Source organism: Bos javanicus, chromosome 8, assembly GCF_032452875.1.
Source record: "Bos javanicus breed banteng chromosome 8, ARS-OSU_banteng_1.0, whole genome shotgun sequence".
NCBI classification, from domain to species: domain Eukaryota; kingdom Metazoa; phylum Chordata; class Mammalia; order Artiodactyla; family Bovidae; genus Bos; species Bos javanicus.
The window spans coordinates 23741838-23873880 of NC_083875.1; the positions used below are offsets into that span (position 1 = coordinate 23741838).

Below are 132043 nucleotides of genomic sequence, written 5' to 3' on the forward strand. Positions count from 1 at the left end.
TGATAGCTGAAGATTTTCAAAATTTGAATTTTTGAAATTGCTATTATGGTGGAAAATTTATGTACTACGATTGGCATATTCATTCCCAAAAATCCTCTCTGTTTTGTTTTCCATGCATGCAATCTGAATTGTGATACACAGAATGAAATATTCTAAATACAAAAGAAATGTTTCAACAATTAGAACATTTAAATAGAATTTGTGACTACAACGGTTCCATGTGAAATCCTTAGCTTTTCTAAGTTAAAATTAATGAAACTCTATGTGAACTTACAATTTAACAGATGAGATGGCACTAGTGGTAAAGAATCTGCCTGCCACTGCAGGAGACAGGCGATGCGGGTTCCGTCCCTAGGGTGGGAAGATCCCCTCTATAAGGAAATGACAACCCACTCCAGTATTCTTGTCAGAGGACCCTGGCAGGCTACTGTTCATGGGGACACAAAGAGTCAGAAACGACTGATGGACCAAACAACAACAACCATGCGGAAAAGTATAAAACTAGAGAAACACAAAGGAAAGTTTGTGTGTGATTTTCGATGTTATCATGGTTCACATAAGAAAACAATATACCTCCTGGAGTTCGCAAGTTATCACTGGAAGTCCCAATGCTGGAATGTTTCTACATTTAGTTAAAATATAATAATGAAAATGATTCAGTGTCTTATATGTGTTCAGTTCAGTTCAGTCGCTCACTGGTGTCCGACTACAGTTCAGTCGCTCAGTCGTGTCTGACACTATACGACCCCATGAACTGCTGCACACCAGGCCTCGCTGTCCATCACCAAATCCCGCGGAGTTCACTAAAATCACCTCCATCAAGTCAGTGATGCCATCCAGCCATCTCATCCTCTGTCATCCCCTTCTCCTCCTGCCCCAAATCCATCCTGCATCAGAGTCTTTTCCAATGAGTCAACACTTCACGTGAGGTGGCCAAAGTACTGGAGTTTCAGCGTTAGCATCATTCCCTCCAAAGAACTCCCAGGGCTGATCTCCTTCAGAATGGACTGGTTGGATCTCCCTGCAGTCCAGGGGACTCTCGGGAGTCTTCTCCAACACCACAGTTCAAAAGCATCAATTCTTTGGCGCTCAGCTTCCTTCACAATCCTACTCTCACATCCATAATGACCAATGGAAAAACCATAGCCTTGACTAGACGGACCTTTGTTGACAAAGTAATGTCTCTGCTTTGGAATATGCTATCTAGGCTGGTCATAACTTTTCTTCCAAGGAGTAAGCGTCTTTTAATTTCATGGTTGCAATCACCATCTGCAGTGATTTTGGAGCCCAAGAAAATTAAGTCTGACACTGTTTCCACTGTTTCCCCATCTGTTTGCCATGAAGTGATGGGACCAGATGCCATGATCTTCATTTTCTGAATGTTGAGCTCAAAGCCAACTTTTTCACTCTCCTCTTTTACTTTCATCAAGAGGGTTGTTAGCTCCTCCTCACTTTCTGTCATAAGGGTGGTGTCATCTGCATATCTGAGGTTACTGATATTTCTCCTGGCAATCTTGATTCCAGCTTGTGCTTTTTCCAGCCCAGCGTTTCTCATATGTGTAATAAAATTCAAAAAATTTATAATCCTCCTTGGAAACCATGTTAGATCTGAAATACTATCAAGACCATGAGAAAAGTACCTTACCTTATTTTTTAAATTGTACATATTTGTAGCTCATCAAAAACAAATATATGAGTCAAGTATGTTTCATCAAGAAAAATAATAAAACAATAGAAAATATGTAATTCACTTTATTAACGTGAAAAAATGGATAGGTTTAATGTATGAAATTCATACTTTGGAAAAAATGATATGGTCATAAAATGTCCATGGCTAAGGATATAAAAATAGAGGGAAAATGGCTAATGCATGTAATAATGAAAATCCATTTTTTCCCATTATTGAAAAAGAAGATGAATATGTGCGTCTAGGAACATACATTTCACATTACTAGAATCACTAGTGTGAATGCGAATTGTTTTTTCTTTACTTCTGTATTTGCTACTTTATGTTTAAATTGGCAGGACAGCTCACTGTTCTTTGATTTCTAATTTCCTGCCTTCTTCCCAGCTGGAGTTCAGAGGAAACCAATATAGCCAATCTCGAAACTCAATATGCCAGGAAATTTGGAAAACTCAGCAGTGGCCACAGGACTGGAAAAGCTCAGTTTTCATTCCAGTCCCTAAGAAAGGCAATACCAAAGAATGCTCAAACTACTGCACAATTGCATTCATCTTACACACTAGCAAAGGAATGCTCAAAATTCTCGAAGCCAGGCGTCAACAATACATGAACTGTGAACTTCCAGATGTTCGAGCTGGTTTTAGAAAAGACAGAGGAACCATAGAATAAATTACCAACATCCGCTGGATCATCGAAAAAGCAAGAGAGTTCCAGAAAAACATCTATTTCTGCTTTATTGACTATGCCAAAGCCTTTGACTATGTGGATCACAATAAACTGTGGAAACTTCTGAAAGAGATGGGAATCCCAGACCACCTGACTGCCTCTTGAGAAATCTGTATGCAGGTCAGGAAGCAACAGTTAGAACTGGACATGGGAACAACAGACAGGTTCCAAATAGGAAAAGGAGTACGTGAAGGCTGTATATTATCACCCTGCTTATTTAACTTATAATAGAGTACATCATGAGAAACACTGGGCCAGATGAAGCACAAGCTGGAATCAAGATTGCTGGGAGAAAGATCAATAACCTCAGATATGCAGATAACACCACCCTTAAGGCAGAAAGTGAAGAACAAAAGAGTCTCTTGAGAACATGAAAAGGAAAGAGTCGGCTTAAACCTCAACTTTCAGAAAACTAAGATCATGGCATCCAGTCTCATCACTTCATGGCACATAGTGGAGAAACAGTGGAAACTGTGGCAGACTTTCTTTTCTGGGGCTCCAAAACCACTGCAGATGGTGACTGCAGACATGGAATAAAAAGCTTACTCCTTGGAAGAAAAGTTATGACCAACCTAGACAGCATATTAAAAAGTAGAGACATACTTTGGCAACAATGGTCCATCTAGTCAAAGCTATGGTTTTTCCAGTAGTCATGTATGAATGTGAGAGTTGGACTATAAAGAAAGCTGAGCGCTGAAGAACTGATGTGCTTGAACTGTGGTGTTGGAGAAGATTCTTGAGAGTCCCTTGGACTGCAAGGAGATGAAACCAGTCCATCCTAAAGGAAATCAGTTGAATGTTCATTGGAAGGACTGACATTGAAGCGGAAACGCGAATACTTTGGCCACTTGATTCGAAGAGTTGACTAAGTTGAAAAGACCTTGATGCTGGGAAAGATTTATGGAGGGAGGAGAAGGGGACGACAGAAGATGAGATGGTTGGATGGCATCACCGACTCAATGGACATGAGTTTGCGTAAACTCCGGGAGTTGGTGATGGACAGGGAAGCCTGGCATGCTGCAGTCCATGGGATCGCAAAGAGCAGGATACGACTGAGCTGAGCCACTGAACTGAACTGAACTGAAGCCAGTATTTGACTACAGCCCATAGATGGAAGTGTAACTCCAGTTCCTGTTTGTTCATGAATGCATCACTCACTAGTGAACCAAGACTACAAGGCTGAGGACCTAGAACACAGAGATGGAGGTTGCCTCAGCTCTTCATTCTCTCAGTACTGTAGCTTGCTCCTTGCTCTAGTCCAATGCTGGATAACGGATCCCTGAACAAAGGCCATCAAAGACTTCCAGGGACCGATGAAGAGCCTGGTGTGATGAAGTAACACCTGCCACTTAAACTCTCCTCTCAGATCTCACCTGGTTCACCTGCTTTCTTGGTTAAAGCTTTCGGGGTAGTTTTATGAGAGAGTCTATGTGACACTGAATGTAGATTTCCCCATGGTTTCCTTAGTTGTACATGTACCTGGATGCAGTCTCTATAGACGTGTTGAAGAACAGGTCAGGAGACCTGATGTCTAATGATGGCAAGAGCATCATCATCATTCAAAAAGATTTTGACTCGCAGGATGAGAACTGCCTTCACAGCAAGTTTACAAACTAGATAGGAAGATGAAACTCCTTGCTATATTCTCATATGCTTCACCTTAAAGTGAGAATTATTTCATTCAAATTGATTAGGGCCTTACTAACCACAGGACTCCAAAAGTGCCAATCATTATATTTGGAATACATGGCACTCATTTTGCAAACTGCATCCACTTTCCATCATTCTAACAGCATTCAAACTTAATGTGTTTTCATTTTCTTAAGTAAACAATGTGTTTTCCTTTAACTTTTAGACATTCCCCTGAGTTTACACTTGACCATAGCTTCACATGCATCTCTACTCCTATCAAGTCTCTTGTGAGCATTTGCTGTGTTGATGAAAAGCAACAGTGCTAGTAAGAACTACAAGTGAGTAGTCACATGAGTGGAAGGTACTTTAAAGAGTTTGTTACTATTTTGGCTGTGCCACGTGACTTAAGAGGCATTAGTTTCCTGACTGGGGATCGAACCCAGGCCCACAGCAGTGAAAACTTTGAGACCTAACCACTGACGGCCAAGGAAGTCTCAAATTACTTTAAATTTTGCAGTGTTCGTTCTTTAGTTTTTCATTCAAGGATTCAGAGAAGGTCTAAATTGCTTTAACATTACATATTTACTAAAATAAATGACTGTTGGAGAACTGAATGGAGTATGACAAGAGTCAAAAACCATGTAAAAGTCATGTTAAAAGTAAAGCATAAATCCAACACATTTGAGACACAAAATGATAAAGGTTAAAATAATTTAAAAATTAATAGAATCTGCTTAAACATTAAAGATGCTATCGATTGATTTAATACACAAACTCCATTATTACTTGGAAGAGGAAGAAAAACCTAAAATCACATAATCAGATCAGATCAGATCAGTCGCTCAGCCCTGTCCGACTCTTTGCGACCCCATGAATCCCAGCACGCCAGGCCTCCCTGTCCATCACCAACTCCCGGAGTTCACTCAGACTCATGTCCATCGAGTCAGTGATGCCATCCAGCCATCTCATCCTCTGTCTTCCTCTTCTCCTCCTGCCCCCAATCCCTCCCAGCATCAGAGTCTTTTCCAATGAGTCAACTCTTCACATGAGGTGGCCAAAGTACTGGAGTTTCAGCTTTAGCATCATTCCTTCCAAAGAAATACCAAGGCTGATCTCCTTCAGAATGGACTTGTTGGATCTCCCTGCAGTCCAAGGGACTCTCAAGAGTCTTCTCCAACACCACAGTTCAAAAGCATCAATTCTTCGGCGCTCAGCCTTCTTCACAGTCCAACTCTCATATCCATACATGACCACAGGAAAAACCATAGCCTTGACTAGACGAACCTTTGTTGGCAAAGTAATGTCTCTGCTTTTTTAATATGCTATCTAGGTTGGTCATATCTTTCCTTCCAAGGAGTAAGCGTCTTTTAATTTCATGGCTGCAGTCACCATCTGTAGTGATTTTGGAACCCAGAAAAATAAAGTCTGACACTGTTTCCACTGTTTCCCCATCTATTTCCCATGAAGTAATGGGACTGGATGCCATGATCTTCGTTTTCTGAATGTTGAGCTTTAAGCCAACTTCTTCACTCTCCACTTTCACTTTCATCAAGAGGCTTTTGAGTTCCTCTTCACTTTCTGCCATAAGGGTGGTGTCATCTGCATATCTGAGGTTATTGATATTTCTCCTGGCAATCTTGATTCCAGCTTGTGTTTCTTCCAGTCCAGCGTTTCTCATGATGTACTCTGCATATAAGTTAAATAAACAGGGTGACAATATACAGCCTTGACATACTCCTTTTCCTATTTGGAACCAGTCTGTTGTTCCATGTCCGGTTCTAACTGTTGCTTCCTGACCTGCATACAAATTTCTCAAGAGGCAGATCAGGTGGTCTGGGATTCCCATCTCTTTCAGAATTTTCCAAGTTTATTGTGATCCACACAGTCAAAGGCTTTGGCATAGTCAATAAAGCAGAAATAGATGTTTTTCTGGAACTCTCTTGCTTTTTCCATGATCCAGCGGATGTTGGCAATTTGATCTCTGGTTCCTCTGCCTTTTCTAAAAGCAGCTTCAACATCAGAAAGTTCACGGTTCACATATTGCTAAAGCCTGGCTTGGAGAATTTTGAGTATTACTTTACTAGCATGTGAGATGAATGCAATTGTGTGGTAGTTTGAGCATTCTTTGGCATTGCCTTTGTTTGGGATTGGAATGAAAACTGACCTTTTCCAGTCCTGTGGCCACTGCTGAGTTTTCCAAATTTGCTGGCATATTGAGTGCAGCACTTTCACAGCATCATCTTTTAGGATTTGGAATAGCTCAACTGGAATTCCATCACCTCCACTAGGTTTGTTCATAGTAATGCTTTCTAAGGTCACATTATTTCACATTCCAGGATGTCTGGCTCTAGGTGAGTGATCACCCCATCGTGATTATCTGGGTCGTGAAGATCTTTTTTGTACAGTTCTTCTGTGTATTCTTGCCCCCTCTTCTTAATATCTTCTGCTTCTGTTAGGTCCGTACCATTTCTGTCCTTTATTGGGCCCGTCTTTGCATGAAATGTTCCCTTGGTATCTCTAATTTTCTTGAAGAGATCCCTAGTCTTTCCCATTCTGTTGTTTTCCTCTATTTCTTTGCATTGATCGCTGAGGAAGGCTTTCTTATCACTCTTGCTATTCTTTGGAACTCTGCATTCAGATGGGAATATCTTTCCTTTTCTCCTTTGCTTTTCACTTCTCTTCTTTCACAGCTATTTGTAAGGCCTCCCCAGACAGCCTTTTTGCTTTTTTGCATTTCTTTTCTATGGGAATGGTCTTCATCCCTGTCTCCTGTACAATGTCACGAATCTCATTCCATAGTTCATCAGGCATTCTATCTATCAGATCTAGGCTCTTAAATCTATTTCTCACTTCCACTATATAATCATAAGAAATTTGATTTAGGTCATACCTGAATGGTCTAGTGGTTTTCCCTACTTTCTTCAATTTATGTCTGAATATGGCAATAATACTAAATACTTAATACCAAAACAGGGGCAACACAGAAGGGGGCCAATACACAGCCCGAAAATACAATGTAGGAAATAATTAGAGGTGGCAATGTTAACATCAATGAGATCTTTGTCATTCATATCAATATTCATACACTTGAGAATTCCAGAAACAAACACGAGAGAAATTATTCTTCGTGAGAAAGATGTTCAATATACATAGGAAACACATTGAATCTATAATTAAAATTTAAAACTGCTTGAGCTAAATTTCAAATAGTATAAAACAATGAGTGAAAAATATAACGTTACATAGCAATGTGAACAGAAACACCGGAGCACTGAAGTTTTACCTCAATGCTGTGCTTGCAAGCCTAGTTGCTTCAGTCGTGTCTGACTCTCTGTGACTCTGTGGACCATAGGCTGCCAGGCTCTTCTGTCCATGGGATTCTCCAGGCAAGAATACTGGAGTGGGTTGCCATGCCCTCCTCCAGGGGATCTTCCTGACCAGGCATCAAACTGGTGTCTCCTCTTGTCTCTTGAATTGGCAGGCAGGTTCTCTACCATTAGCTCCACCTGGGAAGCCCAGTAGAATGCTGCTGCTGCTGCTGCTGCTGCTAAGTCGCTTCAGTCGTGTCCAACTCTGTGCGACCCCATAGACCGCAGCCCACCAGGCTCCTCTGTCCCAGGGATTCTCTAGGCAAGAACACTGGAGTGGATTGCCATTTCCTTGTCCAATGCATGAAAGGGAAAAGGGAAAGTGACACGACTCTTACTGACCCCATGGACTGCAGCCTACTAGACTCCTCTGTCCATGGGATTTTCCAGGCAAGAGTACTGGAATGGGGTGCCAGTACCTTCTCCACAGTACAATGCTACTAGTCTGTAAAACACCATATATAAAGTAGTAAAGAGAAGAATGGAAACTATCATTTAGAGGAGGAAATTAGCAATTAACACTCTTGGGCCCTTAACCTACAATAGGAAATATAACTTGTTTCAAATATCTATAAACCATCCATGAAAATTATCATACATTAGACTTCACAGAAAATATCCATAATTCCTCCATGGGAAAAATATTTTTTTAAGTTGTGTGCCCAGATCACAATGCCTACAATTAATTTTAATATTATTTTAAAGCTTCATTTAAAGATGTAACATCATCCTGATAAATTATGTCAGGTCAAAATTAAACCATAGAATTAGCAATTTTGTAAGTAATGGAAATTAAATCACTACGTGTCAAATTTTCAGAAGCAAAGATACACACTGAGATGAATTCATATCCTGGAGACATGAATAGAAAATAGATTGGCCTCATTCATTAAAGTCAACAAGAATATTCATATAACATTAATAGAAATAGTATAAGAAAGTATCTGTCAAATGCGCACTTCTGAGTGACCATGATTTGACTGTCATTCTGTGGAGTAAAGCTTGCTCTTCTCAAGAGAGTGGTAGTCTAGCTTATAACTCACATAATCATCATCCAGGTGCTTCTCAGAACAATCACCAGGCATGCAGCAGACGTGCCTGTCACACAACATGTTAAAAAGACTACAACGGAGAATATTTTTAAATGTGTACTCCAAAGTTAAGATTTCATAAAATTCCTCATCTTGCTGTTTCACTAAGGATCTTCTTACGTGAAACTGTCCTTTTTTCGAACTTCAAGTATATGATACGTAAAAGCATGACAATGACTAGGCACTGAGGTGCCCCTGCTCAGATCCACACTGCAGCTCTGTAGTCTTGCCCAGCGCTGTATTTGCACCACCAGCAGAAGTTGTTACTGTGGTGGAAAAGACAGATAAGATCTTAATATCACTATAGTAATTATTTTTCCTCATGAATCCCTGTAGAGTGTTCTGGGGATCTGCAGGGGCCCACAGACCGCACTTTGAGAACTGCTGGTTTCATGAATTTCCCTGCATCTGCTTTGGTCCGAGTGGCTCTGTAGCTTTAAATTCGCAAGTAATTTCCTTGGTTCTTAAGATCAAATCTAACATCATTCAAAAGTCTATGTCTGGGCCCTTTTCCATATCTCCAGGCTCATGCCATGATAGCCCCTACATGCATGAATACAGTCTGCCGACTTCGGTCTTGTTCACGTCTCTAAAAGTACCAGAACCATTCCTGTGCAGGGACACTATATGCTATGCTTTGTTTTGTATTATTAGTTGTTTTTTTTATTCTGGTAAACTTTGCTCTTCATGAGTTACTTAACAAATTCATGCTCATTCTTCAAGTCTCATACATCGGATTACTTCCCTGGGGAGACTGCTGCTGCTGCTGCTGCTGCTGCTAAGTCATTTAAAGGTGGTCTAAATGAGCTTCCCAGGATACTCACTGCCATCAGTATCTGATACTTCTGTGTAGCCCAGGGCCCAAATGTAAATACCTAATTATCTTATAACTACTTCTTTCATGGCAATGTCCTTGCTCCAGTGTGAGCTCTGTAAGGTCAGGGCCTCTGAGTCTCATACTGAAGACTCTCCACAAGGCCAGCAAATAAAGGAACACACTGCACAACATCTTTCTATATGTAGTTTTACAGCATTAGGCCTCTGGGAAAAGATTCAAAAGGAAGAGGAAGAAACATGTCTTCAAATACATTTCATGAGTAAATAAAAGGTACGTTTGTATTAAAGAAAATTCTATATTCTTATGGAATAAATTGGAGAAGGAAATGGCAACCCACTCCAGTATTCTTGCCTCAAGAATCCTGTGGACAGAGGAGCCTGGGGGGCTGCTGTCCATAGGATCGCATAGAGTCGGACACGACTGAAGTGACTTAGCATGAATAGCACGTGTGCATGTAATAAACATAACATAAATGCAAGTACCATAAAAGTAAATAAATTAATATAAATAAATGAGTTCAGTCAGTTCAGTTCAGTCACTCAGTCGTGACCGACTCTTTGCAATCCCATGAATCGCAGCATGCCAGGCCTCCCTGTCCATCACCAACTCCCGAAGTTCACTCAGACTCACCTCCATCGAGTCAGTGATGCCATCCAGCCATCTCATCCTCTGTCGGTCCCCTTCTCCAATAAATGAGGTACATTCATAGAAAAACATGTTATTCCATAACATTCAGCCGCAGGGCATCAGATATATTTCCTCTAATTCTAAAAGCAGATGGATATTGATATTCTCAATATTAATGCCAATATCAAATGTCACTCAAACTATTTCATAGCTAAGGCAGAAATCAGAGTTTTGGAAATGACTGAAAATGAAGAGTCTGAGCTAGGACACGAGTCACTGAGAATCAGGTTCCTACTTACTCCTGAGTTTTCTTAGGAACCAGTTAACACAGACAGCGCCTCGTGATTTCCACTCTGACAGTTTCCCAGCCCCAGTCACTGTGTTCGTTCTCTTTCAGGTAGATATGAATGCCCTGGAAGTACCTCTTCACGGCCAGTGTGGGGCCCGTCCTTCCCAGGGCAGAGTCTTCCTCTTCCATCACCTGCCCCAGGCAGGCGTCAAGGTCGTCCAGGTGATGATGGAGTCCAGTGCGGAGATGCTCCAGGCGGGTGGTGTCCCAGGCAGCAGAGGAGCGCTCTGTGTGGAAGAGGTTGAAGCTCTGCTGGAGCATCTCGTGGAGCACAAAGAAGGCCTGGGCCTCTGGAGCTGGCCGCCACTCACCTGCTCCTGAGGGAATCTGAAGTCTTTCCTGTAGCCCAGACAGGAAAGAGAGAGATTGTGTTTATTTGATGCAAATGTGAAGGTCTCCTGCTTTTCCAAGTCAAGGCTCTGAGGCAGTTCATGGATTCAGAGGAAGAGATGGGGTTAGAGATGAGCATCATCAGTATCATCATTGAGGAGATAAAGAACCATTGGTGAATTCCTCAAGGAAGCATTCCAGTTGAGATGAGCGGTTGTGAGCTTTGTTTCATCTTCATTTCATCTAAGGATCTTCTGTTGTGTGCCTCTTAAATATTAAGTCCAAAATGTTCATATTCTAAGTTTACCAAGATACATGTACTACCTCATTTTGGGCTTGCCTTTCACTTCAACAGCCTGGAAATCAGTCATGAGTTTCTGCTCTTCTGTATCCTTACATTGAAGTAAAATGTATTCATTAAAAAAGTAGATGTTCTAATTCCATGGAATGCTTATTATGTCAGTAACCTGGAACTAATGATATATTAAGAGCTATTGGATCTTTCTTCCTGATGCTAAGATCAACTTTTAAGGAAACTTTGTTAGACTTCTTTGTCAAATCTTTTGCTCCCTCTGCATATTCCTCTTGAAAAAATTGATCAGACGTGAAAAATATCTGAGCTTTATGCATGGATATCACGTTATTCTCTTCAGCAGAACTTTTAATTTGTCAATTTTGGTTGTATTTACTCTCCATAACTGAGAAAATTACTAAACATTTATTATGTGCCAATCCAAATGCTGAGCTTGTTACAGAGTCCAAGTTGCTCTGCTTGCAGCAGGGCAAATCAATGAATCCAAGACGAGGTGTTGGGAGCAGGAAAGGACTTTATTCGGGAATTGGCTGACTGAGAAGAGGAAAGGCTAGTGCCTCAAAATAACCATCATGTGCGGGTCCTGGGTATCAGACTCTTTTATGAATCAGACATGGGGGGAGGTGAGGAAACAAAGTAAAGGACGTTTAATTCCTGAAAATATCTCCCAGAACAGCCAGCAAGCCTCAGGTAGGCAAATGTGTTAGTTGCACTTCCTGATAGTCATTTCATGGGTGGTGTGAAATGAAATATCTCATGTCATGTCAACAAACAAAGATGTCATATCTATCTGTGATTCTGGCCTTCCCAAATGTGAATTTCTGGGACAAAAACAATTGAAGTCACAGAAGCAGATCCAGTGTAAATTCAAAATTAACCCTTCCTTATAACCCTTGGTTATAAGCCTATAACCAAGATGATGAATCCTCCAAAGTCACTCTCATGAAAGTAAAGTGTAACCACCGCTCCTGTCCAAGTGTTCAAGTGGTGAGAATGTGCCTTTTTTATCCCAGGCCATTGGCCTTGCCATGTTCAAGCAACCCACTTTTTTATTAGTTCCTTTTATACGGTTTTCATATTGCTACGTCTTCTTTGACATTTGTATTTCAGTTTGTAAAAGCTGTGCTAATGCTCCTACAATCTTTTCTATTTCCACTTTGAGGTTTATGGCAAAAACAGGAATAGAAAATGTAAATGAATAGAACAGTTAATGTATTTCCTCAGCGATTTTTCAAGAGATCAAAACTTTCCACTCATTGAACATTCCTAGAAAGTAAAAGTAAGCAGTGAATGAAGACGTAACCCACAAAGGTAAAGTAAATGATGTAATGAAAAAACTGTAGTGACGTCTCTGTCCAAATGACAAACGTCACTTAACTACACAAACAGGGATGAAGAGCTCTACGGAGTGACAGATTGCAGACCAGCTTATGTGAAATGGTTAGCTGCAGACAGAGCCTGGGGAGGGTAGCAGGCTCTTAGGCACAGTGTTACCTAAAAGGATAGTGGACGGCTTTGCTAACTCCCAGTGTCTACTTATTTATCTTTATTTGTCTGTTTACATTTCTCACTCTTCGTGGATGTTAATGGATTCTGAGGATGTAAACCTATTAACTTACCCTGAAAAGAGACTGGGGTACAGACTGGACGGTCATTTTATTCATGTGTGAGGGGTCAGCTATTAGCTGGAAGCTACTAGATGTAGTGTTTGGACAGCACATCATGTTCACGCAAGAGATGAGATTAGATGTTATAATGTTGACCAGTGAGCTGAGCATTAAGGGAAGGGAAGCAGGTCATCTCAGGGAAATTCTATCCCGTTTCCATAGTTGGATGTGTGAATTTTCTGCCTCGTGGGAACAGTTAACAGATACTGAAATCTTATATGTCCAAGCATTGTCAGAAGTACGTTACGTCCTACAATCTTCAGAAAAATCCACAGAAACTTATATGATTATCAGTTCCATATAAGAGGAGACAACCGTAGTGCTGAAGGTCACACAGGCAGTGCAGGCTGCAACTGTGATATCAACCCAGGAGTCTTGCCCCCATGTCCACTGTCTCATGCACCGGACTGAGCTGTCTGCTCTGACAATGTGCTTCCTATTTTAGAGGAAGACTTAGTAAGGTCTTCCTTTCCAGTTCCTATTCGTCATTGTCACAAAAGTGCCATTCACTCATTCCAGGGACAGGACAGTCAGTAGATGACAGCTGAGTACACAGTTCCCTTTGCACCTGATAAGTTCCAATCCTATATTTCAAGTGGTGTTTTGTTGAGATCTACAGAGGAGCCTGGCCAATTATGGCAACTACACAACATCTCTGAGAGTCTCTGTTTCTACCTGAGATAATATTTTGAGAAATTATCCAGAAAGTTAAAAAATCCATTTAGATTTACTCTTACTATCTTTGTTTTCAGAAGATTATCATTTTCTGAAACAGTCTTCAAATACTGCTACTGCTGCTGCTACTACTGCACGCTTCAGTCGTGCCCGACTCGGTGCAACCCCAGAGACGGCAGCCCACCAGGCTCCCCCATCCCTGGGATTCTCAGGCAAGAACACTGGAGTGGGTTGCCATTTCCTTGTCCAATGCATGAAAGTGAAAAGTGAAAGTGAAGTCGCTCAGTCGTGTCCGACTCTTAGAGACCCCATGGACTGCAGCCTACCAGGCTCTTCCGTCCATGGGATTTTCCAGGCAAGAATACTGGAGTGGGGTGCCATTGCCATCAAATACTAGGTCTACTCAAACTTTGGTGTGTATAGTTCTCTTAGAACTAGTCCTGGGACAGAGCTGAAGCTCTGATACTTGGGCCGCCTGATGGGAAGAGCCCAGTCTCTGGAAAAGACCCTGATGCTGGGAAAGATTGAGGGCAGGACAAGAAGGGGACAACAGAGGATGAGATGATTCGATTGCATTGGATCGACTCAATGAACATGAATTTTAGCAAACTCTGAGAGATAGACGACAGGTTGGACATGCCTTAGTGACCAACAACAATGGGACAGAGACCCCTCTGTGCACTTTCTCTCGGACAGACACCTTCCTGGATTCCCCACAGGTGCCATTAATGCCTTTAGCGAGCTTACAATCTATCAGGGCAGTCAAATGTTACATAATTAGATGCATTACTTAATTACAACTGTGCATAATGTAGCTAAAGGAGAATGCTTAAGGTTAATGAGGAATCAAGTGGAGGCTGAAGAGTAGAGTGCTCAAGTACCACTTATGCAGTTAATCCTGACTGTTAGCAAGTTAAGTACTCTCTCTGAGTTTTCAGTTTCCTTATTTGCAAACATGTCAATAATTAGAGTAATTATCTCATAAGGAAGGTGTGAAGACGACTGTCAAATTTATTAAAAACACTTTACTGAGAGGCTGCATGTAAAAATTTCTGTCATTTGTATAATTACAAATTATCTGTACCTTATAGAATTGGTAAAGACATGCCATTACAAGGATTGAATGTAATTGCAACCTCAGTATCTCTGAGTGTATGGTAGATTATCACTTCCCAGGGAAATATTTAAGGAGATGAGATTATCTGTATTATCTCACAAAGACTGAAGCAAAGTATCCTGTGAAATATAGTGGTAGAGGCGAAAGAGAAATAAACCCAGGCAAACATGAATGTTTTAGGACAACCAGCACCTTAAAAAGTGCCTTGTGAATTATAGTTGCAAAATAACTCATTTTAAACAAATGATATCAGTGATATTGGTCCCTATAATGTCTCCAGGGAGCTTAAGGCCTACTCAGGTGATATCGTAAAGGTACAATCACAACTGGAATTTTTTAAAGAAGGGAGAAAAGGGTAAATGAGGAAAACATGAGAAAAATCAATAGCTTCTCTCATAAGCTCTTTCCGTACTGAGCATTTCTTGGTGACCTGGAAAAGCCACGTTTTGTATGAATATTTCTTCCTTCTCTGACATTGACCAGACTCTTCTCCCAGGAACAACAAAGGAGGTGTAAAAAGCATAACATATTGCTGTGTAGCTATCAACCACAGTGGCACGAATGATTTGATGTCCCCCACCTAGGCACTCATGGAAAAATTATCGCTTGTATTGATTTCATTACAAAGAGTAGAAAAAGAAAGGAAAGGGCAAACTGTGGAAAAACCCAGAAAATGAAAATTTCTCTACTCACTCTTTAAGAGCCACCCATCACCCCAAGCCCTCAGACCTTGCCTAGACCTCCCCTGCAGGCAGTCCTGCGAGCCCCCAGCGTCCCAATGGCCCTCCTTGTCTCTGTGCTGCTGGCCCTGGTGATGCTCTGCTGCAGCCCCACGTGCTCCCTGGGCTGTGAGCTGCCTGCGAGCCACGGCAATCTGGAAAGCTTCACACGTTGGAGTCAGATGGACAGAGTGCCCATTGTGTCCTGTCTGAGGGACAGGACTGACTTCAGATTTCCTCAGACCCTGGTGCACGGGACCAGGCTTGAGGAGACAGAAGCCACAGCTGTTGTGCACGAGTTGCTCCAGCAGACCTTCCAGCTCTTCGGCACCACGGGCTCTTCTGCAGGTCGGGACAGAGCCTCCTGGACAGATTCCTCGTGGGACTTGATCAGCAGCTGGAGGACCTGGACACGTGTCTGAAGGAGGGAAGGACACCGGAATAGTCACCTCTAGGGAGTGAAGACTCCAGATTGGCTGTGAAGAGTTACTTCCAGCGAATCTGTGTATCTCAAAGAGAAAGAATACAGCCGCTGTGCCTGGGAGGTTGTCAGCGTGGAAATCAGAAGGTGCTTGGTCTTTGCCAATGAGCTCACTGGAAAACTCAGGAAATAAAGAAGGTGTTGAATGTGAAAACGGTTCATCTGGTCAACTAAATGGCTATTTTCTAAGACTCAAAGTGCAACCTTTAACTATTTTGTGTCAGATGACATATAAGTAATAGCTAATATATGGGATTATTTAAATGTATGTTAAATGTTTTGTTACCATAACTGTTTAAAACAGATTTAAGAACTCATTTTTCATATCTTAAAGAGTTGTAATATTTATTTATTTAAATTATTGGAAATATTTACTCTGTTCATAGCATTTAAATCTTTATCATTCATAAGATATTTGCTTTGTACTATATTTTTTATGACTACTCTTGTTTTTCACTTGAGAAAATAAAAGTTATTTGAAAAAACAAATTGACTTGCACATATCTTTGAATAAAATCTAACCCAAAGCCTGATCCTACAAGATAAACCTATACTGAAGTCACTGAATAAAAAGGGAATGGGGTTACCCACCCTGGGTCATAGAAAGAACAATGGACAATGTGAGGAGGGATTGAATGTGATTCTTGAGACATTGATCAGAGGTGGGAGGGAGATGAGTGGAGGAGAGCCCAGGTCATGGACACAGTTTCCTGCTTGGGGCCTGTAAGAATCGGAGCGCCTTCAAGGATTAGTGGAGAACCACATACATCATGCGGAGAAGGCACTGGCGACCCACTCCAGGACTCTTGCCTGGAGAATCCCAGTAATGGGGGAGCCTGGTAGGTGCAGTCCTTGGGGTCGCTAAGAGTCGGACACCACTGAGCAACTTCACTTTCACTTTTCATTTTTATGCATTGGAGAAGGAAATGGCAACCCACTCTACTACTCTTGCCTGGAGAATCCCAGCTACGCAGGAGCCTGGTGGGCTGCGGTCTCTGGGGTCGCACGGAGTCCAACACGACTGAAGCGACTTAGCAGCAGCAGCACATACATCATAGGAGGTCAATCTGCATATGTGGAATCTAGGATCCTGGAGTAGGATGTGGAAGGGAGAGTAAGTTTTCTACACTTGGCCACTCCTGAGAAAAGAGTCTTCCTAAATTGTTCAAATGGAGGCAAGAAGAACAAGGCAGCCTGGGGATTGCAGAGACAGCTAAGAGATGTGAGAACCAGTAGCTGTCATGATAAATGTGACTCTAAAGAAGTAAAGAGGGTTTCTTAAGCTTATTTATATATATTAAACACACACATGTCATCGCTAAACTTTTAAATAACTCATACAAAGGAATGCCTACCCTTGACTTCTTGGAGGATGCATCGTAATCCTATACTGTTAACAATTTAGTGGGTATCCTTCCAGACATTTTCATATGTAGTTAATAAATCTATACATATGGACATACTAATGTATATCACATAAATATCCATTTTTCATATACTTCAGTTTCTCATTTATTTATATTTCCTTGCAAATAGATCTTTGAGATTTTTCATTTATACATCAAAATAGATTGCCTAGTTATAAATTGCTGCATTATGTCTTAAATGCAAAACTAAGATAATCATAAAGGCTTATCTTGAAAGTGTGGTAAGATTAATTGCCTTAATTTATAGCACATGCTCACAATGGTACCAGACACTTCCCAAGTGCTCCTTACGTATTAACTCTTTGGGTTTGAATCTTGTTAGAAGATTATTTCCTGATGTTCTGGGTCTGTGCTCAGGAAGATGAGGCAGTTCCCAGAGAGCTGTTCAGAGACAGATTCCTGCAGCTCACCCACCACTCAGTGAGAGGGGAAATAGCCATTCACTGGGATGACGAGGCCAAGCCTGTTGCAACAATACCCAGAGTTCTAGACGGAAACATTCCTACCTGGCACACAGGCCAACTGTCTACAAGGACTCACCCCCACCCTCACTGGATTCTTTGTTTTCCCTGGACTTTAGGAGCTCAGAGTTTCAGCCAGGAAGCCACAGGCGTCTGGCAGGCAGTCAGGAGGATCCTCTGCTCTGTGCACTCAACTCAGCCAGGAGGCCAGGCCAGAAGGGATTCCCAGGCTGGATCTTGAAATCCCATTTTGACAGCTTGAATTTACTTTCCTTTTCACTTGCTGCATCAACTTTGTTGCTATTTTTGTCTTCTGTGGTTCATTACACAATCTCTGATGATGTAACAAAACTCAAGTCACTTGTACGATTTGAGTATGCAGATGGCTTTGCTTTGGGCTGTTTCACTTTAAGGAAGATTCAGAAACTGCCTCAGAGACAGGAAACTAACCCAGAACCCACACAGTGGGACTTGCTCACATGTCAGCAGAGAGGGGCCTCTGAGGCTTGTTCAACAGCTGCAGCCAATGTGTTGTCCTTTTAACTGTTTTCTCAACCTTGGGTTAGCCTGACTCACTGCACCCCTGATAGTGATTCTGAGGATTAAATTCCAGCTCAGAGAACGGCCTGGGATCTGAAGTAAACGAAGGCTTGATGCAGACGAGCATGTTCTGAAAGGGCAGGTCTGAGTGTCCAGCAGCAGCGGGTCCTGGCAGCAAACAGTGACAACAAGGCCTGGGCTGCTCCTGCCTGTTCCTGGGCCATCGACCCTCTGATGGGCGCATTCTGAGAGTGACAGGGGAGCACAGTGTGGGATCCTCTGGTTGGGTATGTTCTGGAGGAGTTAGGAGAGCTAGCCAGAGAGGCCTTCAGCCGAGTACCTGGTTCCAGCTGCATCCTGAAGTGAGCTAGAAAAAAAGTGCACAATGAGTCTATCCAAGGCCTGTGACAAGATGTCCAGGGTGTGAGAAAAGGGAAGAAAGAAGACTGCAACCAGGGGCACTTAGATCTCTCTGCATATTGTCCCTCTCCACACCAGGTGGGAGGCCTGAGCAGGGGCATTGGGCCTACCACCAGTTGTTGGCTGTGAGCACAGGGCAACCCCAGCCTGGGCAGAGTCAGCCTCAGGTGCTGAGAGAGGGCGAGAGCAAGGCCACAGCTGGAAGGTGGGAAGACACGCTCTTCCCTCAAGCTGGAGACAGACTCTCCATTGTGGTCCTGAAGCTTCACAGGAGCTCTCTAGGTTGCCAAACAAAATGTCTCCAGTTAGGTTGGCCCATTTTTAAAATTTGTATACACTTATACAAATGGTTTTCTTTTGAGTTGAGTTTCTCTTACTCACTACTATGTTTGTGCATTTATTGTGCTTCTTACATCTTGTTATTAACAACCCTATTATAAGCCTAGACAACAACTTATTTGTTTATGCCATTTTAAGGGATTTTACATCATTTCGTGTTTGGTACTGTTATCAATAGTGCTGGTATAGGTATTCTTTACTTATATCCTGATGCATATGCACTTGATTTTTTTCCCAGGCTGATTGCTGCAGTTACTAGATCATAGGCTATGCATATTTCAACTATGCTACAGAATGTTTTTAATTTACAATTTAGACACCAAGTAGCAGTTGCTCTATATGAACATCACCCTTGACATTTTCAATCCTTTAAAATTTTTATTTGCAGGCAATATACATTCATTTAAACATTTGAAAATCCAACCAAATACTTTTAGATATAGCATTTGTAAACTTAGCCAGATTAAAAACCAAAATTATTTTGTTATGTGTTTGTGTATGAAAAGGCAAGGAAAACCCAGTCCATTAAAAAGTAGAAAATAATGAAAAAACTGTTTCATTCATTCTTGCAACAACACTAAATAATAAATATGTTGAAAAAAAAAAACACCCCAGAAAGAATGTGAAAAATATATAATCCAGCCATTAGTTAAAGTTTGTTGAGAGACATTTTAAAAATAGTCCAATAAGTTGGCAGCATTTGCTTCTTTTGTTTATGAAGTGGTTAAGAAACATTTCTAAATAAATATTTGCTCATTAAATGACAGTGTGAATCTCAGTAGGAGGTGGCCTTGGCAGTCTCCTATTGTAGACTCTGTATTCCCTTCTCACTGATGCTGACCACCTCATCACATGCTTACATGTCTTTTGCTCTCTCAGAAAAGAATTAGTTGGACAAGTTGCTTAATGTTTATTGATCATCAAGATTGAAAAAATAAGACAATCTGAATGGAACAGAGAAACCTTCTATTTTTCATTAGTTTCTGGCCATCTAGTTTGAATCAAATTTCAATTATAGACTTTTACTTAGAGGCCAAAAGTGAAGGTAATTGGGCCTGTCAATGCTACATTAAAAGGATTAAAGTCTGGGATTCCCTGGTGGGCCAGTGGTTAAGAATCCACCTGCCAATGCAGGGGACATGGGTTCCACCCCCGGCCAGGGAGGATTACATGTGCTGTGAGGCAACTAAGCCTGTGCACCCCAACTACTGAGCCCGTGCCCTAGAGTCTGTGCTCTGCAGCAAGAGAAAGCTCCACAGTGAGAAGCCTGAGCACCTCAACTAGAGATCAGCCCATGCTTGCTCCAACTAGAGAAAGCCCACCTGCTGCAACAAAGAGCCAGTCCAGTCATAAATTAATTAATTAAAAATTACCTAGTCTACACTTTATTAAGAACTCCTCAATGCCTCTTCCCCACCCCCCACCCCCCTCCCCCACACAGTCTGGTTGGAGCAACTTTTTATTTATTTTCTTATTTTTGGTTCTGAGACTTGTGGGATCTTAGCTCTCTGACCAGGAATTGAACTCCGGCCTGCTGCCCTGAAAGCATAGAGTCCCAACCACTAGATCTCTGGGGAATTCCCAGATCTCCTTCATTTTTTACCTAATGTTCTTTTTCTGTTCTGGGATGTCATTTAGGATGCCCCATTACCTTTAATTGCCACGTCTTCTTAGGCACCTCTGGCTATGACAGTTTCTCAGTAGGAGACATTTTATGTTATTGTCAATGGTATCATTTTTAAATGTCATTTTCCAACTTTAAGCTCATATAAAACGAAGTGGTTGATTTTTAATATTGATCTTGTTTTCCTACTGCTCCCTCCATCTTGAGCTGTGTTGGTCACCATGGAGCGGACAACCCCATGTGGCCAACTGAGTGCTTGCCTAGTCCAGCCTGAGCTGTACTGTGACTAACAGCATGCACTGTATTTTGAAGGCACTATGAAAAAGAAGAATGTAACTATCTCATGCTAGTTTTGTATTGTTTTATGTTGAAATGATAACATTTAGATATATTGTTAAAGAAAATATACTGTTCAAATTAACTTTTTTCTTTTTACTCTTTTGATGTGGCCTCCAGAAAAATTTAAATTGCACATTCATATAAAAAGAAGTGGTCTTTTAATTTCCTAGCTGCAGTCACCATCTGCACTGGTTTGGCAGCCCTAGCAAATAAAGTCTGTCACTGTTTCCATTGTTTCCCCATCTATTTACCATGAAGTGATAATGAGTTTGAACAAACTCCGGGAGGTACTGAAGGACAGGGAAGCCTGGCATTCTGCCTTCCATGGGGTCGCAAAAAGTCGGACCCGACCTAGAGACTGAAAAACAATAACAAGGTTGATAAAGTTATGTGATGTCTTGCTCCTTATGGCTAAGGCCTCCAAAAAAATTCAGAACAACTTAGTTCAACGGCATTCTATTTTGTTTTCTATATACATTATTTTTTCTTTTATTTAAATATATTTATTTTTAGTTGAATGATAATTGCTTTACAATATTGTGTTGGTTTCTGCCATATATCAACATGAATCAGCCATAGGTATACGTATATCCCCTCCCTCTGGAACCTCCCTGCCCCCACCCCTGCCTCTAGGAACATCACTCTATTTTAGATAGAAAAAAATAGGTATCTTTTTGAAAATCACAAACTGCAAGTATTATTGTTTGGTAATAGCAGATTTCTGAATTAAACCTAATTCTTATGAAAAATAAAACTCTTACAAACAAGGCCCCCTCTCCCCAAATCTCATAATATGAAAAGAAAAAAAAAATCTTTTCAAAATGAAAGAATCCTGTAATAATCTAGTTATTTGGCTTATATTTTTCTTTAAGATTCAGCAATTCATTGAAATTTTAAAAAACATTAGAAATTCTCGGTTTCTATATCTTTTTTCCCCATGGTATATACACATTAAAATAGCAAGGAGCCTAAAGAAAAGAGTTTTAGAGGCAACTAATAATTTAAATGACATGGGAAAAATGAAAGGGAGAACTGAAAGTGGGAAATTCCTCTCAAATAGAAAGAATGGAGGGCCATGCTGTATAAGTAGACCACACTCAAGGACGAAGGACATTCACTCTGCAAACCCTTGAAGACTCAGCTTCAGCACCTACTAGCAGAACAGGTAGCCCTGTGCCTGATTTCATCATGACCTACCGGTGCCTCCTCCAGATGGTTCTCCTGCTGTGTTTCTCCACCACAGCTCTTTCCAGGAGCTACAGCTTGCTTCGATTCCAACAAAGTCAGAGCCTTAAAAAGTGTCAGAAACTCCTGGGGCAGTTACCTTCAACTCAACATTGCCTCGAGGCCAGGATGGACTTCCAGATGCCTGAGGAGATGAAGCAAGAACAGCAGTTCCAGAAGGAAGATGCCATATTGGTCATGTATGAGATGCTCCAGCACATCTTCGGCATTCTCACCAGAGACTTCTCCAGCACTGGCTGGTCTGAGACCATCATCGAGGACCTCCTTGAGGAACTCTATGGGCAGATGAATCGTCTGCAGCCAATCCAGAAGGAAATAATGCAGAAGCAAAACTCCACTATGGGAGACACGATCGGTCCCCACCTAGGGAAATATTACTTCAACCTCATGCAGTACCTGGAGTCCAAGGAGTACGACAGGTGTGCCTGGACAGTCGTGCAAGTGCAAATACTCACGAACTTTTCTTTCCTGATGAGACTAACAGGTTATGTCCGTGACTGAACATCTCCCACCTGTGGCTCTGGGAAGGGACAATGTGACTTTGAGGTGAGACTCTTCAGCCAGCAGAGGCTCTTAAAGTAACTGACAATGCAATGCACTGGATTTCAATGGACAGTTAAAGACTAAGCTATTTTTAAATTGATTTATGCGTTATTCATTTATTTAAACTTTTATGTGAGAAATAAATTATTTATGAAACAAAAGTCAACGTGGCGGTTTCAATCTCAACTTGATTTATGTGACAACACACATTAAAAATTGCAGAGCACCTTGGAGACATTCATTGCAAAACAAGCCTGCAGAGTAGTAGAGTTTCTGGCCCTGCCTTTGAGGAATTTAAAATACAAGGAAGCCGTGGGGAATGTCCAAGTTCTATGCATGCCCTCCATGTACCCATACAGTCTACCTGCGCTTCTCTGGGTCACTTCTTTAAATGTACCAGACAGCTCATGCCAGAGGGCCCTCTATCTCTTTTTTTTTTTTCAGTTCGGGGAAAATGTAGACCACGTTACATTTGAGAGTCTTACAAAGTAAGCCTTCTTTATGCCAACAAAATCTGGGCAAATTCCACTTAACTTATAAAATTCTTACTAAAGTAAATGAAAAATTCAGACCTTCTAAATGTTCTCAGTTGCTTGTACACTCCAACCCCTTATTTCCAACAACGTAGTCCTCACAAAGAGGTTTCAGGAACATGAGCCAAAAATTACTTAAGACTGTCTTGGGGGTCGTTAGAAACTGTCAAACATGCTAATTCACGCAATTAAAAATAAGTGAAAAGTCATCTTGAAAATATTAAGTTTACATCCATGAAAGATAGAAAAGTAAAATGATATTAAATACTTGTTTTAGTACACAGAAAATATAGTTTAAATAAAGTTTAATAAAATGCTGTTATATACAAAACATTTTAATATTCTATGCATAGTATTTAAAATACTATCTATAAATTTATTATAAAATTGGAAACGTGAGATATTTCATTTAAAATAAGTATATAATTCAATATAAAATTAATTCAAACAAAGAAAGTGCTGTGCTTTTTAAAATATTCCTAGTTTTCAGCTATTCAACACTTACTCCCCCCACTTCAAGGCCGAATCCTTGAAAGACCCGGAAAATTCCAGAGCATTCCAGGGGCGCACAGTTCTTTGCTCCCTGACCCAGGTGGTGGCCGCGTTCCGTCTCACCCCCAGAAAGTCCCCCAAACCGTCCCATGGTTCTTTGTCCCCTGGCCACCGCTGAGTTCTCCTCTGTCTGCAACGCACTCCCAGGGTCCCCTAGCCAGTCTCATCGCCTTGGCTGTTTCTCACGTTGTCCAAAATGGCTCCAAGCCTGTAGTCTCACTGACTCCACCTGGCTCCGCTTTGTGCTCAAGGTCCTCCCATCGTCCCATCTCTCACAGTCTCACCCCCAACGCCGGGTTTTCTTGGTCCACACCGCGGTGCCACCACCCCAAGACGATTGTCTCATCACCTATGCGCGCTTTCACTCTGTCCGCAAAGCCGTCCCATCAACTCGAAGCCAAAAGCCTCAGCGCTGCCACCGTGTTGCATTTTGTGCCCAACGCCTTTCCGTCTTGCCACAGCGAATAGTCTCGTCGCCACTTCCAGGTTCCCCTGTGTGGACCACACCCATCCATCGTCCGGCAGTCTCATCCCTTCGCTGGGTTTAACTTTGTCGCAAAGCTGTCCAATCGTCCCACCACCAGTAGTTTTTCGCCACCGTCACGTTTCACTTTGTCCGCAACGCGGACTCAGCGTCTCAAAGCCAAGCAGGTTCCCAGTATGAGAAACGCCCTCCCATCACCCCATAGCCAATAGTCTCCTCGCTTCCGCTGTGCTTCACTTTGAGCACCAAGCCCGCCCATCGTCCGACAGCGAATAATCTTAGCCACCGCGGCATCTAGAGTGAGCGCAACACCGCCCCCAGTGCCCCACAGCCTCTGGTCTCCTGGCGACATCGGCTTTCACTGTGTCCGCAACACTTTGCAACCGTCTTAACCGCAACAGCCTCACCCACCCGCCACCCCCGCCGGATTTCACGTGGTGCAGGACTCTGTCCCAGCGTCCTCTCGCCAATATTCTCATCGCCTCCGCTGTTTTACACTCGCCGCAAGCCCTCCGACTTCTCAGCGCCTCATCTCGCTCAGAACCCCCGCCTTGGGGGTTCTTTTCTTCAAACATGGCCAGTTCGGGTTGACGTGTGGAAAGAAAGCCCACTACTCAGGCGATCTTTCCGAACATGCAATATTCTGGCTCCCTACTCAGGACAGTGGAAACCAGCCCTTTTCCATCAAAGGGCTAATGATATGCGCACCCTTGAATCAGTGCTCCTATAAAAAGCTCTATGGAAACTGCGTTCTGTCTCTCCAGCACCACCACGAGAGTCATCTGCTAACTCTCAAGACTGCGATTCGAAAGCAAAAACGATCGAACCACAGCGTGCGCGCTCTCGCGGTGGCTGGGAGAAACAGGCTGTCTGCGGTTCCATCTCAGCGCTCTTTGCTCATCGTTTCGCGGTGCTCGCGCGCCCCCTCCGGCCATCTGCAGAATCACTGACATTCTCTAGGGCCCACATCCACTTGCTGGTGGAAGGAGTGATACTCTGCTGCATCCCTGCTTGCTCTCTTCGCTGGACTGGGATCCACTGCCAGAAAGACAAGGAAATCTTCAAACACTTGAAATAGATGCAAAGGATCCGCCATCAGTCGCGCCTAAAGGACAAAGCCGACTTCAGATTTCCTTGGAAAAGAGAGATGATCACTCCAGTGCAGATTACTCAGGCCCCTGCAACCACTATCTGATGCTCCAGCAGAGCTTCCAATTCTTCACCACGGAGGACAGCCGTGCTACTCTGTAGCCCGGATCAGAACCTGAAACAACTGGAGCATATGCAAGGAGACATTCTGTGCTGTTCTCATTGGAACTTGGTGCCCGGGAGTATTTCCATGACATCCATCTCTACCTCAGGGAGCTGGAATACAGCCACTTTGCCTGAGACGCTGTCACAGTGGAAATTAAAAGTGCTTTTCCCTCATGTAAGAATCCTCAAAGAAATGGCAACAATGAAAGTGTTTATATTTGTAACTCTCGCTAATGAATTCCATTTCGTTTCTTCCTGTTCTAAAGCAATTGCGGCTCCTATTTCCTCAGGCACTGAAAACTGAAATGAAAATCATGATTTTTCAGAAACAGGTGTGGACAGCAGAAGAGAATGTCTTTTCTTCTATAAAGATCTTTTGATCATCCTTTAAAAGATCTCTTGATGTCTGTGGGACTAGTATTTTCTATACTCAGAGTTCAGAGTTTCTTTCTCATGGACAGGTCTTCAGGATCCTCTGTTCTTAAAAATCTTTCTCAGTTAATTCTAGGTGCTATGGAGATAAAGAATAAACTGTGTGGATTTTCCTCATAATAGAAACTTATCTTTTCTTCCTGAAGAGCACCTTCTGGATCAGGTGAGTCTTCTGGTTTGCTTACATTCAAAGGGTGATTCAGGGACATGGGTACCTTCTGTTTTGTGGCTTTTTCCATCATCAATATGTGACTCCAAGGTTGTCTGTGGTACTTGGATCTAGTACACTCGGCAGTAAAGGGATGAAGTCTGGTGGCTCACAGGGGATGTTTCCAAGGGCCAGGACTACACAGGGTGAGAGCACTTCCTCTCACGTTCCACAGCCTGGATTTATCCTCATGGGAATCTCATTGCAAGCAAGTTGGGAAACTATTGGGTGATGAATGGATGAAGAGATAAGTTCAGGGTGCTGACTTTCAAAAATGCACAACATGATAGTTGAAAGTTAAGTGTCTGGAGGGCAAAATGAGGACTGCAGCCCAGGAGACAGCACCTCAGATAGCTCTGAGAAGCTGTTCCAAAGACACACAGAGGGATACATGTGATTTTGGTGAAGGGGCAATACATGTAATCATGTGCCTATTTTTTGTGGAAGTTTTCTGCCAGTGTCATGAAGGTTTCCTGGAGTCACAAGAAGCAGTCATCACCATGAAGGATTTCCATGCTTTTCTAGATATGAGGAGATAGAAGAACAATTGAGTTCTTAAAATGGGCTCCTGAAAATCGCTAACCTTCTGAAGACTTGTTCTGCCAGTTTTCCCTGCACACAGCATGCCTCACTTCTGCTTTCCACCTTAGATTCCTTTCCAGGGGTGTTAAAAATCAGCAGCTGCAAGAACACGTGATTGAATCCTTGTAGGTAGATGGCAAGTGCCAATGGCACCTGCTAGTTTGTACTTGACAGGGCATGAGACAACGTTCACGTTTGCACTATTTGTTCAAATGAAGTTCTGATGGGGGTCGAGGGGAATAAGTATTGTTGTTGCTTCCACACACTTCCTTAAGATACAATCTGACCCAAATGCTTTTTCTCCAAGTTCAGCTTTGGGGAGAACGACAAGAATGCCAGTCATAGTTCACAGTATCATCGGCTGTTTGAAAGAAACATTCAAGCTGATCCCCAAAGGCATTGCCTACAGGAAAATATCCACAGTGTAGACACATTACGGGCTGTTTCCTTACTACCTGAGGGAGACAAGAAAAGAAGAATCAGGCAGTTCCTTGCAACTACTTGAGGATGACTGAAGAAAACGTGATGAGTGAGTCTTCCATTTGGGTCCAGGCCCAAGAGCCTCATCCTGATCTTCTAAATATTGGAAATGGAAAGTTGAAGACAGTCTTCCTAAAAATGAGCTTCAAAAAATATCTCACATATGCTCTGTGAGAGGACAAAAAAAACAAAAACAAATTTTTGTATCCACAAAGAGTTAAGAGAGAAAATTAATCGCAATTGATGAAACACTTTATAAAATATTTGACACATTACTATGCTTAGTCTATTAATACCACTACCAGTCACCTAATTAGTCTTGCTGTTATCCTGCTGATGAGGTAACATTTATGGTGCAGGAGAATAAATAATAGAGGATAAGATAGCAATTCAAGTAAACATTTGCTGTTCACCCTTTTATGTTAAAGTAGCAAGACACATGTGTATACTTATTTAATATATATTGTACAAGTGTGTGTATTTATATATGTGTATGTATTTTTGTTCAGTCGCTTAGTTATATCCAACTGTCTGTGACCCCATGAACTGTAGCATGCCAGGCTTCCCTGTCCTTCACTATCTCCCAAGTTTGCTCAAACTCATGTCCATTGAGTCAGTGATGCCAAGCAACCAACTCATCCTCTGTCACCCCCTTCTCCTCCTGCCCTCAATCTTCCACAGCATCAGGGTCATTTTCAAAGGGTTGGTTTCTTAGCAGGTGGCCAAAACATTAGAGCTGCAGCTTCAGCACCCGTGCTTTCAATGCATATTCAGGGTTGATCTCTTTTAGGATTGACTGGTTTGATGTCCTTGCAGTCCAAGAGACTCTCAAGAATCTTCTTCAGTACCACAGTTCAAAAACATGAATTCTTCGGCGCTCAGCTTTCTTTTTGGTCCAAATGACATCCATACATGACTACTGGAAAAACCATAACTACGTGGACGTTTGTTGGCAACATGGTATCTCTGCTTTTTAACACACTGTCTATATTTCTCATAAAATTTCTTCCAAGGAGAAAGAGTCTTTTAATTTTGTGGCTGCATTCACCATCCATCCGTAGTAATTTTGGACCCCAAGAAAATAAAATCTGACAGTGTTGCCAATTTTTCCGCAACTATTTGCCATGAAGTGAAGGGACTGTATGCCATGATCCTCATTTTTTGAATGTTGATACAACTATATATGTATAGGTATTTTTTGGGGGGGTCTGATTTAGCTGTACCTCAAACTGGTTCTCTAGAAACGTGGTTAATTTAGGTCAGGGAAACCATAGATGTTATAGAGATTCTGTTTTACATGATGGCTGAAGATTTTCAAAATTTGAATTTTTGAAATTGCTCTTATGGTGGAAAATTTATGTACTGCGATTGGCATATTCATTCCAAAAAATCTTCTCTGTTTTGTTTTCCATGCATGCAATCTGAATTGTGATACACAGAATGAAATATTGTAAATACAAAAGAAATGTTTCAACAATTAGAACATTTAAATAGAATTTGTGACTACAACAGTTCCATGTGAAATCCTGATGCTTTTCTAAGTTAAAATTAATGAAACTCTATGTGAACTTACAATTCAACAGATGAGATTGCATTAGTGGTAAAGAATCTACCTGCCACTGCAGGAGACAGGCGATGCGGGTTCCATCCCTAGGGTGGGAAGATCCCCTCTATAAGGAAATGACAACCCACTCCAGTATTCTTGTCAGAGGACGCTGGCAGGCTACTGTTCATGGGGACACGAAGAGTCAGAAATGACTGATGGACCAAACAACAACAACCATGCAGAAAAGTATAAAATTAGAGAAACACAAAGGAAAGTTTGTGTGTGATTTTCGATGTTATCATGGTTCACATAAGAAAACAATATACCTCCTGGAGTTCGCAAGTTATCACTGGAAGTCCCAATGCTGGAATGTTTCTACATTTAGTTAAAATATAATAATGAAAATGATTCAGTGTCTTATATGTGTTCAAGTCAGTTCAGTCGCTCACTCGTGTCCGACTACAGTTAAGTCGCTCAGTCGTGTCTGACTCTATACGACCCCATGAACTGCCAAACACCAGCGAGGCACTGTCCATCACCAAATCCTGGAGTTCACTAAAATCACGTCCATTAAGTCAGTGATGCCATCCAGCCATCTCATCCTCTGTCATCCCCTTCTCCTCCTGCCCCCAATCCATCCTGCATCAGAGTCTTTTCCAATGAGTCAACACTTCACATGAGGTGGCCAAAGTACTGGAGTTTCATGCTTAGCATCATTCCCTCCAAAGAACTCCCAGGGCTGATCTCCTTCAGAATGGACTGGTTGGATCTCCCTGCAGTCCAGGGGACTCTCAGGAGTCTTCTCCAACACCCACAGTTCAAAAGCATCAATTCTTCGGCGCTCAGCTTCCTTCACAATCCTACTCTCATATCCATAATGACCAATGGAAAAACCATAGCCTTGACTAGACGGACCTTTGTTGACAAAGTAATGTCTCTGCTTTGGAATATGCTATCTAGGCTGGTCATAACTTTTCTTCCAAGGAGTAAGCGTCTTTGAATTTCATGGTTGCAGTCACCATCTGCAGTGATTTTGGAGCCCCAAAAATAAAGTCTGACACTGTTTCCACTGTTTCCCCATCTGTTTGCCATGAAGTGATGGGACCAGATGCCATGATCTTTGATTTCTGAATGTTGAGCTCAAAGCCAACTTTTTCACTCTCCTCTTTTACTTTCATCAAGAGGCTTTTTAGCTCCTCTTTACTTTCTGTCATAAGGGTGGTGTCATCTGCATATCTGAGGTTACTGATATTTCTCCTGGCAATCTTGATTCCAGCTTGTGCTTTTTCCAGCCCAGCGTTTCTCATATGTGTAATAAAATTCAAAAAATTTATAATCCTCCTTGGAAACCATGTTAGATCTGAAATACTATCAAGACCATGAGAAAAGTACCTTACCTTATTTTTTAAATTGTACATCATTTGTAAATCATCAAAAACAAATATATGAGTCAAGTATGTTTCATCAAGAAAAATAATAAAACAATAGAAAACTATGTAATTCACTTTATTAACGTGAAAAAATGGATAGGTTTAATGTATGAAATTCATACTTTGGAAAAAATGATATGGTCATAAAATGTCCATGGCTAAGGATATAAAAATAGAGGGAAAATGGCTAATGCATGTAATAATGAAAATCCATTTTTTCCCATTATTGAAAAAGAAGATGAATATGTGCGTCTAGGAACATACATTTCACATTACTAGAATCACTAGTGTGAATGGGAATTGATTTTTCTTCACTTCTGTATTTGCTACTTTGTGTTTAAATTGGCAGGACAGCTCACTGTTCTTTGATTTCTAATTTCCTGCCTTCTTCCCAGCTGGAGTTCAGAGGAAACCAATATAGCCAATCTCTAAACTCAATATGCCAAGAAATTTGGAAAACTCAGCAGTGGCCATGGGACTGGAAAAGCTCAGTTTTCATTCCAGTCCCTAAGAAAGGCAATGCCAAAGAATGCTCTAACTACCGCACAATTGCATTCATCTTACACACTAGCAAAGGAATGCTCAAAATTCTCGAAGCCAGGCATCAACAATACATGAACTGTGAACTTCCAGATGTTCGAGCTGGTTTTAGAAAAGACAGAGGAACCAGAGAATAAATTGGCAACATCCGCTGGATCATCGAAAAAGCAAGAGAGTTCCAGAAAAACATCTATTTCTGCTTTATTGACTATGCCAAAGCCTTTGACTATGTGGACCACAATAAACTGTGGAAACTTCTGAAAGAGATGGGAATCCCAGACCACCTGACTGCCTCTTGAGAAATCTGTATGTAGGTCAGGAAGCAACAGTTAGAACTGGACATGGGAACAACAGACAGGTTCCAAATAGGAAAAGGAGTACGTGAAGGCTGTATATTATCACCCTGCTTATTTAACTTACATATAGAGTACATCATGAGAAACACTGGGCCAGATGAAGCACAAGCTGGAATCAAGATTGCTGGGAGAAAGATCAATAACCTCAGATATGCAGATAACACCACCCTTAAGGCAGAAAGTGAAGAACAAAAGAGTCTCTTGAGAACATGAAAAAGGAAAGAGTCTGCTTAAACCTCAACTTTCAGAAAACTAAGATCATGGCATCCAGTCTCATCACTTCATGGCACATAGTGGAGAAACAGTGGAAACTGTGGCAGACTTTCTTTTCTGGGGCTCCAAAACCACTGCAGATGGTGCCTGCAGACATGGAATAAAAAGCTTACTCCTTGGAAGAAAAGTTATGACCAACCTAGACAGCATATTAAAAAGTAGAGACATACTTTGGCAACAATGGTCCATCTAGTCAAAGCTATGGTTTTTCCAGTAGTCATGTATGAATGTGAGAGTTGGACTATAAAGAAAGCTGAGCGCTGAAGAACTGACGTGCTTGAACTGTGGTGTTGGAGAAGATTCCTGAGTCCCTTGGGCTGCAAGGAGATGAAACCAGTCCATCCTAAAGGAAATCAGTTGAATGTTCATTGGAAGGACTGACATTGAAGCTGAAACACGAATACTTTGGCCACTTGATTCGAAGAGTTGACTAATTTGAAAAGACCTTGATGCTGGGAAAGATTTATGGAGGGAGGAGAAGGGGACGACAGAAGATGAGATGGTTGGATGGCATCACCGACTCAATGGACATGAGTTTGCGTAAACTCCGGGAGTTGGTGACGGACAGGGAAGCCTGGCATGCTGCAGTCCATGGGATCGCAAAAAGCAGAATACGACTGAGCTGAGCCACTGAACTGAACTGAACTGAACTGAAGCCAGTATTTGACTACAGCCCATAGATGGAAGTGTAACTCCAGTTCCTGTTTGTTCATGAATGCATCACTCACTAGTCAACCAAGACTACAAGGCTGAGGACCTAGAACACAGAGATGGAGGTTGCCTCAGCTCTTCATTCTCTCAGTACTGTAGCTTGCTCCTTGCTCTAGTCCAATGCTGGATAACGGATCCCTGAAGAAAGGCCATCAAAGACTTCCAGGGACAGATGGAGAGCCTGGTGTGATGAAGTAACCCCTGCCGCTTAAACTCTCCTCTCAGACCTCACCTGGTTCACCTGCTTTCTTGGTTAAAGTTTGCGGGGTAGTTTTATGAGAGAGTCTGTGTGACACTGAACGTAGATTTCCCCGTGGTTTCCTTAGTTGTACATGTACCTGGATGCAGTCTCTATAGACGTGTTGAAGAACAGGTCAGGAGACCTGATGTCTAATGATGGCAAGAGCATCATCATCATTCAAAAAGATTTTGACTCGCAGGATGAGAACTGCCTTCACAGCAAGTTTACAAGCTAGATAAGAAGATGAAACTCTTTGCTATATTCTCATATGCTTCACCTTAAAGTGAGAATTATTTCATTCAAATTGATTAGGGCCCTAGTAACCACAGGACTCCAAAAAGTGCCAATCATTATATTTGGAATACATGGCACTCATTTTGCAAACTGCATCCACTTTCCATCATTTTAACAGCATTCAAATTTAATGTGTTTTCATTTTCTTAAGTAAACAATGTGTTTTCCTTTAACTTTTAGACATTCCCCTGGGTTTACACTTGACCATAGCTTCACATGCATCTCTAGTCCTATCAAGTCTCTTGTGAGCATTTGCTGTGTTGATTAAAAGCAACAGTCCTAGTAAGAACTACAAGTGAATAGTTACATGAGTGGAAGGTACTTTAAAGAGTTTGTTATTATTTTGGCTGTGCCACGTGGTTTAAGAGGCATTAGTTTCCTGACTGGGGATCGAACCCAGGCCCACAGCAGTGAAAACTTTGAGTCCTAACCACTGACAGCCAAGGAAGTCTCAAATTACTTTAAATTTTGCAGTGTTCGTTCTTTAGTTTTTCATTCAAGGATTCAGAGAAAGTCTAAATTGCTTTAACATTACATATTTACTAAAATAAATGACTGTTGGAGAACTGAATGGAGTATGACAAGAGTCAAAAAACCATGTAAAAGTCATGTTAAAAGTAAAGCATAAATCCAACACATTTGAGACACAAAATGATAAAGGTTAAAATAATTAAAAAATTCATAGAATCTGCTTAAACATTAAAGATGCTGTCGATTGATTTAATACACAAACTCCATTATTACTTGGAAGAGGAAGAAAAACCTAAAATCAAATAATCAGATCCGATCAGATCAGTCGCTCAGTCATGTCCGACTCTTTGCGACCCCAGGAATCGCAGCACGCCAGGCTTCCCTGTCCATCACCAACTCCCGGAGTTCACTCAGACTCACGTCCATCGAGTCAGTGATGCCATCCAGCCATCTCATCCTCTGTCTTCCTCTTCTCCTCATGCCCCCAAGCCCTCCCAGCATCAGAGCCTTTTCCAATGAGTCAACTCTTCGCATGAGGTGGCCAAAGTACTGGAGTTTCAGCTTTAGCATCATTCCTTCTGATGAACACCCAGGACTGGTCTCCTTTAGGATGGACTGGTTGGATGTCCTTGCAGTCCAAGGGATTCTCAAGAGTCTTCTCCAACACCACAGTTCAAAAGCATCAATTCTTTGGCGCTCAGCTTTCTTCACAGTCCAACTCTCACATCCATACATGACCACAGGAAAAACCATAGCCTTGACTAGACGAACCTTTGTTGGCAAAGTAATGTCTCTGCTTTGGAATATGCTATCTAGCTTGGTCATAACTTTCCTTCCAAGGAGTAAGTGTCTTTGAATTTCATGGCTGCAGTCACCGTCTGTAGTGATTTTGCAGCCCAGAAAAATAAAGTCTGACACTGTTTCCACTGTTTCCCCATCTATTTCCCATGAAGTAATGGGACCGGATGCCATGATCTTCGTTTTCTGAATGTTCAGCTTTAAGCCAACTTTTTCACTCTCCACTTTCACTTTCATCAAGAGGCTTTGAATTCCTCTTCACTTTCTGCCATAAGGGTGGTGTCATCTGCATACCTGAGGTTATTGATATTTCTCCCGGCAATCTTGATTCCAGTTTGTGTTTCTTCCAGTCCAGCATTTCTCATGATGTACTCTTCATATTAGTTAAATAAACAGGGTGACAATATACAGCCTTGACATACTCCTTTTCCTGTTTGGAACCAGTCTGTTGTTCCATGTCCAGTTCTAACTGTTGCCTCCTGACCTGCATACAAATTTCTCAAGAGGAAGATCAGGTGGTCTGGGATTCCCATCTCTTTCAGAATTTTCCAAGTTTATTGTTATCCACATAGTCAAAGGCTTTGGCATAGTCAATAAAGCAGAAATAGATGTTTTTCTGGAACTCTCTTGCTTTTTCCATGATCCAGCGGATGTTGGCAATTTGGTCTCTGGTTCCTCTGCCTTTTCTAAAACCAGCTTGAACATCAGAAAGTTCACGGTTCACATATTGCTAAAGCCTGGCTTGGAGAATTTTGAGCATTACTTACTAGCGTGTGAGATGAGTGCAATTATGCGGTAGTTGGAGCATTCTTTGGCATTGCCTTTCTTTGGGATTGGAATGAAAACTGAGCTTTTCCAGTCCTGTGGCCACTGCTGAGTTTTCCAAATTTGCTGGCATATCGAGTGCAGCACTTTCACAGCATCATCTTTCAGGATTTGGAATAGCTCAACTGGAATTCCATCACCTCCACTAGCTTTGTTCGTAGTGATGCTTTCTAAGGCCCACTTGACTTCACATTCCAGGATGTCTGGCTCTAGGTCAGTGATCACACCATCATGATTATGTGGGTCGTGAAGATCTTTTTGTACAGTTCTTCTGTGTATTCTTGCCATCTCTTCTTAATATCTTCTGCTTCTATTAGGTCCATACCATTTCTGTCCTTTATTGAGCTCATCTTTGCATGAAATGTTCCTTTGGTATCTCTGATTTTCTTGAAGAGATCCCTAGTCTTTCCCATTCTGTTGTTTTCCTCTATTTCTTTGCATTGATCACTGAAGAAGGCTTTCTTATCTCTTGTTGCTATTCTTTGGAACTCTGCATTCAGATGTTTATATCTTTCCTTTTCTCCTTTGCTTTTTGCTTCTCTTCTTTTCACAGCTATTTGTAAGGCCTCCCCAGACAGCCTTTTTGCTTTTTTGCATTTCTTTTCTATGGGAATGGTCTTCATCCCTGTCTCCTGTACAATGTCACGAACCTCATTCCATAGTTCATCAGGCATTCTATCTATCAGATCTAGGCTCTTAAATCTATTTCTTATTTCCACTGTATAATCATAAGAGATTTGATTTAGGTCATACCTGAATGGTCTAGTGGTTTTCCCTACTTTCTTCAATTTATGTCTGAATTTGGCAATAATACTAAATACTTAATACCAAAACAGGGGCAACACAGAAGGGGGACAATACACAGCCCGAAAATACAATGTAGGAAATAATTAGAGGTGGCAATGTTAACATCAATGAGATCTTTGTCATTCATATCAATATTCATACACTTGAGAATTCCAGAAACAAACACGTGAGAAAGAAATTATTCTTTGTGAGAAAGAAGTTCAATATACATAGGAAACACATTGAATCTATAATTAAATTTTAAAAATGCTTGAGCTAAATTTCAAATAGTATAAAACAATGAGTAAAAAATATAACATTATATAGCAATGTGAACAGAAACACCGGAGCACTGAAGTTTTACCTCAGTGCTGTGCTTGGGAGCATGGTTGCTTCAGTCGTGTCTGACTCTCTGTGACTCTGTGGACCATAGGCTGCCAGGCTCTTCTGTCCATGGGATTCTCCAGGCAAGAATACTGGAGTGGGTTGCCATGTCCTCCTCCAGGGGATCTTCCTGACCCAGGCATCAAACTGGTGTCTCCTCTTGTCTCCTGAATTGGCAGGCAGGTTCTCTACCATTAGCTCCACCTGGGAAGCCCAGTAGAATGCTGCTGCTGCTAAGTCACTTCATTCGTGTCCAACTCTGTGCGACCCCATAGACGGCAGCCCACCAGGCTCCCCTGTCCCAGGGATTCTCTAGGCAAGAACACTGGAGTGGGTTGCCATTTCCTTGTCCAATGCATGAAAGGGAAAAGGGAAAGTGACACGACTCTTACTGACCCCATGGACTGCAGCCTACTAGACTCCTCTGTCCATGGGATTTTCCAGGCAAGAGTACTGAAGTGGGGTGCCAGTACCTTCTCCACAGTACAATGCTACTAGTCTGTAAAACACCATATATAAAGTAGTAAAGAGAAGAATGGAAACTATCATTTAGAGGAGGAAATTAGCAATTAACACTCTTGGGCCCTTAACCTACAATAGGAAATATAACTTGTTTCAAATATCTATAAACCATCCATGAAAATTATCATACATTAGACTTCACAGAAAATATCCATAATTCCTCCAGGGGAAAAATATTGTTTTAAGTTGTGTGCCCAGATCACAATGCCTACAATTAATTTTAATATTATTTTAAAGCATCATTTAAAGATGTAACATCATCCTGATAAATTATGTCAGGTCAAAATTAAACCATAGAATTAGCAATTTTGTAAGTAATGGAAATTAAATCACTACGTGTCAAATTTTCAGAAGCAAAGATACACACTGAGATGAATTCATATCCTGGAGACATGAATAGAAAATAGATTGGCCTCATTCATTAAAGTCAACAAGAATATTCATATAACATTAATAGAAATAGTATAAGAAAGTATCTGTCAAATGCGCACTTCTGAGTGACCATGATTTGACTGTCATTCTGTGGAGTAAAGCTTGCTCTTCTCAAGAGAGTGGTAGTCTAGCTTATAACTCACATAATCATCATCCAGGTGCTTCTCAGAACAATCACCAGGCATGCAGCAGACGTGCCTGTCACACAACATGTTAAAAAGACTACAACGGAGAATATTTTTAAATGTGTACTCCAAAGTTAAGATTTCATAAAATTCCTCATCTTGCTGTTTCACTAAGGATCTTCTTACGTGAAACTGTCCTTTTTTTGAACTTCAAGTATATGATACGTAAAAGCATCAATGACTAGGCACTGAGGTGCCCCTGCTCAGATCCACACTGCAGCTCTGTAGTCTTGCCCAGCGCTGTATTTGCACCACCAGCAGAAGTTGTTACTGTGGTGGAAAAGACAGATAAGATCTTGATATCACTATAGAAATTATTTTTCCTCATGAATCCCTGTAGAGTGTCCTGGGGATCTGCAGGGGCCCACAGACCGCACTTTGAGAACTGCTGGTTTCATGAATTTCCCTGCATCTGCTTTGGTCCGAGTGGCTCTGTAGCTTTAAATTCGCAAGTAATTTCCTTGGTTCTTAAGATAAAATCTAACATCATTCAAAAGTCTATCTCTGGGCCCTTTTCCATATCTCCAGGCTCATGCCATGATAGCCCCTACATGCATGAGTACAGTCTACCGACTTCGGTCTTGTTCACGTCTCTAAAAGTACCAGAACCATTCCTGTGCAGGGACACTATATGCTATGCTTTGTTTTGTATTATTAGTTTTTTTTTATTCTGGGAAATTTTGCTCTTCATGAGTTACTTAACAAATTCATACTCATTCTTCAAGTCTCATACTTCGGATTACTTCCCTGGGGAGACTGCTGCTGCTGCTGCTGCTGCTGCTAAGTCATTTAAAGGTGGTCTAAATGAGCTTCCCAGGATACTCACTGCCATCAGCATCTGATACTTCTGTGTAGCCCAGGGCCCAAATGTAAATACCTAATTATCTTATAACTACTTCTTTCGTGGCAATGTCCTTGCTCCAGTGTGAGCTCTGTAAGGTCAGGACCTCTGCCTCTCATACTGAAGACTCTCCACAAGGCCAGCAAATAAAGGAACACACTGCACAACATCTTTCTATATGTAGTTTTACAGCATTAGGCCTCTGGGAAAAGATTCAAAAGGAAGAGGAAGAAATATGTCTTCAAATACATTTCATGAGTAAATAAAAGGTACGTTTGTATTAAAGAAAATTCTATATTTTTATGGAATAAATTGGAGAAGGAAGTGGCAACCCACTCCAGTATTCTTGCCTCAAGAATCCTGTGGACAGAGGAGCCTGGGGGGCTGCTGTCCATAGGATCGCATAGAGTCGGACATGACTGAAGTGACTTAGCATGAATGGCATGCGTGCATGTAATAAATATAACATAAATGCAAGTACCATAAAAGTAAATAAATTAATATAAATAAATGAGTTCAGTCAGTTCAGTTCAGTCACTCAGTCGTGACCGACTCTTTGCAATCCCATGAATCGCAGCATGCCAGGCCTCCCTGTCCATCACCAACTCCCGAAGTTCACTCAGACTCACATCCATCGAGTCAGTGGTGCCATCCAGCCATCTCATCCTCTGTCGGTCCCCTTCTCCAATAAATGAGGTACATTCATAGAAAAACATGTTATTCCATAACATTCAGCCACAGGGCATCAGATATATTTCCTCTAATTCTAAAAGCAGATGGATATTGATATTCTCAATATTAATGCCAATATCAAGTGTCACTCAAACTATTTCATAGCTAAGGCAGAAATCAGAGTTTTGGAAATGACTGAAAATGAAGAGTCTGAGCTAGGACACAAGTCACTGAGAATCAGGTTCCTTCTTACTTCCTGAGTTTTCTTAGGAAACAGTTAACACAGAAAGCGCCTCGTGATTTCCACTCTGACAGTTTCCCAGCCCCAGTCACTGTGTTCATTCTCTTTCAGACATGGATGCCCTGGAAGTACCTCTTCACGGCCAGTGTGGGGCCCGTCCTTCCCAGGGCAGGGTCTTCCTCTTCCATCACCTGCCCCAGGCAGGCGTCAAGGTCGTCCAGCTGCTGATGGAGTCCAGTGCAGAGCTGCTCCAGAAGGGTGGTGTCCCAGGCAGCAGAGGCGCGCTCTGTGTGGAAGAGGTTGAAGCTCTGCTGGAGCATCTCGTGGAGCACAGAAAAGGCCTGGGCCTCTGGAGCTGGCCGCCACTCACCTGCTCCTGAGGGAATCTGAAGTCTTTCCTGTAGCCCAGACAGGAAAGAGAGAGATTGTGTTTATTTGATGCAAATGAAGGTCTCCTGCTTTTCCAAGTCAAGGCTCTGAGGCAGTTCATGGATTCAGAGGAAGAGATGGGGTTAGAGATGAGCATCATCAGTATCATCATTGAGGAGATAAAGAACCATTGGTCAATTCCTCAAGGAAGCATTCCGATTGAGATGAGCGGTTGTGAGCTTTGTTTCATCTTCATTTCATCTAAGGATCTTCTGTTGTGTGCCTCTTAAATATTAAGTCCAAAATGTTCATATTCTGAGTTTACCCAGATACATGTACTACTTCATTTTGGGCTTGCCTTTCACTTGAACAGCCTGGAAATCAGTCATGAGTTTCTGCTCTTCTGTATCCTTACATTGAAGTAAAATGTATTCATTAAAAAAGTAGATGTTCTAATTCCATGGAATGCTTACTATGTCAGTAACTTGGAACTAATGATATATTAAGAGGTATTGGATCTTTCTTCCTGATGCTAAGATCAACTTTTAAGGAAACTTTGTTAGACTTCTTTTTCAAATCTTCTTTTGCTGCCTCTGCATATTCCTCTTGAAAGACTTGATCAGACGTGAAAAATATCTGAGCTTTATATGCATGGATCTCACCTTATTCTCCTCAGCAGAACTTTTAATTTGTCAATTTTGGTTTTATTTACTCTCCATAACTGAGGAAATTACTAAACATTTATTATGTGCCAATCCAAATGCTGAGCTTGTTACAGAGTCCAAGTTGCTCTGCTTGCAGCAGGGCAAATCAATGAATCCAAGACGAGGTGTTGGGAGCAGGAAAGGACTTTATTCGGGAACTGGCTGACTGAGAAGAGGAAAGGCTAGTGCCTCAAAATAACCATCTTGTGGGGGTCCTGGGTGTCAGACTCTTTTATGAATCAGACATGGGAGGAGGTGAGGAAACCAAGTAAAGGACGTTTAATTCCTGAAAATATCTCCCAGAACAGCCAGCAAGCCTCAGGTAGGCGGATGTGTTAGTTGTACTTCCTGATAGTCATTTCATGGGTGGTGTGAAATGGAATATCTCATGTCATGTCAACAAACAAAGATGTCATATCTATCTGTGATTCTGGCCTTCCCAAATGTGAATTTCTGGGACAAAAACAATTGAAGTCACAGAAGCAGATCCAGTGTAAATTCAAAATTAACCCTTCCTGGTTACAAACTAAGCCTATAACCAAGATGATGAATCCTCCAAAGTCACTCTCATGAAAGTAAAGTGTAACCACCGCTCCTGTCCAAGTGTTCAAGTGGTTAGAATGTGCCTTTTTTATCCCAGGCCCTTGTCCTTGCCATGTCCAAGCAACCCACTTTTTTATTAGCTCCTTTTATACGGTTTTCATATTGCTACCTCTTCTTTGTCATGTGTATTTCAGTTTGTAAAAGCTGTGCTAATGCTCCTACAATCTTTTCAATTTCCACTTTGACGTTTATGGCAAAAAAAGGAACAGAAATGTAAATGAATAGAATAGTTAATGTATTTCCTTCGCGATTTCAAGAGATCAAAACTTTCCACTCAATGAACATTCCTAGAAAGTAAAAGGAAGCAGTGAGTGAAGAAGTAACCCACAAAGGTCAAGTAAATGATGTAATGAAAAAACTATAGTGACGTCTCTGTCCAAATGACAAATGTCACTTAACTACACAAACAGGGATGGAGCTCTACAGAGTGACAGATTTCAGACCAGCTTATGTGAAATGGCTTAGCTGCAGACAGAGCCAGGGGAGGGTAGCAGGCTCTTAGGCACAGTGTTACCTAAAAGGATAGTGGACAGCTTTGCTGACTCCCAGTGTCTATTTATCTTTATTTGTCTGTTTACATTTCTCAGTCTTCGTGGATGGTATTGGATTCTGAGGATGTAAACCTATTAACTCACCCTGAAAAGAGACTGGGGTACAGACTGGACGGTCATTTTATTCATGTGTGAGGGGTCAGCTGTTAGCTGGAAGCTACTAGATGTAGTGTTTGGACAGCACATCATGTTCACGCAAGAGATGAGATTAGATGTTATAATGTTGACCAGTGAGCTGAGCATTAAGGGAAGGGAAGCAGGTCATCTCAGGGAAATTCTATCCCGTTTCCATAGTTGGATGTGTGAATTTTCTGCCTCGTGGGAACAGTTAACAGATACTGAAATCTTATATGTCCAAGCATTGTCAGAAGTACGTTATGTCCTACAATCTTCAGAAAAATCCAGAGAAACTTTTATGATTATCAGTTCCATATAAGAGGAGACAACCGTAGTGCCGAAGGTCACACAGGCAGTGCAGGCTGCAGCTGTGACATCAACCCAGGAGTCTTGCCCCCATGTCCACTGTCTCATGCACCGGACCGAGCTGTCTGCTCTGACAATGTGCTTCCTATTTTAGAGGAACACTTAGTAAGGTCTTCCTTTCCAGTTCCTATTCGTCATTGTCACAAAAGTGCCATTCGCTCATTCCAGGGACATGACAGTCAGTAGATGACAGCTGAGTACACAGTTCCCTTTGCACCTGATAAGTTCCAATCCTATATTTCAAGTGGTGTTACGTTGACATCTACAGAGGAGCCTGGCAGATTATGGCAATTAAACAACAACTCTGAGAGTCTCTGCTTCCACCTGAGATAATATTTTGAGAAATTATCCAGAAAGTTAAAAAATCCATTTAAATTTACTCTTACTCTGTTTGCAGATTATCATTTTCTGAAACAGTCTTCAAATACTAGGTCTACTCAAACTTTTGTGTGTATAGTTCTCTTAGAACTACTTCTGGGACAGAGCTGAAGCTCCAATACTTCAGCTGCCTGATGGGAAGAGCCCACTCACTGGAAAAGACCCTGATGCTGGGAAAGATTGAGGGCAGGACGAGAAGGGGTCATCAGAGGATGAGATGCTTCAATTGCATTGGATTGACTCAATGAACATGAATTTTAACAATCTCTGAGAGATAGAGAAGGACAGGGAAGCCTGGCGTGCTGTAGTCCATGGGATCAAAGAGAGTGGACACGCCTTAGTGACCAACAACAATGGGACAGAGACCCCTCGGTGCACTTCCTCTGGGACAGACACCTTCCTGGATTCCCCACATGTGCCATTACTGCCTTTAGGGAGCTTACACTCTATCAGGGCAGTCAAATGTTACATAAGTAAAGGGATTACTTAGTTCACTTCCTAGTGAAATATTTAAGGAGATGAGATTATCTGTACTATCTCACAAAGACTGAAGCAAAGGATCCTGTGAAATATTGTAGTGGTAGAGGAGAAAGAGAAATAAGCACAGGCAAACATGAATGTTTTAGGACAACCATCACCTTAAAAGGTGACTTGTGGATTATAGTTGCAAAATAACTCATTTTTAACAAATGGTATCAGTGATAGTGTTCCCTATAATGTCTCCAGGGAGCTTAAGGCCTACTCAGGTGATATCGTAAAGGTACAATCACAACTGGAATTTTTTAAAGAAGGGAGAAAAGGGTAAATGAGGAAAACATGAGAAAAATCAATAGCTTCTCTCATAAGCTCTTTTCGTACTGAGCATTTCTTGGTGACCTGGAAAAGCCACGTTTTGTATGAATATTTCTTCCTTCTCTGACTTTGACCAGACTCTTCTCCCAGGAACAACTAAGGAGGTATAAAAAGCATAACATACGGCTGTGTAGCTATCAACCACAGTGGCACGCATGATTTGATGTCCCCCACCTAGGCATTCATGGCAAAAATTAGCACTTGTATTGATTTCATTACAAAGAGTAGAAAAAGAAAGGAAAGGGCAAACTGTGGAAAAACCCAGAAAATGAAAGTTTCTCTACTCACTCTTTAAGAGCCACCCATCACCCCAAGCCCTCAGAATTTGCCTAGACCTCCCCTGCAGGCAGTCCTGCGAGCCCCCAGCGTCCCAATGGCCCTCCCTCTCACTGTGCTGCTGGCCCTGGTGATGCTCTGCTCCAGCCCCATGTGCTCCCTGGGCTGTGAGCTGCCTGCGAGCCACCACAGCAATCTGGAAAGCTTCACACGTTGGAGTCAGATGGAGAGACTGCCCGTTGTGTCCTGTCTGAGGGACAGGACTGACTTCAGATTTCCTCAGACCCTGGTGCACGGGACCAGGCTTGAGGAGACACAAGCCACAGCTGTTGTGCACGAGTTGCTCCAGCAGATCTTCCAGCTCTTCAGCACCATGAGCTCTTCTGCAGGTCGGGACAAAAGCCTCCTGGACAGATTCCTCGTGGGACTTGATCAGCAGCTGGAGGACCTGGACACGTGACTGAGGGAAGGAAGGACACCAGAACAGTCACCTCTAGGGAGTGAGAACTCCAGATTGGCTGTGAAGAGTTACTTCCAGCGAATCAGTGTGTATCTCAAAGAGAAAGAATATAGCCACTGTGCCTGGGAGGTTGTCAGCGTGGAAATCAGAAGGTGCTTGGTCTTTGCCAGCAAGCTCATTGGAAAACTCAGGAAATAAAGAAGGTGTTGAATGTGAAAATAGTTCATCTGGTCAACTAAATGGCTATTTTCTAAGACTCAAAGTGCAACCTTTAACTCTAGTTTTGTGTCAGATGACATATAAGTAATAGCTAATATATGGGATTATTTAAATGTATGTTAAATGTTTTGTTACCATAACTTTTCAAAACAGATGTAAGTATCCATTTTCCATATCTTAAAAAGTTGTAATATTTATTTATTTATTTAAATTATCGGAAATATTTACGCCATTCATAGCATTTAAACTTTATCATTCACATTTGCTTTGTTTATATTTTGTATAAGACTACTCTTGTTTTTCAGTAGAGAAAATAAAAGTAATTTGAAAAAAACAAATGGACTAGCACACATATTTGAATAAAATCTAACCCAAAGCCTGATCCTACAAGATAAACCTATACTGAAGTCACCTGAATAAAAAGGGAATGGGGTTACCCACCTAGGGTCATAGAAAGAACAATGGACAATGTGAGGAGGGATGAATGTGATTCTTGAGACATAGATTAGATGTGGGAGGGAGATGAGTGGAGAAAAGCCCAGGTCATGGACACAGTTTCCTGCTGGGGGCCTGTAAGAATTGGAGCGCCTTCAAGGATTAGTGGAGAACCATATACATCATGTGGAGAAGGCACTGGCGACCCACTCCAGGACTCTTGCCTGGAGAATCCCAGTAATGGGGGAGCCTGGTAAGTGCAGTCCATGGGGTCTCTAGGAGTTGGACACGACTGAGTGACTTCACTTTCATTTTTCATTTTCATGCATTGGAGAAGGAAATGGCAACCCACTCTACTACTCTTGCCTGGAGAATCCCAGCGACGGGGGAGCCTGGTGGCCTGCCGTGTATGGGGTCACACGGAGTCGGACACGACTGAAGCAACTTAGCAGCAGCAGCACATCCATCATGGGAGGTCAATCTGCATATGTGGAATCTAGGGTCCTGGAGTAGGATGTGGAAGGGAGAGTAAGTTTTCTATACTTGGTCACTCCTGAGAAAAGAGTCTTCCTAAATTGTTCAAATGGAGGCAAGAAGAACAAGGCAGCCTGGGGATTGCAGAGACAGCTAAGAGATGTGAGAACCAGTAGCTGTCATGATAAATGTGACTCTAAAGAAGTAAAGAGGGTTTCTTAAGCTTATTTATATATATTAAACACACACATGTCATCGCTAAACTTTTAAATAACTCATACAAAGGAATGCCTACCCTTGACTTCTTGGAGGATGCATCATGATCCTATACTGTTAACAATTTAATGGGTATCCTTCTAGACATTTTCATATGTAGTTAATAAATCTGTGCATATGGACAGATATGGACTAATGTATATCACATAAATATCCATTTTTCATATATTTCAGATTCTCATTTATTTATATTTCCTTGCAAATAGATCTTTGAGATTTTTTTTCATTTATACATAAAAATAGATTGCCTAGTTATAAATTGCTGCATTATGTCTTAACTGCAAAACTAAGATAATCATAAAGGCTTATCTTGAAAGTGTGATAAGATTAATTGCCTTAATTTATAGCACATGCTCACAATGGTACCAGACACTTCCTAAGTGCTCCAGACGTAATAACTTTTGGGTTTGAATCTGGTTAGAAGATTATTTCCTGATGTTCTGGGTCTGTGCTCAGGAAGATGAGGCAGTTCCCAGAGAGCTGTTCAGAGACAGATTCCTGCAGCTCACCCACCACTCAGTGAGAGGGGAAATAGCCATTCACTGGGATGACGAGGCCAAGCCTGTTGCAACAATACCCAGAGTTCTAGACGGAAACATTCCTACCTGGCACACAGGCCAGCTTACTACAAGGACTCACCTCCACCCTCACTGGATTCTTTTGTTTTCCCTGGAGTTTAGGAGCTCAGAGTTTCAGCCAGGAAGCCACAGGCATCTGGCAGGCATTCAGGACGATCCTCTGTTCTGTACACTCAACTCAGTCAGGAGGCCAGGCCAGAGGGGATTCCCAGGTAGGATCCTGAAATCCCATTTGGCAGCTTGCATTAAATTTCCTTTTCACTTGTTGCATCAACTTCGTTGCTATTTTTGCCTTCTGGGGCTCATTATGCAATCTCTGACGATGTAACAAAACTCAAGTCACTTGTCGGATTTGACTATGTAGATGGCTTTGCTTTGGGCTGTTTCACTTTAAGGAAGATTCAGAAACTGCCTCAGAGACAGGAAACTAACCCAGAACCCACACAGTGGGACCTGCTAACCTGTCAGCAGAGGGGGGCCTCTGAGGCTTGTTCAGCAGCTGCAGCCAATGTGTTGTCCCTTTTAACCGTTTTCTCAACCTTGGGTTAGCCTGACTCACTGCACTCCCGACAGTGATTCTGAGAATTAAAGTCCAGCTGAGAGAACGGCCTGGGATCTGAAGTAAAAGCAGGCTTGATGCTGACGGGCACGTTCTGAAAGGGCAGCAGCAGCGGGTCCTGGCAACAAACAGTGAAAACAAGGCCTGGGCTGCTCCTGCCTGTTCCTGGGCCATCGACCCTCTGATGGGCGCATTCTGAGAGTGACAGGGGAGCACAGTGTGGGATCCTCTGGTTGGGTATGTTCTGGAGGAGTTAGGAGAGCTAGCCAGAGAGGCCTTCAGCCAAGTACCTAGTTCCAGCTGCGTCCTGAAGTGAGCTAGAAAAAAAGTGCACAATGAGTCTATCCAAGGCCTGTGACAAGACGTGCAGGGTGTGAGAAAAGGGAAGAAAGAAGACTGCAACCAGGGGCACTTAGATCTCTCTGCATATTGTCCGTCTCCACACCAGGTGGGAGGCCTGAGCAGGGGCTCTGGGCCTACCACCAGTTGTTGGCTGTGAGCACAGGGTAACCCCAGCCTGGGCAGAGTCAGCCTCAGGTGCTGAGAGAGGGCGAGAGCGAGGCCGCAGCTGGAAGGTGGGAAGACACGCTCTTCCCTCAAGCTGGAGACAGACTCTCCACTGTGGTCCTGAAGCTTCACAGGAGCTCTCTAAGTTGCCAAGCAAAATGTCTCCAGTTAGGTTGGCCCATTTTTAATTTTGTATATTTATACAAATGGTTGGTTTTCTTTTGAGTTGAGTTTCTCTTACTCACTACTATGTTTCTGGGTTTATTGTGCTTCTTACATCTTGTTATTAACAACCCTATTATAAGCCTAGACAACAACTTATTTATTTATGCCATTTTAAGGGATTTTACGTCATTTCGTGTTTGGTACTGTTATCAATAGTGCTGGTATAGGTATTCTTTACTTATATCCTGATGCATATGCACTTGATTTTTTTTCCAGGCTGATTGCTGCAGTTACTAGATCATAGGCTATGCATATTTCAACTATGCTACAAAATGTTTTTAATTTATGATTTATACACCAAGTAGCAGTTGCTCTATATGAACATCACCCTTGACATTTTCAATCCTTTAAAATTTTTATTTGCAGACAATATACATTCATTTAAACATTTGAAAATCCAACCAAATACTTTTAGATATAGCATTTGTAAACTTAGCCAGATTAAAAACCAAAATTATTTTGTTATGTGTTTGTGTATGAAAATGCAAGGAAAACCCAGTCCATTAAAAAGTAGAAAATAATGAAAAAACTGTTTCATTCATTCTTGCAAAAACACTAAATAATAAATATGTTGGGGAAAAAAAACACCCCAGAAAGAATGTGAAAAATATATAATCCAGCCATTAGTTAAGGTTTATTGAGAGACATTTTAAAAATAGTCCAATAAGTTGGCAGCATTTGCTTCTTTTGTTTATGAAGTGGTTAAGAAACATTTCTAAATAAATATTTGCTCATTAAATGACAGTGTGAGTCTCAGTAGGAGGTGGCCTTGGCAGTCTCCTATTGTAGACTCTGTATTCCCTTCTCACTGATGCTGACCACCTCATCACATGCTTACATGTCTTTTGCTCTCTCAGAAAAGATTTAGTTGGACAAGTTGCTTAATGTTTATTGATCATCAACATTGAAAAAATAAGACAATCTGAATGGAACAGAGAAACCTTCTATTTTTCATTAGTTTCTGGCCATCTAGTTTGAATCAAATTTCAATTATAGACTTGTATTTAGAGGTCAAAAGTGAAGGTAATTGGGCCTGTCAATGCTACATTCAAAAGGATTAAAGTCTGGGCTTCCCTGGTGGGCCAGTGGTTAGGAATCCACCTGCCAAAGCAGGGGACATGGGTTCCATCCCCGGCCAGGGAGGATTACATGTGCTGTGAGGCAACTAAGCCTGTGCACCCCAAATACTGAGCCCGTGCCCTAGAGTCTGTGCTCTGCAGCAAGAGAAAGCTCCACTGTGAGAAGCCTGAGCTCCTCAACTAGAGATCAGCCCACGCTTGCTCCAACTAGAGAAAGCCCACCTGCTGCAACAAAGAGCCAGTCCAGTCATAAATTAATTAATTAAAAATTACCTAGTCTACACTTTATTAAGAACTCCTTAATGCCTCTCCCCCATCCCCCACCCCCTCACACACACAGTCTGGTTGGAGCAACTTTTTATTTATTTTCTTATTTTTGGTTGTGAGACTTGTGGGATCTTAGTTCTCTGACCAGGGCTGGAACTCGGGCCTGCTGCCCTGAAAGCATAGAGTCCCAACCACTAGATCTCCGGGGAATTCCCAGATCTCCTTCCTTTTTTTACCTAATGTTCTTTTTCTGTTCTGGGATGTCATTTAGGATGCCCCATTACCTTTAATTGCCACGTCTTCTTAGGCACCTTTGGCTATGACAGTTTCTCAGTAGGAGACATTTTATGTTATTGTCAATGGTATCATTTTTAAATGTCATTTTCCAACTTTAAGCTCATATAAAACGAAGTGGTTGATTTTTAATATTGATCTTGTTTTCCTACTGCTCCCTCCATCTTGAGCTGTGTTGGTCACCATGGAGCCGACAACCCCATGTGGCCAACTGAGTGCTTGCCTAGTCCAGCCTGAGCTGTACTGTGACTAACAGCATGCACTGTATTTTGAAGGCACTATGAAAAAGAAGAATGTAACTATCTCATTGCTAGTTTTGTATTGTTTTATGTTGAAATGATAACATTTAGATATATTGTTAAAGAAAATATACTGTTCAAATTAACTTTTTTCTTTTTACTCTTTTGATGTGGCCTCCAGAAAAACTTAAATTGCACATTCATATAAAAAGAAGTAGTTTTTTAATTTCCTAGCTGCAGTCACCATCTGCACTGGTTTTGGAGCCCTGGCACATAAAGTCTGTCATTGTTTCCATTGTTTCCCCATCTATTTACCATGAAGTGATAATGAGTTTGAACAAACTCCGGGAGGTACTGAAGGACAGGGAAGCCTGGCATTCTGCCTTCCATGGGGTTGCAAAAAGTCGGACCTGACCTAGCGACTGAAAAACAATAACAAGGTTGATAAAGTTATGTGATGTCTTGCTCCTTATGGCTAAGGCCTCCAAAAAAATTCAGAACAACTTAGTTCAACGGCATTCTATTTTGTTTTCTATATACATTATTTTTTCTTTTACTTAAATATATTTATTTTTAGTTGAATGATAATTGCTTTACAATATTGTGTTGGTTTCTGCCATATATCAACATGAATCAGCCATAGGTATACGTATATCCCCTCCCTCTGGAACCTCCCTGCCCCCACCCCGGCCTCTAGGAACATCACTCTATTTTAGATAGAAAAAAATACGTATCTTTTTGAAAATCACAAACTGCAAGTATTATTGTTTGGTAATAGCAGATTTCTGAATTAAACCTAATTCTTATGAAAAAGAAAACTCTTACAAACAAGGCCCCCTCTCTCCAAATCTCATAATATGAAAAGAAAAAAAGAACAATCTTTTCAAAATGAAAGAATCCTGTAATAATCTAGTTATTTGGCTTATATTTTTCTTTAAGATTCAGCAATTCATTGAAATTTTAAAAAACATTTGAAATTCTCGGTTTCTCTATCTTTTTTCCTCATGGTATATATACATTAAAATAGCAAGGAGCTTAAAGAAAAGAGTTTTAGAGGCAACTAATAATTTAAATGACATGGGGAAAATGAAAGGGAGAACTGAAAGTGGGAAATTCCTCTCAAATAGAAAGAATGGAGGGCCATGCTGTATAAGTAGCCCACACTCAAGGACGAAGGACATTCACTCTGCAAACCCTTGAAGACTCAGCTTCAGCACCTACTAGCAGAACAGGTAGCCCTGTGCCTGATTTCATCATGACCCACCGGTGCCTCCTCCAGATGGTTCTCCTGCTGTGTTTCTCCACCACAGCTCTTTCCAGGAGCTACAGCTTGCTTCGATTCCAACAAAGTCAGAGCCTTAAAGAGTGTCAGAAACTCCTGGGGCAGTTACCTTCAACTCCTCAACATTGCCTCGAGGCCAGGATGGACTTCCAGATGCCTGAGGAGATGAAGCAAGCACAGCAGTTCCAGAAGGAAGATGCCATATTGGTCATGTATGAGATGCTCCAGCACATCTTCGGCATTCTCACCAGAGACTTCTCCAGCACTGGCTGGTCTGAGACCATCATTGAGGACCTCCTTGAGGAACTCTATGGGCAGATGAATCGTCTGCAGCCAATCCAGAAGGAAATAATGCAGAAGCAAAACACCACAGCGGGAGACACAATCGTTCCCCACCTAGGGAAATATTACTTCAACCTCATGCAGTACCTGGAGTCCAAGGAGTACGACAGGTGTGCCTGGACAGTCGTGCAAGTGCAAATACTCACGAACTTTTCTTTCCTGATGAGACTAACAGGTTATGTCCGTGACTGAACATCTCCCACCTGTGGCTCTGGGAAGGGACAATGTGACTTTGAGGTGAGACTCTTCAGCCAGCAGAGGCTCTTAAAGTAACTGACAATGGAATGCACTGGATTTCAATGGACATTAAAGACTAAGCTATTTTTAAATTGATTTATGCATTATTTATTTATTTAAACTTTTATATGAGAAATAAATTATTTATGAAACAAAAGTCAACGTGGCAGTTTCAATCTCAACTTGATTTATGTGACAACACATATTAAAAATTGCAGAGCACCTTGGAGACATTCATTGCAGAACAAGCCTGCAGAGTAGTAGAGTTTCTGGCCCTGCCTTTGAGGCATTTAAAATACAAGGAAGCCGTGGGGAATGTCCAAGTTATACGCATGCCCTCCATGTACCCATACAGTCTACCTGCGCTTCTCTGGGTCACTTCTTTAAATGTACCAGATAGCTCATGCCAGAGGGCCCCTCTATATGATGTGGGGGTTATTTCCTCTCTCTTTTTTCCTTCATTTTGGGGAAAATGTAGACCACGTTACATTTGAGAGTCTTACAAAGTAAGCCTTCTTTATGCCAATAAAATTTGGGCAAATGCCACTTAATTTATAAAATTCTTACTCAAGTAAATGAAAAATTCAGACCTTCTAAATGTCCTCAGTTGCTTGTACACTCCAACCCCTTATTTCCAACAACGTAGTCCTCACAAAGAGGTTTCAGGAACATGAGCCAAAAATTACTTAAGACTGTCTTGGGGGTCATTAGAAACTGTCAAACATGCTAATTCACGCAATTAAAAATAAGGGAAAAGTCATCTTGAAAATATTAAGTTTACATCCATGAAAGATAGAAAAGTAAAATGATATTAAATACTTGTTTTAGTACACAGAAAATATAGTTTAAATAAAGTTTAATAAAATGCTACTGTTATATACAAAATATATTTTAATATTCTATGCTTAGTATTTACAATACTTTCTATAAATTTATTATAAAATTGGAAACGTGAGATATTTCATTTAAAATAAGTATATAATTCAATATAAAATTCGAAAAAAGAAAGTGCTGTGTGCTTTTTAAAATATTCCTAGTTTTCAGCTATTCAACACTTACTCCCCCCACTTCAAGGCCGAATCCTTGAAAGACCCGGAAAATTCCAGAGCATTCCAGGGGCGCACAGTTCTTTGCTCCCTGACCCAGGTGGTGGCCGCGTTCCGTCTCACCCCCAGAAAGTCCCCCAAACCGTCCCATGGTTCTTTGTCCCCTGGCCACCGCTGAGTTCTCCTCTGTCTGCAACGCACTCCCAGGGTCCCCTAGCCAGTCTCATCGCCTTGGCTGTTTCTCACGTTGTCCAAAATGGCTCCAAGCCTGTAGTCTCACTGACTCCACCTGGCTCCGCTTTGTGCTCAAGGTCCTCCCATCGTCCCATCTCTCACAGTCTCACCCCCAACGCCGGGTTTTCTTGGTCCACACCGCGGTGCCACCACCCCAAGACGATTGTCTCATCACCTATGCGCGCTTTCACTTTGTCCGCAAAGCCGTCCCATCAACTCGAAGCCAAAAGCCTCAGCGCTGCCACCGTGTTGCATTTTGTGCCCAACGCCTTTCCGTCTTGCCACAGCGAATAGTCTCGTCGCCACTTCCAGGTTCCCCTGTGTGGACCACACTCATTCGTCGTCGGGTAGTCTCATCGCTCCGTCGGGTTTAACTCTGTCGCAAAGCTGTCCAATCGTCCCACCACCACCAGTAGTTTTTCGCCACCGTCACGTTTCACTTTGTCCGCAACGCGGACTCAGCGTCTCAAAGCCGAGCAGGGCTCCCTTGTATGAGAAACGCCCTCCCATCACCCCATAGACGATGGTCTCCCCGCTTCCGCTGTGCTTCACTTTGAGCACCAAGCCCGCCCATCGTCCGACAGCGAATCATCTCAGCCACCGCCGCATCTAAAGCGAGCGCCGCGCCGCCCCCGTTGCCCCACAGCCTCCCGTCTCCTCGTCGGCTTTCACTCTGTCCGCAACACTTTCCAGTCGTCTTATGGGCAACAGCCTCCCCCACCCCCACCCCGCAGCCCCGCCGGGTTTCACGTGGTGCAGGACTCTACCCCAGCGTCCTATCGCCAATATTCTCATCGCCTCCGCTGTTTTACACTCGCCGCAAGCCCTCCGACTTCTCAGCGCCTCATCTCGCTCAGAACCCCCGCCTTGGGGGTTCTTTTCTTCAAACATGGCCAGTTCGGGTTGACGTGTGGAAAGAAAGCCCACTACTCAGGCGATCTTTCCGAACATGCAATATTCTGGCTCCCTACTCAGGACAGCGGAAACCAGCCCTTTTCCATCAAAGGGCTAATGGTATGCGCACCCTTGAATCAGTGCTCCTATAAAAAGCTCTGTGGAAACTGCGTTCTGTCTCTCCAGCACCACCACGAGAGTCATCTGCTAACTCTCAAGACTGCGATTCGAAAGCAAAAACGATGGAACCACAGCGTGCGCGCTCTCGCGGTCGCCGGGAGAAACAGGCTGTCTGCGGTTCCATCTCAGCGCTCTTTGCTCATCGTTTCGCGGTGCTCGCGCGCCCCCTCCGGCCATCTGCAGAATCACTGACATTCTCTATGGCCCACATCCACTTGCTGGTGGAAGGAGTGATACTCTGCTGCATCCCTGCTTGCTCTCTTCGCTGGACTGGGATCCACTGCCAGAAAGACAAGGAAATCTTCAAACACTTGAAATAGATGCAAAGGATCCGCCATCAGTCGCGCCTAAAGGACAAAGCCGACTTCAGATTTCCTTGGAAAAGAGAGATGATCACTCCAATGCAGACGACTCAGGGCCCCAGCAACCACTATCTGATGCTCCAGCAGAGCTTCCAATTCTTCACCACGGAGGACAGCCGTGCTACTCTGTAGCCCGGATCAGAGTCTGAAACAACTGGAGCAGATGCAAGGAGACATTCTGTGCTGTTCTCATTGGAACTTGGTGCCCGGGAGTATTTCCATGACACCCATCTCTACCTCAGGGAGCTGGAATACAGCCACTTTGCCTGAGACGCTGTCACAGTGGAAATTAAAAGTGCTTTTCCCTCATGTAAGAATCCTCAAAGAAATGGCAACAATGAAAGTGTTTATATTTGTAACTCTCGCTAATGAATTCCATTTCGTTTCTTCCTGTTGTAAAGCAATTGCAGCCCATATTTCCTCAGGCACTGAAAACTGAAATGAAAATCATGATTTTTCAGAAACAGATGTGGACAGCAGAAGAGAATGTCTTTTCTTCTGTAAAGATCTTTTGATCATCCTTTAAAAGATCTCTTGATGTCTGTGGGACTAGTATTTTCTATACTCAGAGTTCAGAGTTTCTTTCTCATGGACAGGTCTTCAGGATCCTCTGTTCTTAAAAATCTTTCTCAGTTAATTCTAGGTGCTATGGAGATAAAGAATAAACTGTGTGGATTTTCCTCATAATAGAAACTTATCTTTTCTTCCTGAAGAGCACCTTCTGGATCAGGTGAGTCTTCTGGTTTGCTCACATTCAAAGGGTGATTCAGGGACATGGGTACCTTCTGTTTTGTGGCTTTTTCCATCATCAATATGTGACTCCAAGTTTGTCTGTGGTACTTGGATCTAATACACCCGGCAGTAAAGGGATGAAGTCTGGTGGCTCACAGGGGATGTTTCCAAGTGCCAGGACTACAGAGGGTGAGAGCACTTCCTCTCACATTCCATGGCCTGGATTTATCCTCATGGGAATCTCATTGCAAGCAAGTTGGGAAACTATTGGGTGATGAATGGATGAAAAGATAAGTTCAGGGTGCTGACTTTGAAAAATGCACAACATGATAGTTGAAAGTTAAGTGTCTGGGGGGCAAAATGAGGACTGCAGCCCAGGAGACAGCGCATCAGATAGCTCTGAGAAGCTGTTCCAAAGACACACAGAGGGATACATGTGATTTTGGTGAAGGGGCAATACATGTAATCATGTGCCTATTTTTTTGTGGAAGTTTTCTGCCAGTGTCATGAAGGTTTCCTGGAGTCACAAGAAGCAGTCATCACCATGAAGGATTTCCATGCTTTTCTAGATATGAGGAGATAGAAGAACAATTGAGTTCTTAAAATGGGCTCCTGAAAATCGCTAACCTTCTGAAGATTTGTTCTGTCAGTTTTCGCTGCACACAGCATGCCTCACTTCTGCTTTCCACCTTAGATTCCTTTCCAGGGGTGTTAAAAATCAGCAGCTGCAAGAACACGTGATTGAATCCTTGTAGGTAGATGGCAAGTGCCAATGGCACGTGCTAGTTTGTACTTGACAGGGCATGAGACCATGTTCACGTTTGCACTATTTGTTCAAATGAAGTTCTGATGGGGGTCGAGGGGAATAAGTATTGTTGTTGCTTCCACACACTTCGTTAAAATACAATCTGACCCAAATGCTTTTTCTCCAAGTTCAGCTTTGGGGAGAACGACAAGAATGCCAGTCATAGTTCACAGTATCATCCACTGTTTGAAAGAAACATTCAAGCTGATCCCCAAAGTCATTGCCTACTGGAAAATATCCACAGTGTAGACACATTACGGGCTGTTTCCTTACTACCTGAGGGAGACAAGAAAAGAAGAATCAGGCAGTTCCTTGCAACTACTTGAGGATGACTGAAGAAAACGTGATGAGTGAGTCTTCCATTTGGGTCCAGGCCCAAGAGCCTCATCCTGATCTTCTAAATATTGGAAATGGAAAGTTGAAGACAGTCTTCCTAAAAATGAGCATCAAAATATATCTCACATATGCTGTGTGCAGAGTACAAAAACAAAACAAAACAAAACAAATTTTTGTGTCCACAAACAGTTAAGGGATAAAATTAATTGCAATTGATGAACAACTTTATAAAATATTTGACACATTACTATGCTTAGCCTATTAATACCACTACCAGTCACCTAATTAGTCTTGCTGTTATCCTGCTGATGAGGTAACATTTATGGTGCAGGAGAATAAATAATAGAGGATAAGATAGCAATTCAAGTAAACATTTGCTGTTCACCCTTTTATGTTAAAGTAGCAAGACACATGTATATACTTATTTAATATATATTGTACAAGTGTGTGTATTTATATATGTGTATGTATTTTTGTTCAGTCCCTTAGTTATATCCGACTGTCTGTGACCCCATGAACTGTAGCATGCCAGGCTTCCCTGTCCTTCACTATCTCCCAAGTTTGCTCAAACTCATGTCCATTGAGTCAGTGATGCCAAGCAACCAACTCATCCTCTGTCACCCCCTTCTCCTCCTGCCCTCAATCTTCCACAGCATCAGGGTCATTTTCAAAGAGTCGGTTTCTTCTCAGCAGGTGGCCAAAGCATTAGAGCTGCAGCTTCAGCACCCGTGCTTTCAATGCATATTCAGGGTTGATCTCTTTTAGGATTGACTGGTTTGATGTCCTTGCAGTCCAAGAGACTCTCAAGAATCTTCTTCAGTACCACAGTTCAAAAACACGAATTCTTCGGCACTCAGTTTTCTTTTTGGTCCAAATGACATCCATACATGACTACTGGAAAAACCATAACTTTGACTACGTGGATGTTTGTTGGCAACATGGTATCTCTGCTTTTTAACACACTGTCTATATTTCTCATAAAATTTCTTCCAAGGAGAAAGAGTCTTTTAATTTTGTGGCTGCATTCACCGTCCGTCAGTAGTAATTTTGGACCCCAAGAAAATAAAATCTGACAGTGTTGCCAATTTTTCTGCATGTATTTGCCATGAAGTGAAGGGACTGTATGCCATGATCCTCATTTTTTGAATGTTGATACAACTATATATGTATAGGTATTTTTTGGGGGGGTCTGATTTAGCTGTACCTCAAACTGGTTCTCTAGAAACGTGGTTAATTTAGGTCAGGGAAACCATAGATGTTATAGAGATTCTGTTTTACATGATAGCTGAAGATTTTCAAAATTTGAATTTTTGAAATTGCTATTATGGTGGAAAATTTATGTACTACGATTGGCATATTCATTCCCAAAAATCCTCTCTGTTTTGTTTTCCATGCATGCAATCTGAATTGTGATACACAGAATGAAATATTGTAAATACAAAAGAAATGTTTCAACAATTAGAACATTTAAATAGAATTTGTGACTACAACGGTTCCATGTGAAATCCTTAGCTTTTCTAAGTTAAAATTAATGAAACTCTATGTGAACTTACAATTTAACAGATGAGATGGCACTAGTGGTAAAGAATCTGCCTGCCACTGCAGGAGACAGGCGATGCGGGTTCCGTCCCTAGGGTGGGAAGATCCCCTCTATAAGGAAATGACAACCCACTCCAGTATTCTTGTCAGAGGACCCTGGCAGGCTACTGTTCATGGGGACACAAAGAGTCAGAAACGACTGATGGACCAAACAACAACAACCATGCGGAAAAGTATAAAACTAGAGAAACACAAAGGAAAGTTTGTGTGTGATTTTCGATGTTATCATGGTTCACATAAGAAAACAATATACCTCCTGGAGTTCGCAAGTTATCACTGGAAGTCCCAATGCTGGAGTGTTTCTACATTTAGTTAAAATATAATAATGAAAATGATTCAGTGTCTTATATGTGTTCAGTTCAGTTCAGTCGCTCACTGGTGTCCGACTACAGTTCAGTCGCTCAGTCGTGTCTGACACTATACGACCCCATGAACTGCTGCACACCAGGCCTCGCTGTCCATCACCAAATCCCGGAGTTCACTAAAATCACGTCCATCAAGTCAGTGATGCCATCCAGCCATCTCATCCTCTGTCATCCCCTTCTCCTCCTGCCCCAAATCCATCCTGCATCAGAGTCTTTTCCAATGAGTCAACACTTCACGTGAGGTGGCCAAAGTACTGGAGTTTCAGCGTTAGCATCATTCCCTCCAAAGAACTCCCAGGGCTGATCTCCTTCAGAATGGACTGGTTGGATCTCCCTGCAGTCCAGGGGACTCTCGGGAGTCTTCTCCAACACCACAGTTCAAAAGCATCAATTCTTTGGCGCTCAGCTTCCTTCACAATCCTACTCTCACATCCATAATGACCAATGGAAAAACCATAGCCTTGACTAGACGGACCTTTGTTGACAAAGTAATGTCTCTGCTTTGGAATATGCTATCTAGGCTGGTCATAACTTTTCTTCCAAGGAGTAAGTGTCTTTTAATTTCATGGTTGCAATCACCATCTGCAGTGATTTTGGAGCCCCAAAAAATTAAGTCTGACACTGTTTCCACTGTTTCCCCATCTGTTTGCCATGAAGTGATGGGACCAGATGCCATGATCTTCATTTTCTGAATGTTGAGCTCAAAGCCAACTTTTTCACTCTCCTCTTTTACTTTCATCAAGAGGGTTGTTAGCTCCTCCTCACTTTCTGTCATAAGGGTGGTGTCATCTGCATATCTGAGGTTACTGATATTTCTCCTGGCAATCTTGATTCCAGCTTGTGCTTTTTCCAGCCCAGCGTTTCTCATATGTGTAATAAAATTCAAAAAATTTATAATCCTCCTTGGAAACCATGTTAGATCTGAAATACTATCAAGACCATGAGAAAAGTACCTTACCTTATTTTTTAAATTGTACATATTTGTAGCTCATCAAAAACAAATATATGAGTCAAGTATGTTTCATCAAGAAAAATAATAAAACAATAGAAAAATATGTAATTCACTTTATTAACGTGAAAAAATGGATAGGTTTAATGTATGAAATTCATACTTTGGAAAAAATGATATGGTCATAAAGTGTCCATGGCTAAGGATATAAAAATAGAGGGAAAATGGCTAATGCATGTAATAATGAAAATCCATTTTTTCCCATTATTGAAAAAGAAGATGAATACGTGCGTCTAGGAACATACATTTCACATTACTAGAATCACTAGTGTGAATGCGAATTGTTTTTTCTTTACTTCTGTATTTGCTACTTTATGTTTAAATTGGCAGGACAGCTCACTGTTCTTTGATTTCTAATTTCCTGCCTTCTTCCCAGCTGGAGTTCAGAGGAAACCAATATAGCCAATCTCGAAACTCAATATGCCAGGAAATCTGGAAAACTCAGCAGTGGCCACAGGACTGGAAAAGCTCAGTTTTCATTCCAGTCCCTAAGAAAGGCAATACCAAAGAATGCTCAAACTACTGCACAATTGCATTCATCTTACACACTAGCAAAGGAATGCTCAAAATTCTCGAAGCCAGGCGTCAACAATACATGAACTGTGAACTTCCAGATGTTCGAGCTGGTTTTAGAAAAGACAGAGGAACCATAGAATAAATTACCAACATCCGCTGGATCATCGAAAAAGCAAGAGAGTTCCAGAAAAACATCTATTTCTGCTTTATTGACTATGCCAAAGCCTTTGACTATGTGGATCACAATAAACTGTGGAAACTTCTGAAAGAGATGGGAATCCCAGACCACCTGACTGCCTCTTGAGAAATCTGTATGCAGGTCAGGAAGCAACAGTTAGAACTGGACATGGGAACAACAGACAGGTTCCAAATAGGAAAAGGAGTACGTGAAGGCTGTATATTATCACCCTGCTTATTTAACTTATAATAGAGTACATCATGAGAAACACTGGGCCAGATGAAGCACAAGCTGGAATCAAGATTGCCGGGAGAAAGATCAATAACCTCAGATATGCAGATAACACCACCCTTAAGGCAGAAAGTGAAGAACAAAAGAGTCTCTTGAGAACATGAAAAAGGAAAGAGTCGGCTTAAACCTCAACTTTCAGAAAACTAAGATCATGGCATCCAGTCTCATCACTTCATGGCACATAGTGGAGAAACAGTGGAAACTGTGGCAGACTTTCTTTTCTGGGGCTCCAAAACCACTGCAGATGGTGACTGCAGACATGGAATAAAAAGCTTACTCCTTGGAAGAAAAGTTATGACCAACCTAGACAGCATATTAAAAAGTAGAGACATACTTTGGCAACAATGGTCCATCTAGTCAAAGCTATGGTTTTTCCAGTAGTCATGTATGAATGTGAGAGTTGGACTATAAAGAAAGCTGAGCGCTGAAGAACTGATGTGCTTGAACTGTGGTGTTGGAGAAGATTCTTGAGAGTCCCTTGGACTGCAAGGAGATGAAACCAGTCCATCCTAAAGGAAATCAGTTGAATGTTCATTGGAAGGACTGACATTGAAGCGGAAACGCGAATACTTTGGCCACTTGATTCGAAGAGTTGACTAAGTTGAAAAGACCTTGATGCTGGGAAAGATTTATGGAGGGAGGAGAAGGGGACGACAGAAGATGAGATGGTTGGATGGCATCACCGACTCAATGGACATGAGTTTGCGTAAACTCCGGGAGTTGGTGATGGACAGGGAAGCCTGGCATGCTGCAGTCCATGGGATCGCAAAGAGCAGGATACGACTGAGCTGAGCCACTGAACTGAACTGAACTGAAGCCAGTATTTGACTACAGCCCATAGATGGAAGTGTAACTCCAGTTCCTGTTTGTTCATGAATGCATCACTCACTAGTGAACCAAGACTACAAGGCTGAGGACCTAGAACACAGAGATGGAGGTTGCCTCAGCTCTTCATTCTCTCAGTACTGTAGCTTGCTCCTTGCTCTAGTCCAATGCTGGATAACGGATCCCTGAACAAAGGCCATCAAAGACTTCCAGGGACCGATGAAGAGCCTGGTGTGATGAAGTAACACCTGCCACTTAAACTCTCCTCTCAAATCTCACCTGGTTCACCTGCTTTCTTGGTTAAAGCTTTCGGGGTAGTTTTATGAGAGAGTCTATGTGACACTGAATGTAGATTTCCCCATGGTTTCCTTAGTTGTACATGTACCTGGATGCAGTCTCTATAGACGTGTTGAAGAACAGGTCAGGAGACCTGATGTCTAATGATGGCAAGAGCATCATCATCATTCAAAAAGATTTTGACTCGCAGGATGAGAACTGCCTTCACAGCAAGTTTACAAACTAGATAGGAAGATGAAACTCCTTGCTATATTCTCATATGCTTCACCTTAAAGTGAGAATTATTTCATTCAAATTGATTAGGGCCTTAGTAACCACAGGACTCCAAAAAGTGCCAATCATCATATTTGGAACACATGGCACTCATTTTGCAAACTGCATCCACTTTCCATCATTCTAACAGCATTCAAACTTAATGTGTTTTCATTTTCTTAAGTAAACAATGTGTTTTCCTTTAACTTTTAGACATTCCCCTGAGTTTACACTTGACCATAGCTTCACATGCATCTCTACTCCTATCAAGTCTCTTGTGAGCATTTGCTGTGTTGATGAAAAGCAACAGTGCTAGTAAGAACTACAAGTGAGTAGTCACATGAGTGGAAGGTACTTTAAAGAGTTTGTTACTATTTTGGCTGTGCCACGTGACTTAAGAGGCATTAGTTTCCTGACTGGGGATCGAACCCAGGCCCACAGCAGTGAAAACTTTGAGACCTAACCACTGACGGCCAAGGAAGTCTCAAATTACTTTAAATTTTGCAGTGTTCGTTCTTTAGTTTTTCATTCAAGGATTCAGAGAAGGTCTAAATTGCTTTAACATTACATATTTACTAAAATAAATGACTGTTGGAGAACTGAATGGAGTATGACAAGAGTCAAAAACCATGTAAAAGTCATGTTAAAAGTAAAGCATAAATCCAACACATTTGAGACACAAAATGATAAAGGTTAAAATAATTTAAAAATTAATAGAATCTGCTTAAACATTAAAGATGCTATCGATTGATTTAATACACAAACTCCATTATTACTTGGAAGAGGAAGAAAAACCTAAAATCACATAATCAGATCAGATCAGATCAGTCGCTCAGCCCTGTCCGACTCTTTGCGACCCCATGAATCCCAGCACGCCAGGCCTCCCTGTCCATCACCAACTCCCGGAGTTCACTCAGACTCATGTCCATCGAGTCAGTGATGCCATCCAGCCATCTCATCCTCTGTCTTCCTCTTCTCCTCCTGCCCCCAATCCCTCCCAGCATCAGAGTCTTTTCCAATGAGTCAACTCTTCACATGAGGTGGCCAAAGTACTGGAGTTTCAGCTTTAGCATCATTCCTTCCAAAGAAATACCAAGGCTGATCTCCTTCAGAATGGACTTGTTGGATCTCCCTGCAGTCCAAGGGACTCTCAAGAGTCTTCTCCAACACCACAGTTCAAAAGCATCAATTCTTCGGCGCTCAGCCTTCTTCACAGTCCAACTCTCATATCCATACATGACCACAGGAAAAACCATAGCCTTGACTAGACGAACCTTTGTTGGCAAAGTAATGTCTCTGCTTTTTTAATATGCTATCTAGGTTGGTCATATCTTTCCTTCCAAGGAGTAAGCGTCTTTTAATTTCATGGCTGCAGTCACCATCTGTAGTGATTTTGGAACCCAGAAAAATAAAGTCTGACACTGTTTCCACTGTTTCCCCATCTATTTCCCATGAAGTAATGGGACTGGATGCCATGATCTTCGTTTTCTGAATGTTGAGCTTTAAGCCAACTTCTTCACTCTCCACTTTCACTTTCATCAAGAGGCTTTTGAGTTCCTCTTCACTTTCTGCCATAAGGGTGGTGTCATCTGCATATCTGAGGTTATTGATATTTCTCCTGGCAATCTTGATTCCAGCTTGTGTTTCTTCCAGTCCAGCGTTTCTCATGATGTACTCTGCATATAAGTTAAATAAACAGGGTGACAATATACAGCCTTGACATACTCCTTTTCCTATTTGGAACCAGTCTGTTGTTCCATGTCCGGTTCTAACTGTTGCTTCCTGACCTGCATACAAATTTCTCAAGAGGCAGATCAGGTGGTCTGGGATTCCCATCTCTTTCAGAATTTTCCAAGTTTATTGTGATCCACACAGTCAAAGGCTTTGGCATAGTCAATAAAGCAGAAATAGATGTTTTTCTGGAACTCTCTTGCTTTTTCCATGATCCAGCGGATGTTGGCAATTTGATCTCTGGTTCCTCTGCCTTTTCTAAAAGCAGCTTCAACATCAGAAAGTTCACGGTTCACATATTGCTAAAGCCTGGCTTGGAGAATTTTGAGTATTACTTTACTAGCATGTGAGATGAATGCAATTGTGTGGTAGTTTGAGCATTCTTTGGCATTGCCTTTGTTTGGGATTGGAATGAAAACTGACCTTTTCCAGTCCTGTGGCCACTGCTGAGTTTTCCAAATTTGCTGGCATATTGAGTGCAGCACTTTCACAGCATCATCTTTCAGGATTTGGAATAGCTCAACTGGAATTCCATCACCTCCACTAGGTTTGTTCATAGTAATGCTTTCTAAGGTCACATTATTTCACATTCCAGGATGTCTGGCTCTAGGTGAGTGATCACCCCATCGTGATTATCTGGGTCGTGAAGATCTTTTTTGTACAGTTCTTCTGTGTATTCTTGCCCCCTCTTCTTAATATCTTCTGCTTCTGTTAGGTCCGTACCATTTCTGTCCTTTATTGGGCCCGTCTTTGCATGAAATGTTCCCTTGGTATCTCTAATTTTCTTGAAGAGATCCCTAGTCTTTCCCATTCTGTTGTTTTCCTCTATTTCTTTGCATTGATCGCTGAGGAAGGCTTTCTTATCACTCTTGCTATTCTTTGGAACTCTGCATTCAGATGGGAATATCTTTCCTTTTCTCCTTTGCTTTTCACTTCTCTTCTTTTCACAGCTATTTGTAAGGCCTCCCCAGACAGCCTTTTTGCTTTTTTGCATTTCTTTTCTATGGGAATGGTCTTCATCCCTGTCTCCTGTACAATGTCACGAATCTCATTCCATAGTTCATCAGGCATTCTATCTATCAGATCTAGGCTCTTAAATCTATTTCTCACTTCCACTATATAATCATAAGAAATTTGATTTAGGTCATACCTGAATGGTCTAGTGGTTTTCCCTACTTTCTTCAATTTATGTCTGAATATGGCAATAATACTAAATACTTAATACCAAAACAGGGGCAACACAGAAGGGGGACAATACACAGCCCGAAAATACAATGTAGGAAATAATTAGAGGTGGCAATGTTAACATCAATGAGATCTTTGTCATTCATATCAATATTCATACACTTGAGAATTCCAGAAACAAACACGAGAGAAATTATTCTTCGTGAGAAAGATGTTCAATATACATAGGAAACACATTGAATCTATAATTAAATTTTAAAACTGCTTGAGCTAAATTTCAAATAGTATAAAACAATGAGTGAAAAATATAACGTTACATAGCAATGTGAACAGAAACACTGGAGCACTGAAGTTTTACCTCAATGCTGTGCTTGGGAGCCTAGTTGCTTCAGTCGTGTCTGACTCTCTGTGACTCTGTGGACCATAGGCTGCCAGGCTCTTCTGTCCATGGGATTCTCCAGGCAAGAATACTGGAGTGGGTTGCCATGCCCTCCTCCAGGGGATCTTCCTGACCAGGCATCAAACTGGTGTCTCCTCTTGTCTCTTGAATTGGCAGGCAGGTTCTCTACCATTAGCTCCACCTGGGAAGCCCAGTAGAATGCTGCTGCTGCTGCTGCTGCTGCTAAGTCGCTTCAGTCGTGTCCAACTCTGTGCGACCCCATAGACCGCAGCCCACCAGGCTCCTCTGTCCCAGGGATTCTCTAGGCAAGAACACTGGAGTGGATTGCCATTTCCTTGTCCAATGCATGAAAGGGAAAAGGGAAAGTGACACTACTCTTACTGACCCCATGGACTGCAGCCTACTAGACTCCTCTGTCCATGGGATTTTCCAGGCAAGAGTACTGGAGTGGGGTGCCAGTACCTTCTCCACAGTACAATGCTTCTAGTCTGTAAAACACCATATATAAAGTAGTAAAGAGAAGAATGGAAACTATCATTTAGAGGAGGAAATTAGCAATTAACACTCTTGGGCCCTTAACCTACAATAGGAAATATAACTTGTTTCAAATATCTATAAACCATCCATGAAAATTATCATACATTAGACTTCACAGAAAATATCCATAATTCCTCCAGGGGAAAAATATTGTTTTAAGTTGTGTGCCCAGATCACAATGCCTACAATTAATTTTAATATTATTTTAAAGCTTCATTTAAAGATGTAACATCATCCTGATAAATTATGTCAGGTCAAAATTAAACCATAGAATTAGCAATTTTGTAAGTAATGGAAATTAAATCACTACGTGTCAAATTTTCAGAAGCAAAGATACACACTGCGATGAATTCATATCCTGGAGACATGAATAGAAAATAGATTGGCCTCATTCATTAAAGTCAACAAGAATATTCATATAACATTAATAGAAATAGTATAAGAAAGTATCTGTCAAATGCGCACTTCTGAGTGACCATGATTTGACTGTCATTCTGTGGAGTAAAGCTTGCTCTTCTCAAGAGAGTGGTAGTCTAGCTTATAACTCACATAATCATCATCCAGGTGCTTCTCAGAACAATCACCAGGCATGCAGCAGACGTGCCTGTCACACAATATGTTAAAAAGACTACAACGGAGAATATTTTTAAATGTGTACTCCAAAGTTAAGATTTCATAAAATTCCTCATCTTGCTGTTTCACTAAGGATCTTCTTACGTGAAACTGTCCTTTTTTCGAACTTCAAGTATATGATACGTAAAAGCATGACAATGACTAGGCACTGAGGTGCCCCTGCTCAGATCCACACTGCAGCTCTGTAGTCTTGCCCAGCCCTGTATTTGCACCACCAGCAGAAGTTGTTACTGTGGTGGAAAAGACAGATAAGATCTTGATATCACTATAGGAATTATTTTTCCTCATGAATCCCTGTAGAGTGTCCTGGGGATCTGCAGGGGCCCACAGACCACACTTTGAGAACTGCTGGTTTCATGAATTTCCCTGCATCTGCTTTGGTCCGAGTGGCTCTGTAGCTTTAAATTCACAAGTAATTTCCTTGGTTCTTAAGATCAAATCTAACACCATTCAAAAGTCTATCACTGGGCCCTTTTCCATATCTCCAGGGTCATGCCATGATAGCCCCTACATGCATGAATACAGTCTACCGACTCGGTCTTGTTCACGTCTCTAAAAGTACCAGAACCATTCCTGTGCAGGGACACTATATGCTATGCTTTGTTTTGTATTATTAGTTTTTTTTTTTATTATTCTGGGAAATTTTGCTCTTCATGAGTTACTTAACAAATTCATACTCATTCTTCAAGTCTCATACTTCGGATTACTTCCCTGGGGAGACTGCTGCTGCTGCTGCTGCTGCTGCTAAGTCATTTAAAGGTGGTCTAAATGAGCTTCCCAGGATACTCACTGCCATCAACATCTGATACTTCTGTGTAGCCCAGGGCCCAAATGTAAATACCTAATTATCTTATAACTACTTCTTTCATGGAAATGTCCTTGCTCCAGTGTGAGCTTTGTAAGGTCAGGGCCTCTGAGTCTCATACTGAAGACTCTCCACAAGGCCAGCAAATAAAGGAACACACTGCACAACATCTTTCTATATGTAGTTTTACAGCATTAGGCCTCTGGGAAAAGATTCAAAAGGAAGAGGAAGAAACGTGTCTTCAAATACATTTCATGAGTAAATAAAAGGTACGTTTGTATTAAAGAAAATTCTATATTCTTATGGAATAAATTGGAGAAGGAAATGGCAACCCACTCCAGTATTCTTGCCTCAAGAATCCTGTGGACAGAGGAGCCTGGGGGGCTGCTGTCCATAGGATCGCATAGAGTCGGACACGACTGAAGTGACTTAGCATGAATGGCATGCGTGCATGTAATAAATATAACATAAATGCAAGTACCATAAAAGTAAATAAATTAATATAAATAAATGAGTTCAGTCAGTTCAGTTCAGTCGCTCAGTCGTGACCGACTCTTTGCAATCCCATGAATCGCAGCATGCCAGGCCTCCCTGTCCATCACCAACTCCCGAAGTTCACTCAGACTCACGTCCATTGAGTCAGTGATGCCATCCAGCCATCTCATCCTCTGTCGGTCCCCTTCTCCAATAAATGAGGTACATTCATAGAAAAACATGTTATTCCATAACATTCAGCCACAGGGCATCAGATATATTTCCTTTAATTCTAAAAGCAGATGGATATTGATATTCTCAATATTAATGCCAATATCAAATGTCACTCAAACTATTTCATAGCTAAGGCAGAAATCAGAGTTTTGGAAATGACTGAAAATGAAAGTCTGAGCTAGGACACGAGTCACTGAGAATCAGGTTCCTTCTTACTCCTGAGTTTTCTTAGGAACCAGTTAACACAGAAAGCGCCTCATGATTTCCACTCTGACAGTTTCCCAGCCCCAGTCACTGTGTTCGTTCTCTTTCAGGTAGACATGGATGCCCTGGAAGTACCTCTTCACGGCCAGTGTGGGGCCCGTCCTTCCCAGGGCAGGGTCTTCCTCTTCCATCACCTGCCCCAGGCAGGCGTCAAGGTCGTCCAGCTGCTGATGGAGTCCAGTGTGGAGATGCTCCAGGAGGGTTGTGTCCCAGGCAGCAGAGGAGCACTCTGTGTGGAAGAGGTTGAAGCTCTGCTGGAGCATCTCGTGGAGCACAGAGAAGGCCTGGGCCTCTGGAGCTGGCTGCCACTCACCTGCTCCTGAGGGAATCTGAAGTCTTTCCTGTAGCCCAGACAGGAAAGAGAGAGATTGTGTTTATTTGATGCAAATGTGAAGGTCTCCTGCTTTTCCAAGTCAAGGCTCTGAGGCAGTTCATGGATTCAGAGGAAGAGATGGGGTTGGAGACAAGCATCATCAGTATCATCATTGAGGAGATAAAGAACCATTGGTCAATTCCTCAAGGAAGCATTCCGATTGAGATGAGCGTTTGTGAGCTTTGTTTCATCTTCATTTCATCTAAGGATCTTCTGTTGTGTGCCTCTTAAATATTAAGTCCAAAATGTTCATATCCTGAGTTTACCCAGATACATGTACTACCTCATTTTGGGCTTGCCTTTCAGTTCAAGAGCCTGGAAATCTGTCATGAGTTTCTGCTCTTCTGTATCCTTACATTGAAGTAAAATGTATTCATTAAAAACGTAGATGTTCTAATTCCATGGAATGCTTATTATGTCAGTAACTTGGAACTAATGATATATTAAGAGGTATTGGATCTTTCTTCCTGATGCTAAGATCAACTTTTAAGGAAACTTTGTTAGACTTCTTTTTCAAATCTTCTTTTGCTGCCTCTGCATATTCCTCTTGAAAGACTTGATCAGACGTGAAAAATATCTGAGCTTTATATGCATGGATCTCACCTTATTCTCCTCAGCAGAACTTTTAATTTGTCAATTTTGGTTGTATTTACTCTCCATAATTGAGGAAATTACTAAACATTTATTATGTGCCAATCCAAATGCTGAGCTTGTTACAGAGTCCAAGTTGCTCTGCTTGCAGCTGGGTAAATCAATGAATCCAAGACGAGGTGTTGGGAGCAGGAAAGGGCTTTATTCGGGAACTGGCTGACTGAGAAGAGGAAAGGCTAGTGCCTCAAAATAACCATCTTGTGGGGGTCCTGGGTACCAGACTCTTTTATGAATCAGACATGGGAGGAGGTGAGGAAACAAAGTAAAGGACGTTTAATTCCTGAAAATATCTCCCAGAACAGCCAGCAAGCCTCAGGTAGGCAAATGTGTTAGTTGCACTTCCTGATAGTCATTTCATGGGTGGTGTGAAATGGAATATCTCATGTCATGTCAACAAACAAAGATGTCATATCGATCTGTGATTCTGGCCTTCCCAAATGTGAATTTCTGGGACAAAAACAATTGAAGTCACAGAAGCAGATCCAGTGTAAATTCAAAATTAACCCTTCCTGGTTACAAACTAAGCCTATAACCAAGATGATGAATCCTCCAAAGTCACTCTCATGAAAGTAAAGTGTAACCACCGCTCCTGTCCAAGTGTTCAAGTGGTTAGAATGTGCCTTTTTTATCCCAGGCCCTTGTCCTTGCCATGTCCAAGCATCCCACTTTTTTATTAGCTCCTTTTATACAGTTTTCATATTGCTATCTCTTCTTTGACATTTGTATTTCAGTTTGTAAAAGCTGTGCTAATGCTCCTACAATCTTTTCAATTTCCACTTTGAGGTTTATGGCAAAAACAGGAACAGAAAATGTAAATGAATAGAACAGTTAATGTATTTCCTCAGCGATTTTTCAAGAGATCAAAACTTTCCACTCATTGAACATTCCTAGAAAGTAAAAGTAAGCAGTGAATGAAGACGTAACCCACAAAGGTAAAGTAAATGATGTAATGAGTAAACTGTAGTGACTTCTCTGTCCAAATGACAAATGTCACTTAACTACACAAACAGGGATGAAGAGCTCTACAGAGTGACAGATTTCAGACCAGCTTATGTGAAATAGTTTAGCTGCAGACAGAGCCAGGGGAGGGTAGCAGGCTCTTAGGCACAGTGTTACCTAAAAGGATAGTGGACGGCTTTGCTAACTCCCAGTGTCTACTTATTTATCTTTATTTGTCTGTTTACATTTCTCACTCTTCGTGGATGTTAATGGATTCTGAGGATGTAAACCTATTAACTCACCCTGAAAAGAGACAGGGGTACAGACTGGACGGTCATTTTATTCATGTGTGAGGGGTCAGCTGTTAGCTGGAAGCTACTAGATGTAGTGTTTGGACAGCACATCATGTTCACGCAAGAGATGAGATTAGATGTTATAATGTTGACCAGTAAGCTGAGCATTAAGGGAAGGGAAGCAGGTCATCTCAGGGAAATTCTATCCAGTTTCCATAGTTGGATGTGTGAATTTTCTGCCTCGTGGGAACAGTTAACAGATACTGAAATCTTATGTGTCCAAGCATTGTCAGAAGTACGTTACGTCCTACAATCTTCAGAAAAATCCAGAGAAACTTATATGATTATCAGTTCCATATAAGAGGAGACAACCGTAGTGCCGAAGGTCACACAGGCAGTGCAGGCTGCAGCTGTGACATCAACCCAGGAGTCTTGCCCCCATGTCCACTGTCTCATGCACCGGACCGAGCTGTCTGCTCTGACAATGTGCTTCCTATTTTAGAGGAAGACTTAGTAAGGTCTTCCTTTCCAGTTCCTATTCGTCATTGTCACAAAAGTGCCATTCGCTCATTCCAGGGACATGACAGTCAGTAGATGACAGCTGAGTACACAGTTCCCTTTGCACCTGATAAGTTCCAATCCTATATTTCAAGTGGTGTTTTGTTGAGATCTACAGAGGAGCCTGGCCAATTTTGGCAACTACACAACAACTCTGAGAGTCTCTGTTTCTACCTGAGATAATATTTTGAGAAATTATCCAGAAAGTTAAAAAATCCATTTAGATTTACTCTTACTATCTTTGTTTTCAGAAGATTATCATTTTCTGAAACAGTCTTCAAATACTGCTACTGCTGCTGCTACTACTGCACGCTTCAGTCGTGTCCGACTCTGTGCAACCCCAGAGACGGCAGCCCACCAGGCTCCCCGTCCCTGGGATTCTCAGGCAAGAACACTGGAGTGGGTTGCCATTTCCTTGTCCAATGCATTAAAGTGAAAAGTGAAAGTGAAGTCGCTCAGTCGTGTCCGACTCTTAGAGACCCCATGGACTGCAGCCTACCAGGCTCCTCCATCCATGGGATTTTCCAGGCAAGAATACTGGAGTGGGGTGCCATTGCCGTCAAATACTAGGTCTACTCAAACTTTGGTGTGTATAGTTCTCTTAGAACTACTCCTGGGACAGAGCTGAAGCTCTGATACTTGGGCCGCCTGATGGGAAGAGCCCACTCTCTGGAAAAGACCCTGATGCTGGGAAAGATTGAGGGCAGGACAAGAAGGGGACAACAGAGGATGAGATGATTCGATTGCATTGGATCGACTCAATGAACATGAATTTTAGCAAACTCTGAGAGATAGATGACAGGTTGGACATGCCTTAGTGACCAACAACATTGGGACAGAGACCGCTCTGTGCACTTTCTCTGGGACAGACACCTTCCTGGATTCCCCACATGTGCCATTACTGCCTTTAGGGAGCTTACGATCTATCAGGGCGGTCAAATGTTACATAATTAGATGCATTACTTAATTACAACTGTGCACAATGTAGCTAAAGGAGAATGCTTAAGGTTAATGAGGAATCAAGTGGAGGCTGAAGAGTAGAGTGCTCAAGTACCACTTATGCAGTTAATCCTGACTGTTAGCAAGTTAAGTACTCTCTCTGAGTTTTCAGTTTCCTTATTTGCAAACATGTCAATAATTAGAGTAATTATCTCATAAGGAAGGTGTGAAGACGACTGTCATGTTTATTAAAAACACTTTGCTGAGAGCTTGCATGTAAAAATTTCTGTCATTAATATAATTACAAATTATCTGTACCTTATAGAATTGGTAAAGACATGCCATTACAAGGATTGAATGTAATTGCAACCTCAGTATCCCTGAGTGTATGGTAGATTATCACTTCCCAGGGAAATATTTAAGGAGATGAGATTATCTGTATTATCTCACAAAGACTGAAGCAAAGGATCCTGTGAAATATCATAGTGGTAGAGGCGAAAGAGAAATAAACCCAGGCAAACATGAATGTTTTAGGACAACCAGCACCTTAAAAAGTGCCTTGTGAATTATAGTTGCAAAATAACTCATTTTAAACAAATGATATCAGTGATATTGTTCCCTATAATGTCTCCAGGGAGCTTAAGGCCTACTCAGGTGATATCGTAAAGGTACAATCACAACTGAAATTTTTTAAAGAAGGGAGAAAAGGGTAAAATAGGAAAAAATGAGAAAAATCAAAAGCTTCTCTCATAAGCTCTTTTCGTACTGAGCATTTCTTGGTGACCTGGAAAAGCCACGTTTTGTATGAATATTTCGTCTTTCTCTGACATTGACGAGACTCTTCTCCCAGGAACAACTAAGAAGGTGTGAGAAGCATAACATACGGCTGTGTAGCTATCAACCACAGTGGCACGCATGATTTGATGTCCCCCACGTACGCACTCATGGCAAAAATTATCGCTTGTATTGATTTCATTACAAAGAGTAGAAAAAGAAAGGAAAGGGCAAACTGGAAAAACCCAGAAAATGAAAGTTTCTCTACTCACTCTTTAAGAGCCACCCATCACCCCAAGCCCTCAGAACTTGCCTAGACCTCCCCTGCAGGCAGTCCTGCGAGCCCCCAGCATCCCAATGGCCCTCCCCATCACTGTGCTGCTGGCCCTGGTGATGCTCTGCTCCAGCCCCACGTGCTCCCTGGGCTGTGAGCTGCCTGCGAGCCACGGCAATCTGGAAAGTTTCACACGTTGGAGTCAGATGGAGAGAGTGCCCATTGTGTCCTGTCTGAGGGACAGGACTGACTTCAGATTTCCTCAGACCCTGGTGCATGGGACCAGGCTTGAGGAGACAGAAGCCACAGCTGTTGTACACGAGTTGCTCCAGCAGACCTTCCAGCTCTTCAGCACCACGGGCTCTTCTGCAGGTCGGGACGAGAGCCTCCTGGACAGATTCCTCGTGGGACTTGATCAGCAGTTGGAGGACCTGGACACGTGTCTGAGGGAGGGAAGGACACTGGAACAGTCACCTCTAGGGAGTGAGAACTCCAGATTGGCTGTGAAGAGTTACTTCCAGCGAATCAGTGTGTATCTCAAAGAGAAAGAATACAGCCACTGTGCCTGGGAGGTTGTCAGCGTGGAAATCAGAAGGTGCTTGGTCTTTGCCAATGAGCTCATTGGAAAACTCAGGAAATAAAGAAGGTGTTGAATGTGAAAACGGTTCATCTCGTCAACTAAATGGCTATTTTCTAAGACTCAAAGTGCAACCTTTAACTCTAGTTTTGTGTCAGATGACATATAAGTAATAGCTAATATGTGGGATTATTTAAATGTATGTTAAATATTTTGTTACCATAACTGTTTAAAACAGATTTAAGAACTCATTTTTCATATCTTAAAAAGTTGTAATATTTATTTATTTATCTAAATTATTGGAAATATTTACTCTGTTCATAGCATTTAAATCTTTATCATTCATAAGATATTTGCTTTGTACTATATTTTTTATGACTACTCTTGTTTTTCACTTGAGAAAATAAAAGTTATTTGAAAAAACAAATTGACTTGCACATATCTTTGAATAAAATCTAACCCAAAGCCTGATCCTACAAGATAAACCTATACTGAAGTCACCTGAATAAAAAGGGAATGGGGTTACCCACCCTGGGTCATAGAAAGAACAATGGACAATGTGAGGAGGGATTGAATGTGATTCTTGAGACATAGATCAGAGGTGGGAGGGAGATGAGTGGAGAAAAGCCCAGGTCATGGACATAGTTTCCTGCTTGGGGCCTGTAAGAATCGGATCTCCTTCAAGGATTAGTGGAGAACCACATACATCATGCGGAGAAGGCACTGGCGACCCACTCCAGGACTCTTGCCTGGAGAATCCCAGTAATGGGGGAGCCTGGTAGGTGCAGTCCTTGGGGTCGCTAAGAGTCGGACACCACTGAGCGACTTCACTTTCACTTTTCATTTTTATACATTGGAGAAGGAAATGGCAACCCACTCTAGTACTCTTGCCCGGAGAATCCCAGCTACGCGGGAGCCTGGTGGGCTGCGGTCTTTGGGGTTGCACGGAGTCGGACATGACTGAAGCGACTTAGCAGCAGCAGCACATACATCATAGGCCGTCAATCTGCATATGTGGAATGTAGGATCCTGGAGTAGGATGTGGAAGGGAGAGTAAGTTTTCTACACTTAGCCACTCCTGAGAAGAGAGTCTTCCTAAATTGTTCAAATGGAGGCAAGAAGAAAAAGGCAGCCTGGGGATTGCAGAGACAGCTAAGAGATGTGAGACCTGGTAGCTGCCATGTGACTCTAAAGAAGTAAAAGGGTTTCTTAAGCTTATTTATATATATTAAACACACATCATCGCTAAACTTTTAAATAACTCATACAAAGGAATGCATACCCTTGACTTCTTGGAGGATGCATCCTAATCCTATACTGTTAACAATTTAATGGGTATCCTTCCAGACATTTTTATATGTAGTTAATAAATCTATACATATGGACATACTAATGTATATCACATAAATATCCATTTTTCATATACTTCAGTTTCTCATTTATTTATATTTCCTTGCAAATAGATCTTTGAGATTTTTCATTTATACATAAAAATAGATTGCCTAGTTATAAATTGCTGCATTATGTCTTAAATGCAAAACTAAGATAATCATAAAGGCTTATCTTGAAAGTGTGGTAAGATTAATTGCCTTAATTTATAGCACATGCTCACAATGGTACCAGACACTTCCTAAGTAATCCTTACGTATTAACGCCTTGGGTTTGAATCTGGTTAGAAGATTATTTCCTGATGTTCTGGGTCTGTGCTCAGGAAGATGAGGCAGTTTCCAGAGAGCTGTTCAGAGACAGATTCCTGCAGCTCCCCACCACTCGGTGAGAGGGGAAATAGCCATTCACTGGGATGACGAGGCCAAGCCTGTTGCAACAATACCCAGAGTTCTAGACGGAAACATTCCTACCTGGCACACAGGCCAGCTTACTACAAGGACTCACCCCCACCCTCACTGGATTCTTTGTTTTCCCTGGAGTTTAGGAGCTCAGAGTTTCAGCCAGGAAGCCACAGGCATCTGGCAGGCAGTCAGGACGATCCTCTGCTCTGTGCACTCAACTCAGCCAGGAGGCCACGCCAGAGGGGATTCCCAGGCTGGATCCTGAAATCCCGTTTCGGCAGCTTGCATTTACTTTCCTTTTCACTTGTTGCATCAACTTCGTTGCTATTTTTGCCTTCTGTGTTTCGTTACACAATCTCTGATGATGTAACAAAACTCAAGTCACTTGTCGGATTTGAGTATGTAGATGGCTTTGCTTTGGGCTGTTTCACTTTAAGGAAGATTCAGAAACTGCCTCAGAGACAGGAAACTAACCCAGAACCCACACAGTGGGACTTGCTCACATGTCAGCTGAGGGCAGCCTCTGAGGCTTGTTCAGCAGCTGCAGTCAATGTGTTGTCCTTTTAACCATTTTCTCAACCTTGGGGTAGCCTGACTCACTGCACCCCTGATAGTGATTCTGAGGATTAACGTCCACTTCAGAGAACGGCCTGGGATCTGAAGTAAACGCAGGCTTGATGCAGACGAGCATGTTCTGAAAGGGCAGGTCTGAGTGTCCAGCATCAGCGGGTCCTGGCAGCAAACAGTGACAACAAGGCCTGGGCTGCTCCTGCCTGTTCCTGGGCCATCGACCCTCTGATGGGCGCATTCTGAGAGTGACAGGGGAGCACAGTGTGGGATCCTCTGGTTGGGTATGTTCTGGAGGAGTTAGGAGAGCTAGGCAGAGAGGCCTTCAGCCGAGTACCTAGTTCCAGCTGCATTCTGAAGTGAGCTAGAAAAAAAGTGCACAATGAGTCTATCCAAGGCCTGTGACAAGATGTGCAGGGTGTGAGAAAAGGGAAGAAAGAAGACTGCAACCAGGGGCACTTAGATCTCTCTGCATATTGTCCCTCTCCACACCAGGTGGGAGGCCTGAGGAGGGGCTCTGGGCCCATGAGTTGTTGGCTGTGAGCACAGGGCAACCCCAGCCTGGGCAGAGTCAGCCTCAGGTGCTGAGAGAGGGCGAGAGCGAGGCCGCAGCTGGAAGGTGGGAAGACACGCTCTTCCCTCAAGCTGGAGACAGACTTTCCATTGTGGTCCTGAAGCTTCACAGGAGCTCTCTAGGTTGCCAAGCAAAATGTCTCCAGTTAGGTTGGCCCATTTTTAAAATTTGTATACACTTATACAAATGGTTGGTTTTCTTTTGAGTTGAGTTTCTCTTACTCACTACTATGTTTGTGCATTTATTGTGCTTCTTACATCTTGTTATTAACAACCCTATTATAAGCCTAGACAACAACTTCTTTATTTATGCCATTTTAAGGGATTTTACATCATTTCGTGTTTGGTACTGTTATCAATAGTGCTGGTATAAGTATTCTTTACTTATATCCTGATGCATATGCACTTGATTTTTTTTCCCAGGCTGATTGCTGCAGTTACTAGATCATAGGCTATGCATATTTCAACTATGCTACAAAATGTTTTTAATTTACAATTTAGACACCAAGTAGCAGTTGCTCTATATGAACATCACCCTTGACGTTTTCAATCCTTTAAAATTTTTATTTGCAGACAATATACATTTATTTAAACATTTGAAAATCCAACCAAATACTTTTAGATATGGCATTTGTAAAGTTAGCCAGATTAAAAACCAAAATTATTTTGTTATGTGTTTGTGTATGAAAATGCAAGGAAAACCCAGTCCATTAAAAAGTAGAAAATGTAATGAAAAAACTGTTTCTTTCATTCTTGCAACAACAGTAAATAATAAATATGTTGGGGAAAAAACTCAAAAAGAATGTCAAGAATATATAATCAAGCCAGTAGCAAAAGTTTATTGAGAGACATTGTAAAAATAGTTCAATAAATTGGCAGCATTTTCTTCTTTGGTTTATGAAGTAGTTAAGAAACATTTGATAAATATTTGTCACTAAATGACAGTGTCAGTCTCAGTAGGAGGTGGCCTTGGCAGTCCCCTATTGTAGACTCTGTATTCCCTTCTCACTGATGCTGACCACCTCATCACATGCTTACATGTCTTTCGCTTTCTCAGAAGAAGAATTAGTTGGGCAAATTGCTTAATCCTTATGGATGATTAAGATGAAAAAAAGAGATAATCTGAATGTAACAGAGAAAGCTTCTATTTTTCATTAGTTTCTGGCCATCTAGTTTGGATCAAATTTCAATTATAGACTTGTCCTTAGAGGCCAAAAGTGAAGGTAATTTGCCTGTCAATGCTACATTCAAAAGGATTAAAGTCTGGGACTTCCCTGGTGGGCCAGTGGTTAAGAATCCACCTGCCAATGCAGGGGACATGGGTTCCACCCCCGGCCAGGGAGGATTACATGTGCTGTGAGGCAACTAAACCTGTGCACCCCAACTACTGAGCCTGTGCCCTAGAGTCTGTGCTCTGCAGCAAGAGAAAGCTCCACAGTGAGAAGCCTGAGCACCTCAACTAGAGATCAGCCCATGCTTGCTCCAACTAGAGAAAGCCCACCTGCTGCAACAAAGAGCCAGTCCAGTCATAAATTAATTAATTAAAAATTACCTAGTCTACACTTTATTAAGAACTCCTTAATGCCTCTCCCCCACGCCTCCCCCCCCCCCCGCCCCCCCACACACACACTCTGGTTGTAGCAACTTTTTATTTATTTTATTTTTGGTTGTGAGACTTGTGGGATCTTAGTTCTCTGACCAGGGCTGGAACTCGGGCCTCCTGCCCTGAAAGCATAGAGTCCCAACCACTAGATCTCCGGGGAATTCCCAGATCTCCTTCGTTTTTTACCTAATGTTCTTTTTCTATCCTGGGATGTCATTTAGGATGCCCCATTACCTTTAATTGCCACGTCTTCTTAGGCACCTCTGGCTATGACAGTTTCTCAGTAGTAGACATTTTATGTTATTGTCAATGGTATCATTTTTAAATGTTGTTTTCCAACTTTAAGCTCATATAAAACGAAGTGGTTGATTTTTAATATTGATCTTGTTTTCCTACTGCTCCCTCCATCTTGAGCTGTGTTGGTCACCACGGAGCCGACAACCCCATGTGGCCAACTGAGCGCTTGCCTAGTCCAGCCTGAGCTGTACTGTGACTAACAGCATGCACCGTATTTTGAAGGCACTATGAAAAAGAAGAATGTAACTATCTCATTGCTAGTTTTGTATGTTTTATGTTGAAATGATAACATTTAGATATATTGTTAAAGAAAATATACTGTTCAAATTAACTTTTTTCTTTTTACTCTCTTGATGTGGCCTCCAGAAAAATTTAAATTGCACCTTCATATAAAAAGAAGTAGTTTTTTAATTTCCTAGCTGCAGTCACCATCTGCACTGGTTTTGGAGCCCTAGCAAATAAAGTCTGTCACTGTTTCCATTGTTTCCCCATCTATTTACCATGAAGTGATAATGAGTTTGAACAAACTCCGGGAGGTACTGAAGGACAGGGAAGGCTGGTATTCTGCCTTCCATGGGGTCGCAAAAAGTTGGACCCGACCTAGCGACTGAAAAACAACAACAAGGTTGATAAAGTTATGTGATGTCTTGCTCCTTATGGCTAAGGCCTCCAAAAAAATTCAGGACAACTTAGTTTAACATCATTCTGTTTTGTTTTTTATATACATTATTTTTTCTTTTATGTAAATATATTTATTTTTAATTGAGTGATAATTGCTTTACAATATTGTGTTGGTTTCTGCCATATATCAACATGAATCAGCCACAGGTATACATACATCCCCTCCCTGTGGAACCTTCCTGCCCCTTCCCACCCCTCTAGGAACGTCACTCTATTTTAGATTGAAAAAAATAGGTGCCTTTTTTAAAATTATAAACTGCATATTTTTATTTTAAATCATACATATATCATGTATTTATTGTTCATCAACTTAGTTTAACATTATTCTCTTATAGATGTAAAAAATAGGTATCTTTTTTAAAATCATAAACTGCAAGTATTATTGTTTGGTAATAGCATATTTGAGAATTAAACCTAATTCTTATGAAAAAGAAACTCTTCCAAACAAGGCCCCCTGTCCACAAATCTCATAATATGAAAACAGAAAAAGAAAAATCTTTTCGAAATGAAAGAATCCTGTAATAATCTAGTTCAAAAGATTTGGCTTATATTTTTCTTTAACATTCAGCAATTCATTGAAACTTTAAAAAACATTAGAAATTCTCAGTTTCTATATCTTTTTTCCATGTGGTATATGTAAATTAAAATAGCAAGGAGCTTAAAGAAAAAGAGTTTTGGAGGCAACTAATAATTTAAATGACACAGGAAAACTGAAAGGGAGAACTGAAAGTGGGAAATTCCTCTCAAATAGAAAGAATGGAGGGCCATCCTGTATAAGTAGCCCACACTCAAGGACGAAGGACATTCACTTTGCAAACCCTTGAAGACTCAGCTTCAGCACCTAATAGCAGAACAGGTAGCCCTGTGCCTGATTTCACCATGACCCACCGTTGCCTCCTCCCAATGGTTCTCCTGCTGTGTTTCTCCACCACAGCTCTTTCCAGGAGCTACAGCTTGCTTCAATTCCAACAAAGGCGGAGCCTTGCAGTGTGTCAGAAACTCCTGTGGCAGTTACCTTCAACTCCTCAACATTGCCTCGAGGCCAGGATGGACTTCCAGATGCCTGAGGAGATGAAGCAAGCACAGCAGTTCCGGAAGGAAGATGCCATATTGGTCATGTATGAGATGCTCCAGCACATCTTCGGCATTCTCACCAGAGACTTCTCCAACACTGGCTGGTCTGAGACCATCATCGAGGACCTCCTTGTGGAACTCTATGGGCAGATGAATCGTCTGGAGCCAATCCAGAAGGAAATAATGCAGGAGCAAAACTTCACCATGGGGGACACAACCGTTCTTCACCTGAAGAAGTATTACTTCAACCTCGTGCAGTACCTGGAGTCCAAGGAGTACAACAGGTGTGCCTGGACAGTCGTGCGAGTGCAAATACTCAGGAACTTTTCTTTCCTGATGAGACTAACAGATTACCTCCGTGACTGAACATCTCCCACCTGTGGCTCTGGGAAGGGACAATGTGACTTTGAGGTGAGACTCTTCAGCCAGCAGAGGCTCTTAAAGTAACTGACAGTGCAATGCACTGGATTTCAATGGACAGTTAAAGACTAAGCTATTTTTAAATTGATTTATGCGTTATTCATTTATTTAAACTTTTATGTGAGAAATAAATTATTTATGAAACAAAAGTTAACGTGGCAGTTTCAATCTCAACTTGATTTATGTGACAACACACATTAAAAATTGCAGAGCACCTTGGAGACATTCATTGCAAAACAAGCCTGCAGAGTAGTAGAGTTTTTGGCCCCTGCCTTTGAGGCATTTAAAATACAAGGAAACCATGTGGAATGTCTAAGTTATATGCATGCTCTCCATGTATCCATACTGTTTACCTACTCTTGTCTTTTCACTTCTTTAAATGTACCAGACAGCTCATTTTGTAGGGCTTCTTGATATGATGTGGGGTTTTTTTTTATTATTAATTAGGGAGAAATGTACATCACCTTACATTTGAGAGTCTTACAAAGTAAGGCTTCTTGATGCCAATAAAATCGGGGAAATTCCATTTAGTTTATAAAATTCTTACTAAAGTAAATGAAAAATTCTGACCTTCTAAATGGCCTTAGTTGCTTGTGTACTCCAACCTTTATTTCCAACAATGTTGTCCTCAGAAAGAGATTTCAAGAATATGAGTTAAAAATTACTTAAAACTACCATCGGGTCACTAGAAATTGTCAAACATGGTAATTCTCTCAATTAAAAGTAAGTGAAAAGTAATCATGAAATTATTAACAAGTTTACATCCACTAAAAACAGAAATGTAAAAATATATTAAAGACTTGTTTTAATACAAAGAAAATTTAATTTAAATAATGTTTATTAAAATGCTATTGTTAAAATTATACTTTAAATACCTTATATATATTTATTATAAAACTGGAAACTTGAAATATTTCATTTAAAATAAGTATATTAATTAAATAGAAAATTAATTTAAAAATAAATCGCTGTTTTTTTAAAATATTCCTACTTTTTAGCTACTGAATACTTAACACCCCCAATTAACGGCTGAATCCTTGAAAGACACTCTGAAAGTTCCAGAGCATTCCAGGAGCTCACTGTTTTCTGGTCACTTGCCCAGGTGGTGGCCGCAGTCTGTCTCAGCCCTAGGAAGTCCCCTCAAACCGTCCCATGGTTATTTGTCCCCTGGCCACCGCTGAGTTCTCCTCTGTCTGCAACGCACTGCCAGGGTCCCATAGCCAGTCTCATCGCCTTGGCTGTTTCTCACGTTGTCCAAAATAGCTCTAAGCCTATAGTCTCACAGACTCCACCTGGCCTCTCTTTGTGTTCAAGGCCCTCCCATCGTCCCATCGCCCATAGTCTCACCCCCACCGCCGGGTTTAACTTTGTCCACACCGCAGTTCTATCGTCCCATCGCAATGTTCTCACCGCCTCCGTTGTTTTACACGTGTCCGCGATGCCCTCTGACTTCCCAGGGCAAACATTGACAGTCTCATCTCCACCGCAGGTTCTCCTGTGCGCGCATCGCCTTCCCGTGGTCCCATTCCCTATAGGCTCATCGCCGCCGCCGGGTTTCATTTTTTTTCAATGCAGTCCCAGTCTTCCCATCGCCCAAGGTCTCATCCCACCGCCGTGTTTCACTTTCTGCACAATGCCTTCCCACTGCGCCTTAGCGAAGAGTGTCCTCGCCAGCGCCAGGTTCCCCTTTGTGCGCAACGCCCTTGCATCGTCCAGTAGCCAATTGTCTCATCGCTGCCACAGTTTCACACTGTGCGCAACACCCTCTCAGCGTCCCATAGACAAATGTCTCATCGCCGTGGCTGGCTTTCACTTTGTCCGCATCGCCATCCACGCTTCTCAAAGCCAAAAGTCTCAAAGCCACCGCCGATTACCCCTTGGTGTCCAGCTCCCGCCCACGGTCTCATCACCTATAGGCTCACGGCCGCCGCCGGTTTCCCCTTTGTGCACAACAATGCTGTCCTGTCTTCCCATCGCCAATAATCCCATCTCCACCGTGGTGTTTCACTTTTCTTCAAAGCTGCCCCATACTCCCATCGCCCAAGGTCTCATCTCCACAGCCTGGTTTAACTTTGACCTCTACTCTGTCCCATTGTCCCATAGCAAATAGTCTCATCGCCACCGCAGGTCCTCCTGTGCGCGCATCCCCTCCAGTCGTCCCATAACCAATGGTCTCCTCGCTGATCCCCAGCCTCACTTTGTCCTCAACGCTGTCATAAGGTCACATCGGCTGTACTCCCATCGCCACCCCGGGTATCGCCCTCCCATCGCCCCGTAGCAGATAGTATCATCGCGGCCACCATGTTCCATTTTGTGCTCAACGCCCTCCCACAGTCCCACAGCGAATAGTCTCATAGCGGCCACTGTGTTACACTTTGTTCTCCAAAAGCCCTCCTATCATCCCACAGCAAATCGTCTCCTAGCCACCGCGAGATTCGACCTGTGAGCAACACTCCAGCAGGGTGCCACAGTGAATAGCCTCTTAGCTGCTGCGCTCCATCTGCGCAATGCCCAACCCCCCGCCCCCGCCCCTCCCCATGGCAGCAGAGCCAGTAGTGTCATCACTGCCACTGTGTTTCTCTTGGTACACAACGCCCTCCCATTGTTCCACAGCCAATAGTCTCCTCACCACCACGGGACTCCACCGTGATTGCAACGCAAGCCGCCACCACCCCCCACCCCAAATCATTAGGGACAGCCAATATCTCATCGCCGCACAGCCAATAATCTCATGGCAGCTACAATGTTTCACTTTGTCAGCAACGCCCCCTACATCGCCCTGTAACCAATTGTCTTATGCCCACCCTGTAGAATGCAAAAGTAGGAAGTCAAGAGATAACTGGAATAACAGGCAAATTTAGACTTAAGTACAAAATGAAGCAGGGCAAAGGCTAACAGTTTTGCCAAGAGAATGCACTGGTCATACAAACACCCTTTGCCAACAACACAAGAGACGACTCTACACATGGACATAACCAGATGGTCAATACTGAAATCAGTTTGATTATATTCTTTGCAGTCAAAGATGGAGAAGCTCTACACAGTCAGCAAAAATAAGACCAGGAGCAGACTGTGGCTCAGATCATGAACTCCTTATTGCCAAAGTGAAGTAAAGTGAAGTGAGGTCACCCAGTCCTTCCTGTTCGACTCTTTATGACCCGATATACTGTAGCCTACCAGGCTCCTCCGTCCGTGGAATTTTCCAGGCAGGAGTACTGGAGTGGGTTGCCATTTCTTTCTCCAGGGGATCTTCCTGATCCAGGGATTGAATTCAGTCTCCCACATTGCAGGCAGACACTTTACCATCTGAGCCACCTGGGAAGCCCAAATTCACCCTTAAAATGAAGAAAGTAGGGAAAAACACTAGATCATTCTGGTATGACCTAAATCAAATCCCTTGTGATTACACAGTGGAAGTGACAAATAGATTCAAGGGATTAAATCTGATAGACAGAGTGCCTGAAGAACTATGGATGGAAGTTCATGACATTGTACAGGAGGCAGGGATCAAGACCATCCCCAAGAAAAAGAAATGCAAAAAGGCAAAATGGTTGTCTGAGGAGGCCTTACAAATAGCTGAGAAAAGAAGAGAAATGAAAGGCAAAGGAGAAAAGGAAAGATATACCCATTGAAATGCAGCATTCCAAAGGATAGCAAGGACAGAAAAGAAAGCCTTCCTCAGCGATCAATGCAAAGAAACAGAGGAAAACAGTAGAATGGGAAAGACTAGAGATCTCTTCAAGAATCTTTGTATCTTAGAGATACCAAGAGAATATTTAATGCAAAGACAGGCAACAAAAAATGGACAGAAATGGTATGGACCATTTTTCTAACAGAAACACAAGATATTAAGAAGAGGTGGCAAGAATACATAGAAGAACTACACAAGAAAGATCTTCATCACCCAGATAACCATGATGGTGTGATCACTCACCTAGAGCCAGACATCCTGGAATGCAAAGTCAAGTGGGCCTTAGGCAGCATCACTACGAACAAAGCTAGTGGAGGTGATGGAATTCCAGTTGAGCTATTTCAAATCCTAAAAGATGATGCTGTGAAAGTGCTGCACTTAATATGCCAGCATATTTGGAAAACTCAGCAGTGGCCACAGGACTGGAAAAGGTCAGTTTTCACTCCAGTCCCTAAGAAAGGCAATGCCAAAGAATGCTCAAAATACCGCACAATTGCACTCATCTCACACGCTAGTAAAGTAATGCTCAAAATTCTCCAAGCCAGGCTTCAGCAACACGTGAACCGTGAACTTCCAGATGTTCAAGCTGGTTTTAGAAAAGGCAGAGGAACCAGAGATCAAATGGCCAATATCTGTTGGATCATAGAAAAGCAAGAGAATTCCAGAAAAACATGTATTTCTGCTTTATTGATTAAGCCAAAGCCTTTGACTGTGAAGATCACAACAAACTGTGGAATATTCTTGAAGGGTTGGGAATATCAGACCACCTGACCTGTCTCCTGAGAAATCTGTATACAGGTCAAGAAGAAACAGTTAGAACCGGACATGGAACAACGGGCTGGCTCCAAACTGGGAAAAGAAGTATAGCAAGGCTGTATATTGTCACCTTGCTTATTTAACTTATATGCAGAGTACATCATGCAAAATGCTAGGCTGTATGAAGCACAAGCTGGAATCAAGAATGCCAGGAGAAATATCAATAACCTCAGATATGCAGGTGATACCACCCTTATGCAGAAAGTGAAGAAGAACTAAAGAGCCTCTTGATGAAAGTGAAAGAAGAGAGTGAAAAAGCTGGCTTAAAACTCAACATTCAAAAACTAAGATCATGGCATCTCGTTCTACCACTTCATGGAAAATAGATAGCGAACAATGGAAACAGTGACAGACTTTATTATCTTGGGCTCCAAAATCACTGCAGATGGTGAGTGCAGCCATGAAATTAAAAGACACTTTCTCCTTGGAAGAAATGCTATGACCAACCTAGACAGCATATTAAAAAGCAAAGACATTACTTTGCCAACAAAGGTCTGTCTAGTCAAAGCAATGGTTTTTTTAGTAGTCATGTGTGGATGTGAGATTTGGACTATAAAGAAAGCTGAGTGCCGAAGAATTGATGCTTTTGAACTGTGGTGTTGGAGACGAACTTTGCGAGCCCCTTGGACTGCACCAAGATCAAACCAGTCCATCCTAGAGGAAATCAGTCCTGAATATTAATTGGAAGGACTGATGCTGAAGCTGAAAAGCCAGTAATTTGGCCACCTGATGTGAAGAACTGACTCACTGGTAAAGACCCTGATGCTGGGAAAGATTGAAGGCAGGAGGAGAAGGGGGTGACAGAAGATGAGATGGTTGTATGGCATCACTGACTCGATGGACATGAGTTTGAGCAAGCTGTGGGAGTTGGTGATGGACCAAGGGAAGCCAGGGGTGCTGCAGTCCATGGGGTTGCAAAAAGTCGGACATGACTGACCAACTGAAATGAATGAATGATTTGGGGACACAGGTACCTTGTGTTCAGTGGCTTTTTCCATCATCAGCTCATGTGACTCCAAATTGAATGTGGTACTTGAATTACTACACTCGCCAGTAAAGGGATGAAGTCTGGTGGTTCACAGGGGATGTTTCCAAACACCAGGACTACACAGGGCAAGAGCACTTCCTCTCACATTCCATGGCCTGGATTTATCCTCATGTGAATCTCACTGCAATCAAGTTGTGAAATTATTGGGTGAGGAATGCATGAAAAAATAAGTTCAGGGTGCTGACTTTCAAAAATGCACAACATGAAAGTTGAAAGTTTTTGAGGGGGCAAAAAGAGGACTGTAGCCCAGGAGACAGCACATCAGATAGCTCTGAGAAGCTGTTCCAAAAAGGCACAGAGGGATATATGTGATTTTGGTGAAGGGAGAGTACATGTAATCATGTGCCTATTTTTTGTAGAAGTTTTCCGCCAGTGCCGTGAAGGTTTCTTGGAGTCACAAGAAGCAGTCATCACCATGAAGGATGTTCCTGCTTTCTAGATATGAGGAGATAGAAGAATCAGGTTTGTAAAATGGGCTCCTGAAAACATCTAACCTTCTGAAGACTTGTTCTGCCAGTTTTCCCTGCTCACAGCATGCCTCACTTCTGCTTTCCACCCTGAATTCCTTTCCAGGGGTGTTAAAAATCAGCAGCTGCAAGAGCACATGATTAAATCCTTGTAGGTAGATGGCAAGTGCCGATGGCACGTGCTAGTTTGTACTTGACAGGGCATGAGACCACGTTCATGTTTGCACTATTTGTCCAAATGAAGTTCTGGGTAGGGGTCGAGGGGAACAAGTATTGTTCTTGCTTGCATACACTTTGTTAAAATACAATCTGACCCAAATGCTTTTTCTCCAAGTTCAGCTTTGGGGAGAACGACAAGAATGCCAGTCATAGTTCACAGTATCATCGACTGTTTGAAAGAAACGTCCAAGCTGATCCCCAAAGGCATTGCCTACAGGAAAATATCCACAGTGTAGACAGGTTACTTGCTGTTTCCTTACTACCCAAAGGAGACAAGAAAAGAAGAATCAGGCAATTCCTTGCAAGTACTTGAGGATGACTGAAGAAAAACTGATGAGTGAGTCCTCCATTTGGGTCCACAATCACGAGTCTCATTCTGATCTAAATATAGGAAATGGAAAGTTGAACTCAGTCTTCCTGAAAATGATCTTCAAAAAATATCACACACGTGCTGTGGGCAAGGACTAAAGAAGACTAAAACAAAATTTTTGTAGCAATGAAGAGTTAACCGTTAAAACTAATTGCAACTTATGAAACACTATATAAAATATTTGACAGATTATTACGCTTAGTCTATTAATTACCACTGCTGCTGCTGCTGCTGCTAAGTCGCTTCAGTCGTGTCCGACTCTGTGCGACCCCATAGACGGCAGCCCGTCAGGCTCCCCCGTCCCTGAGATTCTCCAGACAAGAACACTGGAGTGGGTTGCCATTTCCTTTTCCAATGCATGAAAGTGAAAAGTGAAAGTGAAGTTGCTCAGTCGTGTCCGACTCTGAGCGACCCCATAGACTGCAGCCTACCAGGCTCCTCTGTCCATGGGATTTTCCAGGCAAGAGTACTGGAGTGGGGTGCCATTGCTTTCTCTGATTAATTACCACTAACAGTCATTTGCCTGGAGAATCCCAGGGATCGGGGAGCCTGGTGGGCTGCCGTCTATGGGTTGCACTTCAGTCGGACATGACTGAAGTGACTTAGCAGCAGCAACAGCCACTTAATTAGTTTTCCTGTTACCCTGCTGATGAGATAACATTTATGTTGCAGGAAGGTAAATAATACAGGATAAGATAACAATTCAAGTAAACATCTGTTTTCCACCCTTTTATGTTAAAGTGGCAACACACGTGTATACTTATTTAATATAAATTGTACAAGTGTGTGTATATATATACACACATATTGTTCAGTTGCTAAGTTGTATCCGAGTCTTTGTGACATCATGAACTGCAGTAAGCCAGGCTTCCCTGTCCTTCACCATCTACTGGAGCTTGCTCAAACTCATGTCCATTCAGTCAGTGATGCCAAGCAACCATCTCATCCTCTGTTACCCGCTTCTCCTTCTGCCCTCAGTCTTTCCCAGCAACAGGGTCTTTTTCAATGAATTGTTTTCTTCTCAGCAGGTGGCCAAAGTATTAAAGCTTCAGCACCAGTCCTTCCGATGAATATTCAGGGTTGATTTCCTTTAGGATTGACTGAATTAATCTCCTTGCTGTCCAAGAGACTCTCAAGAGTGTTCTCCAGCACCACAGTTCGAAAGCACCAATTCTTCAGCACTCAACCTTCTTCTTTTTTTTTTTTTATCATTTACCTCCCCTTTCTTTTTTTTTTTAAATTTTATTTTATTTTTAAACTTTACAATATTGTATTGGTTTTGCCAAATATCGAAATGAATCCGCCACAGGTATACATGTGTTCCCCATCCTGAACCCTCCTCCCTCCTGCCTCCCCATACCATCCCTCTGGGTCGTCCCAGTGCACCAGCCCCAAGCATCCAGTATCGTGCATCGAACCTGGACTGGCGACTCGTTCCATATGTGATATTATACGTATTTCAATGCCATTCTCCCAAATCATCCCACCCTCTCCCTCTCCCACAGAGGCCAAAAGACTGTTTTATACATCAGTGTCTCTTTTGCTGTCTTGTATACAGGGTTATTGTTACCATCTTTCTAAATTCCATATATATGCATTAGTATACTGTATTGGTGCTTTTCTTTCTGGCTTACTTCACTCTGTATAATAGGCCTTCTTTCTGGTCCAACTCTCACATCCCTACAACTACTGGAAAAACCATAGCTTTGACTACATGGACCTTATGGCAAAGTGATGTCTCTGCTTAACACACTGTCTAGGTTAGTCATAGCTTTTCTTTCCAGGAGCAAGCATCTTTTGATCTGTGGCTGCAGTCACCCTCTGTAGTGATTTTGGACTCCAAGATAATGAAATCTGACAGTTTCCACTTTTTCCTCATCTATTTTCCATAAAGTAATGGGACTGGATGCCATGATCTTCAATTTTTGAATGTTGATACACCTATACACAAATAGGTAGATAGATAGATATGGGGGGGGGGTCTGTTTTAGCTATGCCTCACATTGGTTCTCTAAAAAGGTGGTTACTTCAGAGCAGGGAAAAAAAATAGATCTTATATGTCATTTACTTGATGGCTGAAGATTTCAAATTTTAATTTTGAAATTAATATTATAATGGAAAATGTGTTCATTGAGATTGGCATATTCATTCCAAAAATCCTTCTCTCTGTTTTGTTTTCCATGCAAACAATCTAAATTATGATAACACAGAATGAAATATTCTAAATGCAAAAGAGATGTTTCAAAGATTAGAACATTTAAAAAGAATTTGAAACTACAACATTTCCATGTTTAATCCTGATGCTTCTCTATGTTAAAACTAATTAAACTCTATTTGAACTTACAATATAACAGATGAGGTGGCACTACTGGTACAGAATATGCCTGTAAATGCAGAAGACACAAGAGATGTGGGTTCCATCCCTGGCTTGGGAAGATCCTCTGGAGAAGGAAATGACAACCACTTCAGTATTCTTGCCTGAACTATCCTTTGGACAGAGGAGCCTGGCATGCTACAGTCTATGGGGTCACAAAGAGTCAGACATGACATAGTGACTAAACAACAATAATCATGCAGAAAGCTATACAACCAGAGAAACAAAAAAGGAAAGTTTGTGTTTGATTTTAGATGTGATTATGTTTCACATAAGAAAACAATTCACGTCTTGGAGTTCACAGATATCACTGGAAGTCCCAATGCTGGAATGGTTCTATATTTATTTAAAATCTGAGGATAAAAGGTCTTATTTGTGTAATAAAATTTAAAAAACTTATAACCCTGATAGGAAACCATGTCAGATCTGAAATACTATCAAGAACATAAGAAAAGTACTTTACCTTATTTTTTAAATTACATACCATTTGTAGCTCATCATGAACAAATATATCAGCGTCAAGTATGTTTCATCAAGAAAAATAGTAAAACAATAGAAAAATAATTCACTTTATGGAAGTGAAAAAATAGATAGGTTTAATGTATGAAATTGATACACTGGAAAACATGATATTGACACGAAAATGTCCATGGCTAAAAGTATAAAAATAGAGGAAAAATGGCAAATGCATGTAATAATGAAAATCCATTTTTTTCCTTTATTGAAAAAGATGAATATGTGTATCTAAAAGACATATATTTCACATTATAGAATCACTACGGTGAATGATCATTTATTTTGCTTCACTTCTGTATTTGTTACTTTGTGTTTAAATTGGTAGGACAGCAAAATGTTCTTTGATTTCCAATTTTCTGTCTTCTTTCCAGCTGGAGTTCAGAGACCAATATAGCCAGTCTCTAAGCCAGTGTTTGATGGCAGCGTAACTCCAGTTCATGTATCATTTGTTTCGACTGCATCATTCACTAGTCAAGAAAGACTCCAAAGCTGAGGACCTGGAACACAGAAAAGGAAGGCTGCCTCAGATCTTCATTCTCTCAGTGCTTTAGCTTGCTCCTTGCTCCAGTCCAACGCTGGATAACAGATCCCTGAAGAAAGATCATGAGGGACTTCCAGGAACACATGGAGAGCCTGATGTGATGAAGTAACCCCTGCTGCTTAAATTCTCCTCTCAGACCTAACCTGGGTCAGCTGCTTTCTTGGTTAAAGCTCCTGGGGTAGCCAACAAAGTGGAAGAATCCATGTGACACTCAACACAGATTTTCCCGTTGTTTCCTTAGTTGTATATGTACCTAGATATAGTTTCAACATGTCTTGAAAAATAGGTCAGGAGATATGATGTCTAATGATGGCAACAGCATCATCATCATTCAAAAAGATTTTGACCCCCAGGATGAGAACTGTCTTCAGAACAAGTTTACAAGCTAGATAAGAATACAAACCTCATTGCTATATCCTCATATGCTTCACCTTAAAATGAGAATTGTTTAATTCAAGTTGATTAGGGCCTTATTGACCACAAGACTCCAAAAATTTTCCAGTTATCACATTTGGAATACATGGCACTCATTTTGCAAACTGCATCCAACTTACCATCATTCTCAGTGCATTCAAAATTAACATTTTTATTTTCTTGAATAAGGAGTCAATTTATTTTCATTTAACTTTTGGATATTCCCCTCTGTTTATACCTGAACAGAACTTCACAAGCATTTCTATTGGTATCATATGTCTTGTGAACCTTTACTATGTTGACTAAAAGCAAAAGTCCTAGTAAGAACTAGAAGTGAATAGTCACATCAGTGGAAGTTACTTTGTAAAGTTTATTATTATTTTTGGCTGTGACAGCCACGTGGCTTATGAGACCTTTGTTCCCTGACTGGGGATTGAACCCAGACCCACGGCAGTGAAAGTACTGAATCCTAACCACTGAATGGCCAAGGAAGTCTCAAATCAAATTTCGCAGTTTTAGTTTTTCAGTTTTTCACTCAAGTATCCAGAGAAACTGAGAGGGTCAGTTCCTAGGCAGGTTGATAGGGAGTCTAGGGGTCCCCAAGGAGAGAGGGGTCTGGAATTCTCCAGGAGGAAGAAAGGACAAACTTTTTTTCTTTCTCCGCATTCCTTAGGATTATATAATAATAATGTATCCTGCCTGAGGACAGTCTTTGGATTAAACCTTCTGGCTAATTCTGTTATCTTAAAATGTAAATTATGGGAGTGGGTCTGATGAGGTCTTTACAACCTCCAGACATTCTTTGGATTATATAACCTCATTGTTAACACTAGCAAGCGGGTACTCTTTCTGCCCCCTTCTGATGCCTACGTCAGAAGCTTTCTCTATCTCCTTTATACTTTAATAGAACTTTATTACACAAAAGCTCTGAGCGATCAAGCCTCATCTCTGGCCCCGGATTGAATTCTTCTCCTATGGGGGCCAAGAATCCTGGTGTCTTCGCGTGATTCAACAACAACCTTTCAAAACTCTAAATTGCTTTAACATTATGTATTTGCTCTAAATAAATGACTGTTGGAGAACTGAAGGGAATATGATAAGGGTCACGAAACATGTAAATGTCACGTTAAAAGTAACGCATCAATCCAATACGTTTGAGACCCAAACTGATAAAGGTTAAAATAATAAATATTAATAGAATCCACTTAAACTGTTGATTTATTTAAAACACAAACTCCACTGTAACTTGCAAGAGGAAAAAAACCTAAAGTCAAATAATACCAAATACTTAATACCAAAACAAGGACAACACAGAGGCAGGCCAAAACAGAGCAAGAAAATATAATGAAGGAAATAATTAGAGGTAGCAATTTAATATAAACGAGATCTTTTTCATTAATATAATATTATATCCTTGAGAGTTAAAACACGTTAAATTTGAGAAAGTAGGTCAATATATATAAGAAACAAATGGAATTTACAATTAAATATAAAAACGCTTGAGCTAAATTTCAAATAGTATAAACACTGAGTAAAGAATGTAACGTTATGTAGTAACGTGAACAGAAACTCGGTGGCACTGAAGTTTTACCTCAATGCTGTGCTTGAGCTGAGTCGCTTCAGTCGTGTCTGACTCTCTGTGAGTCTGTGGACCATAGGCTGCCAGGCTCTTCTGTCCACGGGGTTCTCCAGGCAAGAATACTGGAGTGGGTTGCCATGCCCTCCTCCAGGGGATCTTCCTGACCCAGGGATCAAACTGGTGTCTGCTCTGTCTCCTGAATTGGCAGGCAGGTTCTCTACCATTAGTTCCACCTGGGAAGCCCAGCACAATGCTATTAGTCTGTAAAAAACCATATAGAAAAGTAATAAAGAGAAGATTTCAAAATATGATTTAGAAGAGGAAATTAGTGATCAACATGCTTGAGCCCTTAACCTAGAATAGGAAATATAATTTGTTACGAATATTTATAAATCATTCATGAAAATTATCATACATTAGACTTACACTGAAAATATCCATAAAGATGGAAGGCTAACTCCTCAAAATAACCATTTTGTCCTGACCTGGATGTCAGATTCTTTTATGGATCAGAGACTGGGGGGAGGTGAGGAAACAAAGTAAAGTGAGAGTGAAGTCGCTCAGTCGTGTCCGACTCTTTGCGACCCGTGGACTGTTGTCCACAAAGCTCCTCCGTCCATGGGATTCTCCAGGCAAGAATACTGGAGTGGGTTGCCATTTCCTTCTCCAAAGGACCTTTTAATTCCTGTAAATATCTCCCAGAATGTCTAGTAAGCCTCAGGTAGGGGCATGTGTTAATTGTACTTCCTTACAATCATTTCATGGGTGCTGTGAAATGGAATATCTCATGTCACATCAACAAACCAAGATGTCACATCTATCTGTGATTCTGGCCTTCCCAAATGTGAATTTCTGTTCCACCTGGTAAGTAGCCAAGTAGGGCATCTGTGCCATTGCCACACAAAGAATCACAGTCCTTCACAGGTAGGTGGGGTCAGGTTATCCCCTGAGGCAGGCCATTATGGTTGTTTCAGTTTAGTTCAGTTCAGTTGCTCAGTCGTGTCTGTCTCTTTGCGACCACATGGACTGCAGCACGCCAGGCCTCCCTGTCTATCACCAACTCCTGGAGCTTACTCAAACTCATGTGCATTGAGTTGGTGATGCCATCCAACCATCTCATCCTCTGTCGTCCCCTTCTCCTCCTGCCCTCAGTCTTTCCCAGCATCAGGGTCTTTTCAAATGAGTCAGTTCTTTGTATCAGGTGTCCAAAGTATTGGAGTTTCAGCTTCAACATAAGTCATTCCAATGAACACTTAGGACTGATCTCCTTTTAGGATGGACTGGTTGGATCTCCTTGCAGTCCAAGGGACTCTCAAGGGTCTTCTCCAATAACACAAAGAGTTAAAGTCATAGAAGCAGATCCAGTGGAAATTCAAAATTAACCCTTCCCGGTTACAAGCTCAGACTACACCAGGTGATTCATTTCACTTCAGTTCAGTTCAGTTACTCAGTCATGTCCAACTCTCTGCAACCCCATGGACTGCAGCACCCCAGGCCGCCCTGTTCATCACCAACTCCAGGAGTTTATTCAAACTCATGTCCATTGAGTCAGTGATGCCATCCAGCCATTTCATCCTCTGTCACCCCCTTCTCCTCCCACTTTCAATCTTTCCCAGCATCAGGGTCTTTTCCAATGAGTCAGTTCTTTGCATCAGGTGTCCAAAGTATTGGAGTTTCATCTTAGGCATCAGTCCTTTCAATGAATATTCAGGACTGATTTCCTTTAGGACGGATTGGTTGGATCTCCTTGCTGTCCAAGGGACTTTCAGGAGTCTTCTCCAACACCACAGTTCAAAAGCATCAATTCTTTGGTGCTCAGCTTTCTTTATAGTCCAACTCTCACATCCATACATTAATATTGGGAAAAGCATAGCTTTGACTAGATGGACCTGTGTTGGCAAAGTAATGTCTCTGCTTTTTAATAAGCTGTCTAGGTTGGTCATAACTTTTCTTCCAAGGAGCAAGCATCTTTTAATTTCATGGCTGCAGTGACCATCTGCAGTGATTTTGGAGCCTCTAAAAATAAAGTCTGTCACTGTTTCCCCATCACTTTTCCATGAAGTGATGGGACCAGATGCCATGATCTTAGTTTTCTGAATGTTGAGTTTTAAGCCAATGTTTTCACTCTCCTCTTTCAGATGATTGATCCTCCAAAATTCACTTTCAAGAAAATAAAGTGTAACCACCGCTCCCTCCAAGTGTTCAGGTGTTTAGAATGTGTCTTTGCTGCTTTTCAGCAGTGTAAGGCGAGTGCAGAGAAAAAGAAAGTGAGTTGGGCAGTCAGGCAAGAAAAGGGAAATTTACTAGAGGGAAAGGAGAGGGTGACTGGCCCTTAAGGAGAACCAGCTTCCTCCCTTTCTGACAGGGTCCTACTTATACCCCACCAGTGAAAAATTTTCTGAAGGGTTGGTTAATTTTTAGCCTGTAGTTGAGTCCTGTGGTCACACAGCTGGAGGTCTAGAATCTGGTGGTCTTGTAGCTTTGAGACGATAGGCACCAGTGAGAAAGCAGAATGCCATTTGGGCAATTTGGTCAGTCTCATAGATCACTATAATTTTATTCTCTGTTTGCAAGGTCGACATAATGAGTCATAGTATCAATGAGACCCCGTGTGGGTCCTATCAGGCAGCCTCTCTGTATTAGTCCAGGTAATTGTCCTTGCTATGTCTAAGCAACCCAGTTTTCTTTCCTACTTTTGTATAATTTTCATATTGTTACCTCTTCTTTGTTATTTGTATTTCACTTGGTAAAAGCTGTCCTGATGCTTCTGCAGTCTTTTCTATTTCAATTTTGAGGTTTGTTGCAAAAATAAAGGAAGGGAAAATGTAAGTGAAAAGAAGAGGAAATGTATTTCTTATGTGATTTTTCAAGATATCAAAACTTTCCACTCTCATTGAACATTCCTAGAAAGTAAAAGTGAGCAGTGAATGAAAAAGTGACACACAAAGGTAAAGAGAAACAATGTAATTGAAAAAAAAAAACTACAGTGACATTTTCTCTGTTCAAATGACAAAATGTCACTTAACTACACAAATGGGGATGAAGAGCTCTACAGAGTGACAGATTTCAGACCACCCCATGTGAGACTGTTTAGCTGCAGACAGAGCTGGAGGAGGGTAGCAGGCTCTTAGGCGGAGTGTTACCTAAGAGGCAAGTTGTCAGCTTTGCTAACTCCCAGTATCTATTTACTTATTTTTATTTGTCTGTTTACATTACTCACTCTTCATGGACGTTATCTGACTCTGAGGATATAGACCTATTAACTCACCATGAAAGAGACTGGGTCACAGATTGGACAGCCATTTTATTCACGTCTGAGAGGTCAGCTGTTACCTGGAAGCTACTAGGTATAAGTGATTTGGACAGGACGTCATGTTCACATAAGAGATGAGACTAGATGTAATAATGTTGACCACTGAGCTGAGGATTAAAGGAAGGGAAGCAGGTCATCTCAGGGAAATTCGATACAGTTCCCATAGTTAGATGTGTGAATTTTCCCCCTCGTGGGAATGGCTAGTATATACTGAATGCTTCTATGTCTTGTCCAGGCATGGTCAGAAGCATGCTATGTCATTCAATCTTCCCAACAATCCAGGGAAACAAATATGATTATCATTTCCATACAAGAGGAAAACCAGGGTGCTGAAGGTCACATAGCCAGTATAGGATGGAGCTGGGACATCAACCTAGGCAAACTTGCCCCCATGTCCAGTGTCTCAAGCACTGGACTGAGCTATCTCCTCTGACAAAGTGCTTCCTATTTCAGAGGAACTTAGTAAGTTCTTCCTCTCCAATTCCTATTCTTCTTTGTCACAAACGTGTCATTTGTTCATTCCAGGAACATTACAATCATTACATTACAATTAAAGAGGATACAGTTCCCATTGCCCTTGCTAACTTCCAGTCCTATATTTCAAGTGGTGTTTTGTTGATATCTACAGAGTAGCCTGGCAGACTATGGGCCATAGTTTCAAAAAGAGTTGGACACAGCTGAAACAACTTAGCAACAACTGAACTTTGAGAATCCCTGTTTACATCTGAGAAAATATTTTGAGAAATTATCCAGAAAGTTTAAAAATCCATTTAAATTTACTCTTACTATCTTTGTTTTCAGAAGATTATAATTTTCTGAAATAGTCTTCAAATACTAGGTTTGAGTAGTCAAACTTTGGTGTGTATAGTTCTCTTATAACTGGCTCTAAAAAAAAAAAAAAAAAGAACTGGCTCTGTGGCCCACTCACTGGAAAAGACCATGATGCTGGGAAAGACTGAGGGCAGGATAAGAAGGGGACAACAGAGGATGAGATGATGGGATTGCATCACCAACTCAATGGATATGAACTTGAGCAAATCTGACCAATAGAGAAGGACAGGGAAGCCTAGTGTGCTGTAGTCCATGGGGTAAAAGAGAGTGGACATGCCTTAGTGATGAACAACAATGGGACAGAGACCCCTCTGTGCACTTCCTCTGGGACAGACACCTTCCTGGATTCCCCACATGTGCCATTACTGCCTTTAGGGATTTTACAATCTATCAGGGCAGTCAAATGTTACATAATTAGATGGATTACTTAATTACAACTGCATGTAGTGCAGCTAAAGGAGAATGCTTAAGGTTAATGAGGAATAACATGGAAGCAGAATAGTTTAGTGGTCAAGTACCACTTATGCAGTTAATCCTGACTAATCTCTCTGAGTTTTCAGTTTCCTTATTTGCAAACATGTCAATAATTAGAGTAATTATCTCATAAGGAAGCTGTGAAGATTACTGTCATGTTCATTAAAAACACTTTGCTGAGAGGCTGCATGTAAAAATTTCTGTCATTAATATAATTACAAATTATCTGTACCTTACAGAATTGGTAAAGACATGCCATTACAAGGGTTGAATGTAATTGCAACCTCAGTATCCCTGAGTGTATGGTAGATTATCACCATAGTGGCAACGGCACCCCACTCCAGTACTCTTGCCTGGAAAATCCCATGGACAGAGGAGCCTGGTAGGCTGCAGTCTATGGGGTCGCTCAGAGTCGGACACGACTGAGCAACTTCACTTTCACTTTTCACTTTCATGCATTGGAGAAGGAAATGGCAACCCACTCCAGTGTTCTTGCCTGGAGAATCCCAGGGACGGGGGAGCCTAGTGGGCTGCCATCTCAGGGGTCGCACAGAGTCAGACACGACTGAAGCGACTTAGCAGCAGCAGCAGCAGCAGCCAGTACTCTTGCCTGGAAAACCCCATGGATGGAGGAGCCTGGTAGGCTGCAGTCCATGGGGTCGTTAAGTTGGACACGACTGAGTAACTTCACTTTCACTTTTCACTTTCATGCATTGGAGAAGGAAATGGCAACCTACTCCAGTGTTCTTGCTTGGAGAATCCCAGGGACGGGGAGCCTGGGGGGCTGCAGTCCATGGGGTCGCACAGAGTCGGACACAACTGAAGCGACTTAGCAGTAGCAGCAGCAGAGGTATAAAGAGAAATAAACACAGGCAAAATTGAATTTTTTAGGACAACTAGCCGGAGAAGGCAATGGCAACCCACTCCAGTACTCTTGCCTGGAGAATCCCAGGGACAGAGGAGCCTGGTGGGCTGCTGTCTATGGGGTCACACAGAGTTGGACACGACTGGAGCATTTTAGCAGCAGCAGCAGCAGGACAACTAGCACCTAAAAAAGTGCCTTGTGGATTACAGTTGCAACATAATTCATTTTTAACAAATGATATCAGTGATATTCTTCCCTATCATGTCTCCAGTGAGCTTAAGGCCTACTCAGATATTGTAAAGGTACACACACAACTGAATTTTTTGAAGAAGGGAAGAAGGGTAAATAAGGAAAAAATGAGAAAAATCAAAAGCTTCTCTTATAAGCTCTTTTTATATTGAATATTTCTTGGTGACCTGGAAAAGTCACCATTTTGCATGAATTTTTCTCCCTTCTCTGACTTTGATCAGACTCTTCTCCCCAGGAACAACTAAGGAGGTGTGAGAAGCATGCTATACAGCTGTGTAGCTATGAACCACAGTGGCATGCATAATTTGATGTCCCCCACATAGGAACTCATTGCAAAAATTAGCACTTGTATAGATTTCATTACAAAGAGTAGAAAAAGAAAGGAAAGGGCAAACTGGAAAAACCCAGAAAATGAAAGTTTCTCTACTCACTCTTTAAGAGCCACCCATCACCCCAAGCCCTCAGAACTTGCCTACACCTCCCCTGCATGCAGTCCTGCGAGCCCCCAGTGTCCCAGTGGCCCTCCCCGTCACTGTGCTGCTGGCCCTTGGTGATGCTCTGCTCTAGCCCCAGGTGCTCCCTGGGCTGTGAGCTGCCTGCGAGCCACGGCAATCTGGAAAGCTTCACATGTTGGAGTCAGATGGAGAGAGTGCCCGTTGTGTCCTGTCTGAGGGACAGGACTGACTTCAGATTTCCTCAGACCCTGGTGCACGGGACCAGGCTTGAGAAGACAGAAGCCACAGCTGTTGTGCACGAGTTGCTCCAGCAGACCTTCCAGCTCTTCAGCACCACGGGCTCTTCTGCAGGTCGGGACGAAAGCCTCCTGGACAGATTCCTCGTGGGACTTGATCAGCAGTTGGAGGACCTGGACACGTGTCTGAGGGAGGGAAGGACACGGGAACAATCACCTCTAGGGAGTGAGAACTCCAGATTGGCTGTGAAGTGTTACTTCCAGTGAATCAGTGTGTATCTCAAAGAGAAAGAATACAGCCGCTGTGCCTGGGAGGTTGTTAGCGTGGAAATCAGAAGGTGCTTGGTCTTTGCCAGCAAGCTCATCAGAAAACTCAGGAAATAAAGAAGGTGTTGAATGTGAAAACAGTTCATCTGGTCAACTAAATGGCTATTTTCTAAGACTCAAAGTGCAACCTTTAACTCTATTTTTGTGTCAGATGACATATAAGTAATAGCTAATATATGGGATTATATAAATGTATGTTAAATGTTTTGTTACCATAACTGTTTAAAACAGATTTAAGAATCCATTTTCCATATCTTAAAAACCTATACTATTTATTTATTTATTAAAATTATCAGAAATATTTAGGCTATTTATAGCATTTAAATATTATTCATAAGATAGTTGTTTTGTATTATATTTTGTAGAAGACTACTATTTGTATTTAAGTAGTGGAAAGAAAAGTAGTTTTAAAAAAGCAAGCTGGCTTGCACACACCTTTGAACAAAATCTAACCCAAAGCCTGATCCTACAAGATAAACCTATACTGAAGTCACCTGAAGAAAGAGGGAACGGGGTTACCCACCCTGGGTCATAGAAGGAACAAGGGACAATTTGAGGAGGGAATGAATGGGATTCTTGAGACATAGATTAGAGGTGGGAGGGAGATAAGTGAAGAAAAGCCCAGATCATGCACACAGTTGCCTGCTTGGGGCCTGTAAGAACTGGAGCGCCTTCAAGGATTAGTGGAGAACCGCATACATCGTGGGAGGTCAATCGCATATATGGGATCTAGGATCCTGGAGTAGGATGAATAAGGGAGAGCAAGTTTCCTACACTTGGCCACTCCTGAGAAAAGAGTCTTCCTAAATTGTTCAAATGGAGGCAAGAAGAACAAGGCGGGCTGGGGATTGCAGAGATAGCAAAGAGATGTGAGAATCAGTAGCTGCCATGATAAATGTGACTCTAAAGAAGTAAAGAGGGTTTCTTAAGCTTATTTATATATATTAAACACACATGTCATTGCTAAACTTTTAAATAACTCATACAAAGGAATGCCTACCCTTGACCTCTAGTAGGATATACCCTAATCCTATACTGTTAACAATTTAATGGGTATCCTTCTAGACATTTTCATATGTAGTTAATAAATCTATACATAGGGACATATTAATGTATATCACATAAATATCCATTTTTCATATACTTCAGTTTCTCATTTATTTATATTTCCTTGCAAATAGATGTTTGAGATATTTCTTCATTAGTACATAAAAAAGGATTGCCTAGTTATAAATTGCTGCATTATGTCTTAACTGCAAAATTAAGATAATCATAAAAGCTTACCTTGAAAGTGTGGCAAGATTAATTGCCTTAATTTATAGCACATGCTCAGAATGGTACCAGACACTTCCCAAGTGCTCCTTACGTTAAGTCTTCTATTTGAATCTGTTTAGCAGATTATTTCCTCATGTTCTGGGTCTGTGGTCAGGAAGATGAGGCAGTTCCCAGAGAGCTGTTCAGAGACAGATTCCTGCAGCTCACCCACTGCACAGCAAGAGGAGAAATAGCCATTCACTGGGATGACATTCAGAGAAGGCGATGGCACCCCACTCCAGTACTCTTGCCTGGAAAATCCCATGGACGGAGGAGCCTGGTAGGCTGCAGTCCATGGGGTCGAGAAGAGTCAGACACGACTGAGTGAGTTCACTTTCACTTTCCACTTTAATGCATTGGAGAAGGAAATGGCAACCCACTCCTTTGTTCTTGCTTGGAGAATCCCAGGGACGGGGGAGCCTGGTGGGCTGCCGTCCATGGAGTCGCACAGAGTCGGACAGAGTCGGACATGACTGAAGCGACTTAGCAGCAGCAGCAGGGATGACATTGCCAAGCCTATTGCAACAATTACTCAGAGTTCTAGACAGAAACAGGAAACATTCCTATGTGGCACAGAGGCCAGCTGTCTACAAGACACACCCCCACCCTCACTGGATTCTTTGTTTTCCCTGGACTTTAGGAGCCCAGAGTTTCAGCCAGGAAGACACAGGCGTCTGGCAGGCAGTCAGGACGATACTCTGCTCTGTGCACTCAACTCAGCCAGGAGGCCAGGCCAGAGGGGATTCCCAGGCTGGATCCTGAAATTCCTTTTGGCAGCTTGCATTTAGTTTCCTTTTCACTTGTTGCATCAACTTCGTTGCTATTTTTGCCTTCTGGGATTCATTACGCAATCTCTGATGATGTAACAAAATTCAAGTCACTTGTCGGTTTTGAGTATGTAGACGGCTTTGCTTTGGGCTGTTTCACTTTAAAGATTCAGAAACTGCCTCAGAGACAGGAAACTCACCCAGAACCTACACAGTGGGACCTGCCCTCATGTCAGCAGGGTGGGGCAAGGGGGCCCCCAGAGGCTTGTTCAGCAGCTGCAGCCAATGTGTTGTCCTTTTAACCCTCTTCTCAACCTTAGGTTGGCCCGACTCAATGCAGCCCTGATAGTTATTCTGAGAATTCAGAGTCCAGCTCAGAGAACAACCTGGGATCTGAAGGGAAAAGTAAATACAGGCTTGATGCAGACGGGCATGTTCTGAAAGGACCAGTCTGAGTGTCCAGCAGCAGTGGGTCCTGGCAGCAAACAGTGAAAACAAGGCCTGGGCTGCTCCTGCCTGTTCCTGGGCCATCGACCCTCTGATGGGAGAATTCTGAGAGTGACAGGGGTGAAGAGTGTAGGATCCTCTGGTTGGGTACATTCTGGAGGAGTTAGGAGAGTTAGCCAAGGCCCTGACCAAAATACCGAGTCCCAGCTGCATCTGAAGTGAGCAGGAGAAACACGGCAATGATTATTGTCCATGGCCTGTGAATGATGTCCTTAGTGTGAGTAAAGGGAAGAGAGAAGAGGCTGCAACCAGAGGCACTTAGATCTCTCTGCATATTGTCCCTTTTCACACCAGGGGGGAGGCCTGAGGAGGGGGTCTGGGCCCCCTGGCTGTGAGCACAGGGCAACCCCAGCCTGGGCAGAGTCAGCCTCAGGTGCTGAGAGAGGGCGAGAGGGAGGCCGCAGCTGGAAGGTGGGAAGACACGCTCTTCTCTCACGCTGGAGACGGACTTTCCATCGTGGTCCTGAAGTTTACAGGAACTCTCTTTGTCACCAAGCAAAATGTCTCCAGTCTACTCTGGCCTATTTTTAAATTTATATAATAGTATACATTTTCTTCTGAGGTGAGTGTCTTTCAATGACTGCTATATTTGTGCCTTTAGTTGTGGTTCTTTTTATTGTTATTAATAACCCTATTATCAGGATAGATAAAGTATTTATGCAATTTTAATGGGTATTTGGGCTGTTTCTAGTTTGGGACTCTTATGAATATTGCTGATCTGAATATTCTTTACTTCTATACTGATGCATATTTACATGATTCTCTCCCAGGGTAATTGCTAAGAGTGGACTTACTGGGTCATGTTGTTGTTCAGTCGCTCAGTCATGTCCGATTCTTTGTGACCCCAATGGACTGCAACAAGACTTCCCAGTCCTTCACCGTCTCCCAGAGCTTGCTCAAACTCATATCCATTGAATCAGAGATGTCATCTAACCATCGTGTCCTCTGTCGTCCCACTCTCCTGCCTTCAGTCTTTCCCAGCATCGGGGTCTTTTCTAATGAGTCAGCTCATTAAAGGATTGCAGTTTCAGTTTCAGCATCAGTCCTTCTAATGAAGTTCAGGATTGATTTCCTTTAGGATTGACTGGTTTAATCTCCCTACAGTTCAAGGGACTCTCAAGAGTCTTCTCCAACACCACAGTTCAAAAGCATCAATTCGTCAGTGTTCAGCCTTCATTATGGTCCAGCTCTTACATCCACATATGACTGGGTCATACACCACAGGCTATGCATATTTTCAGCTTTGCTAGATAATGTTTTTGAAAGTAGTTGTACAAATATACACAACAAACATTAGTTGCTCCATATGGTCATCACACTTGCTATTTTCAGATCTTAATTTTTTATTTGCAGGCAATGTATTTATCTAAAAACTTGAAAAATCAACCAAACTTTTATATAGTGTTTGTAAAGCTTATCAGAGAAAAATAACAAAATTAGTTATTGTCATAAGCATATATATATGAAAATTCAAGGAAAACTTAGTTCATTAAAAATTAGCAAATGTCATGAAAAAATTTCATTCATACTTGCAACAATAAGAAAGCATAAATATATTGGAATGAACCTCAGAAAGAATGTGCAAGACACATAATCAAGCCAGCAGCAAAAATTTATTGAGAGATAGTTTTAAAATAGTTCAAGAAAATGGCAATATTTGTTTTACTTTATGACGTGGTTAGGACATGTTTGCTAAGTAAATGTTTGTTCACTAAAAGACCGTGTTTCTCAGGAGGAGGTGGCCTTGACAGTCTCCTATTGCACACTCTGATTTCCCTTCTCACTGAGGCTTACTACCTCATCACGTGCTTACATGTCCCTTGCTCACTTACAAAGAGAGAAGTTGCTTAACCTCATTAATGATCAAGATTTAAAACCTACTGTCTCAATGTTAGAGAAAAAAATTGTTATTTTTTCTGGCCATCTGAGTCAAAAATGCAATTATAGACTTGTACTTAGAGGTCAAAGGTAAAGACAAATTGTCCTGTCAAAGCTATTTTTAAAAAAACACTTAAATCTACACTTTATTCAAATCTCCTTATTCCTGTACCCACCCACCCAGCCCCGCTGGTTGCAGGAATTTCATTTTTATTTATTTATGGCTGTGAGACTTGTGACATCTTATTAAATAGTTCCCCAACCAGGGATCCAAGCAGGATCCTGCAGTGAAAGCATGGAGTCCCAATCAGTGAAACTCAAGGGAATTCCCAGATCTCCTTAGTTTTTACCCAAAGTTGTTTTTCTGTCCTGGGATGCCATTTAGAATGGCACAGTACCTTTAATTTCCATGTTTCCTTAGGCACCTCAAGGCTGTGACAATTTCTCAGTAGTAGACTTTTAATGTTCTTATCAGTGGTATTATTTTGAAATGTCAATTTCCAATTTTTATTACTAATGTCAAAAGATGTGATTGATTTTAATATTGATCTTTTTTTCAGTGACCTTGTTAAATTTATTTTAAAATTTCAATAGTTTATATGTCCTTTTGTATTTTGTATGTACACAATTACATCATCTTTAGATAGAAAAAAAATTATCTGAGACAGCAAGGGATTTGAACAGATCTCTTACAAAGAAAATATCTAAATTGTCAATAAGCATATGAAAATGTGCTGAACCTTATTAATAACTAGCAATATGAATTAAAACTCTAATAAGATATCACTCTGATTCACTAGAATGGCTAAAATTAAGAAGACTGGCAATACCAAGTGTTGAAAAGAAAGTAATGCAACTGACATCCCATACTCTTGATAGTGAGAATATAAATTGGTGTAAACTTTGAAAAATGTTTGTCATTATCTACTAAATCTGAACATATGCACATTCTATGAGCCAATTACTTCATCCTAGGCATATATCCAACAGAAGGCTACATAAATGTGCACCAAAAGATGCAAACAAGGATTTTCATAGCCAAAATGAATTATGCCGACATAAAGTCTGTGAAGGCAATCGAAAGAGACCTATTAGGAAGCACCTCATGAACACAATAGCAGGAAGTGGGAGGAGGACAAAGAGAAGAAAGCAGAAGGAGTTCTTGTTTGCAATTCTGCACCCATCCCCTTCTTCCGGTTCCTCACTCTGGTCTTTCTTTCCAGTCTCTACAGCCATGAGAGCGCCTGGGCAGGACTTTTCCCTGCTTTAGTTCCCAATAACATTTGGGCCCATTCTTCTGTCCAGGGCACAACTTAGTGCCCTCTCTGCCTGAAGACTTCTCGAATGAAGTACAAAGCCACACTCTGGCATTCAAAAGCATCCCGAATATATCTTGAGCTGATTTTCCCACCATTGATCCCCTTGGTTCTTCACTCATAACTCATCCACAATTTGAAGCTCCTTCTACGTGGTCCCTGCAAACTCGGCAATTCTCCTGGCTCTGTGTAAGCTGCTCTCTCCATCTTGAGCTGTGCTCGCCACCATGATCCATCACCACAGGAGGCCAAGTGAGCACTTGACTAGCCCAATCTTAGCTGTACTATGACTGCAAAAGTATGCACAGTATTTTGAAGGAACTATGAAAAAGAGGAATGTAACTATCTCATTATTAATTTATATTGGTATATGTTGGAATGATAACATTTGGATATTTTGTGTTCAATAAAACACACTGTTAAAATTAACTTCACTTGTTTCTTTTTAATCTTTTGACATGGCTACTAGAAAAATTTAAATTGCCTGTATGGCTCCCATGATATTTCTTCTGAGCAGTGCTGAATACATTCTCTGGTAGCATATCGGAAAATCACAGAAAGAACAAATAATGTTTAGTTGCACAAATTAAATATAATTGCTATTAAATGTTAGTATATTTCCTTTAGTTTATTTTTTTTCTATATACTTTTACATAGTGGCATTGTATCTACAATTTTATGCCCTGCTTTTGAATATAACTAGGTGCTTTTTATTTTCTAATGATACCAAAAAATATATTCCTTATAGAAAAAATTTTAATGTGAGAAAAGAAAGGGTAAAAATTTAGTAACATTTAAAAAATTCTTTGAAACTAGATTATGAAAATACCTAAGAATCCTATCTCACAGATATTCTTTCATTATGGAGAAATTTTCATGTACAAACAGTTCTAAAGGAACAAAATGAAGAGGAAAGAATTTTCCTACTTGCTGCATCCTTACCTTAATATGCAAAATCAGATATTTAGATTATTCAAAGTATGTACAAAATAAATATACATTGCCCCTCAGTTATGGTCAAAAGGCATCCTACAAGAGAAATCATGAACTTTTATGTGTGGCCTGTATAACATTCATTTGCCTGCACAGAGATAAGACTTAATCTTTACTTTGGTATATTCTGGATAATTTGAGATTGCCAAATAAAGCAATAAATTAAAGTTGATAAAGATATGCAATATCTTGCTGCTTATGGTTAAGGCCTAAAAAAAACTCACGCAAACTTACCTTATACAAAAAAAACTCATGCAAACTTACCTTATACAAAAAATACAAAAATTATTTTCTACAATTGTTAAACTCTTAGAAATAAAGACCCTTTCACAAAATCTAAGAATATGAAAAAAGAACAAGAAAGATCTTTTCCCAGTGAAAGAACTCTGTAATAATTCAGTTCAAATTGATTAGGCATTTTTTTTTTTTTTAGCATTTAGCAATTCACTGAAAATTTACAAAAACATTAGAAATTCTCCCAGACTGTATATCTTTTCCCCTAATACATATAAAATCAAAAAGCAAGGAGCTAAAAAGAAAAAGAGTTTTAGAGGTAACTAATCAACACAGGAGAACTAAAAAGGAAACTGGAAAGTGGGAAATTCCTCTCCAATAGAAAGAATGGAGGGCCATGCTGTATAAGTAGCCCACACTCAAGAAGGAAGGCCATTCACTCTGCAAGCCCTTGAAGACTCAGCGTCAGCATCTACTAGCAGAACGGGCAGCCCTGTGCCTGTTTTCATCATGACCTACCGGTGCCTCCTCCCGACGGTTCTCCTGCTGTGTTTCTCCACCACAGCTCTTTCCAGGAGCTACAGCTTGCTCCGATTCCAGCAAAGGCGGAGCGCTGAGGTGTGTCAGAAACTCCTGGGGCAGTTACCTTCAACGCCTCAACATTGCCTCGAGGCCAGGATGGACTTCCAGGTCCCTGAGGAGATGAACCAAGCACAGCAGTTCCGGAAGGAAGATGCCATATTGGTCATCTATGAGATGCTCCAGCAGATCTTCAATATTCTCACCAGAGACTTCTCCAGCACTGGCTGGTCTGAGACCATCATTGAGGACCTCCTTGAGGAACTCTATGGGCAGATGAATCGTCTGCAGCCAATCCAGAAGGAAATAATGCAGGAGCAAAACTTCACCATGGGGGACACAACCGTTCTTCACCTGAAGAAGTATTACTTCAACCTCGTGCAGTACCTGGAGTCCAAGGAGTACAACAGGTGTGCCTGGACAGTCGTGCGAGTGCAAATACTCACGAACTTTTCTTTCCTGATGAGACTAACAGCTTCCCTCCGTGACTGAACACCTCCCACCTGTGGCTCTGGGAAGGGACAATGTGACTTTGAGGTGAGACTCTTCACCCAGCAGAGGCTCTTGAAGTAACTGACAATGCAATGCAATGGACAGTTAAATACTGTAAGCTATTTTTAAATTGATTTATGCATTATTTATTTATTTAAACTTTTATATGGGAAATAAATTATTTATGAAACAAAATTGAACATGGCAGTTTTAATGTCAACTTGATTGATGTGACAACATATATTAAAAATTGGCGAGCACCCTGGAGACATTTATTGCAAAACAAGCCTGCAGAATAGTAGTTTCCAGCCCCTGCCTTTGAGGAATTTAAAATAGAAGACATGTGGAATGTCCAAGTTACAGGCATATTCTCCATGGATCGGTACAGTTTACCTGCTCTTGTCTCCTTCACTTCTTTAAATGTATCAGACAGCTCATGCTGTAGGGTCCCGCAATATGATGTGGGGTTCTTTTGTCTTTTTTTCAACTGGGGGAAAATGTACACCACCTTACATTTGAGAATCTTACAAAGTAAGCCTTCTTGATGCCAATAAATCTGGGGCAAATTCCATTCAGTTTATAAAATTCTTAACTACAGAAAATGAAAAATTCTGACCTTCTAAATGTCCTTAGTTTCTTGTACACTTCAACCCTTATTTCTAACAATGTAGTCCTGGGAAAGAGGTTTCAGGAACATGAGTTAAAAATTACTTAAGACGGTCATGGGGTCATTAAAAACTGTCAGATATGGTAATCCCTCAATTAAAAATTAGTGAAAAGTAATTTTGAGGGTTAGCCCTCCCATCGCCCCATAGCGGACAGTGTCATCGCGGCCACTGGGTTCCACTTTGTACCCAACGCCCTCCTATAGTCCCACAGCGAATAGTCTCTGAGCCACCGCGGGATTCGACCGTGTTCGCAACGCCCCTCACCTCCCCACCCCCATCCCCACATCGTGGTAAAGTCAATAGTCTCATCACGGACACTGTGTTCCAGTATGCTCCAACTTGTGCGGAACACTCTCCCATCTACTCACTGCAAATCGTCTCCTAGCCGCCGCGGGATTCGACATGTGAGCAACTCCCCAGCAGGTTCCCACAGAGAATAATCTCTTAGCCGCCGCGCTCCTCATGCGCAACGCCCACCCGCCCCCACCATCGCCACAGAACCAAAACTGTCATCGCTGCCGCTGTGTTTCACTTTGTGCACAACGTCCTCCCACCGTTCCACAGCGAATAGTTTACTAGCCCGCGGGATTCAGCGTGTCCGCAACGCCCGCCGCTCCCCACTTCCCATCAGGGTGGTACAGCCAATAGTGTCATCGCAGTTACCTTGTTTCACTTTGTCAGCAACGCCCCCACAGCGTCGGGTAACCAATCGTTTCATGCCCACCTTCTAGTTTCACTTTGGGCACAACGCTGTCCATCCTCGCGTCGCCAATAATCCCATCACCGCTGCCCGGTCCCTTTCTCTGAGCTGTGGGTTCCCTCGCGTCGGAAGTGAGCGCCAATCTGTAAAATCAGCCTCATCTCACTCAGAAGCCCCGCCTTGGGGGTTCTTTTCCTCAAACATAGCTTGGTTGTTTGACATTTGGAAAGAAAGCCCACTACTCAGACGGTCGTTCCGAAAATGCAATATTCTGGCTCCCTACTCAGGACAGCGGAAAACCAGCCCTTTTCCATAAAAGGGCTAATGATATGCGCACCCTTGGATCAGTGCTCCTATAAAAAGCTCTGTGGAAACTTGGCGTCCTGTCTCTCCAGCGCATGTGAGTCAACTGCCAACTCCCCCAAGACCGCGATTCGAAAGCAGAAGCGATCGAACCACAGCGTGCGCGCTCTCGCGGTCGCCCGGAGAAGCAGGCGGTCTGCGGTTCCATCTCAGCGCTTTGTTTCGCGGTGCTCGCGCGTCCCCTCCCGGCCGTCTACAGAATCACTGACATTCTCTATGGCCCACATCCGCTTGCTGGTGGAAGGGGTGATGCTCCGCAGCATCCCTGTTTGCTCTCTTCGCTGGAACGTACCTGGGATCCACTGCCAGAAAAACAAGGAAATCTTCAAACACTTGAAACAGATGCAAAGGTTCCGCTCTCAGTCGCGCCTAAAAGACAGAGCCACTTCAGACTTCCTTGGAAAAGAGAGAAGATCACTCCAATGCAGATGACTCAAGGCCCCTGCAACCACTATCTGATGCTCCTGCAGAGCTTCTAACTCTTCACCACGGAGGACAGCCGTGCTACTTGGAACAACTCTATGCTGGATAAACTCCTCTCCAGCCCGGGTCAGAGCATGAAACAATTGGAGCAGATGGAAGAAGACAATCTGTGCTGTTCTCATTTGGGATTCCCTGCCCAGGAGTATTTCCATGGCATCCATCTCTACCTCAGGGAACAGGAATACAGCCATTTTCCCTGAGAGGCTCTCACAGTGGAAATTAAAAGTGCCTTTCCCTCATATAAGAATCCTCAAGAAGCCTCCACAAATAAAGGTGTTTATATTTGTAACTCTCGCTAATGTATTACATTATTTTTTGCTTCTTGCTCTAGAGCAATTGTACTCATAATTCTTCAGGCATTGAAAAATGTCTGAAATGAAAATCATGATTTTCCAGAAACAGGTGTGGACAGCAGAACAGAATGTCTTTTCTTGTATAAAGATCTTTTGATCATCATTGAAAAGATCTCTAGATGTCTGAGGGGCTGTATTTTCTATACTCAACGTTCAGAGTTTCTTTCTCATGGACAAGTTTTCAGGATCCTCTGTTCTTAAAGATCTTTCTCAGTTAATTCTATGTGCTATAGAGGTAAAGAATAAACTGAGGATTTTCATCATAATAGAAACTTATCTTTCCTTCTCTGAAGCTTGTCTTGTTCACTTCTTTAAATGCACCAGATAGCTCATGCCAGAGGGCCCCTCTATATGATGTGGGGTTTTTTTCCTCTCTCTCTTTTTTTTTTTCCAATTCGGGGACAATGTACATCACCTTACATTTGAGAGTCTTACAAAGTAAGCCTTCTTTACGCCAATTAACATGAACTGGAGTTACACTTCCATCTATGGACTGTAGTCAAATACTGGCTTCAGTTCAGTTCAGTTCAGTCGCTCTGCTCAGTCGTATCTGACTCTTTGCGACCCCATGGACTGCAGCATGCCAGGCTTCCCTGTCCATCACCAAATCCCGGAGTTTACACAAACTCATGTGCATTGAGTCAGTGATGCCATCCAACCATCTCATCCTCTGTTGACCCCTTCTCCTCCTACCCTCAATCTTTCCCAGTATCAGGGTCATTTTCAATGGGTTGGTTTCTTCTCAGCAGGTGGTCAAAGTATTAGAGCTTCAGCTTCAGCACCTGTCCTTTCAATGCATATTCAGGGTTGGTTTCCTTTAGGATTGACTGGTTTGATCTCATTGCTGGCCAAGGGACTCTCAAAGAGTGTTCTCCAGCACCACAGTTAGAAAGAATCAATTCTTCAGCGCTCAGCCTTCTTTATGGTGCTTCTTTATGGTCCTTCTTTATGGTCTCACATCCATACACGACTACTGGAATAACCATAGCTTTGACTACATGGACCTTTATCAGCAACATGATATCTTTGTTTTTTAACACACTGTCTAGGTTTGTCATAAATTTTCTTCCAGGGAGAAAGAATCTTTTAATTTAGTAGCTGCAGTCACCATCCATAGTGATTTCAGACCCCAAGAAAATGAAATCTCACACTGTTTCTACTTTTTCCCCATCTATTTTCCATGAAGTAATGGGACTGGATGCCATGATCTTCGTTTTTGGAATGTTGATACATGTATATATATATTTATTTGGGGGGGTCTGGTTTAGCCATGCCTCAAATTAGTTCTCTAAAAAGGTGGTTACTTTCAACCAGGGAAACAATAGATGTTATAGAGAATCTATTTTATATGATGGATGAAGATTTAAAAAATTTGAATTTTTGAAATTAATATTATAATGGAAAATTTATTTATTGAGATTGGTATATTCATTCCAAAAAATCCTTCTCTCTGCTTTGCTTTCCATGCATACAATCTAAATTGTGATAACACAGAATGAAACATTGTAAAAGCAAAAGAAATATTTCAACAATTAGAACATTTAAATAGAATTTGTGACTACAACATTTCCATGTTAAATCCTGATGCTTTTCTAAGTTAAAATTAATTAAACTCTCTGTGAGCTTTCAATTTAACAGATGAGATGGCACTAGTGGTAAAGAATCTGCCTGCCAATGCAGGAGACAAGAGATCCGGGTTCCATCCGTAGGTTGGGAAGATGCCCTCTATAAGGAATTGACAACTCACTCCAGTATTCTTGTCTGGAGAATTCCATGGACAGAGGAGTCTGGGGGCCTACTGTCCATGGGGTCATAAAAGGACAGAAATGACTTATGGACTAAACAACAACCATGCTGAAAGCTATAAAACTAAAGAAACAAAAAAGGAAAGTTTGTGTGTGATTTTATATGTTATTATGTTTCACATAAGAAAACAATTCACCTCTTGGAGTTCACAAGACATCCCAATGCTGGAATGTTTCTACATTTACTTAAACTATAACAATAAAAATGAATCTGTGTCTTATTTGTGTAATAAAACTTAAAAAGTTTATAATCCCACTTGGAAACCATGTTAGATATGAAATACTATCAAGAACATAAGAAGAGTACTTTACCTTATTTTTTTAATTATACACCATTTGTAGCTCATCATGAACAAATATATCGGAGTCAAGTGTGTTTCATCGAGAAAAATAATAAAACAACAGAAAATTAATTCACTTTATGGAAGTGAAAAAATGGATAGGTTTAATGAAAATTGGAAAAAAATGATATTGTCATTAAAATGTCCATGGCTAAGGATATAAAAATAGAGGAAAATGGCAAATGTATGCAATAATGAACAATCCATTTTTTCCATTATTGAAAACAAAGGTGAATATGTGGATCTAAGAACATACATTTCACATGACTAGACTCGCTACCTATGAATGAGAATTTGTTTTCTCTTCACTTCTGTATTTGTTACTTTGTGTTTAAATTTCAAATTTCCTGCCTTCTTCCCAGGCCAGTCTCTAGCCAGTATTTGACTACAGCCCATAGATAGCAGTGTAACTCCAGTTCATGTATCATTTGTTTCGACTGCATCACTCACTAGTCAAGAAAGACTTCAAAGCTGAGGACCTGGAACACAGAGAAGGAAGGTTGCCTCGGATCTTCATTCTCTCAGTACTTTAGCTTGGTCCTTGCTCCAGTCCATCACTAGGTAACAGATCCCTGAAGCAAGGCCGTGAAAGAATTCCAGGAACACAGGGAGAATCTGGTGTGATGAAGTAACCCCTGCCGCTTAAACTCTGTCCCCTCAGGCCTAACTTGAGTCACCTGCTTTCTTGGTTAAAGCTTCTAGGGTAGCCAACAAAGTAGAAGCGTCTAAGTGACACTCAAATAGATTTCTCCATGGTTTCCTTAGTTGCACATGTACTTGGATGCAGTCTCGATAGAAGTCTTGAAGAACAGGTCAGGAGACATGATGTCTAATGACGGCAACAGTATCATCATCATTCAAAAATATTTTGACTCCCAGGGTGAGAACTGTCTTCCTAGCAAGTTGACAAGCTAGATAAGAATACGAAACTCATTGCTATATTCTCATATGCTTCACCTTAAAGTGAGAATTGTTTCATTCAAGTTGATTAGGGCCTTATTGATCACAGGACTCCAAAAAATTTGCAATCATCACATTTGGAATACATGGCACTTGTTTTGCAAACTGCATCCAACTTTCCATCATTCTCAGTGCTTTCAAAATTAATGTATTTTTATTTTCTTAAATAAATAATTTATTTTCATTTAACTTTTAGACATTTCCCTTTGTTTATACTTGAACTTCACATGCATTTCTATTCCTATCAAATCTCTTGTGAACATTTACTGTGTTGATTAAAGCAACAGTCCTAGTAAGAACTAGAAGTGAATAGTTACATCAGTGGAAGTTGCTTTAAAAAGTTTATTATTATTTTGGCTGTGCCACATGGCTTATGAGACCTTAGTTCCCTGACTGGGGATTGAACCCAGGCCCACAGCAGTCAAAGTGCTGAGTCCTAACCACTGAACGGCCAAGGAAGTCTCAAATTACTTTAAATTTTGAAGTTTTAGTTGTTCAGTTTTTCATTCAAGGATTCAGAGAAACTCTAAATTGCTTTAACATTATATATTTGCTTTAAATAAATGACTATTGGAGAACTGAAGGGAGAATGACAAGGGTCAAAAAACATGTAAAAGTTACGTTAAAGGTAAAGCATAAATCCAGTACATTTGAGACCTAACCTCATAAAGGTTAAAATAATAAATATTAATAGAGTCTGTGAAACTTAAAAGAATTTGTTGATTGATTAAAGCACAAACTTCACTATTACTTTGAAGAGGAAAAAAAACTTAAAATCAAATAATACTAAATAATACCAAAACAAGGACAACACAGAGGCAGGCCAAAACAGCAAGAAAATGCAATACAGGAAATAATTGGAGGTGGCAGTGTTAATGTCACCGAGATCTTTGTCATTAATATCAATATTGATATACTTGAGAATTACAGAAATAAAGACGTTAAATTTGAGAAAGAAGCTCAATATACATAAGAAACACATTGAACTTATAATTAAATATAAAAACGCTTGAGCTAAATTTCAAATGGTATAAACACTGAGTAAAGAATGTAACGTTATGTAGCAACGTGAACAGAAACACCGTAGCACTGAAGTTTCACCTCAATTCTGTGCTTGCGCTGAGTCGCTTCAGTCGTGTCTGACTCTTTGTGACCCCATGGAGCATAGGCTGCCTGGCTCTTCTGTCCATGGGATTCTCCAGGAAAGAATACTGGAGTGGGTTGCCATGCCCTCCTCCAGGGGATTTTCCTGACCGGGGATCAAACTGGTCTCTCCTCTTGTCTCCTGAATTGGCAGGCAAGTTCTCTACCATTAGCTCTACCTGGGAAGCCCAGTACAATGTTACTAGTCTGTAAAAAGCCATATAGAAAATTAATAAAGAGAAGAAGAATTGAAAGTATGATTAAAAGAGGAAGTTCATGATTAAAACTCTTGAGTCCTTAACTTAAAATAGGAAATATAACTTGCTTCAAATATTTATAAACCATTCATGAAAATTATCATACCTTAGACTTCACAGAGAATATCCATAATTCTTCCAGGGCAAAAATATTTGTATAAGTTGTGTGCTCAGATCACAATGCCTGCAATTAATTTTAAAATTATTTTAGAGCATCATTTAGAGATTTAACATCGTGCCGATAAATTATATCAGGTCAAAATTAAAACATAAAATAAGACATTTAGTAAGTTATGCAAATTAAATCATTATTCCTCAAACTTCCAGAAGCAAAGTTGCACACTGAGATCAATTCATATCCTGGAAACATGAATTGAAAATAGATTGATGGAAGCAACCTAGATGTCCATCAGCAGATGAATGGTTAAGAAAGCTGTGGTACATATACACAATGGAGTATTACTCGGCCATTAAAAAGAATACATTTGAATCAGTTCTAATGAGGTGGATGAAACTGGAGCCTAAAATACCAATACAGTATACTAATGCATATATATGGAATTTAGAAAGATGGTAACAATAATCCTGTATACGAGACAGCAAAAGAGACACTGATGTATAGAACAGTCTTTTGGACTCTGTGGGAGAGGGAGAGGGTGGGATGACTTGGGAGAATGGCATTGAAACATGTATAATATCATACATGAAACGAGTCGCCAGTCCAGGTTCGATGCATGATACTGGATGCTTGGGGCTGGTGCACTGGGACGACCCGGGGGATGGTACGGGGAGGGAGGAGGGAGGAGGGTTCAGGATGGGGAACATGTGTATACCTGTGGTGGATTCATGTTGATTTATGGCAAAACCAATACAATATTGTAAAGTTAAAAAAAAAAAGAAAATAGATTGGCCTCATTCATTAATTCAACATGAATATTTAAATACCATTAATAGAAATAGTATAAGAAAATATCTGTCAAATGCCCACCTGTGAATAACCATAATCTGACTATCTGTCATTCTCTAGCGTAAAACTAGGTGTTATAAAGAGAGTGGCTAGTTTAGCTCATAACTCAAATAGTCATCATCCATGTTCTTCCCCTCAGAACAATCACTGTGCCTGCAGCAGAGGTGCTTGTCACGTAGCATATTACAGAGACTACAAAGACTACAACAGAGAATATTTTAAAAATGTATACTCCAAAGTTCAGACTTCATAAAATTCATCATCTTGCTGTTTCACTAAGGATCTTCTTAAGTGAAACTGTCCTTTTTTAAAATTTCAAGTATATTCTGGGTAAAAATATGACAATTACTAGGACACTGAGGTGCCACTACTTTGATCGACATGAAGCCTCCAGCAATATTGCTCTAATATAGAATGCATTATTGCTCTATATTAGAGCAATATTGCATAGGAACCTGGAATGTAAGGTCCATGAATCAAGGCAAATTGGAAGACGGCAAGAGTGAACATCAACATTTTAGGAATCAGCGAACTAAAATGGACTGGAATAGGTGAGTTTAGCTCAGATGACCATTATATCTACTATTGTGGGCAAGAATCCCTTAGAAGAAATGAAGTAGCCATCATCGTCAACAAGAGTCCAAAATGCAGTACTTGGATGCAATCTCAAAAATGACAGAATGATCTCTGTTTGTTTCCAAAACAAATCATTCAATATCATGGTAATTCAAGTCTATGCCTCAACCAGTAATGCTGAAGAAGCTGAAGTTGAACGGTTCTATGAAGACCTACAAGAACTTTTAGAAATAACACCCACAAAATATGTCCTTTTTATTATAGGGGACTGGAATGCAAAAGTAGGCAATCAAGAAACACCTAGAGTAACAGGCAAATTTGGCCTTGGAGTACATAACGAAGCAGGGTAAAGGCTAATAGAGTTTTGCCAAGAGAACGCACTGGTCATAGCAAACACCCTCTTCCAACAACACAAGAAAAGACTCTACACATGGACATCACCAGATGGCCAACACCAAAATCAGACTGGTTATATTCTTTGCAGCCAGAGATGGAGAAGATCTATACAGTCAGCAAATTCAAGACTGGGAGCAGATTGTGGCTCAGATCATGAATTCCTTATTGCCAAATTCAGACTTCAATTGAAGAAAGCAGGGAAAACCACTAGACCATTCAGGTATGACCTAAATCAAATCCTTTATGATTATATAGTGGAAATAAGAAATAGATTTAAGGGACTGGATCTGATAGACAGAGTGCCTGAAGTACTATGGACAGAGATTTGTGACATTGTACGGGAGACAGGGAGTAAGACCAGCTCCAAGAAAAAGAAATGCAAAAAAGCAAAATGGCTGTCTGAGGATGCCTTACAAATAGCTGTGAAAAGAAAAGAAGCCAAAAGCAAAGGAGAAAAGGAAAGATATACCCATCTGAATGCAGAGTTCCAAAGGATAGCAAGGCGAGATAGAAAAGCCTTCCTCAGTGATCAGTGCAAAGAAATAGAGGAAAACAATAGAATGGGAACAGCTAGAGATCTCTTCAAGAAAATTAGACATGCCAAGGGAACATTTCATGCAAAGATGGGCTCAAAAGTGGACAGAAATTGTATGATCCTAACAGAAGCAGAAGAGGTGTCAAGAATACACCGAAAAGAAAGAAAGAACGTGAAGTCACTCAGTCGTGTCCGACTCCTTGCGATCCTGTGGACTGTAGCCTACCAGGCTCCTCCATCCATGGGATTCTCCATGCGAGAATACTGAAGTGGGTTGCCATTTCCTATTCCAGGGAATCTTCCTGACCCAGGGATTGAACCTGAGTCTCCTACCTTGCAGGTAGATGCTTTAATCTCTGAGCCACCAGGGAAGCAGAACTATACAAAAAAGATCTTCATGACCCAGATTAATCACGATGGTGTGATCACTCACCTAGAGCCAGATGTCCTGGAATGTGATGAAGTCAAGTGGGCTTGGAAGGCATCACTATGAACAAAGCTGGTGGAGATGATGGCATTCCAGTTGAGCTATTTCAAATCCTGAAAGATGATGCTTTAAAAGAGCTGCACTCAATATGCCAGCAAATTTGGAAAACTCAGCAGTGGCCACAGGACTGGAAAAGGTCATTTTTCATTTCAATCCCAAAGGAAGGCAATGCCAAAGAATGCTCAAAATACCGCACAATTGCACTCATCTCACACGCCAGTAAAGTAATGCTCAAAATTCTCCAAGCCAGGCTTTAGCAATCAATACATAAAGTCTGAACTTCCAGATGTTCAAGCTGGTTTTAGAAAAGGCAGAGGAACCAGTGATCAAATTGCCAACATCCGCTGGATCATCGAAAAAGCAAGAGAGTTCCAGAAAAACATCTACTTCTGTTTTATTGACTATGCCAAGGCCTTTGACTCTGTGGATCACAATAAACTGTGGAAAATTCTGAAAGAGATGGGAATACTAGACCACTTGACCTGCCTCTTGAGAAATCTGTATGCAGGTGAGGAAACAACAGTTAGAACTGGACATGGAACAACAGACTGGTTCCAAATAGGAAAAGGAGTATGTCAAGGCTGTATATTGTCACCCTGCTTATTTAACTTATATGCAGAGTACATCATGAGAAACACTGGGCTGGAGGAAGCACAAGATGGAATCAAGATTGCATATCAATAAACTTCAGATATGCAGATGACATGACACCACCCTTATGGCAGAAAGTGAAGAGCTAAAGAGCCTCTTGATGAAAGTGAAAGAGGAGAGTGAAAATGTTGGCTTAAAGCTCAACATTCAGAAATCTAAGATCATGGCATCCAGTCCCATTACTTCATGGCAAATAAATGGGGAAACAGTGGAAACAGTGGCTGACTTTATTTTTGGGGGCTCAAAAATCACTGCAGATGGTGACTGCAGCCATTAAATTAAAAGATGCTTACTTCTTGGAAGGAAAATTATAAGCAACCCAGATAGCATATTAATGCAGAGACATTACACTACCAAAAAGGTCTGTCTAGTCAAAGCTATGGTTTTTCCAGTAGTCATGTAAGGATGTTAGATTTGGACTGTAAAGAATTGATGATTTTGAACTGTGGTGTTGGAGAAGACTCTTTAGAGTCCCTTGGCCTGCAAGGAGATCAAACCGGTCCATCCTGGGTGTTCATTGGAAGGACTGATGTTGAAGCTGAAACTCCAGTACTTTGGCCACATGATGCAAAGAGCCGACTCATTTGAAAAGACCCTGATTCTGGGAAAGATTGAGGGCAGGAAGAGAAGGGCACGACAGAGGATGAGATGCTTGGATGGCATCACTGACTCAATGGACATGAGTTTGGGTAAACTCTGGGAGTTGCTGATGGACAGGGAGGCTTGACATGCTGCAGTCCATGGGGTCCCAAAGAGTCGGACACGACTGAGCGACTGAACTGAACTGAAGCCTCCTGAATAAAGAGGGAATGGGGTTACCCACTCTGGGTCATAGAATAAACAAGGGACAGTTTCAGGAGGGATTGAATGTGATTCTTGAGACACAGATTAGAGGAGGAAGGGAGATGAGTGGAGAAAAGCCCAGGTCATGGACACAGTTGCCTGCTTGGGGCCTAATAAGAACTGGAGCGCTTTCAAGGATTAGTGGAGAACCACATACATCATGGGAGGTCAATCTGCATATGTGGAATCCAGGATCCTGGAGTAGGATGTTGAAAGGAGAGTAAGTTTCTACATTTGGCCACTTTTGCGAAAAGAGCCTTCTGAACTGTTCAAAACGAGGCAAAAATAGCAAGGCAGGCTGGGGATTGCAGAGACAGCTAAGAGATGTGAGAACCAGTAGCTGCCATGATAAATGTGACTCTAAAAAAGTAAAGAGGGCTTCTTAAGCTTATTTGTATTTATAAAACACACGTGTCATTGCTAAACTTTTAAATAACTCATACAAAGGAATGCCTACCCTTGACCTCTAGGAGGATGCACCCTAATCCTATACTGTTAACAATTTAATGGGTATCCTTCTAGACATTTTCATATGTAGTTAATAAATCTATACATATGGACATATTAAAATATATCACAAAAATATCATCTTTTATAGACTTTAGTTTCTCATTTATATTTTCCCGCTAATAGATCTTTGAGATTTTTCTTCATTAGTACTTAAAATTAGATTGCCTAGTTATAAATTCCTGCATTGTGTCTTAACTGCAATAACTAACTACAATAACTGTCTTACTAAGATAATCATAAAAGCTCCTCTTGAAAGTGTGGCAAGATTAATTGCTTTAATTTATAGAACATGCTCAGAATGGTACCAGACACTTCCCAAGTGCTCCTTACGTATTAACTCTTTGGGTTTGAATCTGGTTAGAAGATTATTTCCTGATGTTCTGGGTCTGTGCTCAGGAAGATGAGGCAGTTCGCAGAGAGCTGTTCAGAGACAGATTCCTGCAGCTCACCCACCACTCAGTGAGAGGGGAAATAGCCATTCACTGGGATGACGAGGCCAAGCCTGTTGCAATAATACCCAGAGTTCTAGACAGAAACATTCCTACCTGGCACACAGGCCAGCTGTCTACAAGGACTCACCCCCACCCTCACTGGATTTTTTGTTTTCCCTGGACTTTAGGAGCTCAGAGTTTCAGCCAGGAAGACACAGGCATCTGGCAGGCAGTCAGGAGGATCCTCTGCTCTGTGCACTCAACTCAGCCAGGAGGCCAGGCCAGAGGGGATTCCCAGGCTGGATCCTGAAATTCCTTTTGGCAGCTTGCATTTAGTTTCCTTTTCACTTGTTGCATCAACTTCATTGCCATTTTTGCCTTCTGGGGTTCATTACGCAATCTCTGATGATGTAACAAAATTCAAGTCACTTGTCGGTTTTGAGTATGTAGATGGCTTTTCTTTGGGCTGTTTCACTTTAAGGAAGATTCAGAAACTGCCTCAGAGACAGGAAACTAACCCAGAACCCACACACTGGGACTTGCTGAAGTGTCAACTGAGGGGGGGCCTCTGAGGCTTGTTCAGCAGCTGCAGCCAATGTGTTGTCCTTTTAACTGTTTTCTCAACCTTGGGTTAGCCTGACTCACTGCACCCCTGATAGTGATTCTGAGGATTAAAGTCCAGCTCAGAGAACGGCCTGGGATCTGAAGTCAACGCAGGGTTGATGCAGACGAGCATGTTCTGAAAGGGCAGGTCTGAGTGTCCAGCAGCAGCGGGTCCTGGCAGCAAACAGTGACAACAAGGCCTGGGCTGCTCCTGCCTGTTCCTGGGCCATCGACCCTCTGATGGGCGCATTCTGAGAGTGACAGGGGAGCACAGTGTGGGATCCTCTGGTTGGATATATTCTGGAGGAGTTAGGAGAGCTAGGCAGAGAGGCCTTCAGCCAAGTACCTAGTTCCAGCTGCATCCTGAAGTGAGCTAGGAAAAAAGTGCACAATGAGTCTATCCAAGGCCTGTGGCAAGATGTCCAGGGTGTGAGAAAGGAGAATAGAGAAAACTGCAACCAGGGGCACTTAGATCTCTCTGCATATTGTCCCTCTCCACACCAGGTGGGAGGCCTGAGCAGGGGCTTGGGCCCATGAGTTGTTGGCTGTGAGCACAGGGCAACCCCAGCCTGGGCAGAGTCAGCCTCAGGTGCTGAGAGAGGGCGAGAGCGAGGCCGCAGCTGGAAGGTGGGAAGACACGCTCTTCCCTCAAGCTGGAGACAGAAATTGTGGTCCTGAAGCTTCACAGGAACGCCCTAGGTTGCTGAGCAAAATGTCTCCTGTCTAGTCAGGCCTATTTTTAAGTTTTGTATACGTTTATATAAATGGTCTATGTTTTCTTTTGAGTTGAGTTTCTCTTACTACTATGTTTGTGTGTTTATTGTGTTTCGTACATCTTGTTATTAACAACCCTATTATAAGCATAGGTAACAACTTATTTATTTATGCCATTTTAAAGGATAGTTAGGTCATTTTGTGTTTGGTACTATTATCAATAGTGCTGGTATAAATATTCTTTACTTATATCCTGATGTATATTCACTTGATTTTTTTCCAGGGTAATTGCTGGACTTACTAGGTCATAGGCTATGCATATTTCAGCTTTGCTACAAAATAGTTTTTAAAGTACAATTTCATACACCAAATAGCGGTTGCTCTATATGATCATCACACTTAACATCTTCAGTCCTTTAAAATTTTTATTTGCAGACAATATATTTGTTTATTTAAAAATTTGAAAATCCAACCAAATACTTTCAAATATAGCATTTGTAAAGTTAGCCAGATTAAAAACCAAAATTATTTTGTTATGTGTTTGTGTATGAAAATGCAAGGAAAACCTAGTCCATTAAATGGTAGAAAAATTTAATGAAAAAAGTGTTTCATTCATTCTTGCAACAACAATAAATAACAAATATGTTGGGAAAAAACCTCAGAAAGAATGTAAAAAATATATAATCAAGCCAGTAGCAAAAGTTTATTGAGAGATATTTTAAAAATAGTCCAATAAATTAGCAGTGTTTGCTTCTTTGGTTTATGAAGTGGTTAAGAAACATTTGCTAAATATTTGTCACTAAATGACAGTGTGAGTCTCAGTAGGAGGTGGCCTTAGCAGTCCCCTATCATAGACTCTGGATTCCCTTCTCACTGATGCTGACCACCTCATCACATGCTTACATGTCTTTTGCTCACTCAGAAGAAGAATTAGTTGGACAAGTTGCTTTATCTTTATTGATGATCAAGATGAAAAAAAAAAGGACAATCACAATGTAACAGAGAAAGCTTCTATTTTTCATTAGTTTCTGGCCATCTAATTTGAATCAAATTTCAATTATAGACTTGTACTTAGAGGACAAAAGTGAAGGTAATTGGGCCTGTCAATGCTACATTCAAAAGGATTAAAGTCTGGGACTTCCCTGGTGGGCCAGTGGTTAAGAATCCACCTGCCAATGCAGGGGATATGGGTTCCATCCCCGGCCAGGGAGGATTACATGTGCTGTGAAGCAACTAAGCCTGTGCACCCCAACTACTGAGCCCGGGCCCTAGAGTCTGTGCTCTGCAGCAAGAGAAAGCTCCACAGTGAGAAGCCTGAGCACCTCAACTAGAGATCAGCCCACGCTTGCTCCAACTAGAGAAAGCCCACCTGTTGGAACAAAGAGCCAGTCCAGTCATAAATTAATTAATTATGAATCACCTAGTCTACACTTTATTAAGAACTCCTTAGTGCCTCCCCCTCTCACACACACTCTGGTTGCAGCAACTTTTTATTTATTTTCTTATTTTTGGTTCTGAGATTTGTGGGATCTTAGTTCTCTGACCAGGGATGGAACTCAGGCCTCCTGCCCTGAAAGCATAGAGTCCCAACTACTAGATCTCTAGGGAATTCCCAGATCTCCTTCGTTTTTAACCTAATGTTCTTTTTCTGTTCTGGGGTGTCATTTAAGATGCCCTATTACCTTTATTTATTTATTTATTTTTTTAAAAAAATGGTCGCCCTCGCGCACGGGGCCTTTCACGTTTCGGATGATGGAGCGGCTCGTGTCGTCCATGAATTCTACGCGCACCTGCGTGCACTGTCCCTGAGAACCGGTCCTGCCCAACACCTTGGTGACCCTGACAAGCTTGATGGGCTGCACACGGCTCGTGTCCATGATGGCGGCGCGGCGGCGGTCGGGCGGAGACGCCCTATTACCTTTAACTGCCATATCTTCTTAGGCACCTCCAGCTATGACAGTTTCTCAGTAGTAGACTTTTTATATTATTGTCAATGGTATCATTTTTAAATGTAATTTTCCAACTTTTTATTGATCATATAAAAAGAAGTGGTTGATTTTTAATATCGATCTTGTCTTCCTATTGCTCCCTCCATCTTGAGTTGTGCTGGTCACCATGGAGTCAACAACGCCATGTGGCCAACTGAGCGCTTGACTAGTCCATCTGAGCTGTACTATGACTGAAAGTATGTACTGTATTTTGAAGGCACTATGAAAAAGAAGAATGTAACCATCTCATTAATAGTTTTGTATTGATTTATGTTGAAATGATAACATTTAAATATATTGTGTTAAATAAAATATACTGTTAAAATTAACTTGTTTCTTTTTATTCTTTTGATGTGGCTACCAGAAAAATTGAAATTACACAGGTTTGGCTTGCATTATATTTATTCTGGTCATTGCTGATTTTGAATGAAATTAATAAACCCAAAAATGCCGCATTTATTAACCCAGATTACTTAATAATGAAAGAATACATTCACCGGTTGGAAAGTTGGAAACCTTGCAAGAAAAAAAGAAAAAAAAATCACCCTTTACTTTTACTAATCAAACATAATCACTATTAAAATACTGGTATATTTCCTTTAATTAGTTTTTTTCTCTACATGCTTTTACATAGTTGCATTGTATATATAATTTTATGCCCTGATTTTGAATATAACTAAGTGCTTTTTATTTTGTAATCACACAACATGTGTTCATTATAGGAAAAAGTTTAAAAGTGAGAAAAGAAAGCTAAACATTTAGTAACAATTATTTTATTCTTTCCTGCAGATAAATTGCACTAAGTGATAAAAATGCCTGAGAATCCTATCTCCAAGATATTCTCTTTTTATGGGAAAAAAATCCATTTACAAACAGTTCTAAAGGCACAAAGTGAAAGAATTTTCCTTCTGTTGCATTCTTATTTAGGATATCTACTACCAATAGATGAGTGAAACTGCCCAGTGATAAAAAATTGCAGGCATATATCAGCATATATATATGTATCTTTATTAATTTATAAAGTTAATAATAATATCATGTCCATTATTAAGTTCAGTTCAGTTGCTCAGTCGTGTCTGACTCTTTGGGGCCCCATGGATCGCAGCACCCCTGGCTTCCCTGTCCAGCACAAACTCCCGGAGCTTGCTCAAACTCATGTCCATCGAGTCGGTGATGCCATCCAACCATCTCATCCTCTGTCACCCCCTTCTCCTCTGGCCTTCAATATTTCCCAGCATCAGGGTCTTTTCCAAGGAGTCTGTTCTTTGCATCACGTGGCCAAAGTATTGGAGTTCCAGCTTCAGTATCAGTCCTTCCAGTGAATATTCAGGACTGATTTCCTTTAGGATGGACTAGTTGGATCTCCTTGCAGTCCAAAGAATTCTCAAGAGTCTTCACCAACACCACAGTTCAAGAGCATCAATTCTTCAGCGCTCAGCTTTCTTTATAGTCCAACTCTCACGTGCATACGTGAGTATTGGAAAAACCATGGCTTTGATGAGACAGACCTTTGTTGGCCGTAAAGTAATGTCTCTGCTTTTTAATATGCTGTCTAGATTGGTCATAACTTTTCTTCCAAGGACCAAGTGTCTTTTAATTTCCTGGCTGCAGTCACCATCTGCAGTGATTTTGGAGCCCACCAAAATGAAGCCTCTCAGTCTTTCCATTGTTTCCTCATCTATTTGCCATGAATTGATGGGGCTGGATGCCTTGATCTTTGTTTTTTGAAAGTTGAGTTTTAAGCCAGCTTTTTCACTTTCTTTCACTTTTATCAAGAGGCTCTTTAGTTCTTCACTTTCTGCCGTAAGTGTGGTGTCACCTACATATCTGAGGTTATTGATATTTCTCTCGGGAATCTTGATTTCAGCTTGTGCTTCATCCTGCCTAGCATTTCGTGTGATATTGCTCTTTTTATTAAATATTCTTGAATGTATGTCTATATATCACCTGACCTTCCTTTTAATGGCTATAAAGTATTTCATTTTGGTCTGTATGATAATATTACTTTGTCAATTCCCTACTGATCGATATTTAATTTGTCTTTTTCACTATGAATTGTATAATATAGACATTCTCAGTTTCCTAAAAGTAATCCCCCTTGATCAATATATGATATTTTTATATGCTGTTGATTTGCTTTATTTTTCCATATTAAAACTTTTCTCAATTAACAGATTTTTCAAAACTTATCTTGTGACTATGTCTTATTCAACAAAATTTAGTTTTTTCCTTTATTTCTAATGATTTCCTGTCTATATATTACTTCATTTCTGCATTTGTCTGATATTGTTTATGTTGTTTATGTAATTTTTAAATGTTTAAATACTTCTCTGGTAATGCTAATTCGGGAGAAGGCAATGGCACCCCACCCCAGTACTCTTGCCTGGAAAATCCCATGGACTGAGGAGCCTGGTAGGCTGCAGTCCATGGGGTCGAGAAGAGTCAGACACGACTGAGCAACTTCACTTTCACTTTCCACTTTCATGCATTGGAGAAGGAAATGGCAACCCACTTTAGTGTTCTTGCCTGGAGAATCCCAGGGACGGGGGAGCCTGGTAGGCTGCCGTCTATGGGGTCCCACAGAGTGGGACACGACTGAAGAGACTTAGCAGCAGCAGCAGCAGCAGCAGCAGCAACGCTAATTCAATCTGTTTCATTTGCATGTATTCCTGGTATATTTTCATTATCTGTAGAGCTATTAGTCCGGCACCTTACTCTCTTTTTTCTAACAATAACCTGTATGAAATTTAATCTTAATACTACTATTCTGTTGCTTGATTTTACAAGAGTTTATGCTTCCTCATTTTCTACAATAGAAGTAGTTCAGGGTGACTTTTCTAGTTTGACAGAGCTCCCCCTTCTGCTGCTTCTGTAAAATGTTAAAAAATAAGCCTGCTTGCTTTCTGAGTTTCCCACCTCTCACCCTGGTCTGGTCTTCTCTTTTCTTGTCTCTCCTGTTTATATCCTGCTAAAATTTGATCCCATTGTTAGCACTTACTCCTCAGTGTAGATCCATTTCCAAAGCGGAGCTGTGCCTGGTTGATTTGAACCTTGCTGGTCTCCTAGACTATTTCACTACCTTTCAGAGCTTACCGAAGTATCATCACAACTCAAAAGCTATAACATTGAGCCAAATCCCTTCCGGTTTCAGCTGCTGTTTTCAGATTGGCCCGGATGGCTTTCCAGTAAATACCTCTTAGCTACTTTGGGGTTCTTAGGTCCATTGCTTTCCTCTGCTTTCTCCCTCAGGAGATGCTCCTCTCAGGCTGGTCCTGTGGCAACTGGTGATTAGTCCTCATCTGCTTGCATTTTTGTGGCTCATATCCATGAGTTCTATGCTCAGTAGGATTTTTGTTTCTATCTGGTGGCAATGTCTGTTTCTTTGTGAGAACTCATAGAAATTTAAAATTATACCGCCGCCACTGTCATCTTCCCAGAATCATTTTTTGGATTGGTTGCTTTATTTTTTCCATTCTTAGTACTCTTCACTCATTTGAGGGAATGACACAGGCATCTTTCCCACTCACCCAGTTTAGAAGGAAGGATGAATTGCTTCCTCTCTACTCCACACTGCATCAGCACAGCTCAAGCACAAGTAGTTTCTTAGCAATACCTTGGACATCACCAATATATAGTCCTCTCTGGGAGATTTGGGAGATATAGTTTGTTCAGCAAATTGTAAATATCAGAAGACAGGAGATCTATTGATGATGAGAAACCTGGAGGTCAGGATTATACATCTACCCAGATACTTCCAGCCTCTACTTCAGTTTGGTACAATAGAAGTAATGTTCCTTTACACTAAGTAGACATTAAAATTATAATAACCAATAGTACTGAGGTAACTGTAAAATGATGGAGAATTTCTTCAGCTTCTGGTCCTGTTAGGAAATGAGAGATTTCACAGAAATGAATTAATTCTTCTCTACCACTAGCGCCTAGGCCTACAATTAGGTAAATCTCCTAATTACTCGGCCTGCACTCATTCTGTTCTTTGTCCTTTACTTATTGCTTCCTGTAGAGAGATTATTTTTTTTCCCCTCAAATCTAATTAAGTTACCTAGCTCCACCAAAACCTTTCCTTAGCTTCTACTGTTCTGAGGATAAGGAAAAACTTCTTCCATGGTCTTACACCCTGTGTGCTGTCTGGCTCTTGCCTGCCTTCTGGCCTCATCTCAGATCATTCACTGACCACTTTCTGACTTAAAAGTCACAGTGGCCTTAAGTCCAGTCCTTTACCCTGACATGTGTCTCCCACCACAAGGCCTTAGCACATGCAGTCCCATCTGACCTTCCTTCTGATTTTAGCTCCAGTGTCCTTGCCTCAGGACAGTCTTCTTTGATTTCTTCCACTACATTATGTCCTTATATCACAGGTGCCCACAGTACTACATACCTCTCCTTTGTAACACTGGTTACCATTGCATTTCTGTGCTCTGCTCAGTTGCTCAGTCATGTCCAACTCTTTGCGACCCCGTGAACTGTAGTGCACCAGTCTCCTCTGTCCACAGAATTTTCCAGGCAAGAATACTGGAGTGGGTTGTTCCTTCTGCAGGGGATCTTCCTGACCCAGGGATCAAACCTGCATCTCCTGTGTCTCCCTTACTAGACTCTTTACCTCTGAGCCACTGGGGAAGCTCATTGCATTTTTACTTTTGTGTATGTCTTTGATTAATGTTCTTCTCTCCTGCTTAAGTATATAACCCAGGAGAGTGAGGGTCACAGTCTGCATCGTCTCGTGCTACAGCTGCATATTGTGTAAATTTAGTAAATTCAGGTTGAAAGATAAGGCAAGTATTGCTAAAGACTGAAAATTATTAATTAAGTATTAAATAGCATACTTAGAAGAACTTAGTTTTATATTTAAATCTTTAAAAATGTACTGTACATCTCCCCATCTATATAAGCCAGACATGAAAATCATAATTTGATTTTTTTTTACTGATTCCTTTCTTATCAGCATCAGTACCTACACATAAACACAAAAATAGTCTCGGAAATATTGAACTAGAACCCCTTGTCTCAATCCCCTGATTGTTTAGTATTTTTTTCTTCCATTTTCCTTCTAGATGTCCTCTTAAAGGTGGTATGTATTTGCATGAGAATGGAAAATCAGACTAGATTGTTACAAGTATGTACAAAATAAAAATTCATTGACCCTCAATACTGGTCACAAAGGCCAACTACAACAGGAACCATGGACTTTTATGCGTGGCCTGTGTAACATTTATTTAGTCTGCTTAGAAATATTACTTAGTCTTTAGTTTTCAGCTATTTTCTGGATAGTTGAGATAAAGCAATATTTTCCTGGGCTCTGAAATCACTGCAGATGGTGACTGCAGCCACGAAATTAAAAGACACTTGCTACTTGGAAGAAAACCTATGACAAACTTAAACAGCATATTAAAAAGCAGAGACATCACTTTGACAACAAAGGTCTGTCTAATCACATATGGATGTGAGAATTGGACCGTAAAAATGGCTGAGCACCAAAGAATTGATGCTTTCCAACTGTAGTGCTGGAGAAGACTCTTGAGAGTCCCTTGGACTGCAAGAAGATCCAACCAGTCCATCCTAAAGGAAATCAGTCCTGAATATTCATTGGAAGAACTGATACTGAAGCTGAAGCGCCAATGCTTTGACCAAATGATGCAAACAGCTGACTCATTATAAAACATCCTGATGCTGGGAAAGATTGAGGGCAAGAGGGAAAGGGGATGACAGAAGATGAGATGGTTGGAAGGCATCACTGACTCAATGGACATGAGTTTGAACAAACTCTGGGAGGTACTGAAGGACAGGGAAGCCTGGTGTGCTGCAGTCCATGGGGCTGCAAAAAGTCGAACCCGACTTAGTGACTGAAAAACAACAACAAGGTGGATAAAGTTATGTAATGTCTTGCTGCTTGTAGCTAAGGCCTCCAAAAAATTCAGATCATCTTAGTTTAACATCATCCTATTTTGTTTTTTATATGCATTATTTTTTCTTTTTATTTACATATATTTATTTTTAATTGAATGATAATTGCTTTACAATATTGTGTTGGTTTCTGCCATATATTGACATGAATCAGCCATAGGTATACATATATGCCCTTCCTCTGGAACCTCCCTCCCCACTCCCACCCCATCCCACCCCTCTAGGAACATCACTCTATTTTAGATAGAAAAAAGTAGGTGTCTTTTTTTAAAATCATAAACTGCATGTATTTAATTTAAATCATACATATATCATGTATTTATTGTTCATCAACTTAGTTTAACATTATTCTCTTATAGGTAGAAAAAATAGGTGTCTCTTTTAAAATCATAAACTGCAAGTATTATTGTTTGGTAATAGCAGAATTGAGAACTAAACCTAATTTTTATGAAAAAGAAAACTCTCTTACAAACAAGGCCCTCTCTCCCCAAATCTCATAATATGAAAAGAGAAAAAGAAAAATCTTTTCCAAATAAAAGAATCCTATAATAATCTAGTTCAAAAGATTTGGCTTATATTTTTCTTTAACATTTAGCAATTCATTGAAACTTTAAAAAATATTAGAAATTCTCAGTTTCTATATCTTTTTTCCATGTGGTATATATAACTTAAAATAGCAAGGAGCTTAAAGAAAAAGAGTTTTAGAGGCAATTAATAATTTAAATGACACAGGAAAACTGAAAGGGAGAACTGAAAGTGGGAAATTCCTCTCCGAGGGCCATCCTATATAAGTAGCCCACACTCGAGGAGGAAGGCCATTCACTCTGCAAGCCCTTGAAGACTCAGCGTCAGCATCTACTAGCAGAACGGGCAGCCCTGTGCCTGTTTTCATCATGACCTACCGGTGCCTCCTCCAGATGGTTCTCCTGCTGTGTTTCTCCACCACAGCTCTTTCCAGGAGCTACAGCTTGCTTCGATTCCAACAAAGGCGGAGCCTTGCAGTGTGTCAGAAACTCCTGTGGCAGTTACCTTCAACTCCTCAACATTGCCTCGAGGCCAGGATGGACTTCCAGGTCCCTGAGGAGATGAACCAAGCACAGCAGTTCCGGAAGGAAGATGCCATATTGGTCATCTATGAGATGCTCCAGCAGATCTTTGGCATTCTCACCAGAGACTTCTCCAGCACTGGCTGGTCTGAGACCATCATCGAGGACCTCCTTGTGGAACTCTATGGGCAGATGAATCGTCTGCAGCCAATCCAGAAGGAAATAATGCAGAAGCAAAACTCCACTATGGGAGACACGACTGTTCTTCACCTGAGGAAATATTACTTCAACCTCGTGCAGTACCTGAAGTCCAAGGAGTACAACAGGTGTGCCTGGACAGTCGTGAGAGTGCAAATACTCAGGAATTTTTCTTTCCTGACGAGACTAACAGGTTACCTCCGTGACTGAACATCTCCCACCTGTAGCTCTGGGTATGGACAATGTGACTTTGAGGTGAGACTCTTCAGCCAGCAGAAGCTTTAAATTAAAGTAACTGACAATGCAATGCACTGGATTTCAATGGACAGTTAAAGACTAAGCTATTTTTAAATTGATTTATGCTTTATTTATTTATTTAAACTTTTATATGAGAAATAAATTATTTATGAAACGAAAGTCAACGTGGCAGTTTTAATGTCAACTTGATTTATGTGACAACACATTACTAAAATTGCAGAGCACGTAGGAGACATTCTTTATAGAATGAGCCTGCCGAGTTGTAGAGTTTGTGGCCCCTGCCCTCAATGAATTTAAAATGAAAGGAAGTCATGTGGAATATACAAGGTAAAAGATGGTAAGGGAAGTGATTTTAGGAGGAGAATTGTGGCCTGAGCCTCTACAGTATTAAAATGTAGACACAAGCAGATGACTGTGGCCTTAGAAGCAGGGGCGCCTACTTTCTGCACTCTGCCCCAGGTTCTTTGGCCCTCAATGTAGAATTTGCCTGGCTGTCAGGGTAACTGGAGGAATATTTCAACTCTTGTGTTTGCCCTTAATTCATCCCTATTCTCTGTGGGGTGTCCTGCTTTCCTTTCCACATCCCCCATCCATAGGATTTTAAAACATTTATGTCCCTCCCCACCCCCCAGCCATGCCCACGGGTGAGAAGTTCCCTGGCACTTCCGTGAAACTGTTAAGTAGCAGTCCCTTTATTGCACTCTTCATGAAACAGCCAAAGTGTATGGTTGTCTTAGGAGAGCTGGGGTCTCTGTCTGCTTCCGGGGCATAGAGGCCAGAGGGAAAAAAGACTCTGCTTGATACCCCCGCCATCTAACTAGTTTTTTTTCCCTCATTTTTCCCCCCAGAAAAGCGAGTCTGCTCCTCGTGCCCCCTTCCTTGTTCATACAGGACTATCCTATCTGCTTTTCCTGCTGCTCTGCAACTCTGAAACCACATTCTCTCTAAAGCCAAATCCAAGACAGGTGTAACAGATGTAGTGGTTTCAGGCCAAAGGAAAAACCAGAAAGCAGGGAAGAAAGGGAAGTTCAGGAGGGAAGAGGGGGCGCTCACTTATCCTAGGGCTTACCCTGGGAAAATACAGTTTCCCTAGGAGCTCCTGGGGGCCTGGCCAGCATGGCTGGGACACTGTCTTTGTACTGAACCCTTCGAGAACCTGAATTGGTGACTGTTCCTGTCATTAGCTGCCTCCATCCATGCATTGTGCTGAGCATTTTCTCCTGGAGTAAATGCCTAGGAGTCTGCCTTGCCTTTAAGGGATTCAGCTTTGAAAAGAAATGTTAGGCAAGTTACTGTGCAGACAATGAACTCGGAGCTCCCCCTTCTGACGTAAGTTGGGTAAGACACCAGCTGTGGGACCAAGAAGCGCGTCTGTTGCTGGGGTCTATAAACTTTCCCTCCCCCTCCAGCTCCTCACAGTCTGCGACTCCACAGCTCAGCTCTGCCAAAAGCCCTTCTGCACCCATGTTTCCTTTCTTCTAGGAGTTAAAAACAAGTCCGGACCTCGAAATGCCGCGTGATAGGGCTGTCTAGAGCAGTCAAGAGGATGCCAAAGTTCTCCTGGGCCGAACGGCTAAATCGACTGAGAAAGCCAGAGGCTTGGGCAGCCTTGGAAAGGTCTGCTCTGGGTGTGTGCAGGGGACCAGCCGACAGAGGAGAGGCTTCTTCTGCAGAATTAACTGTGCCACAGCTGAGCATGCTGGTCCATCCAGAATATCGAGAGTATGTCCATGAGACTTCTCTGGTGCTCCATTGGTTAACAGTCTGCCTTCCAACCTACTGTATAGCACAGTGAACTCTGCTCAATGTTATGTGGTGGTCTGGATGGGAGGGGAGCTTGGGGGAAATGGATGCATATATATGTATGGCTGAGCCCCTTTGCTGTATACAGAAATTATCACAACGTTCTTAATTGGCTATACCCCAATACAAAATAAAAAGTAAAAAAAAAAGAATCTGCCTTCCAGTGCAGGGGACAGACTTTCTATCCTGGGTTGGGAAACTAAGATCCAGCATGTTGTGGGACAGCTAAGCCTGTGTGCTGCAATTACCGAGCCCAGGAGCTCTACAGCCTGTGCGCAGCAAGGAGAGAAGTCCTCTCCCCACAATGAAGAGACCGTGTGGAGCAACAAAGACCCAGTGCAGCCAAAAGAAGTTTTTTTTAACAGTATCTTTATCATTGTAGAGGATAAATGATAAATTAATATTAATTCTAATAAGAATCAGGGAGGCTAACCCCAAACTGCATTTGTATTTGCCTATGCTAAACAGCTATGCCACATATAAGGCAGCATGTCTTCATAGACCGCTACGTATTAGGAGGGAAGTAATTATTTTAGCTGGTACCAGAAAACCTCACTAGGAAAGTGTTGGTTCTTGGGAAAAAATACGAAATGGGCCTCTTGCAAAACAAAGTGGTGCCTATGGCAACACAAAAGATATTGCAATACATTGCATGTTTTGGGGCATCTGTTTTGAGGAGGAAAGAGAGAGAAACACTTGGAGCTGTGATGCTCACTGGAATAAGCCAGCAGTGAAAAATTTCTAGCGAGGGTAAATAAAGTTGCCTCACAGGCAACCTGAAATCATGTGCGTTGATGTGATGAAATCATCACCTCCATCTTCTTCAGAACCTCAGTGGAGAAGTCTGCCCGCACAAAGGCCTCACACGTTCAGGGGTAAAATCTTATGGCAAGCAAGCAGAGGGTGTCTAGACATCTGTACACAAACCAAATCAGTGGGGACAGAAGGCCGAGCCGCTTCCCACTCCCACTCCTCTACCTCCCAAGGAAATCATGCAGAAGACATGGATTAAGGGGTCAAGCAGTTAGGAGGCCCTGGCAAACATCTCAGTTAATGTAAGTACTTAAATATTGCCTAACCAAATGGACACGTAGATACGGGCGTAATATCAGTGTACATTTGTATGGTAGTTTTTGCACTTAACAAAGCTGGTGTTTAGGAATTTTGGGTGCCACTCCAGTGTCCTTGCCTGGAGAATCCCAGGGATGGGGGAGCCTGGTGGGCTGCCGTCTATGGGGTCGCACAGAGTCGGACACGACTGAAGTGACTTAGCAGCAGCAGCAGGCACTTTTAGGT

The 132043-nt window shown here is 41.6% G+C and overlaps 7 protein-coding genes, 2 long non-coding RNA genes, 1 other non-coding gene and 5 pseudogenes across 10 annotated transcripts; 10 read left to right on the top strand and 5 right to left on the bottom strand.

Annotated features, from left to right (window-relative positions):
- Positions 1-10288: 10288 nt before the first annotated feature.
- LOC133253366 (interferon tau-2-like) lies at positions 10289-12682 on the bottom strand (annotated as a pseudogene).
- Positions 12683-15028: 2346 nt separating this feature from the next.
- On the top strand, positions 15029-15816 carry LOC133253392 (interferon alpha-2-like; annotated as a pseudogene).
- Positions 15817-21754: 5938 nt separating this feature from the next.
- LOC133252538 (interferon beta-like) lies at positions 21755-22967 on the top strand. Its single transcript, XM_061425180.1, has one exon. The coding sequence runs from the start codon at positions 21956-21958 to the stop codon at positions 22511-22513; it is 558 nt and encodes a 185-aa protein (XP_061281164.1). The 5' UTR covers positions 21755-21955; the 3' UTR covers positions 22514-22967.
- Positions 22968-23386: 419 nt separating this feature from the next.
- On the top strand, positions 23387-29034 carry LOC133252539 (uncharacterized). Its single transcript, XR_009737965.1, has 2 exons — positions 23387-25973; positions 26913-29034. It is a non-coding gene; the product is annotated as an uncharacterized LOC133252539 (long non-coding RNA).
- A 9361-nt stretch (positions 29035-38395) lies between these two features.
- LOC133253367 (interferon tau-like) lies at positions 38396-39166 on the bottom strand (annotated as a pseudogene).
- A 2258-nt stretch (positions 39167-41424) lies between these two features.
- Positions 41425-43941, top strand: LOC133252541 (interferon alpha-2-like; annotated as a pseudogene).
- Positions 43942-49493: 5552 nt separating this feature from the next.
- LOC133252540 (interferon beta) lies at positions 49494-50479 on the top strand. The gene has a single exon (XM_061425181.1). It carries the CDS (start codon positions 49712-49714, stop codon positions 50270-50272), a length of 561 nt encoding a protein of 186 aa, XP_061281165.1. The 5' UTR covers positions 49494-49711; the 3' UTR covers positions 50273-50479.
- A 15551-nt stretch (positions 50480-66030) lies between these two features.
- LOC133253393 (interferon omega-1-like) lies at positions 66031-67021 on the bottom strand. The gene has a single exon (XM_061427036.1). The coding sequence runs from the start codon at positions 66762-66764 to the stop codon at positions 66477-66479; it is 288 nt and encodes a 95-aa protein (XP_061283020.1). The 5' UTR covers positions 66765-67021; the 3' UTR covers positions 66031-66476.
- A 2738-nt stretch (positions 67022-69759) lies between these two features.
- Positions 69760-72054, top strand: LOC133253394 (interferon alpha-2-like). The gene has a single exon (XM_061427037.1). It carries the CDS (start codon positions 71386-71388, stop codon positions 71941-71943), a length of 558 nt encoding a protein of 185 aa, XP_061283021.1. The 5' UTR covers positions 69760-71385; the 3' UTR covers positions 71944-72054.
- Positions 72055-77992: 5938 nt separating this feature from the next.
- Positions 77993-79682, top strand: LOC133252542 (interferon beta-3-like). The gene has a single exon (XM_061425182.1). The coding sequence runs from the start codon at positions 78270-78272 to the stop codon at positions 78828-78830; it is 561 nt and encodes a 186-aa protein (XP_061281166.1). The 5' UTR covers positions 77993-78269; the 3' UTR covers positions 78831-79682.
- An 8964-nt stretch (positions 79683-88646) lies between these two features.
- Positions 88647-96321, bottom strand: LOC133252544 (uncharacterized). Its single transcript, XR_009737966.1, has 2 exons — positions 90932-96321; positions 88647-88882 (listed from the first exon to the last, which is right to left on the bottom strand). It is a non-coding gene; the product is annotated as an uncharacterized LOC133252544 (long non-coding RNA).
- Positions 96322-96932: 611 nt separating this feature from the next.
- Positions 96933-98159, top strand: LOC133253368 (interferon alpha-2-like; annotated as a pseudogene).
- Positions 98160-104995: 6836 nt separating this feature from the next.
- Positions 104996-105839, top strand: LOC133252545 (interferon beta-3). The gene has a single exon (XM_061425183.1). The coding sequence runs from the start codon at positions 105189-105191 to the stop codon at positions 105747-105749; it is 561 nt and encodes a 186-aa protein (XP_061281167.1). The 5' UTR covers positions 104996-105188; the 3' UTR covers positions 105750-105839.
- A 5968-nt stretch (positions 105840-111807) lies between these two features.
- On the bottom strand, positions 111808-111880 carry TRNAQ-UUG (transfer RNA glutamine (anticodon UUG)). Its single transcript has one exon. It is a non-coding gene; the product is annotated as a tRNA-Gln (tRNA).
- A 16258-nt stretch (positions 111881-128138) lies between these two features.
- LOC133253395 (interferon beta-2) lies at positions 128139-129088 on the top strand. The gene has a single exon (XM_061427038.1). It carries the CDS (start codon positions 128336-128338, stop codon positions 128894-128896), a length of 561 nt encoding a protein of 186 aa, XP_061283022.1. The 5' UTR covers positions 128139-128335; the 3' UTR covers positions 128897-129088.
- The last annotated feature ends 2955 nt before the right edge of the window (positions 129089-132043 follow it).

What these genes read in the sequence shown, in the direction of transcription:
- LOC133252538 (XM_061425180.1), top strand. Translation starts at nt 21,956, where the DNA reads ATGACCTACCGGTGCCTCCTCCAGATGGTTCTCCTGCTGTGTTTCTCC.
- LOC133252540 (XM_061425181.1), top strand. Translation starts at nt 49,712, where the DNA reads ATGACCCACCGGTGCCTCCTCCAGATGGTTCTCCTGCTGTGTTTCTCC.
- LOC133253393 (XM_061427036.1), bottom strand. Translation starts at nt 66,764, where the DNA reads ATGCTCCAGCAGAGCTTCAACCTCTTCCACACAGAGTGCTCCTCTGCT.
- LOC133253394 (XM_061427037.1), top strand. Translation starts at nt 71,386, where the DNA reads ATGGCCCTCCCCATCACTGTGCTGCTGGCCCTGGTGATGCTCTGCTCC.
- LOC133252542 (XM_061425182.1), top strand. Translation starts at nt 78,270, where the DNA reads ATGACCCACCGTTGCCTCCTCCCAATGGTTCTCCTGCTGTGTTTCTCC.
- LOC133252545 (XM_061425183.1), top strand. Translation starts at nt 105,189, where the DNA reads ATGACCTACCGGTGCCTCCTCCCGACGGTTCTCCTGCTGTGTTTCTCC.
- LOC133253395 (XM_061427038.1), top strand. Translation starts at nt 128,336, where the DNA reads ATGACCTACCGGTGCCTCCTCCAGATGGTTCTCCTGCTGTGTTTCTCC.